The following is a 144179-nucleotide window of genomic DNA, read 5'->3' as shown; positions in this document are numbered from 1 at the left end:
GGGGCCAAACTAGACGAGGTTAGAATGACGTTAGGAAAAGGTTTAGAAAGACACTACCCGTAAGATCATTTTGGCCCACATTACATAATATTGATTGTCGCCAGGGTTTTTTCTTCCATCCCTTTAAATTTAGCGGTCTAGGAGAGGCAGTGACCTTGGAGTTGTGATTACGGTATAGCCGCTTAGCACCTGTAGGATACTATTTGACCATAGAATGTTCAACAGTATATAATAACTAGCAGCATTACCCTTTATTATTCTTTTTTTATGTTTTCATTTGCAGTGTGTGACTATAGGCACCCTTCCCACCCGTTTAAGGCTCATGGGGTAATATCTCCACTAAGAACAAGTACGTGCATTACCTCATTATCATTTTTTCTCTCTCTCATGGCACAAAGGCTAATGTGAATATTACAAATTATCAAAGGCCATATTAATCAACCTGGACCTACTATCTCCAGTTCTTTGACATTAAGTGTGTGATTTATGTTCAGTGTGTGTTTGTCCTTGTATTGTCTTTTTCTTCTATCAGCAGGACATGGCACCGGCTTAGCATCACTGATAAGGATAAGGAAAATATATCACAATATATCACCATCCTGACAGGTCACCACCTATCACAATGGATGATATGTATGTCATGCTTTTAAATGCTATGTTTTTTCTTCCAGATTTTCATAAAGTAGTATACCTATTGGGGTATTGTATATTGTGCTTGTTTATTTGGCATGCTCACCACGTAGTAGTGACTACATATACATACACTTTTTTTTATACTTTTTGTCATTTCTTTGAGTGTAGAAGGGATCCTTTTGGTCCTGAAGAAGAAGCTAGGGGAGGGCATTGAAACATGTTGACGACATAGGAGGGACTGTTCATCATAGCATTGTACTTCCAACCTATACCCACTTTTAACAATACCAGCTCAAAGGAATATTAAAGTTTTTAGTCCATAGAGCCAGGTATTTTTTTTTTTATATATCTTTTTATCGATTTCATAAACAATAAACACAAACAGTCGGCAAATCACCTGTAGTGGAAAATAAGGCATAGTAAATATGACATTTCATTTTGGATACATAGCAATTGTGGGAAACAGTACGTGAATCGGGAAGAGTACTTAAGGAGACAAATATTCGCTGTCGGGGGCGTAGGTGCGACACAAATATCTCCCCTGTATGTGTTCCACTTGGCCCACACTCTGGATCATTTTTGGGGGGAGCCTCTTGCCATAAAAACAGTTTTCTCCCTGAACATGCACCAATCAAGATTTCGTTTCCATGTGGCAATAGTAGGGGGTGTGAGCCCTCCCCATATTTGAGCAATGTCTCTTTTAGCAACGGCGGCACCCAGTGTGACCCACAACCTTTCCGCCCCCACCAAGTCAGTGGGCTCCCACACATTGAGTAAACATCTCTTAACCTCTGGGCGGATATTCTTGTGAAGGACCTCACTCATGACCAAATGTATCCCCCTCCAATATCTCTGAATCTGCTCACATTCCCAAAGAATGTGCATAAAGGTGGCGACTTGTCCACACCGTTGTCTGCAGTCCATCATCTCCCCTCGCCCCATGCGGACTAGCTGTGGTCCAGTCATGTAAGTCCTGTGGAGAATTTTCAATCGTACCAGATGGAGACGTGCAGAGACCGCCACCTCCCTGGGGGAGGCCACCGCCTCACCCCACTCCTCGTCGTCAAGTAAGAGGCCATCCCTCTCCCACGACTCATGTAATTTAACCAGGGGATCTGGTGTGTTGTTGACAAGCTTTTTATAGGTTAATGAGATAGCTTTCTGTGGAAGTAGCCCGTCCAACAACCTATCCTCTAGGGGGGAGGAGTCGGGGAGGGGGTAGTCCCCTTTTATGAGCGTGGTCAGTGCATGTCGGATCTGTAGATAGCGAAAGAACTCCGAGTCTGCAAGCTCGTACTGCTGTTGCAACTGGTCAAAGCTGAGCATGCCACCCTTCACCCAGAGGCCGTCCACCCGAGAGATACCAATGAGGTCCCACTTATCGAAACCTTTGGAGGAGTGTAGACTACCCAGTTGATCCAAATCCCACAAGGGGGTCGCAAGCATCAGTTTACGGTACCACCCTAAACTTTTGTTGACTGCGTGCCATACTTGGACCGAGTGGAAGGTGGGCCCAGTCAAGGGGAGTTTCTTGGGATCAGCATAGAGGGCTCTATTGTACGTCCCACCCGGCAGCAGCCATCTATCCATGGCATAGCCCGGATCTCCCGGAGCCCGGTACGTACCCTGGTTGATGGCAGCGGGGTGAGCTGCCCAGTAATATTTCTTTATGTCGGGGAGGCTGTTGCCGCCGTCATACCAATTGAGGGTTAGTTTGTGAAGCGCTATTCTTGGTCTCCCATCCCATAGCAACTGCCGCTGTAGGTCTTCGATCTCTTTAAAATATTGCGGTGGGACGGGATAGTTCTGTAGGGCATAGAGGAAGCGGGGCAGGGACATCATTTTAAAGAGAGCAGCTCGACCGACCAGCGAGAGAGGGAGCGCCTACCAGGTGGCAACCTCACGTCGCAGGCGATGAAGGGGCGGAAGCAGATTTCGCTCATAGAGCCAGGTATTTTTTTATTGAGAATCACTCTTTCACTCACTCCTGACCCTTCCACTCACTTTCCTACACCACACATAGTCTTGTTTTTCAGGAACAGTGCTCCCGCAAAGTCGTAGTACGCCCAGTCCCGCAGCAGGAGGGAAGACCCCTATGATGAAGCATGACACCAAGGGTCCTTTTGGTGTGTGAGGGGTATTTTAACAAAGCTGTGTGCTTTTCACCACTGTGGGAAACACGTGTAGTCTGGGAGTACACGGTTGTACATCAGTCTGAGGGTGGATCCTTCTGTTTCTTATACATTGAATAGAGGAGGACGTATCCACCTCCATCGCTCTTCTGAGCATTACCTCTTCACTTCCCCCTTTTGGTTTTTTGCATCCTTGATGTTCCCCAACCCGCCCCAAATGCTTCTGGCCCACGTTATGGTTGTCTGATGCTTGCGGCGGGAGAGCCGGTGCTATCCCGTCTAAATCAGCACCCGCGGTATGGCCCAAATTGCATCGCTCACTTCCCTACTTTTGAATTTCCCCGGTGACATTACACCCAATGAGTCATGACCTGGAGCGCTGCAGGAAAAAGCACTGTTTTAAAATTTACCACCGTAGGTTCTTTGCAGCATAGGCAGGCTCGAACCCTGGTCCTGTGATAGCCTTTGCCAGCTCTGCCCTTGAGCTGTGGCTCTTTTTAATGCTCAAGCACTCTGCAGTGCTTGTCTGGGCTGGCCAGGAGTGCTGCTCGGCAGGAGCGGTGCCGTTCTCCACAATATTTTATGCTAACGTAGTAGAAGCGCCTTTTATGGCCCGGCCGGGAGCGCCGCTCAACGCGCCTATCTCCCAGCCGTGAACGCTGCACGGGATGCGTTTGCTAAACCACCCAAGTCTTGGCACCTTTGGGACCTTCTGAGGGGTGGGGAAGGGGGATGTGTCCAGGACCATGCACCGGTCAGAGACAAAGGGATACACCTGCTTCTGATAAACCCATGCCTGATCCCTTAGGCTGAACGGTCACTCTGGACCATGCTCATACTTGTCCTCCTCCGCCACCATCCCTATTGTGTCCTGCGAGACACGTTCTAGTATCTCGACAGGCACAGAGTTAGTAGCCACTCCCCTATGGGAGTGGACACACTTGCACCCCACATGCATCCCTCACAGGCGTCACGAGTGACGTGAGCCTGTTAATAAAAGGGCCCGGGTGCACGTGCTCGTGGCCAGTTTCCCACTACACCAGTACCGTGTCTGTGTGGTCATTATTTAGTTATGTGGGCTTAGGGCCCGTCAACATTACAATTCCCGGAAGGGGTAGGCCATACATGGAAACCTTCAGCCACACCCTGGATTCCCCTCTGGCACTCCATACCGTCGGCTCTGTGCGGTAGTGCAGAAACTATACCCCTGACACCTCCCAGTAAGGGCCAAGGCGTAACGAGCCAGTCCCAAGCCCAAACCAAATCGGAACGGCAGGAATTCATGATGGGAGGTGCTGTGTCCCGCGCTTACCGCCTTCAAACTGACGACCTGGATTTAACTATGTAGCCAGGCGATGTAACCACCCCCGTGATCTCCAACTGACAATGTGAGCAATGACCAGATGGCGTGACCAGGAGGGACAAAGTGGAAGGCCAGTGGGGCGGGGGCAGGTATAAGTACCTCGCCAGACCCTCTGTGCGATAGAACTAAAGTGACGCGGCATCAGCGCCGGAATTCGGGGGACGCCCCGGGGTGAGTGGGCGTTTGGCTGGGGTTTCCACACGACTAGAGTGTGGTGATGTTACGAATGCGGCACTAAGGTTGCCGCCCTCTTAAATGGGCACACTGCGTGTGCCGCGGTCAGACACATTTTAATTGTTTGCACTCTCCTCCCTAAAGACAGGTTAAGGTGAGATCACTCAAGGAAATCCTGTTGTGCGCGCTCTAGGAGGGGGAGGAGATTGTCCTCAACCATGTGCGTGAGGCCCCTGTTGACCTGGATGCACAAATAACGAAGCCCACTCGGTACCCAGGTCATTAGATGACCATGTATGCATGTACGAGTAGTGGTTCTCATCATCTGGAGTTTGTCGCTCTTCATTCAGTTAACCTTATAAACTGATAGCCCTAAGAAATCCTGGATGATGAATATAACTGCTGCTATTGAGGGTCACTGTCAGGACAGAAGGAGCAGGATATTATCTGTGTAGGGCATGATCTTGACCCCCGCCCGACATCCATGGGTATCTCTTGCACCTCTTGCAACCTGCTCATTGCAGCCAACATTGTTTAGATTGTCAGAACAAAGAGAAGCGGGAAAAGGGGGGCAGCCCTGTCAAATACTGTGGCCAACTTGAAGCATTCTGGAGAGAAACCCTCTGAAAGTACCTTCGGTTTAGGGGGAGCCATAGAGGATATGGAATTTTCAGCTAAAATCCTTCCCCAAATCCTAACGAGACATAACGTGTAAAAGGTATCGCCAATTAGGCCTGCTTAAAATGGCTTTTTGGTGTCTAGCGAGAGCACCAGGAGCTCTGATGAGTCATCCATCGTGCGTCACGGAAGGTGTGCCAGCACTGGCAGAGGCTCACGGGAATCACATCCCAGTAAAAAAGCCCACCTGGGATTCATGGATGAATCCCTGGATCACCCTCCCCAAACAGATCGCTAAACCTTGGCCATCAGCTTTTGTGGTGAGAATGTCGATAGTTACTGCACAGTGGTTAACAACATGATGGATAAAAAAAAAGACTATAAGAAAAAGAAATGACACCGCCATCTGCCTGGTCTCATGTGTCAGGAGAACGGTGGTATCAGTTAGCCAGGTGTAGGCATTTGTCCATTGCAGTACCACATTCACAAGCGAGGTCTCAGGTTGTTGTGGTGCGCACAACCACACCATCAGCCACTGCAATTGCGCTGCCGCATAATAAAGTTCGAAAATGGGTGCACCAAGTCAGCCCTCAGTAGGTGGGCATTGTAGTGTGGACAGTGCCGCCCGGCGGTGGCCCGAGCTCCATAGCAGTTCGAGTAGCAGGCCATGTGGTTAGCGGAAGAAGCTCCTTAGGAGCACAATGGGAAGGGCTGAAAAGAAGTACAGCAGCCAGGGAAGAACCAGCAATTTAGAAATCGCTACTCGACCTAGTGGAAACAACAGGAGGGAGTGCCAGAATGACAGGGACCAATGAATTGAGCAAATTGTCTTATCGAGATTGCCTCCCCGAGGTCCCTCTCAGTGTGGTAAATCTGTCCACCCAGATACTCAAAGTGTCACAGCACCACTGCAGTCGGGTCCCAACGGGATCCGTCCGATCCTCCATCGATCCTTGTGCCATAGGACATGATTTTGGCTAGTTCACATGCAGGCCAGAGGGTATGCCAAAATCGTCTAGCATCTGCATAAGATCTGCATAAGACCTGGAAGCGAGGACCCCACCTCCCGCAGGAAGACCGGAGCATCATCTCCATGTAATGAGATTATATGTTACATCTTTTATTCGCGGATGCCCCACTCTGATGCCCGCTGTCGAAGGTGACAGGCTAAGGGCTCCAAGGCCAGTGCAAAGATGAGAGGGGATAGCAGACAACCATGTCTGGTGCCTCTACCAATGTCGAACCTGTCCGAGATTACTTGCCCCATTTTCACTCTTGCCGCTGGGCCAGCAAGAGGGTGCGCACCCACCCCAAGAATCCCGGTCCGAACCCCATGTTGTTAAGGGCTAAGAAGAGGAAATCCCAGCTTAGGGGGTCAAATGCCTTTTCGATGTCAGCACTGAGGTTCACTCTTGAGGTACCTGATTCCAGTAGATGGGTGGGATAGGCTCCTGACCCTGAAGGGGAATAAGGCAAAATAATACTCTCACATGAGGCAATGCTTAATGAAGAAGTGTAGTCTGACTCCAGAACAGTACAGGGTGAAGTTCAGAGACACCCAGAAAGTGAGCAGATGGTCCTGGGTGGACTTTGTGGACATTTCAGTGAAGGCACTAGAAGATTTGATTGTTGCTAACAAAGTAAACACAACAAGATGATGGAAGGAGTGCTGAAACTTTTCAACGACTCACCCCTAGTCAAGAGATCTAGATGTAATCCATTGTTCTTTTGCTCACTATGCCACCCCAGTTTGGACCCAGCCATATGCAAATCAGTCTTGACCTTGCTCTTCATGGGAACAGTTCAGCCCGAACTGCCAGGCCAGGACTTCCCTGGACCAGAAACAAGCATCCTAGAACCGATTTCAGGGTATCACCCATCATTCGCCAGGTTAGTTTGAATCCAGTGGCACAGCGAGCAAAGGACCCACATCTGAGCATACACTTGGCCACTTACGGCGAACATAGCAAACACAACAAGATGATGGATGGAGTGCTGAAACTGTTCAACCACTCACCCCTAGTCAAGAGATCTAGGTTTAATCCATCATTCTTTTGCTCACTATGCCACCCTAGTTTGAACCCAGCCATGTGCAATTCAGTCTTGATCCTACTCCTCAGGGGAACAATCCAGCCCGAACTGCCAGACCAGGTCCTCCGTAGACCGGAAACAAGCATCCTAGGACGGGTTTCGGGCTAGCAGCCCTCATCAGCCAGGCTAGCTTGAAGCCAGTGGCAAAGGGAGCAAGGGATCCACTGTCCGGGTATACACTTGGCCACTTAGGGCGAACATAGCAAACACAACAAGATGATGGACAGAGTGCTGAAACGTTTCAACCACTCACCCCTAGTCAAGAGATCTGTGTTTAATCCATCGTTATTTTGCTTACTTTTTTCCTACAGGGAGGCCCTACAAAATAGGTTGGTTTCAACCCCTTTGAGCTGTTGGGCACCCTGTGAGAGGGCCATTGTGCCTGCTGTGAGAGTCTTTGGAGAAGCCTCTCATGGAAGCAAAGGACAATGTGCTGTACTATTTGCTAGGTCTGAGATCTCGAATGGCAGAGTAGATGTACAAGGCAAGCAGGAAACTGGAGGCCAGCCAGGAGCTCATGAAGCACTGGTATGATCAGAAGGCTGCAATGCCAGAATATACTCCAGGACAATTTGTATGGGTGTTGGAGCCTGTAGCTCATATGGCCCTCCATGACAAATGGAGTGAGCCTTATCCAATCATTGAAAAGGGTGAGGTTAACTATCTGGTTGAACTTGGCACCTCCAGGAACCCTCATAGGGTCCTGCATGTGAACAGATTGAAACCCCAGTATGGCAGGGCAGACGTGACCATGTTACTGTTCACAAAAAATGAGGGAGTGGAGGAGGAAACTGAGCCAGTGCCCGACCTCCTCTCAACAATGTGCAAATGGGTCAGTGGAAGGGGTTGTACTCTCTCCTAAATTGACACACCAGCAGCACAGAGACTGTAAGCAGGTGCTGGAGCAGTTTGCTGGCCTTTTCTCTTTGACCCCAGGTATCACTGAGTGATGTGTGCACTATATTGACACCGGTGACAGCCCTCCGGTCAAACTGTCAAAAACAAACTGTACAGGTTGTCTGGCCATGTCACAGCCAGCATCAAGGCTGAGGTAGCTAATATGCTGGAGTCGGGGGTGATTGAACCTTCTGACTGTCCATGGGCCAGCCCAGTGGTGCTGGTGCCCAAACCTAATCATAGATATATTTATATCTAGGCAGCGCGCAGCTGCGAGAGTCTTTTTTTGGAGTAGTAAACCTCTGACTAAAATCCCTTTTTTCGGCATCTCAATGGAGAACCAAGGACTTTCCCTTACTGATGCGGAGGTTGATGCTATTTTGGCAGACCCCTCCCTCTTTGCGGATCCCTCTATAGCACAGACCATCTGCCAGACCACAGAATGGGATAAGTTAACAGAACAGAAATGTAATCGGATTAGGACCATCCTGCATGGCACAATCCTAACCGAGTACCTGCATAACAACATGACATCCAAAGGCCTCTGGTAACAAATGCCCCCCAAATTTTTCGGAAGACCCCGTCTTCAGAAAGGAATGGGCCCAGATCACGTGACACTGCACCCGCGACTGGCTAGTCCTGATTATAAAAACTGCTTTAAGACTGTCAGAAGCAATGATGGTGGAGATACAACTTACCGAGAACCATTTTAAGACTACACTGACTGGTTATAAAAAGAAACTAGATGAGCTCAATAAAGAGGTCAATGAGTATAAGGAAAACTTGACACAATCAAAGGTCCCAAAATTCCAAAAAGACCTTAAACGTTTCGCCTTTAACAAGGTCTACCCCTATGCAGACCCTGAATATACCCCTCCCACCAAAAACACCAACAACTCTGACCTTTCAGAGGATGACACCTCCACAACCAGTGGTTCAAGCGGGGGTAGCTACAAGCCTAGACCAAGAGGTAGAGGCAGGAACAGACAACAATATTAACAGCAAACATGGCCCCCGTTTCCCACTCTTGGGGGAGGCGGGTTCCCAAATCAGTTCCAACAACCTCAGTACCCTATGATGGGTTGGAATCCAGCATTCATGAAGGTCCCTTCTTTTCCACAAAACACATACAGACCCCCTTTTTTGAGAGGGGCAGGAGAGGAAGGGGAAGAAGAAGAGGACAAACCAAGTCCACTAGGAACAGGAAGACCCGGTGGGAAACAACACCCGCAGCAGGTCCAGGGAACAGGTAGTGGGGACAAGCAACCAGAGAGCCTAATCACCAATTTATCAAAACTTAATCTCACACTAACCGAAGTGAAGGTACTTGAAAAGGACCTGGGTTTTGTACCAACTGCTCGACTAGACAAGTTCAGTCTACATTGCGAGTTGTCTGATTTCCTCCGAAAACTTAGACTCAGGGCCTATTTTGAAAAATTGGGACCAGCGGGGGATCCCAGCTCCACGGGTGAAACAGGCTTCAGGCTAAAAGCCACTTTCTGCCTGCCTCCTCACACTGTTCCTGTAGAGGTACTGACCTTTGAGCAAGCAGTATCCAATGATATTGAGAAGTTTGAAGACTCGGGCACATTCAAGAATCTGAGTGCTGCCGAGTTCCAGGCCCTCCAGAATCTGCAAACCAATGACACTATCATCATAAAACCTGCAGATAAGGGAGGGGGTTGGTCATATTAGATAGGGCAGACTATGATAATGAATGCAGACGCCTCCTAAATGACCATAAGAACTATACCCCTTTAACAACTGACCCCACACCTTTACTCAGAGCCAAGATAGACAGCCTGGTTAGATGTGCAGAAGCAAGTGGACACATTTCCAAACATGAAGCTGAATACCTTACAACTGGAGAAGGTATAATCCCTTACTTTTATACCCTACCTAAGACGCATAAGAACAGAACCCCCCCACCTAGTCGCCCTATCGTCTCAGGTATCGGGTCACTATTGGACTTTTTCCTGAAACCCTTGATACAGAAAACTTCTACCTACCTTAAGGACACCAAGACCCTATTGGCTCTCCTGCAAGATCTGACGGGGACGTAGACTCTACTATTTTGGTCACATTAGACATCGAGAGCCTTTACACCAGTATCCCCCAGGATGAAACCATCAGGGTTCTAGGCAAGACACTGGAAGAGGCGACCTGGGATTACAACATCCCTAAACAGTTTATTATCGAATGTGCCACCCTTGCCCTAAAACAGAACTTTTTCGAGTACGAGGGGCAGCTTTTTCTACAGAGTACTTCAATAGGCAGTACCTTTGCCCTGAGCGTAGCCGGGCTCTACGTACATGTTCTTCGAACAGAAGTATATCCTGGCAGAAGATAACCCTTTTGCGTCCTCCATATACATCTGAGAAGGTATATTGACGATGTCCTTGTCATTTGGCAAGGACCTGAACATACCTTGATGGAGTTCTATGACTGGATAAATACATGTGATGCCAACTTAAGATTCTCACATGCCCATGACAAGGAAGAAATAGTCTTCCTGGATGGCACCATCTCCAAGAAGAATGGAACACTCACAACCAAGACATACTACAAACCGACAGCAAAAAATAACCTACTGGCTTTCTCCAGTTTTCATCCCAGGACTCTCCTAGAAAATCTTCCCTACGGGCAATACCTCCAAATTAGGAGGACCTGCAGCAGAATTAAGGATTACCGCACACAGTCAGCAGATCTGTCTATCAAACTACTCAACCGTGGCTACCCTGGAAAGATTCTGAGGAAGAGCTGCAAACGAGCCAGGAACCAACCCAGGGAAGCCCTTTTGGAAGATAACCCGAGGCAAACTAACGAGGCCCTGATGTCATGTGTGACTACATACAGCATAGCATCTAATGCAATTACCAAGTCTATCAACAGACACTGGAAAGTAATCGAAACCAACAATAGGAAATGGCAAGAAGCCTCAGGGATTGTTTAGTACATACCCGCCCTAAGAAAAGTGATACCAACCCCAATCCATCTGTATTGAATGCATGGGGCCTTCCGAGTGTCACGGGCCACTTTCCCTGTGGCAATTGCAGAGTCTGCCACCTGACCTCCGCAACAAAAACCTTAACGCTTGAACCTAACAAAATCTGGACACAGAGAGCCCACACAAATTGCAATTCGAGCAATGTGATAGATCTTATCACGTGCCCTTTTGGCTTACAATACCTGGGGATGACTACCAGGAAAATCAAACAGCGCATATGTGAGCACCGGAGTAATATCCGATGTAAGAAAAGCACTACTAGGATGACAGAACAGTTCCTGCAGGCTAACCATACCACAGATGATATGCGCTGGACTGTAATTGAACAGATACAACCAAGCAGAAACACACAAGGGGTCCTATTTGAGAAAGAACAACGTTGGGTCTACCACCTTTCTACCCACAAACAAGGACTGAATGATAACATCTCATGGGGATCAGTCCTTAAACTGTAGTTACCTCTACTCAGTATCTATCTTGATGTAAGGCCTTTGCATATGGAGAGTAGTGACAACATCACCACTTGTGGACTTGTTCACGAGTGCGGCGTTGGTGTCCCCTACAGGTTTCTAACATTAACACGGGTTCCGTCTCCGTATCACTACCACCGAGCACAACGAGTCACATACACTACATGGCTCTAGATGAAAACACATGCCCCTGGAACAAGACACCTACATTGAACTTTTAATCATGCTACAGCAATGTGTATGGAGTATCTTAGGTGAGTCTGTGTACCAGATTACTATGATGGGTCACTCACGTTCTATGGCTCTAGATGAAAACACATGCCCCCGGAACAAGGCTCCTACACTGAACTTATTATCGTGCTACAGTAGTATGTATGTAGTATCGCTATTCAGTCTGTGTACTTGATTACTATAATGCTCACGCAGAGACACACCAAACTACTGGATACTACATTTAACATACGGCATACTTGTATCTCCATCATTTGGGCTCACAGTGGTGGGAGTTTTTAACCCTTCCTTATACTTTACATACTCTGGGAAGTATTGAATTCAAATACGATTGATTTAGGCAAATCTCGCACTACGCGATATTTTGAAAAAAAGAAAAACTATGCCACTTTTATGGTCAGCGTTGCACTCCTCTCAGGGTGGTGGACGCAGACATACGCGTGTACGCTCTGACGTCATCCAACCCGCTCGGCAGTGCCTCTGAATTCCGATACAGCCGCATGGCTCCTTTAAAACCACCAGTGGCAGACCTCCGGTATCTTCGGGATCCTGTTGACGGGTATAACCAGGTGCCACACGGGCGTCTGGCTTTGGAGGAGTGAGTTTGCAACGGCCGCACCAACTATTTAAGATATTAGATCAGACCTTTTACTAAATAACGATGGGGCGCCTTTTCCCTTCCCACAGCGTGTGACTGCGAGCCACCGCCCCCTGCCAGGATCCATTGTGTAAGGGTCTCCTACACCTTATGTAATCTTTGACTATCTCCATTTTCTGTGTATATAGTCACCTGTCAAACCTGATGCCACCAACTACACGAATGCGTGTAGTTTTTATTTAGTCAAGTTCACTCTCAGTTTTAATATCACTTCATACCGGTAGTCCTTGAGCTGGAATGCCGGAAATAAACCACTGTTTAGCACTACGATATAGGCTTATTTAAAACCTCCTGGTTACTTAACCAGACCATGTTTTGATGCGATCGCACTAGTGTGTAATCAGTCACACACCCTAGCACTATCATCTTAGGTTAAATGTAGGACTTAAGGTTTCACCTCGAAGGGCACATACCATGACTCGTTATAAGACTGCCTACTTGTAAACTGTAATGGGACATGTTTGTCTGCCCATGTGTTCTTTTGTCTTACAGAGTAGTAACGCCTTCAGAAGTCCTGAAGGCGCCACCAAAACTGTAAGTAGTACGGTTCTTTTGAGGCCACAGGTTAGGGTGCACCTTATCGTGTGCATACCGCAGTGGCCCCTGGGCCTGAAGAAAGCCTTGCGATAGGCACTAAGAGGCTGAAATATGTAGACCACACCTCACTATTTTTGAGGATTGGACCAACCAATTTACTCAGTCTCAACATCCACTTCACTGCAGTTTTTAATCTTGCCTTTAAAACCCTTTGGACTGGTAAAGGCAATTTTAACCTTTGCACTATCACTTGCACTTTCACAATAACAAAAAACCTGCTCCGCTGTAGTCAGGCATCGCAGCACACCAGAGAGGCACTCGGCCTCTCTGGTGGGAACCCAATGATGAAGCATGTCACCAACTAGGTTGGTGAGTGAGGGTTCTTTTAACAAACAAGAGTGATTCCTCTTGTCAGCCCTTCATGTATTTGGCTTCACTCTTTTGTTGTTTAGTTGCCCAAACCTAACCCCCAGGGGGGACCGAAGGAGTTAAGGTTCTGTGTGGACTACAGAGGACTTAGTGCAGTCACAAAGACTGATGCTCACCCTATACCTAGAGCAGATAAGCTCACTAATGGGATAGGGCTGCTAAGTACCTGATTACATTTGATTTGACTTCTGGCTACTGGCAGATTGCCCTCACAGATGGAGCAAAGGAGAGGTCAACATTCTCCACACCAGAGGGACATTATAAGGTCCAGGTAATGCCCTTTGGCTTAAAGAATGCACCTGCCATCTTCCAAAGGCTGGTGAACAAGGTCCTGGCTGGGTTGGAGCAGTTCAGTGCAGCATATCTGGATGAAATCTGGATGAAATAGCTGTATACAGCTCAACCTAGGGGGATCACTTAAGCCACCTGAAGGAAGTGCTTCAGGCCATGCAAGAGGCAGGCCTGACTATTAAGGTCAGTGAGTGCCAAATAGGGCAGAGTTATGTGGTGTACCTGGGCCACATGGTAGGTGGAGGCCATATACAGCCTCTCCGGGCCAAAATCCAAACCATTCCAAAATACATGCACGTCATAGCACCAAAACTACGCTCCTTGGGGTCTCAGATTCCATCAAATCTAGTCTGGATTCTGACCTCAATGTGGCTCTAGTGATGTTGGACCTGTCAGCAGCATTCGATATGGTAACCACAGCATTCTATTACAAAGGCTAGAACATCTATGAGTGTCGGGGCCAGCACTTGGCTGGCTGAGCTCCTTTCTGGAGAACTGAGAACAGGTTGTCTGGCTGAACCCTTGCTCTTCCAGAGCCAAATTATTGAAATGGGGTATCCCACATGGCTCCTCTTTGCGCCCCAACCTTTTCAATGTTTATATGAGTCCATTGGCCTGACTGGTCACATTTTTTGGCATTAGCATTGCGTCATATGCGGATGATACGCAGCTCCTGCTCTCTTATAAGGGGGATTCAGTGAGCGCCAAATAATCTTTTGCCCTCTGCATGAAGGCATGAAGGCACTGTTAAACTAGCTCCAGTCTAATAACTACAATACAACCCAGACAAAACGGAGATCCTTTTATTTCGGTTGAACCCTTCTTTAGGGTAGACTGGAGCTTGGCCCAGTGAGGTTGCACTTCCGCCCGAAAAAATAAAACACTAATGAACAAACTAAATAAAAACGAGTAACAGGTTTGAGTATGTGTTTCATATCTTGGCTTTGCTTAACAGCGTGCATCTCTACTCCGCACCTGCAGAGTGTTTGAAGAAATACATTTGCAATCCAAACTCATGAGTAATGTTTTAGGGCTTTTCTGAGTTTTATACTAAACACGTACGTGTTAGGTGGGTGGTGGATTATGCATGGCACATGTAAGTGTGGATTTTTTCTCTTCAGAAGGAGATTTATGGGGCTGGCATGTTTTCATTTAAATTATTAATTATTGTTTTATTTTTTCTAGATCTCTCTTCGATAACTCTCCGGGCATTTGGTTTAAACGTTAAGTGTTTAGAGTGGTCTATATCACAATACTTTGGTACATTGGACCAGTTGGGAGCTCTTTTACATTAGCAACGTTTCATGAACTTTAAAAAAAAAACATACCAAGTCACATCAGAAACTATGCATGATTTTATTTTCAAAATAACACTTCTTGAATTTGAAAAAACAAAGCTGTGGTAACACCCTATTTGTACTATTGTTTTCTTTTTATAGAGTGACCCCTGAAGAAGGAACTTTGTCTGGAAGTGCATTGGGCATTGCAATTCTGATTGGAATCAACAGTGAATTAACTATTGAATATAATTTGAGACTAATGGTTTTAGGGCCACACGGACAGGAGTGGGCTTTGTATTAAGCAATACGTTTAACCATTTAAGATCTTTGAACAAAGATAAAAAGTGGAAACTTTATAATGTGTGAAAATGTATTTTATGCTGTAAGATAAATTCAAGGTACCAGCAGTACTTGCTCTTTGTATTTGTTAGTCCATTAGCCTTGCCATCACAATCACTGTCATCCCAGCTGTGGGCTACTGGAGGACTAGTTGGAAGCTGTAGAACCGAGAAATATGTTTTTTAATCCCTGCCTCCAATTTGGCCATACACTGTTCTCTTCAACAAACACTTTTATTAAAAACTTTGTCCTCAGCTCCCTTTTGGCAAGATTTGACATATTTAGAATCAAGGTAAAAACTGCTAGTAGGAGTGTGATATAAAGAATGGATTGGTTACACATGTGGGATGGGGAAGTGCCCTGTCTCATGGTATTGTCTCCAAAATGTAATATGGCGTAAATATATTGACCCCAGAAGCCTGATGGAGGCTGCTGAGGTAGGTGGGCCAGGTAAGACTTATCAAAACATAATATCTCAGACTCTTTCTCCCTGAGCAAAGGCGCTCACTCTACTAGCTGCAATTTGAGTCTGAATTACATTCTTCATGGTCTAATAAACCTCAATGTTCTCAGTGTTATGAAAATTAAAAGTCGAGTTGGACATGAGAAATGCCTGGTCAGTAGATGATAATGAATTCCCCAGCCCGCTGCGCCTAAGTAGTTGATATGATACTTCAGTAAAAGAGAAGTGCTGCACAGTGTTGTGCCAAGTAGCACTGTGCACTCGCTGCTTAAATGCATTGCTGCCTGCCCCTTGTACTAGAGCGTGCCTCTGGGTCACCCCGGAGGTGCTATACTACATGGCTTATGCATTTTAGGGCGTTGATGGGGACACCTGCATTAAAATGTGTTAGTCTAACTCCTGATGCATGTTACTTGGCAGGGCTGTCACTGAAGACCTTGTGGTGTGCTGTGACTGAAGCTTCATCAGATGGCTCTGTGCCTCACTTTCTGCAGCTGTCCCTCTTGGCCCTGTGAATGTCCCTGTTGTGAGAGGCTGTGGGTGCCCCACACACTACCCACTCAGTAAAGACCTCATGGGGCAGTCAAGACCCTCAGTCAGCGACAAACTTATTTATTGTTTAAGATCAAGGTGCCATAATTGTTTACAGTACACAATCATGTTAGGAATGGGATTTAGGCTGCTGACCTCCTAATTCAGGAGTGTTACAGCATAATAAAGGTCTTTTCTACTGCTTTACATTGCCCCTAATGGGGGTAATTTACGATATTTGTCTGTTTACATAGACTTCATAGCTTGGTTTACTCATGTTCACATGTTACTCAGTGTCACATATTTGGCAATGGAATTTCACCATACATGCCAACATTTTGTAAATAGATAGAGGGCGAGTTTGACAATAAAAATGGGAAAATGTATTTTTAATTATTGATATACATTGAAGTATAAGCAATTTCAGGTGGTAGAGAGCTCAAATTAAGTAATTTGTGGCTTAAAGAATCAGGAGTCTTCCACCTGAATCGGGTCTGTTGTCATGTATTTTTGTTGGACTTGATACTCTTGAGGGAGTGTTTCCCTAAACTTTTTGTTTTTTCCTGATGGATTTTGCTGATTCTCTTTTCGTGGCCTTGGGACTCTGGGCACTTTCCCACTGTAATGCAGTGTGAAAGTGCACGTGCCCATCCAACACATGCTAAGAAGTGGTGCTTACCTGATTGGTTTCGGGGCTTTAACTGTGAGTACATTGTAAAGAAGTATACAACATACCAAGAGCAGGTACTGCACTGGCTACTAGCGGGTTGCAGCACTGATTGTGCCACCCACAAAAATAGCCTTTCAACCATGTCTCAAGTCTGCCATTGCAGGCCTGTGTGTGCACATTTGCACTTATGCTTAGGGTGGCTTTCTCTAACACTAGAGCAACCCTGGTATGAGTTCTGGGATGGTGGAGCAAGTGATAGATAAAAGGCAGGACAGGTATACGTGTGTTCCCTGCCCTGGCAGAGTAGAACCCCCATGTGTGTTTTCATGACCTATGAGGTTTGCTCTCCCCAAGGGGTAACATGAGGGAATGGCTGAAGTGGTGGTTAACAGTGGAGCAGCCTCATGGTGTTTACTATCATTGTATTCAAAATGAAAAATCCTCCCTTGTGGTAAAGGTGGATTTGCCATTAATAGATTAGAAATGCCACTTCCAGAAAGTGGGCATTTTTCGGCGCTAACCTCATTGATGTGCCTTTTAGTTTGACTCCAGTCACACTGAAGGCTGGGGGAGCACATCTGGGCATTCCCCAGATACAGCCACAAAACACTGGGCATGCAACTGGAACGACAGACCTCTGCCATTTGAGGACTTCGCTGGATAGATTGGGGGGAAAGGTTTTGACACTGGGCCTCTGGGAAGCCAGATCATGACCCCACTATAGATTATGATCTGTATTCCAATGCCTCATGGTAGACAGGACTGAAATTTAGGGGAGATATATGTGGTTCAAAGAGGAACCCACTGAACCACACCCAACATCAAAGGCACATTCCAAAACAACTAATGGTGGCATACTTCAGCTGGGCAGAGATACGCTTACGGAGACATGGGACGAGAGATCCTGGACTGCATGGTGCACACTGTCAGAGAAATCTGTTGTGCACAAGGAGGAGACTGATATTGGAAGGAACCGTGCACCCTGCTTGAATAGTGGTTGGCCTGGGCCGACTACCTGCTGCTGTGTGGCACCCAGAAGTGTGCTCTCGAAGGGCTTGTTGGCTTGATCACTGTTCTTTGTGGAGGTCTGAGGGGCATCAAGACCTCCCATGAGAGACCTACACCATCTACGTGTTTCACCTGGAGAGCAGTGCCCTCTCAAGCGCCTACTCGCCTGCTAGATCAAGACTGCAGCGCGGTGTGAGTGTGGAACTAAGTATTGTGCCTTGTGCAGAGCCCCAAACCATTCCCGCATCAGAGGAGTGTGGCCTTTGCATAGTGGGGCCTCAGCATGCGCAATCATCTCATTGGTGGTGTATGGATTCATCTGTCATGTGACCCATCTTGGCTCACTTCACCGTTCGTGCCGCATCTTCTCACGCGACACGGCGACTGCATGCTTATTGTGTCAGGTGTCTGATTCACAGGTTACGACTCTCGGAGGAAGGGTGCATCCACAGTATTGCCTCATTCTACCTTGTGCAGAACTACTGGACTTGTGACTGTGTGTGTGGGACCTAACTATCTGGTGCGACTTGTATCATGGCACATCAAACGTTGTGCCTCATTCCAGGGAGGTACGGCGAACCTGACCGTTGGTTGATTGGGACTGGGATGACTGGTGCGGCTCAGATCACGCACACCAAATGTTGCGCCACATTTCCAGGGAAGTATGGCAAACCCAACTTTTGGTTCATTGTGACCGGATTGTTTGGTGCAACTTGTATCATCCCGCACCAAACGTTGTGCCAGGGAGGTACGGAGCACCCAACTCGTGGTTCATTGTGACCGGATTGTCTGGTACGACTCGGTTCAACGCGAACCAGGCTTTGGGTATCACTTCTCCTGGGTTGCAGGGACAGCTGCACCCCCCATGCACTGAGTGTTCCGTCTTGCCTTCGGTACATTGAATCAACTGCCCTCTCCTCACCCGGCCAGACAACTTTGTGTTTCCAGGTGGTATCACCCGGATCGGGCATGTGTGGTGAGAATAAGTGGCTGGGCTCAGGAACAATTCAGACAGCAACTTAAAGAAGGTCGAGAGACTGTGTGACCCCATTATGCTTTGCAGAACTGGGCTGGTGCCAGAAGGTGAATTGAGGGACCTCTTGATTGAATTGGGACAGCCTCTAGCCTGTTTCTGCTCTGCATAAAGTGGGTGAACTTCCCAATTGGTGGTCCACCCCCCTTTGTTGACTGTTTGCTCGTTACCCTGATAGTTACCCCAGCCTTCTTCCTTGGGCCCCTGGCTAAGTGTGACTCTGGCCTTAAACCAGTATAGTAAGGGGTGGGGGGTTTTCACTCTAACCTCTGGGCAAAGTAGTGGGGAGCTAACTGAGAGGTGTGGGAGTGATTTGCCATGGGGTCTACATTCATATAATCAACCGACATGCCGGATATCAGTTGCACCGTGTTACGGTGCTGAGTGCGTGTGTGTGCTTCATACAGACTTGCTGATATCCTTTGCACCACATTATAGTGCTGTGTGTGTGGGGGAGAGTGTGCTGCATGAGAACAGCCTGCTAATAGTTGCACCGCGTAGCAGTGTTGTGTTACTTGGTTGTTTTTTATTACCTAACGAATACTCTGTTTTGACATTGGTTTTACCCTTGCGGCCTTGGCCCATGGTGCTGCTGAAGTGTTATAAATCCCAGTGTTTACACATGCCTGATATCATTGTGACCTGGGGTGCACCCTAGAAATGGGGTGGATTTGAATTGTGTTATTTGCCAGGGTGGGCCAAAATCTTACAACGTATCGCACCACATAATGGTGCTGGAGTAAAATAGGATTTTCCCCAAGTGGGCATATTACTGATGTCATTTTAACAGTGTTGGGCCTTCTACTGCTAGTAATATTTCCAAGTGTGATATATGCCTAGAAATACATGATATCTATGTTGTGTTATTCAATCTGTGTGTTGAATACAATCTTTATTTACATATACCTTGCAAGAAGTCTCTTTTGTGACGCTCAGTGTATTTATTGTGTGAGAGTGCTGTATCAATGCTTTACACATTGCCTCTGTGAGAAGCCTGGCTGCTCAGTGCCAAGCTTCCCAAGGATGAGCGCAGGTTATACAGTGTTTGTAATCACCTGACCCTGAAAGGAGTGGTAGGTTCTGCCTGGCTTGGGCACTGCCTCAGCCAACTAGTAAGTACCAGTTCCAACAGTTCCAACAGTATGTTTCACTCATATCATAATTGCCAACAGACCTGAGTCAGACAGAAGACTCCCAAATGCGTCATCATAAAATGGCTTTATTTCAGCTGTCTCCCCCACAGACTTGCCCACCTTCCATGTAAGGCAAAGGGCAAAATAAACAACGCCGATTTGTTTTCCAAAATCTCCTTATTTGAAGATTGAAATGTTGGCATGCATGCTCATTTGAATACTGAACCCCAGGTTCAAAGTTTGGGGTACCCTTGTTATGTTATACATTTGAATACTGAAGCATTGACGTCTGAAAACGCATGGCAGCTGATTGTCTAATTTGTAATATACTCACATTTGAAGTATAAGACTTGAGTTCTCGAGATTTAGGCAACAGTCACGATTTCAAGCCAAAGTTATATTATTTCATCTTTCTACCCCTGCTTAAAGCTTCCTTCATTCCAAATCAAGTCAATTGGAAAATTTTATTTTCCCGTTTTTTTTCTTTCTAATTTCCCTCCTATGTGTGCAAAATGTTGGCATTTAATGCCCGGTTACTTACCGGTAAACTTCATTACCCTTAGTCTGTTACATCCTTATCACAGTCACTACACATGAGATGATACTGCACCTTCAACATGAGAGAAAACATGAGGCTCAACCCACAGCTCCACCCACCCTCTGTCATATATGGCTATGCTGTACTATGGTACTTCCTGTAAATACCAAGTCAATAAAGGCTAGTAAGACAGGGAGGGAGGGCAGGGTGTAGTGACTGTGACAAGGACATAACAGACTAGAATAATTAATTATACTGGTAAGTAACCGGGCATCATCCCCACATCCTAGGTCCCCGTCCCAGTTATCACACATAAGGCATACCAAAGCCTTTGGCCTTCAGTTAAAACCAGAGACATGACAAAGTATTACACGCACAGGTAATTAACAGCAGAAATCTTCCAGTTTATTGACAAGTCATGGATTCAAAACTGAAGTTAAGACTTCTACACCAACAATTTCAGATCCAGACCCACACCCCTTAGCCAGTGGTGTCTGACAAAAGTGTGAATAGATGCCCAAATGGCAGCCCTACAAATCTCATTTACTGACACACTCTTCACCTCTGCCCAAGATGCAGATATACTTCTAATAGATCTCCCCTGGACTTCTCCAGGAATGCATGCATGGGGCAAAGAATATACCAACAGAACAGTTTTCCTAGTCCACCTATTGATAAAGATATTTGAAGTCTTGTGACCTTGGTCCTATACCCCAAACATCACAAATAAGTGGTTAGACTTCCTACAATGACTGGACCTCTCCAGACAGATCGAAATGGCCCATTTGATATCCAAGAGATGCCAAAACTCCTCCTCTGTAGTGGACAGATTAGGAAAAAAGATGGGAGCAGAACATCTGGCTGAACATGACATTTGGACAACACCTCAGGAATTAATGAAGGATCAGGACTCAACCCCCCTCCATTCTCCACCATCTTAAAAAACGGTGGTTTGCACAAAAATGCAGCCAGGTCACCCAGCAACCTGATAGATGTAAAAATACCAACTTTATAGTCAGATATTTTAAATGCACTGAAGTCAGTGGTTAAAAAGGAACCCCTTTGTAAGGCTTTCAACACAAGGAGCAAATCCCAAGAGGACAACATAGGTTTAACCCTTGGTCTAGAAATGGAAACACATCTCAAGATCCAGACTACTAGATCCTCATTTTAGAGAAGCAGCCCATCTGATTCCCGAAACATACTGATGGTCGTCAATTGGGCTCTCAAAGTAGAATATGCCAGTTTCTTATCAAAGCCGCATTGAAGAAATTGCAAAAACGCTGAAATATTACAATCCACCCGAGAAGCAGAGTGCCCCAAACACCATCGCTCCACATTTCTCCACAGTTTGGAATATGAAGACAGCATTGCAAAATGACAAGAAGGCTGGATCACCTCAGATTACTGTTGAGGTATTCCTCTTTCAACTTCCAGACCGAGAGAGGGCTAGAGGCAGACACCCCAAATCCCAAAGAGGAGAGGGAGACAAGGGGATTCTTAAGGAAGGCTGAATGGACCTTTCCTTTGGACAGAAGAACCAAGCCCTGCAAGGCCGAATAGTACCACCAAGATGACCTCTCACTCTTAATTTTTAACAATACTCGGGGAACTAAAGGAATTGGTGGAAAGACGAGGTGGCTAAGATATAGAGAGGGAATCCACCCCAAAAGAAAACCGTGGATTGGGAAATAGAGAAACACATTTGGCTACTTGGTAGTTGTCAGGTAAAGCAAACAAGTCCAGCAAAGGAGTCCCAAACTGGCTACAAAATCTGAGTAAACATCCATGGTGTTAGGGACAGTTCTTGGGTTGACAGACAGACCCTACACAAATGGTTGGCTTCGACAAAGTCTTTCCCCTCAATGTGGCGGTTCTTGAGGGACAATATATATCAAGCAAGACAGAGAGGAAAGGTGTACTAGTTCGCTTCCCCTGGTACTTGAGGGACAACAGATGTTTTTCTACCCATCACCCCATATTAGCAATCAGGTTGAGGGATGCAGATTTTGAACCGCCCTGTCAGTTCACATAAGAAATAGCAGTTCAGTTGCCTGTCTATGTCAATATATTCCAGTGCAGTATTAATCCTCGAAACACCAATAATGCATTGAGAATGGTGGTCAACTCTCTCCAATTCAAAGAATAGGACCTCTCCGTGTCAGACCATCAGTTCTGAAGGGACAGAGAAGAGCACGTCGCTCCTCAGCTTTTGCGGCTGGCGCCCGTAGTGATGATCACTGCTGGGTCTTGTTGCAGGGGAATCCTGTGTTCCAGATATGCCTGGATCAACCACCACAGCAAAGCTGATTGATCTGCAAGGTAACTGGAATCTTCTTGAACAAACGCATCCATGCTGGTTTCCAGTATGTCAGGAGGTGCATCACTGCCAAACTCAGATGTAACTGAGCCCACAGGACTAGAAAGACACACAACGCCATGTGACCTTGTACGCGAAGCCGGCCCCTCGCTGATGCAGATTTTCCACCAAAGAGTTTCTGTACCATCTCTTGAAGTCTCAGTGTTCTGTCCCCTGGCAAATACCATGTGCCCACGTAGGTCCTGAACCAGGCCCTTATAATGAGTTTGGTCTGGCATTATCTGGCAATTCGGATGATTTATGAATCAATCATGCATCAAGACTTTTTTAAACAGCCTTCTAGCCTTTCAAAGGCGCTTTCCTCAAGGCTTCCTGGAGGAGCCATTCGTCGAGTTATGGACATATTTTCCATTCCTCCAGATGAAGCAAAGCCACTAACTGTGCCGTTAATTTGGTAAAGACTCTCGAATCTGGATGTATCCCAAAAGGAAGCACCTGAAACTGGTAATGATGCAGACAAAAACTGAGAAACTTCTGAAGATGTCAATACATTGAGATATGGATTTTGGCATCCTCTAGATCCACTGTAATCAAGAAGTTGCCCTTCAAAATTAGAGATATAATGTTCTGGATGGCCTTCATCTTGAAAGGGACCCTGGAAAAGAATTTGTTGACCCGTCTGAAATCGATGAGCATTCTGAATATCCCTGAAGGTTTTGGGACCAAAAAGACAATGGAATAGCACCCTTCACCTTCCTCTTCTGCAGGGACAGGTATGATCGCTCTCTTTGTCAACAGATGTTGATAAGCATCCCAAATACCCCGCTCCTGGTTAAATCTGCAGGGCTAGGCATAATTATGGTCCCTGTTGGCTGAGGTATGGTGGGGAATTCTATCTAGTACCCTCTCTTTATCATCTTCAGCAACAAAGCATCGGAAGTGTACCTTTCCCAGATCGGTTCGAAATGCCACAATTGATACCCCCTCCCACCCCACTAGTAATGACCTGTCCTTAGAATAGTCAGGAACGCTGACGATTTACAGACAGAGGCTTAGGTTTGACCCCAAATGTCGATTTGTAGTTCCTAGTTTGGTGCCTTCTAGAAAATCCTGAAAGCTACTGTTGAGACTTCTCTGAAGCCTGGCGAAAAGGAGATATGGAAGACAACTGTAAATTTGAAGATGCAGACAGAGTCTGTTTCAAAGAAGAGGAATGCTTCTTCTCCTTAAATAGACGATGAAGTTTTTCCTCCAACTTCACTCCAAATTGACGAGCACCTTCAAAAGGCATACACAGGGCAGCCTTCTGTGAAGAGTCAGTAAGCCACTTACTTAAACAGAGATCTCTCCTGGCCACAACATGCATCCCATTCTGCCAAGGCCGAAGCACGGACAACATCAAATGAAATATCTAATAAGAATTTGAGTTGTTTCCCAATACCCTCCAACAATGCCGAACGTTCATCCTGAACCACCTGCAATAATGCCATTATATCAGAAATCAGAGACATGGCATAAGCACCATAAATGCCAGCTCTCATAGCTAGATGTGCTCCCTCATAGTTCTTTTTAGGTCTCGCCTAGCGTTGCAGCGTGAATGCGCTGCCAACGCTTTGTGAGGCATGCAGTATATACTGTAGTGTGGAAGCTTCGTGGAAGCTCCGTCCACTCTCTGCCCATTGGCTTTTATCTTAAATGCTGCCTTCCAATTGGTTTGAGGCTTGTTAGTCCCTCCTCATTCATCCTTTGTATCCTTCCACAGCTATTGGCCCCTTTACTCCTAACACTATTTTCTTCCCTGTCTCCCCACCCAACCGCCTCCTCCCTCAGTCTGTGACTTCTCCCCCTCCCCTGCCACCCCCCCCACTCCCGTTCGCATTTTCTTGCCGGCCGACACTTCCGTTTTCATCTTTATTATTGCCACCTTGAAATATGCGAGTTAAAGATGCATGCTGTACAAAAACCACTCGTGTTTAATGAACTAGATTTTAATGTTACTCTAAATATAATAAGACTCTAGGCAACATTCGGGGTATGCATGGCAACTGACGCCTCTTAGTTCACAAATGCAAAAACAACAATTGATGGACAGAATGCAGAACAATGTCATACATTCACCCCAGTACAGAGATCTGGGCCTAAATCCATCGTTTTTTTGCTCACCATGCCATTCCAGTTTGAACCCAGCCATATGCAAATCAGTCTTGACCCTGTGCCTCATGGGAACAGTCCAGCCCGAACTGCCAAGCCAGGTCCTCCCTGGACTGGAAACAAGCATCCTAGGACCGGTTTCGGGGTTTCACCCCCCTCCAGCCAGGATAGCTTGATTCCAGTGGCATGGAGAGCACGGGACTCACGTCTGAGCATACCCGTCCCACTCGAGGTGACAAATGCAAAAACAACAATTGATGGACAGAATGCAGAACAATGTCATATATTCACCCCAGTACAGAGATCTGGGCCTAAATCCATCATTTTTTTGCTCACCATGCCATTCCAGTTTGAACCCAGCCATATGCAAATCAGTCTTGACCCTGTGCCTCATGGGAACAGTCCAGCCCGAACTGCCAAGCCAGGTCCTCCCTGGACTGGAAACAAGCATCCTAGGACCGTTTTCGGGGTTTCACCCCTCTTCAGCCAGGATAGCTTGATTCCAGTGGCATGGAGAGCACGGGACTCACGTCTGAGCATATCCGTCCCACTCGGGGTGACAAATGCAAAAACAACAATTGATGGACAGAATGCAGAACAATGTCATACATTCACCCCAGTACAGAGATCTGGGCCTAAATCCATCGTTTTTTTGCTCACCATGCCATACCAGTTTGAACCCAGCCATATGCAAATCAGTCTTGACCCTGTGCCTCATGGGAACAGTCCAGCCCGAACTGCCAAGCCAGGTCCTCCCTGGACTGGAAACAAGCATCCTAGGACCGGTTTCGGGGTTTCACCCCTCTTCAGCCAGGATAGCTTGATTCCAGTGGCATGGAGAGCACGGGACTCACGTCTGAGCATACCCGTCCCACTCGGGGTGACAATTGTAAAAACAACAATTGATGGACAGAATGCAGAACAATGTCATACATTCACCCCAGTACAGAGATCTGGGCCTAAATCCATCGTTTTTTTGCTCACCATGGCATTCCAGTTTGAACCCAGCCATATGCAAATCAGTCTTGACCCTGTGCCTCATGCCTCTGCATTGTCAGCATTCCGTCCATCATTTGTTTGTTGTAACGCTTTTCGCCCTAAGTGGGATGGGTATTCCCAGACGTGGGACCCGTGCTCACTACGCCACTGGAGTCAAGCTATCCTGGCTGATGACGGCTGATAGCCAGAAACCGGTCCTAGGATGCTTGATTCCGGTCCAGGGAAGACATGGCTTGGCAGTTCGGGCTGGACTGTTCCCATGAGGCACAGGGTCAAGACTGATTTGCATATGGCCATGTCTGAACTGGGGTGGCGTGGTGGGCAAAACAATGATGGATTTAACCCAGATCTCTTGACTGGGGGAGAATGTCTGCATTGTCAGCATTCCGTCCATCATTTGTTTGTTGTAACGCTGTTCGCCCTAAGTGGGATGGGTATTCCCAGACGTGGGACCCGTGCTCACTACGCCACTGGAGTCAAGCTATCCTGGCTGATGACGGCTGATAGCCAGAAACCGGTCCTAGGATGCTTGATTCCGGTCCAGGGAAGACATGGCTTGGCAGTTCGGGCTGGACTGTTCCCATGAGGCACAGGGTCAAGACTGAGTTGCATATGGCCATGTCTGAACTGGGGTGGCGTGGTGGGCAAAAGAACGATGGATTTAACCCAGATCTCTTGACTGGGGGAGAATGTCTGCATTGTCAGCATTCCGTCCATCATTTGTTTGTTGTAACGCTTTTCGCCCTAAGTGGGATGGGTATTCCCAGACGTGGGACCCGTGCTCACTACGCCACTGGAGTCAAGCTATCCTGGCTGATGACGGCTGATAGCCAGAAACCGGTCCTAGGATGCTTGATTCCGGTCCAGGGAAGACATGGCTTGGCAGTTCGGGCTGGACTGTTCCCATGAGGCACAGGGTCAAGACTGATTTGCATATGGCCATGTCTGAACTGGGGTGGCGTGGTGGGCAAAAGAACGATGGATTTAACCCAGATCTCTTGACTGGGGGAGAATGTCTGCATTGTCAGCATTCCGTCCATCATTTGTTTGTTGTAACGCTTTTCGCCCTAAGTGGGATGGGTATTCCCAGACGTGGGACCCGTGCTCACTACGCCACTGGAGTCAAGCTATCCTGGCTGATGACGGCTGATAGCCAGAAACCGGTCCCAGGATGCTGGATTCTGGTCCAGGGAAGACATGGCTTGGCAGTTCGGGCTGGACTGTTCCCATGAGGCACAGGGTCAAGACTGATTTGCATATGGCCATGTCTGAACTGGGGTGGCGTGGTGGGCAAAAGAACGATGGATTTAACCCAGAGCTCTTGACTGGGGGAGAATGTCTGCATTGTCAGCATTCCGTCCATCATTTGTTTGTTGTAACGCTCTTAGTTCACAAATGGCATTGTTGTAGGGTGGAAGGAGAGGCAGTGTTTTAACTCATGCTTAAAACGAGCAATTTTAATAACTTCCTCTCAATTCAGTGCTATAATCTTGTGTACTGAGGTGCCTCGCTAAAGAAATGCACTTTTTTGAATTCTGAAGAGACATTATCGCACATTTACATCATGTTACTGTATGATTGACATGCCGATCATTTTCACGGCTCGCCCACTGGCTCGTATAAGCTTGGCTCGTCTCCGGCTGGCTCTACCTGTTAATTAATATATTGGCTCACGCACCTCTAACAAAGAGAGATGAATGGATACATGACAGTGAGCCCGGTAGATGGTAGAGAAATAGACTGGTGCAGACAAACAGACAAAGTCAGTCTCCATTGCCTCACGTCAGAATCATCACTTTCAATAACCTGGAAATCTGCCAGCAACTCCTGAATGCCCCAACCTCCTCCCCCTCACCTATTCTTAGCAGAAGCGGCAGATTCTGAGCTGTGTCCTGCTGGTGCAGAGGAGCACGGCAGAGTCTGTAGAAGCGCTGGGATTCCCAGCCTCTCGGGGTGGGCACCTAAGCCTTCCGGGTACCTTCACACTCAGGATAAATGAATGCATTTTGTTCTGTGCTTTAGTCGCCCCTCTGTGAGCACTGTCTGGTAGATGGAGCTTTGTGTTAATAAACACATTCAGAGAGGTGGTTGTGTACAAACAAACACCAGCTACAATACCGTATGTTTTGAACGTGTAGTTAAATACTTGCTCATCGAGTACCTCATTGGCTGATCATTCCATGGCACTACCAAAATTACATTTGGACACATTTGCTCAACTGTAAAACACTCCCTTCTATGGGTCATTTAACAACTCGGGGCTTTGGGGTTAGGTAACTTACTTTGGATGCTGTGTAAAAGAGTAAATACAAAAATTAAAGCAATGAAACTAAGCAACCAGTACAGTCTAAAACACTGTTAAAACTGACACGCATTCTGGCATTTTGTTTAGGTAATGTCGATGTTCTCATAGATGCGAGTAAAGTACTCTTAATACCTTGATGAAATCTGTACACTTTTAATTAATAGCACCGGGCGACCTTTGACAACTAGGCAAAGAATACATTTTCATGTACCCCCAAAGCCCCCACTGCCTCCTTGGCAAACTTCATTGCTTCCCAGTGTTTGGGGGATCACCAAGACGCAGGAGAGTGAGTCAAATAGTCTAAAAAATGAAAGGGAAGCCGGGATTCGGATTCACATGCTCTGATCCCAATCGCATTGGTTAGTCTGTAAGCACTACTTTTATTAATGAGTTTCGCATTAGTAAAGCACCACGTTGTGGATGTGTGGCGACACTTCACCCATGAGGTGCCAAGCAATTGTTGATACAATCCACACTTTGCGTCTTTTTCAATATATTTATAACGAAGTGCAAGACCTTTCCAAGGGATTTTGCACACTACATAGATTCACTCCAAAAATAAAACGTATAGGTAAAAAACATTGCCATTTACAATGTCAATAGCTCTAACTCACAAATGCGAGACCTATTTGCATTGCAAATGCTTGTAAATACTTTAGTATATACTTATATGTGTATGTACTTTGTGGGCTCTAGAGATCAGCCCTAGGACTCGTCTGCTTCCACTTAGGGACTTTTATTTCTGTTCAACTGCCTCTATTTAACTGTCTTGATAGAAAGCGACCAGCAGAGGTCAGTAAAATACCAGAATTGCTTTCTGCTTAGGGACTTTCTTTTAAAAAAAATTCTGGCAACTGCCTCTATTTAACTTTCTTTATAGGAAAAGACCAGCAGAGGTCAATAAAATACCAGAATCACTTTAGCATTCTCTAGATTCCAGTCCATAGAAATTGTCTTCCATGAGGACCCGTAGACAATAAACATTTTTTCAAATCTTGTATTTTCAGTGATATCACCACCGACGGCCCTCATTTTATATTAAAAACAGAGCTTTGGACTATACCAGTTCCTGCTGAAAGGCAATATTTCTCTCCATGTGTTCCCATACCTGGCATGTCACGCAGTTTGATGCTTATTTTCCCTCCATGTTGAAGAACACTAGATGTTTCAGGCTTCCAGGCTAATGTGCTGCATAGCTAAATACATATCAGGTTCCAAAGGCGAGACCGATTGCATTGCAAATGCTTATTCAAAGCAGAGTCCACCTTTTTTTATCAGTTTATCCTTTAGAATACTGCCCTCCATTACAGAAGTATGTCTAACTAGACACACCATCATAGAATCCACCAAAATTGATTCTGGAACTTTCTTTTCCATATCTTCCAATGGATATCATTTGGAATGAATTTAGGAATTGCAATTTTATTCAGTGTCTTCCATTTTTGCAACAGAACATCAAGCACATGTTAACGGATTGGCAGCCCTAGTGCAGTATTTTTCACAAATTGTCCAATAACGTGTCTTTATGCATTAACTTAAACCTTTGTTCCTGCGACGCCTTACCAAACTGCTCCTCAGAGTCTGAGGCTGAAGATGTCCAGGTCACTAAATGATTTGGGACTGGAGGAGAACCAACACCAGATATTGTGTCCAGGACAATAATCCTAATCTTTTCCTCTAAACCAGATGTCTTCAAATCTGTGGGGCGCGACCCCCAAGGGGGCCCTGGAGTCCAGGCAAGTGGGTCGCACATTTCCAGGCCTCACTTCTGTTGCGAATGGAAAACATGTAAACAGGAAAAAGACAACCACCCTTGACACTTCAGTGCTTCAGTCGAAGTTAGTCGCGTCTCCTGTTGTTGTGGTAGTAGGAAGAGTTAACAACTGGGTTGTGAAGTGCATGCTTTTAATCGGAATTGCATTTACACAGCGCGTAGCACCCCTGAGGAGGTGTTGAAGGAACAGTTATGCAAAAAAACAAATTGCATTACTTATGGTCTGTGTTAGAACCGGGGTCTCTAGTTGGCTGGGGTATGTACCCTAGTCCAAGTAGGGACCACCGCATCCGACAGGGTAGCTTGGCACAGAGCAGGAAGGCTTAACTTCAGAGGTAATATGTTAAGTATTTGTGCAACACACACCAACAGTACACAGTAAAACACGCACACAAAGACACTACACCAATGAATTATATAAATAAAAATATCTTTATCTCATTTTCAGGCAAGATCAATAATAAAGAATTCACATATGCCCAGAGTTCTTGTCTGACAGGGTTCTTTGTGAGTGGAAATAAACTAGCAACTCTGGCAGGTTCCTTTAGGCAAAACGTTCGTTCAATTGTCAGTTCAGCTTGGGCTTACGGCGATGAAAGGACAATGTGTGCAGGGTCAGTCAGAGCGAGTGTTGTGGCCAATAGGTTCCAGACACCTAAGTCAGTACATTGGCCCTGGTGCCACAGGAGTTAACCTCCCGGCGTTAATGCTCCCCGCCGTGCCCCCAGTGAGAATGCGGTCGCAGAAGGGAGGTCAAGCTGGCACTATGAATAGCCCTGCTGCGCTTATAGGGAGAACACGGCCAATCTTGATGGGAACTTGCCTCCCTTCTCCCCGCAGCACAAAGGTGGCCAGTAAAGGAAGTCAGGCTCTCCGGGGCACACCCCCGCTCCTCAGATGCCGTTTACACAGTTTCCTGCAGTTCAATTACCGTTGTCCCCGCCAGGCCCGCGATAAGAGTGTACCATTTCCGGCCGTCCTCCAAACTACTTTCCCCACAGCCTCCGGCCCCCAGCCCGCCCCGAGGCAGTGCTCCACACAGCAGCATAGCGTGGACTTTTACCTGGGGGGCAAAGGCGAGGCTGGCATCCTCCGAAGGCTTCTCTTGGTTTCGGGCATGCCTGCCCCGTGATGACACTGCACAGAGCCCTCCCGGGAACGCGCGCAGCTCTTCCCCTCGGTTCCTTTGGCTGCAATGACGCGTCCCAGTTGCTAGGCAACCCTCCAACGGCACCCAATCTTAGCACGGCGGGTCTCTGTCGTCACAGGGGAATCCTCGCCGGGCTTCCCTCAGCTCCCGTGCGGCGGCAGTGATTTCGGGGGCAATCTAATCCTGGTTCACCCGCTCTCAACGTTACGGGGGTGATCTTGATGCGCTTTTCACTCGAGTCCCAGAGGTGGTGATTTCTGCCCACAGCGCCTTCTCCCCACAGTGCTTGTCACGGCCCCGGGCCGGCAGTGGAGATTACGGGCACGCAGCGCTCTGGTCCCTTCGCAGCGCTACACAGCCATTAAGGTCCCAGACAGCGGCGGTGAAGTTGGGGGTAATTTTGAGGCGCTTTCACCACGGACCAGCGCTGATGACGGTGGAAGGCAATTTCACTTGTGAGTCACCCGCGCCAGCAGCCGTGGTGTTCCCGAAGCCCCTGGGACGATCACAGCTCTCAGGGCTTCGTTGTAGGGGCAGTCCTAAAGTTCCCTGCGCCGGTGGTGCTGAGTACAAGCACAGAGCTTCAGGATAAGTCCTTAGAACGGGTTGTTCCAAAGAGCAGTTTTTAGAGATGAAGAAAACGCTGTTGTCTTTCTGAATTCCCCACCAGCAGGGGAACAGGCAGCAGTAGCTTATGGAGACACTCTGGTGGTGTTTCTTCAGTCTCCCTGGCAGGACAAGATCAGCAGGCCATAGGGCAGCTCAGGAAGTTGGGGCAGCAGTTCCTTGGAGCAGTCAGCCTCAGCAGTGTGGCAATCCTCCTGGCGCAGCAGTCTTCACTCCACCAGAGATTCTTCCTGGGCCAGTAGTGTAACAAAGATGTGAGGCCAGGACCCTCCCTTATATACCCTACAGTCCAGTTTCTAGAAGGTGGTAGAAGTCTCTGGAAGGATCTGGGGGCAGGAGCTTCTGGAAGAGTCCAGAGAGTTCTGGGATGTTCCCTGCATTCCCTGACCTGGCTGTTACAGTGACGAAAGACAGGGCCGTTAAGACTACAGTGGGCAGCCGGTCACAGCCCATTCAAGACGAGAAGGTGTGAATCACCACTCCCACCTCCCAACCCAGGCAGCTATCAGTGTGTAGATGGGAGGGGGGAGTCTGCAGTGCCCAGCCTAAGTGTAGGTAGGAAAATGTCCACTTTCTAAAAGTGGGATTTTTAGAGTAATAGCGCCCAAACCCCATATATCATTGAAAAGGGTTCCCTGCCCCGATTCCAACAAGACCAAACATGACATACTTATTAGGTCCCAGTCAGAAATTATCCCATAAGGGGGTCCCCATTGTTAACCTATAGAGGGTTAGGTCTCACTGCGTTAGTAGGGGCCTGTGGCAGGTGTACCAATGTCACAATGTTTTAGGGGAGAGCACCTGCGCCTCAACACTGTTTAGCAGTGGTAAGGCGCCCAGAGTCCTAAGTCCAACAAAAAGGTACGGTGAAAGTGAGAGGCACAAGGGCAAACATGTAGGGGAAGACCACCCTAAGGCTGACAGGTGCAACAGTCTGGTATTAATAAATATCCTAAAACTATTTGCACACTTTGTAGTAGTCTATCTCATAATGTGTGCAATGCAAGTATAAAATAATGACTTACACATTCACTGTGCTTTTTGTCACAGGCTGTGACCTCGTAGCACATGAAAAGCACAAGTCACAATTATTTACTGCACCAACCTAATTTAATTCTGTGGTTACACACAGATCTCAGCAGTGCATTAACTAATAGAGGTTTCCTAATGTACTACAGTGCATTTCTCACTGAGTAACAACATTTTTAAATGAATTTTTCATTTAAACTACCCATTATCTTATATGTAGCTACCTGATGGTGAAAGACCTAAAAACAAACAAAATATTTTGAGGCTGATTTATGAGAGGCTTGCACTGCCAAAGAGTCACTTTTTTTTTAACCTCCAGCGGCATAAGCGTCTCAATCATATCTATGAGGCGACGCAAAGTCACCGTGCGTGGCTTTGCATGGCCTCAGTAAGACAAAGCATCGCAAGTCACTGCGTTGTCTTACTCTCTCAAGTAGGTGTTCCATGGACATTGCGCTGGGTGTTCCCATGCAACACCCATGGATTTTGACGCTGCCCCAGATTTACAAAACCATGTAAACCTGTGGGAGCGCCAAAACCTTACGCCTCCCCACAGCAGGCGTAACAATGAGAAATGTTTTCATTTCTTTTTGTTTTTTCCTCTTTCCATGTGTTCTGCATTCTGCAGCTCACATAGAAAGAGGAAACCCCATTTCGGGATTGTTTTTGTGCAGGAAGGTGCCCCTTTCTGCACAAAAACAATCCTGCCTATATTGCAGCTAGGCAGTAATTTGTGCACCAACACAGAAGGAAAGGACAGGAATGCACCGTATTTCATAAATATGGTGCCTTCCTGCCCTTTCGCATTGGCGTAGGACAGCGCAACAAGAACACTTGCCGCACTGACCTACGCCAATTCCTCATAAATGAGCCCTTTGTTTTTAGCCTCACCTTTGACCACGCCCCCACGCTCACTGACCTTTGGTTTGATAAGCACTGTTTAATAATATTTCCCAACTGTAAAAATTATTTGCTGTAGGAATTGGGGGTGTTTATGGTTGTTGATAGTTGTCAATGATGAGGAGTACCAAGTTTTAGAAATTTTTGTCAGGAGGGGGTTCTTACGCCTACAAACTATTTACAGGGGGGGTCTCAGCATCAAAAAGTTTGAAGACCTCTGCTCTAAACTTTCAACCTCCTGGCCATGCCGCTTTTTAGGAGAAGAGCTTAAGTCAGAGGAAGAAAGAGGCACCGAACGGTTTATACCAGAATGCTTCCCTGTTGTATCCTCACCAACCGGCCAATATATGGAGAGAAGCACTGTATCTGTTCTCACTGTATTAAGATGCAAAGTAACAGTGAGAAAAAGCGGGCACTGATTTTAATACTTGCGGGATGCAAACACTCAAGTGTGTAGCGCGGCAGGGCCACAGGGAACTAGGCAGCTGCTGCGCTTAAATAAAGGTATGACACCAGTGCTTTTACTTTCGTGGCCGGAAGACCCCGAGCGTTCTTCCACCGTTTATTTATCCCCTCGGGACGAGCCAGCCCGAGGGGTGTAGGCATGCGTGAAAAGTGGTTACATTTTAGAGGAGAGCCCGGGAGGCTCTCTACATCCTTTCTTTCTTTTAGTAACAGACCGTAGGGTTACACCAGTTCATGGTGACGTATATACAAAGTCTTTCAGTCTTTGACTTGGTGCAGGGTTCGGCCGGAGACCATACTTCTGGCTCCGGGAGCTGGAGCTGACCACTACGCTGGACGAAACATCCGGGGACAACTCAAGCGCTTCGCCAGAACAGGCTGACCCAGCCACGGGGACGCTACCTTCACTCATACTTCTGGATTCCCGCGGCGACCGCCTCAATGTACCTGGGGAGAGACTTGGGGTTGTTTCCGGATGATCGAGTTCTTCGTGGCCAGACTCTTTCTCGCCCGTCTTCTTGAAGCTAGACACATTTCTCGTGACGGAGTGCTGTCCTCTCTGAGCAGTGACCATGGTCCCTTGAATGCCCACGACGGTCCACACCTCTGGCTCGTAGGGCGTCCGGAACTTTCAACCGGGGTGTTGGTCTTTGATCACCACTCGGTCTCCCATTTTTAGCTGGGGCCCTTGTGCCCGACGGGCCTCGCTGGCCTAGCGGTTTGTGATCTCCCTTCTGGCCTGAACCGCTTTTTTGTCTCGCTCTGAGGGTTCCCACATCGGGTCTGACAGAATGCTGTCTCGCGGGGGCCGCTTGAACAGCAGATGAGACGGGGCACACTTGGTGGTGCTGTGAGGCATCTGGCGATAGGCGCCAAGGAATTGGTCCAGAGCTGTCTCAGTGTCTTCACCTTGGTCTACGGCGATGCGCAGCGCTCGGTTCAGTGTCCGCATCAGACGTTCCACCTCCAAACTGGCTTGAGGCCACAGCGAGGTGATCTTCCGATGACGAATCGCCTTGCTCTCGAGGTACTCCTGGAATTCCCGGCCCTGGAATGGCGGGCCGTTGTCTGACTTGACCTCCTTGGGCCACACCATCATTGCAAATGTCTTGTCAAGAACTCGCTTCACATGAGTGAACGCGGTGGACGCTACCACCTCCACAATAGGGAATTTCAAAAACGAGTCAACCATGACCAGCATGTGATATCCATTGGGGAAGCTCCCGAAGTCCAGGCTGACTTTTGCCCAGGGGGTCTCACTAGGCTCTTCAGTAATCACCGGCACTGGCGCCGGATCTCCTCCTGTGATTGTGCAGGCATGGCACTGTCTCACCATCTCTTCCACCATGGAGTCCATTGCGGGGAACCAGACCTTGTTTCGCAGCCTTGCCTTTGTCTTGGCCATCCCCTGGTGGCCGACATGTGCCAGTGTGAGAATCCGCTTCTGTAGCCTTTCTAGAATTACGATCAGATGTCCTCTCAGAACAACTCCTTGATCCCCCACACTGAGTTTGTGGTGTACTTGCCAGAGCTGTTGTTGGGCGTGGCTGATCTCCGTTCGGAAAGGGCAGGCTCCATCCATAAAGTGTGCCCATCAGTTGGTGTCCAGTGCGGCCTTCACCCGTGACAGTGTCTCATCTTCTTTCGTAGCACAGCCGATCTCCTCGAGTGTCATGGCTGTGGGGCACGTGCCTTGCGACACCATCTTCACAAATGCCTCAGCATTGCATGTGTCCGTTGACGGGTCTGGAGGTGACGTGCACTCTGGGTGGCGGGATAAGTAATCAGCTGGGTTGTGGGCCCCGGGACGGAACACGATCTTGAAGTTGTAAGACTGCAGCTGTACTGCCCATCGCTCGATTCTCGGAGCGCCAGTCTGGATGAGCCTGCGAAGAGCGGGAGTAAAGGCTTGTGGTCGGTCACCACCTGGAATTCTTGGCCACATAGGTAGAGGTGATAGTGTTGACAAGCCCACTTGATGGCCAGGGCCTCCCTCTCAATTTGGGCGTATCTTGTCTCCGTGTCGGTAAGGGCCCTGCTGGCGTAGGCTACTGGCCTCCAGACCTCCGGGCCGTGTTCCTGAAGGAGGACCGTTCCCAGACCCACTGGGATGGCGTCAATGATCAGTTAAGTGTGCCGACCCGGATGGAAGTAGGCCATTACTGTCTTGTCGAGCAGTCCTGCCTTGATGTCATTGAATGCCTTGTGGGCGATCCCAGTCCACTCCCACTTGTGATCATTGCGTGTGAGGGCCCGGAGCAGCTCCGACATGGCAGCAAGGTTTGGAATGAAGCGCCCACAATAGGTGGCCATGCCGAGAAAACTCCTTACTTCTGTGGGGTTCTTCGGAGTGCTGGCTGTTTGGCTGGGGTGGCTGAGTGGGCTAAAGAACGGTGATGGATCAAACCCAGATCTGTTGACTGGGTGTGAGTGTTTGATTGGTTCTGATGCTCCGTCCATCGCCACGACCTTTTGTACCGGGCTGTTTGGATGGCTGCAGCCTTCTTGGGATCTACTAGCAGTCCCTCTCGGGTGAAGGTATGTCCAAAGAAATCAACGGATTCTTGGTAGAACGAGCACTTGGACTTGTGAAGAGTCAATCCACAGTCTTCTAGTCTCTTCAGGGTGGCCCGGAGATGATTGTGATGATCCTCTAACGTGTCTGAGAATACCAATATATCATCACTGAGGTTAATCACGCCCTGCAGCCCTGACAGTGTCTCTCTGATGGCATTTTGGAAGACTTCGGCTGTCGACGACACCCTGAAGCTGAGCCCCTTGTACCTTCGGAGCCCAACGTGGTCAAAAAGGTGGTGATATACCTGCTTTCGGGTTCAAGTTCCAGCTGATGATACCCGGCGTTCAAGTCCAGTTTGGAGAACCATTTGGCCCCATTTAGGTCAGCCACTATATCATCCATGGTGGGGGTAATGTGGCGTTCTCTTTTAACGGCCTTGTTCAGTAGCCTCATGTCCACACAGAGACGGATGGCTCCGGGCTGCTTGGGTTAGGGAGCCACGACTAGCGGGGACACCCAGGGGGTGGGGCCAGAGACCTTCTCAATCACGTCGAGATCTTCAAGTTTTCTCAGCTCTTCTTCCACCTGGGGGCGAAGATTGAACGGCACTCTCCGGTGCCTGAGGGCGACTGGTCTCACAGAGGGGTCAATGTGGAGTTTGAATTTCTTGCCCTTGAGTTTTCCTAGTCCTGTGAATAGAGCCGGGACCTCCTTCAGAATGGCTTCGGCGTGCGAATCATGGACCTGGTTGGCAAAAAAGACGAGTCCCAGGTCTCCCGCTGTGTGGCAGCTGAGCAGGTTCCCTTTTCTTCCCTCGGTGATGTGGAATTTGGTATCGGTGGTGTATTTTCCGCTGGCAACCTTGGCCTGGATGACTCCTCGGAGAGGAAGTGGATCAGTTCCTCCGTAGGTGTAGATCTGGGCCCTAGAGGGTGCAAGTGGGGGCCGTGGTGACAGGCGGACGTATTGCTCGGAGTCTATCATGTTGACAGAGGCGCCGGTGTCAATGAGGGCCTGAACAGCCGTGCCCCCCACTGAGAGGGAGCACATTGGAAGTGGTCTTCGGCGATGGTCCGTCCTGCTGATGTATGACACCACAAACACCTCATTGTCATCGTCTTCAAACACAGGATATCGTTCCTGCTGCTGAGCCTCCGATGTCGACGGCGGATCATCAAGGGAGATCTGGCGAACACTCTGCGACATGCCCCTTGGCTTCGACGGAGTCTGTCTGAACCGTCCGCCGCGGCACACTTTGGCATAGTGATTGAGCCTCCCGCAGCGTGATCATGTCTTCCCCTTTGCCCCACAGACGGCTGTAATGGGGCGCCTTTGGATTGCCTCAACCCTCTCTTCTTTGATTGGGGGGTGTCTGGTTCCATGTGAGGCGGCAACTGCCGTGTGTAAGGCAGCCTCCATTTCCTCAGCACGGACGCTTGACAGCTCGTGGGAGTGGGACAGGACAAGGATCTCGTCCAGCAAGATCCCAGTTTCCGCAGGAGTTTGGAGCGGCATCCCAGGATGATTTGGTCCCGGATCTCCTCCCGGTGATTCGTGAAGGTGCACGTGCTGGCCAGCCGGTGCAGTCGTGAGTAAAACATATCGACGGACTCCGAGTCCATCTGTGACGCCTGCCGAAACTTGAACTTCTCGAAGTCGGGGTTGAGTTGGGTGTCAAAGTGCCTGTTGAGCGTGGCGACCTCCGCCTCGTAGTCGTCGTTGTTGCCCGTGTTGGGGAGCGTTTCGAAGAGGTCATAGATTTCCGAGCCTGCGTACTAGATGACAAGCGACCGTTTCACGGTGGCATCGGTCTCCCTTGTCCCTTTGAAGTAGTGGTTGAGCCGTCCAACCCACGCTTTCCATCGTGGGGCAGCCGTGACAGGGCCTGAGGCTTCACTGAATGGGGGCAGAGGTGCCACGGCCATGTGGCTATGTCCGGCGGGCGGTGCATTGGCACCCCTGCCTGGATTGCTTCCCCCGGCCTGTTGGCTGGCAGCGCCAGACGTGGGTGGGTTGCTCATGGCGATCGTGCATCAGCACACTGGTGTGAGGGTGTGATTTTGGCGCAGAGGATCCATGGGTGGGCTTGCGCACTAGTGCTTGGCCATGCGCAACGGACTGTCTTTTGGCCCTGATGGCGCAGAAGAGGCGAGTTTTGCTCTTGGGCGCTGACTGTGGCGATGATATCTCATTGGCACGCATGCAGGAGATCAAACCGGGCGCCAAAACCTTTGTGCGTGCTGGTAGGCCTTGCTGGGATCCCAGTATGTCCTCCTTTCTATTTCCTTTGCCAATGATTTTTTTTCTTCTTTTTGTGTGTGATGAAGGCCGTGGAGTCCTGCCCTCTCTCACACCCTTGTCCCTCGTCTTCTTGGCGGGTGCAGGCAGCAAACTGGGCAGCCACAGATGTGGGGCCATGCAGCAGAAAGGTGTTGGGGCCTAGCACTCGGCCCAGACGCAGACGGACGTTGGTGGGGGCTGAAGGCAGGAAGGAAAGGCCATGTGCTGGTGCAGTCAGTGCAGGGAGCAGGAGTGGCTGATCACGCCACCGCGGGGAACACAGCGGGGAGAACCTCACGCGGCGGGAACTCACCCCAGGTAACGGCCACAGCACACGCCGCCGGCTGAACGCGCTCCTGCTGGACAGGGAGATGCATGGGTGGGCGCGAGCACAGCGGTACTCATCTCACAGGCAGGCAATGCAGGCCGTGGACGTCACGCAGGCCCACGGAGACACCAGGCAGCTTTTCACCGGCAGACGGAGCAGGGCTATGCGGTTGGGCTCCGCGATCTGCCAGCAGTTTGCCAAGTGAGTGGCAAGACACGCGAGGGGTGTGATTGGCCTCGTTGCCAATGTAGCACGGCGGGGCCACAGGGAATGAGGCCACTGCTGCACTTAAATAAAGGTATGACACCAGTGCTTTTACTTTCGTGGCTGGAAGACCCCGAATAGGGCTGTGCCTGCCTTCCACAATGCTGGCTCCACCCCCTGGGGAGCGGCTGATGTCTCTGCCCTGCACTGTGAAAGGAAAGGAGAAGTCTGGTAAACAGAGTGCTCAGGAAATGGTTTGGACTGGGCAAAGGCCCCTCTGCCTTCAGAGGACAAAGGATTTCTGGGTATAAATATTGGGACCCTGATCCCAAGAACTTAGATCACTTTGGGGAAAACAAGAAGAACCTCTGCTGAGGGAGGAACCAGAAGAAGCTGAGGAGGAAACTATCCCTGAACCTGGGGGATTGACCTGCAGTGGTTGCCTTACTGCCAAAGAGAGGAGAAAGGAACTTTGTGTGTACTTTTGCTCAACTTGTGAAGGATCTCCAAGGGCTTGGAAAAGAGCTTGCCTCCTGCTGAAGTCTCAGGAACAACAGACTTCGCCCCCCAGCTCCCCAGAGTTCTTTGGAAGTGCCTGCTGCTGTGGTTGGGCCTTCTGAGGGACTGTGTGTCGCAAGGAGCTGGAAGTGCGACTCACGAAGGAGAAGCGTGCCGCTGTCGCATCTCGTAAAGTGTGTCGCCGCTGCAGCATCGCATCGAGCGGAAGCGTCTCGCATCATCCAGGAAGTGTCCCGCAACGCCGAAGAAGCGTGTCGCCATTGCAGCCATCGTATCTGACGCATTGCACCGCATCAAGAGAAGAGTCTCGCATCGAGGAAGAAGCGTGTCGCCATCGCAGCCATCGTAGTTGTCGCATTGCACCGCATCAAGAAAAGCGCCTCGCATCCATGGAGAAGCGTGCCGCCGTCGGAGCTGCTGTCGTCGCATCGCGTAAAGGGGTGTCGCCGCTGCAGCATCGCATCGAGTGGAAGCGTCTCGCAACGTCAGAGAAGAGTGTCGCTGCCAAGGCCGCTGTCGTCGCATCGCGTAAAGGGTGTTGCCGCTACAGCTGACTCATCAAGTCGAGTCTTCTCGCAACATCGGAGAAGCGTAACGCATCTGGAAGATCTTCACGTCTTTATTTCTTTGCACCAAAAACTTCATCGCATCAACATCGTTGCAACACTTTTGTTGCCCTGCATGTTGCATCTAAAAGGTACATTGACTTGAAGTGTTGCATTTAAGAACTTAAGAGAACTAAGCAAAATCCTACCATCTAAAAGTAACAGTATTGTGTGTTTTTGTCGTTTAATGGTCTTGTGGTAAATCTATATAAAGAATACTTATTTTTTATATAAAACCTGTGTGGTGTCCATTTGTAGTGTTGTCACTTGGTTACTGTATGTGTTCACAAATGCTTTACACACTGCCTCTGAGATAAGCCTGCCTGCTCGTGCCAAGCTACCAAGGGGGTGAGCAGGGGTTATTTTAGGAGTGTACCCCCTTACCCTGACTAGAGGAGAGGGTCCCTATTTGTCACAAGTGCATACCTGTGCCAACTAGAGACCCCCGAGTCTAACAGAGAGTAATTACCCAAGACTAGTGGGCATTATGCATGGTACAGGGTTACAAGTTGGAATTCTATGGAACACCATCCTAGAGTCTTATCGCTGCTCCTCTACATTTTTCCCTACAAGAGAAGAATTTGTAGACTGAGATTCACAAACTGCTGAACAAAGAAGACATATGCCTTTCGCAACCCCACCCCAGGGGATTTGTCAGCAGGCTTTTTCTAGTGAACAAGGGAGATGAGAGTTACTGACTAGTGTTGAACCTATGACAAATTAGTATTGAACCTATGAGATTTCAATGCATGGATAGTCTGCCGTCATTTCAAGATAGAGGGAATCCATCTTTTGATGGATCTGCTGCAGGATTGGATAGTCCATTTAGAGTTGAAGGCCGTCAACTTTTCAGTGCCCATTTTTTACTTGCACAGGAGATCTTTCCAATTCCACTGGGGAGCTAATTGGTACGAGCTCAACATCCTTCTGTTTGGGCTCCATTCAGCTCCTTGCTGTTTCACAGTGGTAAACGTCTCACGAGCAAAAGGAGATTGCTTGATCATTTATTTAGACAATTTGATCATTATGGATCAAGACCAATCCACGGTGAGTCTGCACCTTTCTTGGATGATTCAGCTTTTACAGGAGTTGGGGTTTGTCATCAATGAGGCAAAGTCAGTTTTGACACCGACCCAGTGCATGGAATTTCTGGGATTCCAAGTGGATTCAATAGAGATGGAACCATAAAGTGAGGAACATCATGAAATAATTCAGGTTTGAGTTATCCAGTCAGATTGTATTGTTAAGAGCCTTTGCCAGAATAGTGGGTCTGTTAGCCTCATCCACCCAGGCAATATTCCTGAGGTCCCTACATTACTGGGTCCTCCAGAGATTGAAGATCTTGCATCTCGCCAAGGGACTATCTTACCAGAACAGATTCCCATATTACAGGAAGCCAGAAAGGAGATAAATTGGTGGTTGGATCACTTGGATGTCTGGTATGGCCGGGATATATTCAGTCACCTTCTGGAGACAGTGATAGAATCAGATGCCAGCATGTGGGGCTAGGTCACACACTGTGAACCTCTATCCATAGGATGCAGATGGTTGGTATTTGGACTCCGACTACACATAGACTGTCTGGAATTGCTGACGGGTTCCTTCGCCATCAAGACCCTATTGCCTCAGAGAGAAAACTGTTACATTTTGCCGCAGATGGACAATATCTCAGTAGTGCAGTGCGTCAACAAACTAGGCGGGAAAAGATCTTGCATGTTAGTTATTGCCAAAGATTTTTTTGCACTTTTGTCTTCAACATTGCATCTCGGTAATTGCAGAGTATCCTTCTAGGGCAGAAAAATGCATAGCTGAGTAGAACTCGAGATATCTGATCGACAACAGTAACTGGATGTTGTGTCCCAGAATATTTAAAATTCTCAATCATACTTGGGTGTAGAGACCGGCTGGTCACAGGTCAGGTGTTTCTTGGTGTATGTATTTACCAGCCACTCTCTGAGGGCTAGCTACTGATATCACCCCAAACACATCCATCACAGGTGTCACAGGACATGTGACCCTGCCAATAAAAGGGGCCGGGCGCACGTGCCATGGCCAGTTCTAGAGAGTAACCCACTGTAACTGTGTGATTACGTATTGTGCATGGGGGCCTAGGGCCCCGCCCTTTGCATTGGCGGCGAGGGGGTTGGATCTGTGCGTGTAGCCACCTTGATGTTGGGTAAGGAGGGAGAGTGTAGCCCGTGTTGAGGGCAACCCCTACCAGCAGCAGTGACAAAGTGGCAGACAAGGAGGCATTTCCAGTGACCACCCGGGCGAGAGGTGAGCCCAAGGGTCAGAGTTCTGTTACATCAGGCCAGCTGAAGAGCCTGCTTGGGGAGGGGAGACTTCTCTAGAAACCCGCAGTGAAGAGGACCCCACCCCACAACTGCATGGGGTAGAAAGAACATTAAGCCGATGGCGATGCAGGAGAAGTGCCTACAAATGAAAGGAGCAGAGTGTGCTGGTTCCTGACAGCGGTAGGACACAGAGGGCGTATTGTGAGGCGGGCGGTGTTAGCCGTATGTGCAGCATCCTCTACTTGATGAGCTGGCTGTCTGAAGCCTATGCCTGGGTGGTCGGTTTGATGGTGCCGCCCCCCCTATGGGAGTTCTCCCACTGTGTGTGATGAAGTGGATGCCATCGGACATGGTACCCCAACCGCGGGTGAAGAGAGCTTGGTGTGGCCAGCAGGATTAAGGAGGCTGCCGTGGAGTGGCCATGCACTCAGTAATGGTAATGCGGCCGGTGAGAGAGGGCCTGGTTGTGCCCATGCGGTGATGTCACAGCAGCAGCAGGCCTAGCTCCCTGTGGGGGGAGGAGCAGTTGCAGTGCCAAGGAGCTGCTGGCTGCCGTGGCGAATGTCATTAAGGAAGCCACGTCACCTCAGAAAAATTGCTGCCCTGGCTCCCGCTTATAAGGTCGCGAGCACAGTACCCCCCGGGCGACCATCTGCGTACCGCAGTGGGGACATGCAGAAGTTTACAAGGGCAGTGGGCCTAAAAGCATGAAAAGTGAGGCCGTGACTGCTGACCATGTGCCTGACCTGCATCGGCTCTGTGTGGGAGTGAAGACTTGTGGCATCTGGGCACCCAGCTAGGACTGTACTGTGAGTGAGACCCCTGGAGCAGCATACACTGCGAATAAGCCCGGCGGCCCAGAGAAGGGAAAGGATGCCCCGGGTCCCAACGACACGGCTATGATCCCGGGTCATGACCCAAGGCAAGTGGCATTGAAGGGTTAATTCTGGTGGGGTGGCACGGGGAACTAGGACACCAGTGATTCTTTTAGCGGTTCCCCGTCACAAGACCTTCCCCTGAGATTTCCAGTCCCCTTTCCCCCTGCACAACGCTTGGTGGTGGTAGCACGTACATCTAGAATAGGAGGCCTTGTGCTAATCCCGGTATTTGTTCTTCATTTCTTTTGGAGCACCCGGGAGGAGGCAAGAATCACGGAAACTTCGGAGCCCAAGCCCTGAGGACAACCCAACAAAGGGAGAAGACGATCCCCAGCCATTCTGTGGCCATTGTGTTTATTTTTTTGATTGACCAAATCCATTGGTTTTTTTTAGGAAAAATATACCCTGTCTATGTGACTGTTAAAGCAAAAGAACCACAAACGATGTCACCATAATAAAAGAAAGACATTGAAACGTCTATATTCTGTGTGCCCCAAGTCCCCTTTCACCTGCCGGGCCATCGAGCCATCTACAAAGTGGTGTCAGAAGTGGGATTTTTTCCCTGTCCCTACTTGTCGAAACATGACACAACCCGTGCCTTTGGAGGATGTCGTTGCCCAGTTGGCTGAAGGACAAAGACACTTGCAGATAGTGTTTGAGCAACAGTTACAGGCAGCACAAATGGAGAGGAAAGCCCTACAAGGAGCCTTGAAAGAACAAGCCAATCTAGTCACTACTAATCAGCAGGTCCAGGACACAGCCATATTGAGGCTCACTGACTCCATAGTAAACACCCGAGTACGACCGAACGTCCCCGGAACGGTGCTCCAAAAATACCAGTAAGGGGATGATCCTGATTATTTCTTTTTGAATTTTGAGCGGGTGGCGTCCACAGCAGCATGGCCCCAAGAGAGGTGGGGTCAATACATCGCCCCACTTCTCTCTGGTGAATTACAAGCTGCCTATCAAGCAGCCAATCCGGCTGGGACTACAGCCTATGAAGACGTGAAGAAAGCTATTCTTAAAAAGGTTGGAGTACGATCAGGAACATTATAGGAACAAATTTAGAAAGGAAAAATGGTCCGTTGGAGACAACCCTCAGGCCTTTTATTTTAGGATAAGAGACATGGGCAACCGATGGCTAACACCACATGTGTCCACTGTAGAAGAAGTTGTAGAAAAAGTCTATCTAGAACAATTCCTGGATGCCTTACCGCCTAGTACACACTCGTGGGTGAAGCAACATCTGAATCTCACTCCCACATCAGTGGAAGAGATCGCTTGTGCCTTTCATAGGGCTCCAGATTTTAGAGCTGGTATTACACTGCCCCAGTTCCCTCTCCCCCCAACATGGACCCAAACACACCCATCCCCGAGAGTCCCCCTTAGATCAGAAAGCAAACCCCAGATACCTCCCCGTCCAGTCCTTGGACCCCTGATCCCACCGTCAGTTGCCAGCGGACAGGGTCCACAATGTTTCAGCTATGCCGAGTGGGGCCACCTAGCCAGACAATGACCCCACCATGCCCCACCTGTTGAACCTATGGAGGTGGGTTATACCCGAGGCAGGATTTTCGTAACAGGGAAGGAGCCTCAACAATACAAGAAGGAGGTGTTTCTCAATGGCAAGAAAAGGCAAGCGTTGTTAGACACTGGGTGTCACGTTATGGTGGTGGATGAGTCATTGGTCGGCCAACCTCAGATTAGAGACACAGAACAAGTGAGGGTAACGTGTGTACATGGGGACACCAAAACATACCCTGTGGCAGAAGTCCTTCTAGAGGTAAATAATTATCCCCACCTACGGAGGGTGGGTGTGATCCCCTCCTTGCCAGAAGCAGTCATTATAGGGACTGATCACCCCCAAATTCGGGACATACATGGAAGGAACAAAACAAAATGCCAGGGCATGGTTGCAAGAAGCCCCTTTTAGCGGAATTGAAATAGGCAAACCAGGCATTAGAGTGAAGAAGAGCAGACAAGAGAAACAAAGGGAGAAAAGGGTTTTCTCTTGCTCACAACTGTCACGTCCTGCCTTTCCTCTTTCCCTTTCAGACACGGATGGAACAAAACCCAGTAGCTTCCGTACAGCCCAATGGGAGGACAGTTCTCTCACACATGCCTGGGAGCAGGTCCACGTACAGCCACCGGATAAGGTAGGACCTTATTTCCTGGTAAAAAGAGGGTTATTGTATAGAGCTGTAAAGGGGGATCCTGCATATACCCACCTCCTTTCGGGAACACGTACTCATGCTAGCCCATAACAACGTAGGGGGTGGACATTACGGCAAGGAAAACACCCTGAAATACCTCCTGGAGATATTCTATTGGCCAAGTGTGTACAGAGACATAGCGAAACAATGCGCTGCTTGTGCACGTTGTCAATACACGAATCCCGGGGGTGTCATGAAGGCCCTGCTACAACCCTTGCCTATCATTGATATCCCCTTTAAATGGGTTGGTATGGACCTGGTAGGCCCCCTGACACCCTCGGCCAGAGGACATCGCTACATTTTAGTTATTGTGGATTATGCTAGTCGCTACCCCGGGGCCTTTCCCTTATCAAGTATGACCACTCCAGCTGGAGCACAGGCCATGATAACTTTGTTCTCTAGAGTGGGATTTCCGTCCGAGATCCTAACGGACCAGAGGGCCCCTTTTATGTCCCGCCTGATGATGCAAATATGTACGATACTGGGGATAGACAAAATTAGAACCTCAGTCTATCATCCCCAGACAGATGGCCTTGTGGAGCGGTATAACCAAACAATTAAAAATCTGCTCTGCAAGGTCATCTCAGAAACTGGAAGGGACTGGGACCAGACGCTACCCCTGGTTCTCTTTGCTCTACGGACACACAAGCAGATATCCACTGGGTTCTCCCCTTGCAAACTGCTTTTTGGGCGGAAGCCTAGAACCCTACTGGAAATGGCGGTCGAACAGTGGGAAGAAGAAGACGAGAGGGGAAAACCCCTATTAAAATATTCCTCTGACCTTAAATCTTCCTTAACACAGCTATGGGGGAGGGTACACGACAACTTGAGACAGGCCCAGGAGACACAGAAAAAGTATTACGATCGTAACAGCCAACTTAGAGTGTTCCAACCGGGTGAGAAAGGTCTTCTGTTACTTCCTTCCACAGAAGATAAGTTGCTGATGAAGTGGCAAGGGTCGTATCTGATAGAGAAAAGAGTAACACCAGTCACCTATAGCATACTACTACCCCACCGCGTTGGGGGCAAACAAATCTACCACGTAAACCTCTTTAAAAAATGGGAGGAATCACAGCCCTCCCTAGTGGCGAGAACTCCGGCCCACCTAGCCTGTACTTCCAAACCACTGGAAATATCTCTTCTATCTGTCCAAGACTCCGTAGTCCAAACCGTGCCCACTGGGGAGATCTTATCACCCACACAGTTAACCCAGTTAGGGGCCCTGATGAAGACCTTTCCTGGCCTATTTTCCACTAGTCCCGGGTTAACCACCTTGGTTCAACACGAGATAGTGTCCCTGGAGACAAAGATCATAAAGCAAAAGCCCTATCGTATCCCGGCATCCCGTAGGGAAGCTGTGGAAAAGGAAGTATCCAACATGCTCCAGTCAGGCATAATCGAACCCTCCCAAAGTAACTGGTGCTCCCCGGTGGTGATCGTGTCAAAACCAGACAGTAGTCTGCATTTTTGCATCGACTTTAGACAAGTGAATGCAATAACCAAGTTCGATACGTATCCCATGCCCCGAATAGACGAGATGGTTGAATGTTTGGGCAAAGCCGGGTATATGTCAACCCTTGATTTGACGAAAGGGTATTGGCAGATTCCCTTGACTTCCAGCTCCAAAGAGAAAACAGCGTTCGCAACACCCTCAGGCCTTTACCAATTCAAGGTGCTTCCTTTTGGGTTGCATGGGGCACCAGCAACCTTTCAAAGGTTAATGGACCAGGTACTAAAACCTCACCAAAGGTATGCCGCAGCGTATCTTGATGATGTCGTTGTTTTTAGCCAGACCTGGGAGGAACACTTGGTACATCTAGACTCCATTTTCTCTGCCTTACGATCGGCTGGCCTTACCATCAACCCGAAAAAGTCACTACTGGGTACAAACACAATACAATATCTGGGTTATATGATTCAGGAAGGACACATTAATCCCCAAGTATACAAGATAGAAGCCATTAAGACCATCCCTAGGCCCACAACAAAACGAGAGGTCTGTTCTTTCCTGGGTTTCATTGGTTACGATCGCAGATTCATACCCCGTTTTTCCTCCATACCAAGTCCCCTAACAGATCTCCTGTCTAAAGCACATCCCACACGCATACACACCTGGACTCCAACACATGAGGATAGCTGCAGGGCCCTAAAACATGCCATATGAACAGCCCCAGTGTTGCATTGTCCCGATTTTGACGAACGTTCGTCCTCCAAACGGACGCTTCTGGCCACGGACTGGGCGCTGTGTTATTCCAACCTGATTCCAGCGATGAACTGAAACCCCTGTTGCATATCAGCAGAAAACTGTTTCCCCGGCAAACCAACTATTCAACGATAGAAAAAGAATGTTTAGCCATCAAATGGGCTAAAGAGTCCCTACAATACTATCTGTTAGGCAGAAAGTTCCTTGTCTTTACAGACCATGCCCCTCTTACTTGGCTTGCGAAGAATAAAGACACCAATACCCGCATCCTTAGATGGTTTCTCGCCTTACAACCTTTTTCGTTTCAGACTATACACGTACCAGGCGTGAAGCAAGTCAGTGCTGATTACCTGTCCCGGCACCGTCTTCTGAATGGCCCCAACGTCCATTCCTAAGGGGAGAGATATGTGAGAGTGCCGACAGGGCACCTGACCGGAAGTGGAGCAATACGGGTGAGGACGCTGAAAACTCGCCGGAAGAACCCAGCGGTCTAGTGGCGCTAGGGAGATACAACGTCAGGACGTTATCACAGGCAGACGAGGATAAGGGAGGAGACTCGGACACAGAAAGCGTCGGCGGCGTGAGAGGCGAAAATGGCAGAGACGCGGAGGAAGAGAGACCGAAGAGAGGAGAGCGCGACGAGTCGGGAGAGGAGCCCAGCAGAAGTGAAGACGGGAGTCCTGAGACCCCTGGTGCAGCATACACCGCAATTAAGCCCAGCGGCCCAGAGAAGGGAAAGGACGCCCCGGGTCCCAATGCCACGGCCCTGATCCTGGGTCGTGGCCCAAGGCAAGTGGAATTGAAGGGTTCATTCTGGTGGGGGTGATGGGGTGGCACGGGGAACTAGGACACCAGTGGTTCTTTTAGCGGTTCCCCGTTACAAGACCTTCCCCCGAGATTTCCAGTCCCCTTTCCCCCTGCACAACGCTTGGTGGTGGTAGCATGTACATCTAGAATAGGAGGCCTTGTGCTAATCCCGGTATTTGTTCTTCCTTTCTTTTGGAGCACCCAGGAGGAGGCAAGATTCACGGAACTTAGGAGACCAAGCCCTGAGGATGACCCAACAAAGGGAGAAGATGATCCCCAGCCATTCTGTGGCCATTGTTGATTGATCAAATCCATTGTTTTTTTGAGGAAAAATACACCTGGTCTATGGGACTGTTAAAGCAAAAGACCCACAAACGATGTCACCATAATAATAGAAAGACATTGAAACGTCTATATTCTGTGTGTCCCGTGTCTCCTTTCACCCGCTGGGCCATCGAGCCGTCTACACTCTGTTTTGGCCCCGTGGGGATGGACTGACACTGGATGCTACCCTAGTTGGTGCTGTTATTCCAGACTCAAACTTATTATTTTTTTTCATACCATCTGCCTTATTTCCGATCCCCCTTGACTCTTTTACTATGTGTACCTGTATTTTCCCTTCTTCTGTTACACTTCTCAAATGTGTTGGACTTTACTGTTTATTTTTTTCCCTGATGTACTTTCTTCCATTGCCGGACAGATCTGACCTGCTTTCAAGCCCCTTGACTCTACCCCCTCCCCCATTACCTTCTATCCCCTATGGGGACTTTTGTCTGTCTTCGTTATACTATGCTCCAGTAACTAATGTAAACTATGTAAAACTGTTCTCATGTAAAACGCTATGATTCCTCCGGGTCTAACCAGCCTCAGCAACTTCTGAGGAATCTATTAACCTTCTACCGTCCGCAGAGAACTAGCAATATGGCCGAGGAATACGCCGATGAATTAAGGATACTTTTTGAACCCAACACCGGAATCTGAGGTGCATGTGAAATATACTGCACCCCTGAAATCTCTCTGAAATACTACTGAAACAAGAAACACTAACTGCAGCCCTGATGAAGTTCCCCTTGAGGGAATGAAACGCGTTGGCTGGACCTTTTTATCAGATGGAACTCTTTAATAATTGAAATAAAGAAGATATTTGTTTATAACTTTATGGCTTTTTGGACTTTCCAATCCGTGCACCCCCGTTTATCTTTTATGCTTTGTTGATCTGGAACACAGTAACGCTGCTCAACAGCTGGCGTTTGGGGTTGATTGCACGACGATTATTTTGTTTGGAACTGGTGTGAGGTGCGGCAAGAAGGGCCCGCCGTTGTTGTAATTAGAATATCAGCAATATGGCCGATGCCTGGTGGAGCGACCTAGGTAGCTATAGAGGAGATTGGCTGTGGATTTCCCCTCGACCTTCACCTACCCCATCGGACATTGGGCAGACTTTCCTTCGTCTCTCCGCCATGTCTCCGTCCTCCCACGCCTTCTGATAAATCAGCCGGCTTGTTTGACTTTCTCTTTTTCTTTTTGGTTCCCCTGAATTGCTTTACCCCTTGCCGGTCTTTCCTAACCCGATCTTCATTCCAACCCCATTTTAATTTTCCCCTCTTCCTTCTATACCCCATAGGATGTGTGTATATGCTTAAGCTATGCTCTAGCAATCTCATGTTACTGTTTAACACTGTTTTTTCCCATGTTCTACCAGGCTCCTGTAACTGACATAATTTTGTAACTAGATAATCCTCATGTGAAGCGCTCCGATACCTCTGGGTCTAGCCAGCGCTATATAAAACTCTTCAAATAAATAAATAAGGAGAGGCTGGCCACCCAGAAATATTCAGCTAGACCAAGCGAAAGCTGAAGCCTGCGGAAGAGAGCAAGCTGGACCATGTGTACTCCACCAATTAGGTTGCACGTGAGGATGGGTTATGGTCCTGTTAGGACGTCCTTAGTGACCTCTGCCGTGGGGCCTTTCAGAGGATCCGAGCAATCCACACCGGCCTGTGGCCATCCAGGGGCAATGGCCTCAGGGATTAACAGTGAGATAGGAATCCTGACACAAGAGATGCGTCTCCAGCAGCTCCCCAGCAGGTACCAGGAAGCATGAAGATCTCTGTTGGAGTCTGGTTACCCCAACAACTGACCAGTCAATGTCAGTGCACCGGAGTCAGAATGGCAGGAGTAGCACGACCTGGGAATAACTACCAGTGAGGCGGAGCGAGGGACTTGAAGGTGGGACTCATAGCAATTCCTCCATGGGCCTATAGTATGCCGTTGGAGTGACATGGCTTAATCCACACAGTCCTGTGGAAGCCTGGTGAAGAGGACCTCAGGGGACTCCCGTGAGAGGGGAAACCTGGTAAGAGAGAGGAATCCTGGTGAGAGAAGGAAGTCGGAGGTTGCTCCTCTCTCGAGCAGCTGGAAGCACTGAAGCATCTGAGCAGGATTTGTCAACAGTAACCAAGATGTCATCAGTCTTTGAAGGCTTGTTGTCCATGTAGCTGGAGCGTCTTTAGAGCTATATCAGTCACAGACTTCACTATTGCTCCACATGCACCCTCACAGCAAGCACTGTATATAGACTACCACGCAGTGAGACCAGTTGGGACAGGACCCACAGAGCCCAGGTAAACTGTTACAATTCGGACTGGTGAGCAAGAAATTCAGAGTTCATCTACACTGCCATTCATGCCCAGAGCAGTCTGGTTAAAACGGCAGAGGCGTGCCGAAATGCCTTGTGCTCCCTGCTGCACCTGTCTACCCATTCTGTCCAGAAACCAACCTGAATAGACTCAGTGGAACTGTTATGTTCTCTCCCAGAGGTTGGACTCATTTGTCTCATTTTTAATAAAGTTTGGGAAGGATGTAGTGACCGGCTGGTCACTGGTCTAGTGTTTCCTGGTGTATGTATTCATCAGCCACTTCCTGAGGGCTGGCTACCAACATCACCCCACACCCATCCCTCACAGGAATCACAGTTCATGTAACCCTGCCAATAAAAAGGGGCCGGGCGCACATGTCCTGGGCCAGTTTTAGAGTAACCCAGGGTGTCTGTGTGATTGCTTGCTGTGCATGGGGGCCTAGGGCCCCTACCTTTACATTGGGGCCCATGTGCTAGGGACCTATTTGTATCGCGGTTGAAAACTCAGATACTGATTTTTGTCAGTTGGATGCCAGACCCCTTGGCGCAGAGCACAGTTGCATTTCACCAAACCTGGGGTCCAACCTTAAATTATGTGTTTCCACATTTGTAATGATCCTCTCAGGGTGAGTTCTCATCTCAGGCTCAACCGTCACTGTAGCGATGTGGTTTCGGCCAATGGACTATGATCGTGGTCATGGGAAATGTAGTTCTCTGTGTGGTTAAAATTATTTAATTGCCTGTTGTTCTATTGTTGGGTAAATTAGGAGAAGCAAAGCGTCGCCTTCGTACCCTCTAATAGAATGGAAAATTCTTGACGTGAGAAGTAGAAAGTTATTTACTGCTGCATATATAGAAACATAACGCTTGACTTGGAAGCTCAATTTTGAACAATTCGGATGTATCCAAGCATGTCTTAGCGTACTGTTTATTAAGGTGCCCTCAATTTGAGTTTAACGTTCGTGTAGGTTTCCGTATTATTCAGGTCAAGCAAACTCCCTCGTCCCAGTCTGTTCTATGGGCATGTATCTTTCGTCCCTTGTCCTTTCTCTAGCTCTAAGCCTCAGAGTTTATTATATATTGGGATTGTCGCACTTTTTCCGACGAAAAATTTGGCGTCCGCAGTTCGGGAAGGAGATGCGCTGGAAGGGCGTGTACGCTGAGAAACGGGAAGACACTTCACCAGCACACATGCGCAGACCACACAAAGAGCCTGCAATCAGAGAAAAGAGAGTCGCGAGCTTCATTGTGAGACTGCACGCGCGACTCCGATGACAGCGAGTGCGCGTGCGTACAAATTAAAGTAGTGACATATGCGCAGGTACGAGTCGCGTTGGGAGTTCACGCGCGTGCGCAGTTATCCCGTTTGGCTTTTGAGCTTGCGCGCTGTTCTCAGTTGGTGCACGAGCTGCTGTGCCCGCTCTTTGGTTGGCTCAGAGCGGTGGCGAGCGCGCGGGAGAGAGTGAGAAAGGAGCGCGAGAGCCCAAGGCAATGGCGGCGGCAGAAGAACGAGGGGATCCCCGCTGAGGTACGGAGGTATTCTGAGGAAACGATGCAGTTAACCTGCCGTGAGACAGAATTGAAAGACTGTTTATATAGACGGGGTGGGTATGTCTTGGGTAGAATCGTTGAGGAGGTGTGACAAGGTGGAGAATGCAGCGGCGTTGAGCGCAGATGAAAAGCGGGCCTGGTGAGAAAAATAGGGCTCGATATAGACTGGTCTTCTGTGAAATGGGGAGGAGCAGGGCAAAGGGAACTGCTCAGGGTGGCTCGTCAATGATGAACGGTTTACTCGGATGGATTTGAAGATCGTTTAGAGATCCGGTGTGGTACCAGCTGTGGACAGGGTTCCTTTTTATATGAGTCTTGCTAGCTCGGTCGAGTGTAGTAATAGTACGCGTAGTGGGAGGTGGTGCTAGTAACGTTGCAATTGTGCTACTCAACGCAAGGTGCGTTGTTGAATCCTTTTGTGGAGGCCTCGGTTCTGGATAGTTGTTAAGTACGTCTGGATTTTATTTTACAGTCTAGTTCTGAAGGCCCCTCGCCTGGAGCAGTGTTGTCCAGAAGTTATGTAGATATCTCATTTTGATTATTTCCTTCCTGCTATGCAGCCCTTTAGTCGTAAACCTTCCCTGTATTTCCGAAGGCCTCATATGGACATAATTCCATTTATTTGGCTGCTCATCTACAATATTCGTTTTTTCAGGCCTTCCAGCTTGAGTATTTTTGTAGACCACTTTCCCAGAGTATTGTGTAGTGTTTTGTTTTAGGCCTCCCGTCCGTAAAGTATTATGAGGTTCTACAAGGTCTAAATAGTTGCTTCCTCTTAAGGTAGTTTTCTCGCCTTGAGAGTTTAGTCTACGTCTTTCCGGCTTCTCACCTGGAGAGTATTAACCGCTTCTGCTAGGCCTGTGGTGGTGTTTGCTCCTTACATGACATGCTGTTTTTTTCTTCTAGGCCTGTAATCTGTATTTATTTCTGCAGTACCTACCTCTAGATTTTCAGGCTCTGAAAGTTTTGCACCTTGGGTATTTTCTCAGCCAGTCTTGCAACCTTCAACAGAAATATTGTCCCGTAGCGCACTTCTGTCTTCCACCGTGTTCTGTTTCCCAAGGCCCGCAACCGGCAATGTGGTTTAGTTTTCACACAGTACGGAGTGTTGATACCTTTGTCAAGTCGCTCATGTTAATTATAGCAACAATCGCCGTAGTTATGCGGCTCTGCCACGACAATTTTACAGAATTGGAGTACCGAATTATGTGGCCAAGTTGACTAAATTGCGCGGCTAAAAAAGACCAATTATGTGGCTTATAATTACGTTAAAGGAACTCTTAAGAAGCGCATGGTATTTTTACATTCTTTTTAAGTTTGAATGCTGTTGTGTGCATCTGCGTGTATGCTAATAGTGAACACATTACAAAGAATGACTGAACTCGATGTGCAACATTTTTTAACTTAGCTTTTTAATATCGATACAAATATTTTGTCAATTTATGCAGCAGATAATGCATTATATCGTGCGTGCTGGACACTGACTACACAGGACCACTGATGAACAATGGTGCTTTTCCAGTAGCCCTGTGAGTATGGTGTTCCATTTCGGTGGCACTTCCCTCAGTGGAGGAGTCTGTGATGTCATTTTTTACTGCCTCCCGCCATAAATGTCTCCTCGTTTAACTTGAGGTCGTTTTACCCCCCTCATTGAAATTCGTGCACAGTGGTACAACCTCTACCACATATCCAGTTACCACTTGACAATGTAGGGCACATGATCACATTTATCTCAGCTACAAGGGCACAAAGAAGCAGGGTTAACACAGCATAATGCTCCAGTGTAGTGTCCGGTCCGTGGCTCCTGGGGATAAGTTTTTCTTAGTCGGAAAAATGCTTACTAGACATCAGTTCTGACCAAGACGTGGGTACATACAGCTTATTTGGCCAGACTCTCCTCCAGGCTAAGAATTCTATGCTCTGGTGGTAGTGAATTTGCCTTTTTGACTGTCTCCAGTGGAGATACGATTTAATAAATAAAGTAGGGCCTACGGGCAAGTCTCTTTCCCGGAGTAGTTTTAGAGCGTTTAACCTGATGACACCCAAGGCAATTCAGAGGGCCTGAAGTATGTGCCCTCCCCCATTGTGTGGTCAGCCTGATCAAGATGTTTCATCTTGGGAAAACTGGCTAAATCATCAGGCTCAGATTCTCGCACCCCCTAAAACAAAGGTGGAAAAATCTACAAAGAATGTCAGCCCCGTGGTTTACAATCACTTTAACGACTAGCAAAAGTGCCTGTAAACATCTAGAAAGGCTATGACGTAGACACTATAATCCCGCAGATAAAGCCACTTATATCCTAGCTTTGAAGGAATATTATAAGAAAGTACGTGAAGAGAAAAGATTGTTTTTAATGACAAAAATTGAACAGGCAGCTAACGAGTAGGGGACTCTTCACAATTGTGAAAGGCTTCTCCTCCCCTTCTTCCACGAGATGCCAGTTTACCCCCTCAAGTGGTTGGATCAAACGGATGGCTAGTTTTTTCCATGATAAAATTACGAACATCCAAAACTGTTTTAAGAGTAAACCTTGAAAAAGATAAGACACAGGATCCCAGGCAAGTCAAAAGTCTTGCGCAATTCCTGAGCATTAGCCTTAATCAGTCCCTTTCTATCATGAAAAATCTTAAATCTGGATCTCCCTCTGACCCCTGTCCTGCTAAAAATCTATCAGCAATAGCGGAAGTGATCAATCCTATTGTGAGTACAATTTTTTAAACTCTCTTACAGGAGGGCCTTTTGCCACAAGTCTGGAACAGTGCCAAACTTTTACCACTTTTAAATAAACCTAAGACCGACCCCGACTATGTCAGCAACTATGGACCGATTTCTTTGTTACCCTTTTTCGCCAAAGTGCTGGAAAAAATTGTAAATAAAGTCATTACTGACTTATCCGAAGCGAATAATCTTCTCCACCCCAGTCAATCAGGCTTACGAGCCAATTTCAGCACAGAAACTGCTCTGCTGGAGGTGGCCGAGACTATTAAAAATGTGTTCGATAGGGGTGGCAGTGCAGTGTTGGTGCTGCTCGATCTTTCCGCGGCCTTCGACACTGTCCCTCACAATCTTTTATTACAAAGGTTGGAGAGGGACGGGATTGGAACCCTGGTCCTGAAATGGATGAGATCTTTCTCAGTAACCGGTCTCAAACGGTGTGGGCACCCCCTTTCTCAGCTGAAATTCCCGCCTTGAATGTCGGGGTTCCACAGGGATCTCTCCTTAGCCCTACACTTTTTAATCTGTACATTGCCCCCCTTGCCCTTTTGGCGGAAAAACATGGAGCCAAAATAGTATCATACGCGGATGATACTCAGTTGTTGTTCACCTGTGAGAAGGGTTCGGAGTTTGATGGGGAATGTATAAGAAACTGCCTTGGGAAGATTTTTACTTGGTTTAATGATAACCAATTAAAATGTAATTCCGACAAATCGGAAATCGTTTTCTTTGGCCCCCAAACCCATGAGGCTTGGCTCTCCTGGTGGCCACAGGGTATGTCTCCTCCGCTCTCGGAAGTGACACTTGTAAAGAATCTGGGGGTTATATTGGACTCTGCTCTTTCTATGAAGACACCAGTCCAATCCGTCACTGGTACCTGCTCCGGGATTTTGAAGATGTTGAAAATCTTTCTTCCACTTCCGTTTTCGCATCGAAAAACTGTGGTACAGGCTTTGGTGCTGTCAAGACTCTACTATGTGAATTCTTTATACTGGGTCTCCCCGAGTATTTATTAAGTCGGCTACAAATTATCCAAAATGTGGCAGTCAGGGCTATCTTTCTCATTAAGCCCAGAACTCATACTTAGCTTCTGCTCTATTCACTCCACTGGCTTCCAGTGAAAAAAAGAATTTACTTTAAGGCTATGGTTTTGGTTTTTAAATCCCTCCACGGGATTGGGGCCCCGAACTTACGAGAGACTTCTACCTTATACTCCCCAACGATCTCTAAGATCCTCCTCCCAGTCTCTAGCCTTAATTCCCAAATTTAGGCTCTCACGGGTCGGAGGAATATCTTTTCAGGTCATGGCTTCTCGCCTTTGGAATGGTCTTCCCATCTCACTTCGTCAGAACTCTGATCTTTTGTCTTTCAGACGAAATCTGAAGACGTGGCTTCTTCTGCTCTAGCTCTCCCCTTTTTAATTTTTAGGTTGGTACCTTGGGGCCTATTTCTGCAGCTTTTGTTGGTTGTCTGTGGCCATCTGTAGTGCCGGGTCACTCTCTGGAGTAGCCGTGCGCTGTATAAATCACGAATAACATAACAATAACTAGCACAGATGTTGCGAGGTAACATTAACAGCTGCAACTGTCCTCATCCCCACTTTTGTTTTAGGATAGGGTCTTGTTACATTAAGAAGTTGTGTGCTGTTAAGGAGACACAGGAAGCGCGCGTGTACAGGTACCATTTATTCAGGAATAAGCTACATGTGTGTAGACCTAACCAAGAACCACGATTTAACCAGCTCCAACCCCAGCTTTTTGACAATCTACTAGAAATGCCATATTCTGCGTGGCAGTACTCCTACAAACAGGAGAGTCCCCTAGACCCCAGAGTAAATGAGTTCTCTTTTGGGACTTAGTTTGTTTTTATCAGTGTGAATGTGTACACCGTAATAGACCCTTTCACTGTATGTAAGAGGTGAATTATTTCATTAAAGCTGCGAAGGGCAAAGATATGGGTCAGATGTCATGTCTCACCCCGATTGGCAGTTAATAGAAGAATTGTGCTTAAAAACCTTTAGGTGCTGATCCTTTTTAGGTCTCGCCTGGCGTAAGACTGCGCAGTCTCGCTGGCGAGATTTAATGTTTTGGTTAGATTTCTCTAGTGGGCTTTAAGCCCCGCCCCTCTCTTCCATTGGCTGGCATCACAGTTTATGCTAAACGGTGGCCAGCCATTGGAAAGGAGCGTCTCGTGACGTACACTTTTCGCTTTTAGAGCCGTCCCAGTTGGACTGGCTGCCCCGACTTACTGCTGGCGTAAAAGGTTTTCTTATCTTTATGGGGCCATGTGTTTGGCCCCATAAAGATATGAAACCAGTCATGCGAGTCAGTCCAACTGGGACGGCGCGTGAGCCAGTCCAACTGGGACGGCTCTGGACAGCTTGGCTCCCCATCCCTTGCATTTCAGGATTCGCTTTGCACCACTCGTTTTCGTACATCAACTCAGAGCCCCATCTCCCATTTACTTTTCCCCTTCCATTACCCTTACCTGCAGCCTCGCAACCCTGGAGAGCAATTTTCGGCGTCTGGGCCGGGCGGCAGTGACTGGCTCCGGTCCGATGGGACTGAAGAAAGGGGGTGGTTCTTTTGGGGCCTCGCTCCTGCCTCTCAGAACAATAGAGCCCTAGTAAAACCGTGTATAGCCGCCGCCGAACATCCAGTACTGCGCAGGCGCGATTCAGCTGCTCCATGATCTGTGAAAACTACACCTCCCATGGCTTCTGCACTTGCCTGCACTGAAGTAGCGAGGTGAATGCCGCGCACAGTTACCACGGAAATGAAGACACAGCGGCGGCTTCACCATCCATCACAGCACGGATGGTGTACCTGGAAACAGAAGAGATGTTTCCGGTAAGTCATCAAAACGTATCACCCAATCGGAGTTAACGGCCACTTCGGTCCACATGGCCCCCCAAGCATTGCTAAGGCGTTCACAGCTCCTTGCTAATTAATATAAGTGTGGTGTTACCTTCCAAAGTTAGTGAGCGTCCCCAATACAAAATGGCCTTTAGCTAAGACTGCACCTCTAAATATGCCCTCAGTGTTATTTTAGCCATCTCATGATCCAACGAATATCAGACTACGTCCTAAATTGCAAATATGTCCATCCTATCAAATATGACCGTTTTGCCTCGAAGTGCGTACTTTGATTCAGTATTTATCTCTATCGTAAGATTACAAGACACTGCCCCTATGCAATATGGATTCAGAAGGATCTATCCAGCACTTCGGACAAACAGTTGCCTTCACGCGAGCCTCTTCAGTTCAGGTCATTCCTTAGACACGCTAGGAATCCGGTTCTTGTTCCAAACACTGCATACCATGAAGTACTTGGCTCCTCTTCACCCGGAAGTGCATATGCTCGTCAAACGCGCATGCACGTAGACCAGATGCTCTAGCCAAAAAGCTTTGCGTTAGCAAGATGTAACACACCAGGCTCGAGAGACTACTATAATGTAAGGGACCGGGGGAAAATGTTACTTGGGAATATGGAATGCATTACGACAGTTAAGGTGGTTTACCCAATTGAGTTCCAATGATAAAAGGAGCTTCCATACCCAAGGAGTTGACTTATGCAATAGGTCTCGCCTTTTATTAAGTTAACGCCATTTGCTTTGCTACACAATACCATTAGCAAAGCAAACGGCTTTAACTTAATCAAAGGCGAGGCCTACTGCATTTTCAATGCTTGTTAAAGTTGTTTTAGGTTGACCTTCATGTCGGTCATTGCAAGCTGTCTGGTTGCGAAAGACCTATGCTTTTACGGTGAGATTAGATCCTGCCAATTGTTTACCATTGGTAGGCTTTATTGACACTTTCAATAGCTTTCTTTTTATTTGTTGCGTTGTGCTGCCTTAATTTAATATTATGTGTTTGCCTCTCTCCTGGAGCATAGTTGCTATACTGGTGTCCCTCCACTGCTTTCTATTTGGACTCAGCGTTTTTCTTTTTGATTGAGCACTCCTTGAAAGTGCATGTATATTCTAGCTGGTTTCCTTGTGTACCCCTTTGTTGTTGCTCTTTCTCACCCGTGTGTTCTCCATGTCGCGCTCACCTTTGTGTGCTTTTCCCTGTGTTTTTCACTCGAGTGCTGTTTTGCCTGCTTTTTTTTTTTTAAAGAAATAATTAATGCAGCAAATTGCATGATCATCTGCCTAAAAGTCGCCTTTGCTCTACTTCTACTTTATTAAATTGTTTCCAAATCCTTGAAGCTGTAAAGATATATATATATATATATATATATATATATATATATATATATATATATATATAATTTTTTAGGTGTCACCCACCACATTTTGTAGGCACACATGTAGAGTATGCTCTTGTCTTCAAACTGGCTTGTCCTGCTGTTCGGTGTCTTGCTGGTGCTGTGCGGCATGGCTAAAATGCCGTGGCAAAGCAAATGGGTCCCGTAGGCAAAACCTTTTGGTTTTGTCAATGCTGGTTTCAGTTACAAATAGAAATAAACATTCCCCTGTCATCAAAAGGAGATTGAAGCGTCAAGTCTTCGCTTTTGGAGAACGCTAAACAACCATGTGCAATCTAGAACACACCTGTATTCTGGGAGGGCAGCATTTTTTTTTGTTTACTTATTGTAACTTGAATCTTCTTGGGGAAATAGGTAGTGGTAAAACTCTGCAGAGTGGTTAGGGCTGTTATAATGAAACCCATAATTCAAAAGATCTCATAAATTGTGCTTTATTTTTTATTTTTAGGCCATTTCATTTAGAACATAGATAATACCTGAAAAATGAGGTGCCAGTATTACACAGTTGGTGACACTAAAATTATGTTGTTAATGTCCCGAGGCTTTTATAATTTGTCTGCTTATAAATTTGGCACCATTTGACGAATCTTGTACAACTGTTAAATCAAATTGCATAGGTGGGTAATTTTCGAAAGGGGGGTGTTGTTGAGGGTTTTGCCCTTTTCCATTGTGACCATCATGAGGAACTTTGGGGATAAAACTGTGATTACACTAAACCTGGCATGAAAGGTGACTCAGAGTAGAACCTTTTATTCCTTTGCTGTACATCTATTAAGTATTGTCTGAGATTTGCACTAGAAAAAGGTGTCAAGCTGACTTCAAACCATTTTAAAATAATTGGTGGATTCAAGGATTTGGGCTTCAAGGATTTGGGCTATCAGATTGGCTGTCAGCTACTACTAAAAATTCTTGCAGTGACCATTACCTCCTTGTCGACGTCACTGTCCTTCATACATGATGGTCAACTTCCCCCGCAGCCATATCTAAGCAAATTTAAAACACTAAAGTCGCACACATCCCTTCCCTCCAGGCCATGCCCACATCCTGTGGAACATAACCATTGACCTCCCACTGGAAACCCTGTTTATTTTTCTGAGGTCTCCTAAGCAGGTTAGCTCGGTGCGTATATCCTGGATATTCAGGTAAGTATTATGTTGGACAGAGAAGGTCTGCTCTAGCGACCTTATTGGGTAATGTTGCCTGAGGCATGGCCTTAGAGTCCCTGCTTTAGCAGGACCAGCACCTGCTCTACATTTCCATGGTAAGTTTTGTGAAACAAAGCCTGAGGTCTCTGCTCTCAGGTGGGTGTGTGCCTGGGATACCAGTATGCCTCTGGTTGGGGCGGAGCTCAGGAACCCGCTCTGGCATTGGATAATGTCGTGGGGGTCTCGCAATAGAATTTGAGGCTGCGTGAGCCTCCGTGTTGGACTTTGTACATATGGGGCAGCGCTGTGATTTGTCCAGCTTGCGCCTCAGGGGCACTTTATCATTGGTGTGGCCCTCTGCTTGCGTGATGGCATGTTGTGTTCCTGGTAGGGTGGTAATTAGTGGTTGGGACCGCCCTGTATGTTTTTATGGATCGTTCTTTTTCATTGGTTTGTTTTTGTGGTAAGTGGGCTATATATGGTGCTTTTTTTTTTTTTTTTTTCTGGCTCTTTAACGATCATGGAGGGTGAAAGAGGGTGGAGTTGGGCAAACCTAATAAGTGGGGTGAGGGTCCTGTGCCTCCATCTGCCCCTCTATTTGCTGATGTGCAAAGGACGATTGAGGCTGCAGTTTTCGGTGCTTTTTAGGCTAGGGATGCAGTGGTGCCTAAAAAGCAGAAGCTGTATTCTATCAAGGACACAGAGGTGAGGATTATGCTTCTCTTTATTTACTGACGCATTGCAGCAGCCAATAAAGCTTAAACTACATAACCTGGAAGACACAACCCTCCTGCTGTCCACCAATCACCTTACCCCCATCAAGTATATAGCTTCATAATGCGGAAGCCCTTCCTCTTTCTTTGCGAACAACCAATTAAGTCCTTAACATTAAATTCATAGAACCAGAAATCTGCTGGCCATCAAAACCTGTCCAGAAACCAGCTCCCATGAACGAAAATGAAACTCCTCTGCCATCAACCGAAGTAGTGGCAACTGTCTCAAGACCCTTCCGGTCGTCTTGGTCTCCGCTCCTGAAAAGAAAATACAGGCCATAATATCCCAACATCATGAAATACGTCATCAGAGTTAGTGGGGGGGAGGGGGAAATCATAACCAAACTGTAAACATGTTAATATATAACAATTCGTAATCCATATCTCAATAATAACCGTGCATAATAAGATACGACAAATTCTAGGGTGGGATAATCCTTGCCTCAGTGTCCTTAATAAAATTGAAAATTCTTGACGTGTCAGCTAGAATTTAATTTTTTTAAATTTTTATCTCCGGAAACGGAAGCTTCTGATTATGCTAGTTTAAAGTTGTGCGACCACATTAGATGCTACATCAAATATTGGCTTATGATAAGACTTTGAATGTTGAATCAGAAAAACAATCCACCGCAGCCGCAATGTCCTCTAAATGAGAACCATTCATGAGAACTTTCGAGGCCATAGCCCCTTCACTGAATGAGCCCCAAAGATGGAGACCTCCGTACTGGCTTCAGACAGCAACAATTTAACCCATCTGGCCAGAGTCGCTGAAGAGACCAGAGATCAACAATTGACCTGTCGCCTCATTTCGCAATTCACAAGTACAGTCCTCATAGCATTTTAACCATTGGACAACACAATTTTTTGTGATGTGGAAATGCAGGGTAAGTAGCACATCTGAAATTAGTCTTCATCTGTTGAGAAATTGTAAAAGATACTCCTTTAGGAGTAAATACTCTACCTGTCAAATCCAAGGCTCTTACATCGGAGACTCTTCTGCAGGAAATGAGGCACAGCCGAGTACGTTTTGCTGATAACTGTATGCGTGAAAGCCTCTCATTCGCTGGCCAAATCCTTATGGAATGAAGTACCACATCTACATCCCACCCTGTGGAATACTTCGCCTTTGGTGGTCTAACCAACCTAATGCCCCTCAAGAGTTTACAAATCAGAGGATATCTCCCCGCCCCCCCCTGGTTTGCCATCAACATGCGTATGGCCAGCCAAAATAGCTAAACAAAAATTAACTGTCCTATACGCCATTTCCTGACTGCCCACGTCTGATTGAAAGTTAACAATCCTCTGAATATTGGATCCCAAGTGATCCACCTCTTGTTAACCACACCAGCAAATCCATCTATGCCAAGCTGATTCATAACGTTTGTGCGTAGACGGAGCCCAAGATTGTGACAAACATTGCGTCCTGCAAAACTCCCGGCACTTGTCATCCTCGCCGGAAATTCTCCAGGCCATGGGGAACAACTGACCCTGAACCACATGCGGATGAGGATGTAAATCTGATCTTGCAGAAGTTCTAGGAACAAGAGAAGTAGAATCGGAGGAGTACAGAACAGGGTTAGTGCCACCGTTCACCTCAACTGAGCCTTCAAATAAGGAGTGATCAGGCCTCGCTGAATCATTACTAAGGCTCCCTGTGTTCCGTTTTTGCTGATTTCTTTTTTTTTCCAGGTAAATACAGACAGAAAACATTTATTTTCTTGTCTGTATTTATATTTTTAAATTTGGATAAAAATGGAAAATGGGGTGCTTTTTGAGAATTCTAAATACTGTCTGCTGTTGTAGATAGATCACAAGATACTTCTAGTTAAGTTACAAGATAGATTTATTAAGACACAGCAGAGCACTACACCTCGCCAGCTGACCAGACCATCAACTGACAAGTGTGGAACATTCAAGTACAAAGTAGAATGCACACATGTATTCTGGGAGGCTTAAGATGTGAGAACATAGAGAAAGGTCTAATGACCAAAGGTGGCCGTGTTGCGAGTAGTTTACTACATCTGCTATGGCTGCCAGGCCAATAGCTGTGTGGATTGATAGCTAAGGGGGGCTAAAAAATAAATGAATTTTAATAGAGAGGCTTTAACGGCAGTAGATAAACGCAAGGTTGATACTGAAATTTGTAACTGGTGGGCATTCAAGCACACGTGCATATTTACCTTTTAAATGTGGAAATATACTAATTTCAGCTTCATTTTTCAAAAAAAAAAACCCAACATAAATATGGATAAATACAGATCAAATTAGCAAAAAAGAAATATGGGTGGAGATGGATAGAGATGGAAATGTCTAAAAAAGAAATATCATAAAAACGGGGGGAAACTCATAAAGTGTGCCAGTCGTCCAAGATTGAAGGAATGCATCAGTCGAGCGCCCGAGATCTGGTCTCCAAATGTGGAACAGGGGGTAGTTGAGTGTGAGCGTTCAGACGTGACGCAAAAGGTCTATTGTGCACAAAACCCCCTATTCAAGTTCCGTTGGTGATACACCGTGGGTGAAGTCTCCAATCACTGGAATCCTAAAGAAACCGGGAATTCCAGTCCGCCACCACATTGTGGCTGCCCAAACGTATTCCCGGCGTTGCTGAGATGGTGATGAAGGCAATAATGCCAGAAGTCCATGGCTATTTCTTCCAGGAGAGGTGACCTCGTGCCCAACCCCCCTCCCCCCCCTCCCATAACGATTGATGTACCGTACTGCTGACACATTGTCAGTTCACAATAGTGTACAACAACTTGTTCTTCACGGGGATAGAGCCTGAATACAAAAGAACCCGCTAGGAGTTCCAGACAGTTGATATGTGGGTGTAATTCCTCTGGGGACCACTTGCACCCCCCCCCCCCCCCCCCTCCAATGATCAGCAAGAACTGATCCAAAAATGGCTTTGCCATTCCATGCATCCATATGATCCAAACACTGGGATATTTCTGTCCTGGCTTCTGTGGACAGAACTGTCTCTTCAGAGTAGATTAAACCCTTGCGAAGAGGCAAGATCTTCAACCGCTGCAGGGCCCTATAATGCATAGGGCCTGGGAATATCGCCTGAATCCAAAAGACACACCAGGTGAGCCAGAATCCTCAAGGATATAGCCTTGAGTGACAGTCGCTCTCCTCGACTTTCTTGATGGAAACCTGCTTCTTCAATTGCTGCAGTAGTTGTCAGCAGTGACTTGGAGCCCCAGAAACTCCATCGTCTGGGAGGGGATCATGACCAATTTGTCCTTATTGATGACGAACCCCAGCTCTTGAAGTAGGTGGCTCGTCATAGATAAGTGCAGTCAGTCCATCTCTGCGCCATGACTAGAATATCGTCTAGAACTCCCCTTTTACTGTCCTTTAGGTTTGAGCGACCTGGTGAAACACCAAAGGGTGGAGGAAAGGCAGAACGTCATGGCGATTAAACTCAAACCATCAATTTTGCCATTGAAACTGTCGTAGCCTCCAATGGGGTGGGAAAACCGTAACCGCCAGATAAGGGTCATCGAGGTCGAGACAAATCATCCAGTCTCCCTCTAATAATAGATCTCTCAACAAATGTATGCCCTCCACCTTGAAGTGGCGATTCACAATCCAGGAATTGAATTCCTTGAGATTTAGCACCAGACGGAACCCATGGTACTTCTTTGGAACCAGGAAATTGTGCTGGTGAAGCCATGAGGATGAGGACATGATTGTACAACCGTTCCTTTCAGCAGCAGGGACATAACCTCGCTGTCTATGAAAGCGCTCTATGTTAGGGATAAATGGAGAGAATCCGGTCTCTGACCCTGTGTTGAGGAGTAGGATTCAAGGTGAAAATCCAGGACCGTTTGAAGAACCCATGGAACCTGGGTCCATGCCTCCCAATCGTGGCAAAACAAATCAATCCTTCCTCCCACCAACGCTTCCCAAGGCTGAACAATCTATTCCTGTGAACCAAGTGTCACCGGAGTTGTTCACTCTTCTATATCCTCCACGGTTCTGTCCGCCTCTACCCCCTGATTACGGGTGGGAGAGAATTGGATTGGGTAGCGCCCCCTCGTCCTTTGGAGGCATGGTAGAATCCACAGCCTGGCGCTCGACCCCCCCCCCCCCCCCGAATCATCTGCCCCTGGCAAAAAGGCCACTGTGGAAAAACTTTGTGAGGTCAGAGACATATTTCCTTAGGTTGTTTACAAATTTGTTGCCAGACAGTCCATTGGCTAAGGAGCCCGGCTCTTTAGAGGCCAAAGCTGCCAAATGAGGATCGATCCGCATCTGAAGGATTTCCTGCGTTCTGTCGAGTTGGCATTCCCTAGAAAGCACAGCGCTCTCTGTGCCCATTCCCAGACTTCAGTTGGATCGAAATGAGAATTTAAAATCCCTAGCCCGGACTGCCAAGTCTAAAATCTTAGTGAGGGTACCTGACGCATCCAGGAGCACCCAGGGCACCCACTCAGTAGATTTTGGAGTCAAACAGAAGGTTTTTGTTGAGGACCTTCTGGGGTGGAACTGAAGGAAGTACTCCATACCCGAATCATAGGAGCTCCCATAACCAAGTCAAAAAGCTTTATTTCGATAAAATAATATCATAAAAGCATTAATGTGCAAGCATATGCAGTGCAAGGGGGAAAGCTTGTTGACACAAAATTACAAAATATGGAAAGTTTAAAAAATATGCATTTTAAGAAACCGTTTAAAATATATACGATAAAACGTTTTTGCAGTAAAAACAAGTTACAAAAAAAAAGTTCATAATTTTGGATGTAGACATTTGGCCCTGATGCTCCAGGACCGCCCAAGGAATTTGGCCTCTCCACAAACCAGTACTGGACTAGTATCGGAGCGTAAAATTCTCAATGCAATCCGATAGTTCGACGTACCCAGCAATCGACATACAGGTCCCAGCCATCGACTTCTTGGTTTTGCGTAGGCTGGGCATTCAAACATAATATGTGCCGTATTTTCCGTCAGCCCACTGCAACTCAAACAGGTGGGCCGAGTTTGATAGGGAGGGTTCCATTTATTCATGTACACGCGGGTTGGCAATATGTCAAGTCTAAATTGAATGTACAGTGATCTATCTCTGGGCTTCTGTACAGTCTAGATACGGCTCGAAGCGAACAACCAGTTTATGCATAAAAAAAGCTTTGGTCAGGCTGCCTATATCAGTACTGCTGGATTCCTGGGCGTCTATCCATGTCGAATACGCTTTCTTCAGAACTGTTTTGCTCAAGGTGGCACCTTGGTCCCAGACTTCACTGAGGCCCAGTGACAAAAAGGACTTCTTGACAGAGCGTAACCAGGGGATTTTATAAGACCCCGGGGCGTTTATTATTTCTCTTAGACCTTCTGTGTACTTCGCTAGTTCGGGGGTGCGCCATAATCGAACCCAGAAAAGCAAAGGATGTAATCTTGCCATATCTTTTATCGTATGTCTACCCAGATCTCTCAAAAGGGGCTTGAGTGGCATTCCCCTCAGGAGTGAAACCAGCTCTCTCATAAATTTGTTTTCAGACCTGGAGATGTCCTCGAGCTTGTCGAAGCCCCAGAGTTCGGCTCCATACAATGCGTAACCTACAGCGTTGGCCTGATAAATCGCCAGCGCGGGAGCGATTGGTCTACTATGTGAGGTGCGATGTTCTTTGCTTATTGTTCCCGCTACCCATTTGTGGCTTAACAGCATTTTGTCTATATGGGGTCTCCAACTCAATCTATCGGAGATTCTTATACCGAGATAGTCGACTGTTTTGACAATCTCGAGAGGAACACCATCAAGCCTAAAAACATTAGATAGATTTTGTGAGTTAAAAGAGAAGCTTGGTTTTTAGAGTGTTAATGCTCAGGCCTCTCTGGGTACAAAACAAATGAAACCTATCCAGGAGTTTTTGCAAGCCTACTGGGGTTTTGGAGATTAGCAAGGTGTTGTCGGGACTCGATCACCCGCCAATGTCGGGGCGTCAGCAGGGACATCTTGTAAAAACTTCACCACCCCATTTACAAACAAGGAAAAAGGAGTGGGAGCCAGCACGCAGCCCTGTCGAACTTCCCTGTTTACAGGGATCTTTGCAGTCTTCTGGGCCTGGGTACCCCACCTCACCTGGGCATAGTTCCCTTCGTGTAACCGACCCAAGAGGTCAAGGACCGGGGAAGACAGACCCAGGTCCCTCAAGACCTGCCATAAGCGATCCCGAGGGACTAGGTCGAAGGCCGTCTTTAGATCTATGAACGCCAGATGGAGGCTACCCCTGCCAATCAAGACCACCTTCCAGTATAGAAGGAGTCTAAAGACCTGATCGATAGTACTTCTATTAGGTCTAAAACCTGCTTGGTAATGGGAGAGGATGTCATTTTCACAACCCATGAAAGGATTCTTTCTAGGAGGACCCTGCCAATGACCACCTGGCCAGTATCGATGAGACTGATAGGTCGGTAATTGGCAGGGTCCTCTCTAGAACCCTTCTTGAATATTGGGATCACCTTGGCTCCCTTCCAGGATTCAGGGATGGGTACCCCTTGAAGGGCATTAAAAAAGATGGCAAAGTACTAAGCCCAATGTTTGGGGTCCGATCTATATAAGTCGCCGGGGAGATCATCAGGTCCGGGAGCCTTTGCTGGGACTATCTTGTTGATAGCAATCTCAACCTCCGCCTCTGTGAACTGATCTTGTCCCTCGGAAATAGGAATAGTCATTGTGATAGGTACAATAATCTGGGGGCTTTGAATGTCCTCTCCCGAATAAAGGTTCTTAAAATGGTCGAACCATTCCTGGCTCGTGATATGGTTTGGGATGACATCTGGGTCACAACCTCTAGAGTGTTTACAGAGATTCCAAAAGGCATTTCTGTCTTTGGCCAGGCTCGCAGCCTTGAGAGCCAACCAACGGGATTCATCCCAGGCTTGCTTGGCTCCAAGAACTCCAACTGCCTTTCTATATTCTTTCCTGGCAATTCGGACTTGGTGACAATCACGATTTTTGACAGAGTATGAGATTTTTCATTTTTTTTGTCTACACTCTGTTATACCAAGAGACTGGGGCTTTAGGCCTGATGCGATTTTTATGTGAGGTAGGTACCCAAAAAAGGGACCCAATTGTCTCGACTGTCTTTATAGATGTTCCCAGCCCTAAGATGCCCATCTGTGTCATCGCTTAACTCCCTGGAGTTCTGTGGTTTTATTGAATAAAATCTCCTTAATAGCAGAAGATTTCTGCTCATCAGATGAGATTTTGGCCTATTTGAGGTGTCGTTTGGAGTTTGATGGGATAACTTCCTTAGTGGACATAGTGGGTCTTGTGTCAGGGTTCAATGGCACGGAGCACCAAGGGCTCTTCATGGTCCGATTCATAGGGTTATGGTCACTGTCGACGGTGGGGATTATGGCCAAGTCCACTACATATGGCCACAATCTGCAGTCGATCAGAATATAATCAATATGAGAAGGGCTGGAGACTCTATTGAAGGTAATGGCGCCATGGATGTCGGATGGTAGGCGACCGTTAGCGGCTCTCAAGCCATGTTCAAGGGTTAATTCGTTCAGTTGAATTGCCATTTGGGTCCATTTCTTTATTGGGGATAGTGAAAGAGGAGGTATGCCCCATTGTGCATCCTCAAACTCCGTTTCCAGCAAATCTTTGGAAGCCAAGGGTTCATAAGTACAATTCAGATCACCTGCCACCAGGATGAGTGAGTCCGGTGGGCAGGAAGAAATAGTATCTCCCAGAGTTGTAATGGTCTGCGACTTGCGGCCACCCTGGGTGCCACGAATATAGACATTAAATAGCTCGATGGTATGTCCACCCCTTGGCCCTCTCGGACAATTGAATTACATCTGGTGATATAATAGAAAGCTTGGGAGCCCTGCAGATGGTAGCAATGTTCACCCATATTATAAGTCCTCCAGAAGGACGCCCTCGCTCAGTAGATATAGCTGGAGCACAAAAGCAGGTATAACCAGATTTGTGCAAAGGAACCAAGCTCCAGGTTTCTTGGAAAATACATATATCAAAAAGATCAATATATTTGTTCCAATCAGGGAGAGAAAGTTTGTTTCTAAGTCCAGCTCTATTCCATGAGACTATTTTAAGTTTATTATCCGGTGGATGAGGAGGCAGGGTGGGCAGATGGGGTGATAAACTCTAGGTCCCCAGGGTTATGGGCAACAATATTGGCAGGTTCACAGTAGATCAATTCTGCAGAGACACTAAAAGAGCCACAGCTAGGTAGAGACAATTTTTTGGGCAAGTTGGTAAGGGGCGTTAGTCAATGTTATCAAGAGAAGATTTCCCGTTTTCCATTGGATCTGAAGGTGTGAGTGGAAAACGCCTGAATTGTATGGAGGACGAGTCTGGGGAGAATGATCTAAACTCAAGTGCTAGAAGACCCTCAGCCACTGGATAGCTAGCTAGGGTTAGCTCAATTGTATCCAAGTTATTATCAGCCGTTCGTCGTCTATAGGCTCTGATTATATCTTCTCTTATTAGAGAGCAAAAACCCCTAGTATGGCGAATCCAATGGGTAACCTTGTTTTTTTAGTGATTCCTCGTCCTCGCGCCCATTCGCCCTGGGGACGCAAACCATAAAGACCGTAGGATTGTCATTAGCTTGAGAAGTTTGTGCTTTGTGTTGTATTTGGGTTGGGGAGGGAACGAATGCTCTGAGGTAGAAGGGACTGCCTAGAGTTGTTATGAAAGGAGGGAGCCACTCAAGGTTTCGATGCCAGGAGTGGCCCCAACTCTAGGCATGGAGTTAATGTCGTTCCTGTCGCGAGAAGATAGAGCGGCAGGAGTGACCGTGTTACTTACAACACTAGTGTGAGCCAATTGGATGTATTTAGGAGCTAAGTGGGGAAGAGGATTATGAGTATTCGGGGAGGAAAAATGTTTTTGGTTAACAATAGACATCAGCTCCGTAACTAATTTCTTCAACCCGATAATTTCTTGCTTTAGTAAATCAATGCGGTCAATGAGTTGCCCCACACTGTTTGCCCCCCCACCCCATCGAGTTTCTCTCGGATTTCCCCTTTATCCTTCGAGGCCCTATTTTGGTTTGCTAGGTTTGAAGGTGGGTTGGTTCAAACAAGTCATGATTATCAGCCAATACCGCATAACGATTATTACAAACAATAACAGTGGGATCAAGGGGAACAGAATTCACAGTAGGAGAAACAAGAAATGATTTGTCTGGGGTTGGTAAAGAATTATTAGTGTCACTCGGACAGTCCTCAACCTCGGCAACTGGTTGACAAGAAGGGGTTTTCCGGAACATTTGAGGAATAGTGATAGTGCCAACATGACTTTTAGTAATAGGTGTGTTGCTTACAGGGGATCGAGGGGGTGCTTTCTCCAAAATAAGTTCGCAATCGTTCACCAGTGTGGCTATGCGATCCAATGTAATGTCAGATGGTGGTTTTCTCAATGACTTTTTGACCTTTTTCCTCTTAACTACTCCATTACAAGTTGTGGACCCTCCATTGGCATCAAGTAGTTTTCTTTTACCCATTTCAAGAGATACTAGTAGTGGAGATACACTAGAGCCAAAGTACAAACGTGTCGGCGCAAGGGCAAAGTTAATCACACGATACTAGTGTGGGATGTCAATAGTTGTCCACAAAATAAAAATAAAGTACCTTTTTGGTCTCTCGTGTGGGCTCCTCCTAGCAACAACTGTGTGCGCGAACGGTGCAGAGTAAGACGGATAAGGGGGGTAGCCCGACCCGGGCCCTGACGGCCACAGACGGCCCGCCCTTTGCCCGGGCTTGGCCCGGCGCGCGTCGCGGGAGGCGTGGTAAGTTGAAATAGGTGTCAGGGGCATGGCCTCTACTGGCGATGCGACCCGCTTTGCTCCCTGGGTCGGTTAGTTCTCCTTGGAGTATTCTACTCCTGTCCCCGGTGCTGCCAAAGCGTCATAACCATGATTTTGTAGGACTGCGGATCCCCCGGCGACAGCACCACTGCAGACTAATTCAAGGAAGGCACCTCTCGGACAAAGCCCTGATTACCCCTTCCCCTCGCAACCGCACCTCTTTGACAGAGGAGTTCCCTAAAGGACCTCCCAACACCCGTCTGCTGTAATTTCTTAAAGGTTGGGTAAAAGGCTGTGAGGCTTTAATAAACACCCTATTCACAGAATCTTGCCTGTGTGAATCAAGAGCTTCTACCAGCTGCTCTTCCATATGTTGCTCATAAGGCATCTCTCCATATTCCGCGTATTTGGTATATTTATCTTCCTTCTCGGCAAAGTGTGTCATTGTGCTACTGCAGGGGTAGAAGTAGTTCAGGGGGAGAGTATGCCCCGGGGGTGAATTAATGTAGTACTTTTACAGGCCTACAGCTTCTAGTTGACAAGTCTGGATATTTATAAATGAATATCTCAGCCCAGACTTGCAATAACACACTCAAATGTTATTAACGTGGAGTGAGCCACCCCAAACTCTCCTAGGGCAGACCCTTTGTTTTTGCGCCCTGTCTGGCAATGTCTGCTCTATGTAGCCCTGCGCGAAAAGCCGATCGGACTGTAATTTGCTCCGATCGGCGGTTCGCACGTGCCATGCAGAAATGGGAAGGGTACTACAACCCCAACCCCCGAGCACAATCCGTCCTGCTCCACAACAATTACAGGCATAGATAATGTGCTACCTAGCACCATGCCCGTCAACAAACCGCTAGGACAGCGCAATCTCAGTGCGGCACAATACAAATATCCTTATCACCACTAATAATAAAGAAGTAAAAGGTGTACTTTCTGCTGCAGCAGCAAAGAAAGAGGAAGGACTTCTGCATGATGAATTTATGTACTGGGGGGGGGGGCTGTGATTGGTGGACAGCAGGAGGGTTAGGTCTTCCGGGTTATGCTGTTTAAATTTATTGGCTGCTGTAATGCTTCAGCAAAGACAGAAGCATAATCAGAAGCCTCTATTACCTGACATAGAATTCCCTGCATTAGTGAAGGTTTATGCGCTGTTGGCTGGCATTACTTCTCAGTGTTTGATTGTTTCTGAGAATGCTGTTCTTTCTGACCCAGGTGACAAACTGGTTGAAGGGGCTGTCTAGGTCCTTTGCTGCTTTAAATTTTGCGATCCGGTCTTTTGCGTATACCAGTTATGTGGTTCAGTCCCTGCTGAGGGACTGTCAGAGTATTTCTGATCAGCTTTTTTAGGATGATGATCTGAGTCTTTGGCAATGTTGGAGCAGCAGTTGCACTGTTTGTATGACCTGTCTTTTGATTCTCTGAGTGCTTATGCGGTGGCTGCTGGGTCGTCCTTTAGTGCACAGAGACAGTTGTGGCTGAAGGCGGAGGCAGTGCAAAGTGTACCCTCATGAAAATTCCCTTTACAGGTTCCACACTGATTAAGGCCATGTTCAAGAAAACAGTGGAGTATATAAACGAGCTTTTGGTCAGGCATTTCAGAACAAAAAGTATTATTGGCCCTTTCGTGATAGATGTGGCGGGGGTGTCCCTTCCTTTAGTAAGTCCCGGGGGCGGCAGGGAGTTTCCGATTCTGCCGATCAGGCTAAGTCGTGACTATCCTTTGGCTCTGGAGGGAATCCCAGTTGGGGTCGCCTCAGTACTTTTTTGCTAGTTTGGGAGTATTTTTTTTCAGGCATCATTGGGTCCTACAAATTATCAGATCAGGGTATCTGATAGTTTTTGCATCCTCCCTTGAAAAGCTTCCTTTCTACCCTGGTTACTGTGTCACCAGTGAAACAGAGCGTTTTGGAAGGGGTTCTGGACCTGTTGGACAAGAGAGGCATTGTAAGGGTTCTGGTGGATCAACAGGAGAGGGGTCTTATTTAGACCTTTTCTTGATCAGGAAGCCGAATGGGGATTGCAAGCCAGTGTTGGTTTTAAAAGCAGTGAATTACTGCATTCCGTACAGGTCATTTAAGATGGTGAGTCTACAATTGACTCTTCCTTTTCTGTCCTTGGGATTTTTCTGACTTCCCGGGATCCATATTTTCATGTGCCAGTGCACCTGGCCTCGCAGATGTTTGAGGTTCTGTGTGGGCAGAGAATTTTCAGTTTCAGGTATTGCAGTTTGGACTTTCTGTTTCTCCAAGGGTTTTTACCAAGGTGTTTTCTCCTTTGGTGAGCTGCTTGCATGCTCGGGGGATCCAGGTGTTCCCATACTTAGATGACTGGCTGATCTCTTCCTCTTCTTTCTCTAATGCTCAGTCGCATATTCAGGAGGTCTGCAGGCTTCTACAGAGATTCAGATGGTAACTGAACCTGGAGAAGTCTCATTTGATTTCGCCACAAGAACTGTTGTTCATTGGAGGGGTCTTCAACACAAGGAAAGGTGTTACTTTCCGAACCAAGGAGAATGACACTTCTCAAAGAACTCGGGGCAGTATTGGCCTCTCCAGCTTCCACGGTGAGACAATGGTTGAGAGTACAGTGGTTGATGGCAGCACCTGTTATGATTATTCCTTGGGCCAGATTGCATTTGTACCCCTTGGTGAATTACATCCTTCGCATTTGGTCTCCAGGGTTGCAGGATTATGAACAGTTTATTCCCGGGCGGTCTGGGTATCGCCCAGGAATTGGCTTAGTTGTTGGATGTGGGGAATCTGATGCAGGGTTCTCTGTTTGTACGCCAACAGTGTGTGGTTTTGACGACGCATGCCAGGGAGCTGTGTTGGGGGTGTGGAGGGGCAGTAATTGCTCAGGACTCAGTTCAGGTGCGCTGGTCGGTCCAGGAAGCTCAGATGTCTTCCAACTGGAGGGAATTGAAGTCTGTGCAGTTGGCACTGGTTTAATTTTCTACTGGTGGCATTACATCAGGAAGTTCTGTCACATGGAGTGTGAGTGGCTACTTTGAATGTATTAGCTCAGCAGATTTGCCTGTGGGCCGAACTGTATTTGTTGTCGATGAGGGCAGTGCATCTTCCTGGGGTGACTAACACGGATGCCAATCGCTTGAGCAGAATTTTTCCTTCCCTGTCGGAGATGACATTGGAGAAGGGAGTGTTTGGGGACCTGATGAGGAAGATTGGGGTTCCCGAGGTGGACCTGTTTGCGTTGCAGTAGAAAGTGTTGAGGGACAAGTTTTGCTCTAAGTCTAGCATGGCGTGGAAGGTGAATGCAATATCGTTTCCATGGGGGGAGGGCGGGTTTGCTGTATGCCTTTCCTCCCATGGTGCTTATAAAAATCAAGCAGGACATGGCATCTGTGATTGTGGTAGTGCAGGGCTGGAGCGGGAGGCTTTGGTTCCCTCTATTGGTGCAGTTGGTGGCATTGCTGGGTTTCAAGCTTCCCTTGGACCCATGTCCTCTGTGCTTTCCCAGTCTGTCTTGGGTAAGTCTGGTCCAGTTACAGTTGGTGGCCTGGCTGTTGAGAAGCTGGGACAACCATGTGTCTTTGTGGGAAACCTTCTGTCTTTGGGTTGTTCTCCAGAAGTTGCTCTCTTTATTCAGCAGTCTAGGGAACCTTCTAAGTTGAAATCTTATTCCCGGTGTTGGGTTTCTTTTCAGAGCTGGTGTTTCGGGAGAGGTTGGTCGGCTTTGAATGTGGACAAGATAAAGATTTTGTACTTTCTGAAAGAGGAACTTCAGTTGGGCTTGACTGTCTCCACGTTACATGTGCAGTGGGCTGAGGTGGGGGCCTTCAGGGATCCGGACTGAGAGCATGGTTCCGCTGGTGGTGCGTCTTTGGGGAGTTTTTTTTTTCTTAAAAGGCTGGTGGTTAAGTCCTTGTCTCCTAGTTGGGACTTACCGTTGGTGTTGCGGGCTTTAGTCTGCTCCGTTTCAGCCTCTGGGGGAGGTTCCCCATCGATTTCTTACAAATAAGGTGATTGTCCTGGTGGCTATCACATCTGCCAGGCAAGTTGGGGAGGACGGCTCTTTCCTTTGTTCTGAGCAGTTTTTGAGGTGCTATCAGGATAAGGTTGTTCTGGGGCCCAATCCCACATTTTGTCCTAAGGTGCCTTCCTCTTCCCACTGTTCAGAGGAGTTTTGTGTGCTGACCTTCAGACTGTGGGTGAGGTTCTTCTGCGCCGCTTGGATGTCAGGCGGGCCATTTGTGTGTATCTGGATCCTACTCGTCCTTTTCGTAAGGTGGATTCTCTTTTCATAACCTTTGGGTTAGCTGGCCAGGGTCCAAAGTCTTCTGGGTCTGCTTACAGTCGGTGAGTGAAGTGGGCTATTATTGCCTCTTATGAGTCCATTGGGGCGTATGTGCCTAGGTCAGTTAAGGCTCCTGTGCGAGTTTGAAGGGGGCCTTGATGGTTGATATTTGCAGGGCCTCCACTTGGAGTTCCGCACACACTTTTATGTCTCATTAACGCTTGGTGGTGGATGGGGATGTCAACGTGTTTTGGTGACGCAGTATTGAGTTCTGTTCACGATTTCTGATGTGCTGCATACAATTTTGGAATAAATTCTGTTTCTGCAATTGTAGTGTGAGAAGGTGATTGCTTGGGTATCTGCTCATGTATGTAAGGACCAGGAAGTCGGACAAAGAGGTAATGTCCGGTTACTTACCAGTTAAGTGAATTACTGCGAGTCTACGACCTCCCCGTCACAGTCCTGGTTCCCATCCCTCCCTCCCTGTGTTTGGCTTAATTTGGCTTGGGATTGCAGGGTTTCCGGTTTTGATGTCAGTGGTTATGTTCCACAGGATTTGGGCGTGGTCTAGAGGGTAGGAATGGGAGCCCTTTTAGTGTTTAAATTTGCTTGGATATGGCTGCGGGGGAGCTGACGCTCATGTATGTAAGGGTTGTGACTAGGAGGACTTGGACTCGGAGTAATGAACTTTACTAGTAAGTAACAGTACGTTACCGGATGATGGGCCGCAAACAGGAAGCAGGGTCCTGACCACCTCACCTACCTTTCCCGTCTAGGATTTTGAAAAAATTATATTTATAGCTATGTATTGCTACTCCTGTATGAATGAAATAAATGTCACTGCAACTCTGAATGGCACAGGTTTTTGTGCAGTGAGCATTGTGGACTTGCGAGTTGGCACAGAGGATAGCACAAGGACTGACTTCAGGACTGGTTGTAAGCCCAGAGTCCACTGCATGTGGCCAACGCACAGACTAACACCCCCCCCCCCCCCCCCCCCCCCGGCTTTGTTCTTTATTTGAGAGCCCCTTCTGCTGTCAATTGATAGTGACGCAGTATGGCTCTTTGAGAGAGGGATACCTGGAGCTAACACTTGTATATGTAATTCTTGATTACCTAAGTCTTTAGTATTAGGGCAATGTAAAAAATTGCATAATTTTTTGGGGTGAGTTACTAGCCACCTTGAGGAATAATCACAACCCTCGTCATGGTGAACTTGCCAAATCACTAAATTAACCTGCGCTCAACCTCCTGGTACTATGGCACAGCAGACCTGGTTAATGTAAGGCAGTGTGTAAAGTATTTATGCAGTACCGTAAATAATGTCGAAATGCAAGACAATACAAATCGCACCCCAAATTAGAGTAAAATTAAACAGCGAAATGACAAAAGTCCAATAAGGGGACCAGTATATATGAATCTTTAGTTGTTGCATGGTAACAGCACCTAGAAGGATACAGTGCCAATGATAGTGGGTGCAGTAGTCCAAGGCCTATGCGCATTAAGGCTCTGATCTTGATTGAGCGCAGGCCGGATATTACCAACCAGGTTTGTCCTGATCAAAGATTTTACCTCATGACTTAGTCCTTTAAGTCCCAATCCACCACAGGAGTAAATTTCTAAAACCCACAGGACATCAGGGATGCACATCAACTTAGAGGGTATCCAGGGAGAGAGAGGCCAAGCGAAGGGTCCAGTCCAAGTCCTATTGCCTTTGGTCAGCTGGGAAGTTGCAGGAAAGGTCTCTCTTCTCTTCAACAGGAGGTCAGACTTATGATCCTTGGAGTCCACTTCTTTGTCCTGTATACAGGAGGCAGAAGGTCTGTGCGAGTCCTTCGATGCTCTCTCGGGTCACAGACAGCAGGCTCAGTACTCCTCTGTTCTTCCTCAAGTTCCGGGGTGTTCTGAAGTGGGTGCCTGAGAATTCCACGTTTGTGCCTGACCCAAGCTAGAAGGTGGGACTGGCCCCTTGGCATGCTGTAGCCAATGGGGTAACATTTTCCAGGGCCAGTCTTACCAACCATGGGCATTTCCAGGATGGCAAAACTTGGGCTCTGAGGGCTGGGTGTGTTGGGGTGGGAGGCGTCGTACTTCGGTAATCGTAGTGTTCGCCTACATCTAAAGCCAACATTCATTTTGGAGCATCCACTATATCCATAATAAACCCAGAGACTGAAGTCTGGTAGAACAAAACAAGGTTCAATACCAAGCAGACCGTGGATACACAAGAATTTTCGTGGCATAATGTTCCTGTCCTATTACATGCCCCACAAAGTGTTGTATTGTAAACCCAGCAGACCTGTCAAGGAGCCTTTGACACACAAACCTAATTTGACACTCTGCTCAGCCTGAGAGAGATCAGTCGCCCCCCAAATATTAAGCAGGCATAGGTGAGGAGATGGCGGCAGGGGTTTGCCTCAGACTCTCGCCAGTTGACTGGCAATCCTCACCCAGTAGTCCTGAATGCGTGGGCATTCCCATACTATGCGGAAGAAGGTACCTACTTGATTGCAATGTCGGAGACAGAGCGGGTTGGGGCGTCTACCTATCCGAAACAGGAGTTTGGTGTCGAAGTAGACCCTATGAAGAATCTTAAGCTGCAGGAGTCTCCTACGCATCGGGATGGCCATTTCACGAGGGGAGTCCAGTCCTCATCTTCTATGTGCCCCAAGTCTTTCTCCCTGCTAGCCCTACACTTTTGCATCAGTTCTGCACAATTAACCAATTTCTTGTATTTAAGTGAAATGGCCTTATGATCCATGGGATCCAGTAATAGCCGATCCTCCAGAGGGGAAAAGTCTGGAAGGGGGACATCTTTCGGCAAAGCAGCCGACACGGCATGACTGATCTGTAGGTACCTGAAGATCTCAGTGTTGGCCAACTGGTACTTCATCTGAAGCTCCATGAAACTTAGCTAATTTCCCCTTCCACCAGATGTCCCCCACCGTCGATATCCCACTTGTCGAACCCCGGACACCAACTGATCTGTCCCAATATGTCGGGTTCCCATAATCGTGTTACCTTTGTGAGACACTTATTCCAGCCCAGTTGTTAAGTAACAGCATGCCAAGTTTCAACCATGTGAGCAGTGGGGCCTGTTAGGCGCAGCCTGCGGGGGTTGGAGTACAGCGCCCTGTTGTAGCTGCCCCTCCCCATGAGCCAATGGTCCGTTATGAAGTTTGTGTCATCATGGGGGCCGAATACCCACCTATTAATAGCTATCAATTGGGATGCTTGATAATAGAGACGCAAGTCTGGAAGTCCTATACCCCCATCATACCAGCCCATGGTGAGTTTGTTCATAGCGATTTGCGGCGTGCGGTCTTCCCATAGTAATCCCTGAAGCGCTCCATCAATCTGAGAGAAATATGACTGCGGGACGGGGTTGGGGGTATTCTGCAAGGCATACAGGAAACGAGAAAGTGCAAGCATTTTGAACAGGGACGCGCACCCTAGGATAGTGAGGGAGAGTGCGCCAATGTAAGGCGTCTGATTTGAAGCGGTGGATGGGCCTGAGGAGGTTGCGTTTGAAAGAAGTCAGCCTCAGGGGTGACAAAAATGCCCAAATAACAGACCACGTTGAGCCACCGGAATTTCGTAGTCCCTTGGACTGGCTGGGGGAGTTCCCCACAGCGCATACATCTGGGATTTAGACCAATTTATGCGATAACCTGAATGGGCCCCAAAGATGTGGAAGATGTATAATACCCTCTGCAGTGAAATTGCTGGAGATGCTAAATACAAAAGGATATCATCCGCATAAAGCGAGATGCGGTATTCGTGACAGTGTCCATTTAAGCCTCCTGTTCTCCCCGGACCCAGACAGCCAGGGGTTCCAGCACCAGGGCGAAAAGTAGCGGAGACAGAGGACAACCCTGTCTCGTGCCACGGTGGAGTGTAAAAGTGGCCGATCAATGGTTATTGACAACGACATGCGCTGTGGGTTGTGTATAGAGTAACCTGATCCAGCATATCCATTTGGGACCAAACTCCATTCGAGCCAATACGGCGAAGAGAAAGTTCCATTCAATGATATCTAATGCCATAGCTGCGTCAAGCGATAGCAGGATCGTGTCTTCTTCAAGAGTGTTGATTCTACCCCGGGCCCCGCGTACCCGCCACAGATTTCGGGCCGCATTCCTCCCCGGCATAAATCGTCATGGGCTTAAAAAGCTCGATAGGAAGCCCGTTGGGGTCCATCGCTCTGCCAGGTCGGACATCATGTATAGCCTTTTGGATCTCCGTCCCCGTGACATCCGCCTCCAGGGCCTCCCTGTCCTCCGGAGAAATGGTTGCCACCTCAATAGTGGCCAGGAGATCAGTCGACCACGGGGCCTGAGACTCTGGGGAGATACTATAGACCCCTTCATAATGGAGTGCGAAAGCGTCCGCTATCTGTTGAGCGTCGGTGAGGAGCGCCCCCTCTGAGTTGACTATCGCATGCACCCATCTGGAGGCTTCTTCCCGGCGTTCCAGCCATGCCAGAAGTTTACCCGTTCTTTCACCCTGCTCATAAATCCTGTGCCGGGTAGAGAGCCCGCGGCGTCTTCCTGGAGAAGCTGCCTGTGGTCTTGCCCCTTAAGCGTAAGGCTATGCCAAAGGGAGGAGTTAGGCTCACGCGCATCCCCCCTCCTCCAAGTCTGCGATGTCCGACTCTGGTTCTGATATTCTCTTTAATCTCTCGGCCCTGTGGCCCACCATTCGAGAGAGTGCCCTTCCCTTTTATTACTGCCCCAAAAGCCCCCCATAGAGTAACTGACTAGGCAACAGAGCCCATGTTTTCAGCGAAATAATATTCCGCATCTTTGCGGAGGGCTTCTTTAATATGCAGTATCTTAAGCGCCCACTGCTGTTTAGTTTAGTTATGGATCCCGGCCGCCCCTTTCGTGGAAGACTCAGAAAAGCTTGGACTGGGGAATGATCGGAGATCCCGCGGGCCAAGCAGCTCGACAGATTGATATCTTGGACATGTGTAAAGAGATAATAAAGTCTGGATTGGCTACCGTGTAGCCCCAATTGGAATGTGAATCTCGTGTGCGCTGGATTAAACCACCTCCATATATCCACCACCCCTAAAGCGTTAGCGAACTCAGAGGCGAGCCTTTCGGCGGATCCTCCCGGAGCGGAAGACTATCTAGGGAATGATTCATTGCGAGGTTGAAGTCCCCACCCATCACCAACACTCCCAAGGGAAGCTCCAGCAGGAGGGACCCTACATCGCTCAGTGTCAGGCCCTGTAATTCAGGGGGGGGCATACACAGCAACTACATTGATAACCCCTCCCTCCCAGGTGCCCGAGGCCGCGGCATATCTACCCTGAGCATCAGTCCAGGTCTTGTGAACAATGTTGGGGCAACCTTTACGTAGGAGAATCCCCAACCCCGAGAGCCTGAGGTGAACCCCGAATGAACAACCATATTGTAGCCATTCCTATTCAGGGCCCCGAAAGATTTCCCAACCAGATGCGTCTCCTGCAGCAACACTAGGTCAAGCTCACGACGTTTAATATATTGCAACACAATGCCCCTCTTAATTTTGTCCCCCAAGCTATGGACATTCGATGTGGAAAAACAAAGCGCTAAACTTGGAGCCATCATGTCGATTGAGAAGGAATCCGATCAAGCCAGACTGGTCCCTGAGGCCTGAAACGGCCGGGGTGGAAGAAACGTGGAAGAATGACGATAGAACCACTAGTACAGGTGGGAAATTCAACGATTAAGTGCATACCAGAAACTAACAAACAATAAAACATAAACATAAACATTCTCTCCCCCCCCCCCCCGCCCCCCCCCCCCTGCTTGACGGGTCTGGAACCACCCGCCTTCCACAACTTGCAGAGTGCCTGTCTCCAACCCTCATCAACTTAAGGAACGTGGTCAACCCCACTCTCTAAAACATAGATTAAAAAAGCAGTAAGATTAGCCCCAGCCCTAAGTACCAAAAATCAAAACACACAGTAACAAAATGAACCCTGCAAGAAAATTAGTGGATTAAACATTCTAAGTACAATATCACCACCAACTCCAGAAAAACAGACCCAGAGCAAAATGCACAGTGAAAGTCTCCGCTTCTCCTGCTAATCCTGACAGGCCCTGAGAACCCACCTGATTCTTGAGGGTGGCAGTATCTGACTCCAGGTCCGCCGTGGTAGTCTCAACAGTGTGCACACGGTCAGCCATTTTGAGCATATCCTCCCTGATGAGGGCCACTTCCGTAGCCACAGTGTCAATTCGATGTTCTAGAGATGTCCGCACTGTGGTTATTGCCGCAAGAATCTGCTCGAGGCATATGAGCTGCAGATCACACACTTAGGATAAGATCGCCATCTGGTGTTGGGCTCGGATGATTGCAGGTTGTTGTCGTCTTCGGAAGAAGCCTTTGGTCACGAGATGGGTGACTCCTCCTCTGGACAACAGTGCTCATGGGCATCCACTCCATCCTCAGATTGTTTTTTTCCGCCATTGGGTTCGGATGAACTTTTTTCCGCTCCACCAGAAAACTTCTAGCAATCACAACAACTCTCCAATTTACAACTCGACGTCGAAATCCCATCGGACCGGCTCCGGATGCGGCTGATGGAAAGGACACCCTTTAAAAAATGCCCCCAATGTGGAGCAAAGTTCCCCCACAATGATCACCACGAGGTCTGTAACCTGTGCCTCTCGCCGGACCACAACGAATCCAGCTGTCCAGCCTGCCCCGCATTCTGTTCGAAGAAAACCATCCGGGACCGAAGAGCTCGACGCCATATCAACACTCCGTCCATTTCTTTTGGTTTTTGCTTTGTTCGCCATAAGATGGCAGGGTGTGCTCAGACGTGAGTCCCTTGCTCACTTTGCCACTGGATTCAAGCAAGCCTGGCTGAAGATGGCTGAAATGCCAGAAACCGGTCCTAGGAAGCTTGTTGCCGGTCCAGGGAAGACATGGCTTGGCAGTTCGGGCTGGACTGTTCCCATGAGGCACAGGGTCAGACTGATTTGCATATGGCCATGTCTGAACTGGGGTGGCAGAGTGGGCTAAAGAACGGTGATGGATTAAACCCAGATCAGTTGACTGGGGGTGAGTGCTTGCAATGTTCAACACTCCACTCCGTCCGTCCATTTCCTTTGGTTTTTGCAAACCGGCTCCAGAACCAGACGACATCTTTGCCCAGGATGTCCCTGACGACGATTCCGAAGACCTCCAGATCGTGTCCGATGCTGACGATTCTGATCCGGGGCAGCGTGTGAGTACCAGCTCCCCTACCTCAACCCCACCAAAAAAGACATTGGTCAAGACTCTGCCAGCTGGGCCCAGTCGCGACCCAAAATCCTCTTCAGAAGCCCCGCCCTCGGGCCCTGCTCCGAAGAAAAATAAGCCTGCAGGTGGCTCGGGCTCGAGCAAACCTCATATTATTGTGCCTACAATACCTTCGGCACCGAAGCAGGCTCCGAGGCCGAAATCTCCACCGGCACCAAAACGTTCTTCGGCACCAAAACCATCCTCTGTGCCGAAAAAAGTCCACAAAGACTCTGCCGATCTCCTCCCAAAATCCAGATCGGAACCCAAAAAGTCCACAAAGCCACCTTCGGACACAGGAACTTTTTCGCCCAGATCCTACGCAAAAACGAATTTACATCAATCCTAAAACCGGACATGTCACAGCTGTGCCATATAGGAAAAGGAAGCTGGACACAACACCTCCTCCAGCTCCTCTAAAGGACTGTGCCACTTCACCCATACGTCCTTCCTCTCCTCTATTACCTCCCATCCCATCCCCCCACCTCCTTCTCTACCATCTCCTTCTCATACACCACCTCCACAGGATGATGATGATTTAGGGGGAGACCCGGATTTCCTTAATGATCCTAATGATCCCTTTACACTCCCGGACACGGCACCCATAGATGATTGGGCTTACCCTATGCCTGACATGCCTGATCCCACTCTATACCCCTCCAAACCCTCCCCTCCGGATGACCATTTAGGGTTTGGTCAGCTCATAAACAGGGCGGCACTGTTCCATGGCGTCACCATGCACACAGACACACCTGAAGAAGACTTTCTACTCGACACCTTTGAGCAGTCGCAAAAAACCGTTCACATTCTGCCCATGATTAAAGGAGTGATAAAGCACGCCACTGAGGTTTTTAAAGACCCTGTTGGGGCCAGGGTTCTTAACCCCCGAATAGAAAAAAAATACAGACCGGCCCCACAGGATCCCGCGTACATCAAAGCGCAACTCCCCTTGGACTCTCTAGTCGTGTCAAATGCCAGAAAGCGGGCGAACTCCCAAACAACTGGAGACACACCGCCCCCAGACAAAGAGTCTAAGCTCTTGGAGGCTTCCGGCAAAAGGGTTGCCGCACAAGCTGCTAACCACTGGCGTATTGCCAATACCGAAGCCCTATTGGCTCGATATGATAGGGCTCATTATGATCAGCTAGAGGACCTTTTGCAACACCTGCCTGATCAATACAAATCCCAGGCCAATGACCTCATCCAAGAGGGCAAACTAATATCGAATGCCACAATCAAATGTGCATTAGACGCAGCGGACACCGCCTCTAGGGCAGTCAACACAAGCGTATTACTTAGACGCCACGCATGGCTCCATATTTCCGGCTTTAAGCCGGAAGTACAAACAACCATTCTTGCTCAACCCTTTAATCAGGAGCAACTATTTGGACCCGCAGTAGACGCTGCATTAGAAAAGATGAAGGATAATGAGACTGCCAAATCAATGGGAGCATTACAGTCTCCTCAACCCAGAGGCTCCTTTCGACGCTCCTTTTATAGGGGAGCCTCCAAAAATGTGGGAACAGACACCTCTTCCACCTGCAAAACATCGGGACAAACATCCCCTAACAGAGGATATTTTAGAGGAGGTTACAGGGGAAACAATACCAAGGGCTGAGGGCGGGGCAACACCAAACACCCGCACTTCTCCAGCCACTAAACAGTGACTTGCCCCCACTCCCCCCCCCCAGACCATTCCACTCCGGTCGGGGGAAGACTCCAACAGGTCCTACCTGTCTGGAATTCCATCACAACAGACAGGTGGGTAAGACAAATTATCCAGTCTGGCTACTGCCTCGAACTCATAAACACCCCCCCAAACATACCACCCAAACACCGTCCCATGTCGTCTCACCACCTCACGCTCCTCAAACAGGAAATTCGGTCTTTGCTTCAAAAACACGCAATAGAACCAGTTCCACTCCAACATCCGGGCACAGGAGTATATTCTCTATACTTCCTCATTCCCAAAAAGGACAAGACCTTAAGACCCATACTAGACCTCAGACTACTAAACCAGTATATACAATCGGATCACTTCCACATGATCACTCTCCAGCAAATCCTTCCATTTCTTCAACAAGGCGACTTCCTTGCCCCATTAGACCTCAAGGACGCATATTTTCACATCCCTATGCATCCCGCGCACAGGAAGTATCTACGATTTGTGGTAGACGGTCAGCACTATCAGTTTACAGTTCTCCCATTCGGAGTAACAACCGCACCCAGGGTATTCACCAAATGCTTGGCAGTTGTGGCAGCATATCTCAGGAGACAACAAATCCATGTCTTCCCCGATCTGGACGATTGGCTCATAAAAGCCAATACTCTCGACAAATGCGTTCTCCACACGCCCCGCACTATTCAAACCCTACACAACTTGGGATTTACCATCAACTATCCCAAATCTCAACTGCAACCCTCCCACGTACATCAATACCTGGGAGCCACCATAGATACATCCAATGCCATAGCTTATCGCAACACAGCCAGGATAGCCAACATACAAAGTCTGATAAAAAAATTTCAAACCCAACACTCTCTTCCAGCAAGAGTGTTTATGCAACTCTTAGGCATGATGGCGTCATGCATCTCCATAGTACCCCACGCACGCCTTCAAATGCGTCCCTTACAGGAATGTCTAGCACAACAGTGGAACCAGGCTCACGGACAACTTACGTTGGTGGACAGCCGCTCACTCCGTTCACTGAAGTGGTGGAACACCATCAACCTGTCCAAAGGGCGGCCGTTCTTAGAGCCTCTTCCACAAATTGTGCTGACCACCGACGCATCTCTTACGGGGTGGGGAGCCCACCTCCTTCAACACACCACTCAGGGCAGGTGGACCACTCAACAAAAACAGCTCCACATCAATCACCTAGAACTTCTGGCGGTGTTCCTAGCAATCAAATCCTTTCAAATGCATCTAAAAAAACAACTGTCCTCATCCGCACGGATAACATGACCACAATGTATTACATACAGAAGCCGGGGGGGGGGGACACACTCCAACTCCCCAACTTGCACTGCAAATCTGGAGATGGGCAATTCCCCAAAACATCTACCTGCTAGCAGAACACCTCCCAGGGGTTCAGAACCAGGTGGCCGACCTCCTAAGTCGCCCCACACAGCAAATGCACGAATGGGAATTACACTCCAAAGTCCTACTCCCATTCTTCCAAAAGTGGGGACAACCAGACATAGACCTGTTCGCCACACAAGAAAACGCAAAATGCCCAACCTTCGCCGCCAGGTTTCCACACCCACAGTCAAAGGGCAATGCAATATGGATGAACTGGTCAGGCAGATTTGCATACGCTATTCCGCCTCTCCCACTCATTCCATTTGTGGTACGCAAACTAAAACAACAGTCGCTAACACTCATCCTAGTAGCTCCTTGGGCACGTCAACCCTGGTTCACCACACTTCTGGAACTATCTCTAGTTCCACATCAAAAATTGCGTCTCTCCCCGGCTCTATTAAACCAGAACCATGGAGAAATCAGACACCCAGATCCTCAAACACTGAACTTGGCAATCTGGCTCCTGAAGTCTTAGAGTTCGGGTACCTCAACCTTCCTCCAGACTGTATGAATATCATAAAAGAAGCCAGAAGACCTACTACTAGGGCGTGTTATGCGGCAAAATGGAAAAGATTTGGCATTTACTGCACTAACCATGACATGCGTCCACTGGATGCTTCCATCCAAAACATCATTTGCTATTTACTACACTTGCAAAGATGCAATTTAGCGTATTCCTCTATACGTCTACACCTAGCGGCATTAGCAGCCTACTTGCAAAATAGACAACACCTGTCCCTCTTTAAGGTACCAGCCATTAAAGCATTTATGGAAGGTCTTAAAAGAATTATTCCTCCAAGATTACCACCTTCCCCAGTGTGGAACCTTAATATTGTTCTAACAAGGCTCATGGGTCCTCCATTTGAACCAATGCGAACTGCAGTTACTAACATGGAAAGTGGCTTTCCTTGTCACAATCACATCCCTGCGAAGAGTAAGTGAAATACAAGCCTTAACTCTTGAAGAACCCTTCCTACAACTACATCGTAACAAAGTGGTTCTTAGGACAAACCCAAAATTTCTCCCTAAAGTCATCTCCCCTTTCCATCTAAACCAGTCAGTCGAACTGCCAGTCTTCTTCCCTAATCCAGACTCAGTAGCTGAAAGGGCACTTCATACCTTAGATGTTAAAAGAGCCTTGCTTTATTACATCAATAGAACCAAACCTTTTCGAAAAACCAAGCAACTGTTTGTTGCTTTCGCTCCACCACATAAAGGCAACCCTATTTCCAAATCCGGTATAGCCAGGTGGATAGTTAAATGTATCCAAATATGTTACCAAAAAGCTAAACGTACTCTTACAGTTCCCCCTAGGGCGCACTCCACGTGTAAAATAGGGGCTTCTATGGCATTCTTGGGGAACATCCCCTTAGATATTTGCAAAGCAGCCACATGGTCTACTACACACACCTTCACTAAGCATTACTGTGTTGATGTGCAATCCAAACAACAAGCTTCAGTTGGCCAAGCTGTCCTAAAAACTCTATTCCAAACTGCTGCAACGGATACAGGTGACCACCGCTAGGGGAGACACTGCTATATAGTCTATCCTAAGTGTGTGATCTGCAGCTCATATGCCTCGAACGGAATATGCTACTTACCAGTATGCATCTGTTTTTGGCATGTAGAGCTGCAGAGCCACACACGCCCACCCGCCTCCCCGGGACCTGTATCTGTTCCAGCATTGTCTTAATTAGACATTACACATGGACATCCTTTCTCTTTATTTCTTATACACTCCTATTCCCATCATGGCGAAAAACCATCTGAGGATGGAGTGGATGCCCATGCGCACTGTTGTCCAGAGGAGTCCCCTATCTCGTGACCAAAGGCTTCTTCCAAAGACCACAACAACCTGCAATCATCCGAGCCCAACACCAGATGGCGATCTTATCCTACGTGTGTGGCTCTGCAGCTCTACATGCCAAGAACAGATGCATACTGGTAAGTAGCATATTCCTTATTGGTGGGCTCAGACGTCTTGCTGGTCCGCAGCAGTACCTGACTTCTCCTCTTGGGACCTCTGCCAAGCGTACTTCTCAAGCTTGGCTTAAGTCGAATTCCTCCTGCTGCGGCCTGTCGCCATGGTTGTCACGAGGAGGGGATCAAGAAAGGCTTGGAGGTAATCACTACTCAACGCTGCCTGCCGTGAGAAATCCCACACGGCCTGTCGGCATTTGCTCAAACCTCACCGCCCCCACGGCAAGTCTGTAGGCCCGGGAACCCTTGGTCGTCAGCGGGTACACAGCACTACCCCCTTGCTGCGCTGATTACAGGGGACCCCTCTAACAACCACTAATGCAGGGGCAAGGGAACAGTTCAAAATTGCGCCGGGCAACAGTTCCCTCTATCACCTCAGCCTGTCCCTTATCGTAGTTTGCCCCGGGGCTCAGGGGCCTGCTCTCGCCTTGTGGTCACGTCGTGGACCCACCTCAAGGACTCTGCCACCCTGGGATCGCGGGCTGTGAAAGGGTGAGTCAGGGAGCCCCCGGAGCCCCCAACAATGTAGGGGTGGGTCCCCGCATGGTGATGCCTGTCACTCACTGGTTCGCACACCCGAAAGTCCAGAAGGGCTTTGTCAGGGACAGGCTGGCTCCGGGGGAATGTCCACACAAGATGGAGGCGTCGCGGATGGCAGGAGACTCTGTGGCAGCAAGGAGCAGTCGCAGCACCGGTCGCTGCAGTTCCACCCCCTCCACTTCAGCAGTGACAGTCTGTAGCGCTGCTCTGGAGCAGGATCCAACCGTGACCCCCTCCGGTCAAAGCGCTGGCCCCGCAGTCCGGAGCGCCCTCACTCCATCGTCCAGGCCGCAACCACGGGCTCACGTGATATCGCACCCCAGCTGGAGCGTGCCGCCGGCCAGCCTGAGCGCCGATGTTGGTATCGGCGTGCGGAGTGGTCCCTCACAAAAGCGTCCAATGGGCCTCAATTTGCCCGCTCCCGGGGAGACTGCACCGGCAGCTGTGGAGACAGGTAGGGCAATGATCGGGCCAGGGCAGGAGTATTTAGGCGGATTTATCGGAAGTGGCGCACTGGAGCTCGGCTACCGTGCGGCCATTCCCGTAGGCAGTTGGTCACGCCCCCAATAATTATTTGTAAAATATTTTTTAAATACCATGCACTCTGCCTTGTAGACTGCAGGGCCTACATAGGGGGAACTTGCTGATACTTAAAGGGCGTTTTTACCTGTGACAGGTTTATTTTAATAGATCGAACCAGTTTTTACTTTGCTACAGTTAGGCTACAATGGTAGACCTGGAACCCTGTTTTCCGCTCGCTGCAGTGAACCGCTCAATAGGTGCTGCAGTTCACTAGTGACGTATAATTTGCAGGACCAGGGGACACTTTGTACCGTATTTTAGGTGCTAATTAGGAATATGCAAATTCGACCATGTTTAAAGACTGAGCACATTCACTTCACCAATGGTTATCAGAGTTTTTAAACCAGCATAAATATAGCGTCCAACAAAAGGTGAAACGGCTGGGGTAATCGCGCAGGAAAGACGGATTTCCTAAAGACAAGTGCTCCTAGGAAAATAGAATAGCATTGGTTTTCCTTTGTGCATTCGTTTTTATATACCAAAAAATAGGAAATGGGTCCTCCTTTTGAATGATTCTCATTGTTTAGAATGACTGCCTTGTGAGTAACCGTGCAGATTGACAAGGGAGTTGAAGAAAATAGTTTTGATTAATTTTAAATAACTTAATGTGTGAAGTTGTTTAAGCTGTTCTGCAATGTTAATGATTCAGATAAGCATTTTAAACGAAGTCCTAATTATAATGCACCCTAATTGTATTCAAATACATGAAGTTTGAAAGTTAAGATTGATACCCATTTGCTCTGAAAATAATGGTTACGTTGAAAGTGACACTTGCGAGGGCAATTTCAACTCTGCAAATGTGTATATATAGAAAATAGACGGATGGTGACACGATTTAGAAGCCATTTTGCACGTTCTATTTTTGTCTTTGACACCACACGGCCCATTTACTATAAAAGGAAGGGCGGTGCATAGATGCACCTATACTACATGCTGATGCTTTTTTCTCGCATGAGGCTGATACAGTTTTAAATTTCTTGGGAAAAAGTTTGGGTTTGGAAGGGCAATCCTTTTTTTGCCCCAATGAGCTTAAGGCCCAGGAACCTTTTTTGTTGTGTGGGTTTTTTTTTATTTTTTAATAACCACAGGTAGACTCATTTACTTAATGATCAGCTCCAGTTGTTCTGCCCAGTTATGCCTTCCACAATGACAGCTAAGCCTGGATTTGGCACTTAACAAGGGCGTCTGTCATCATTGTGGGTTTCAGCCTGGAGAAGAATCTGCATTTAAGGGCAGTAATGTTAAGTCTAAATTGCCGCTCCCTGGTAAAACATAATTTAGAAGTTTGTGTGCCTTTCATCTTGTGCTCTTTTTGGTAGAAACATGGCTGAATGAGGACTTCAGCCAACACACACTTTTGTCATCGCGAGCTGGGGCTGGAATTGTTAGAGGATTGTATAGACATTGCCCCTTTGATCAAAATCTGGCTGTCCGAGGAGTTACTGTTTTCAAGGGAGGTTATTAAAGATCGTCTTAACCTAGATAGTACACTGTCAATCCCTTGTCTCTGATTTGTAAGAGAGAAATTGTATAAGATAGGCCTGGCTGGGGCAGTACTTTGACAATCCTACCAATATTGATACAAATGCGAAAGTCATCATAAAAGATGCAAACTAACAGTTAAACCTGGCTGGCAAACTGTAAAACAGCCAAAAACTGTCAATTCACTGACCTGAAGGTCCTCTGGCAGCGAGCTGTCGGCGAGCAGGAGGAAAACGGGCCCTTTCCACTGGAAACCTCTGCTGCATGTACATTCCTTTTGGCAGAAGAGATACGCTGGAGAGAGCAGGCTGTTGGCACAGTCGACAGCAGGCTGCAGGCGACGACGTTCTTAGCAGAGGTAGCAGAAAGACTGCAAAAAGGTTTCTTATGTCAGCTGTGAATGCGCAACAACTGACTTTTAAAGGGATTTTGCTTTCTTCCACTATCGGGCGTATGACTTAACCCATAGTTGGTTCTCCAATGCCCGATTATTTCAGTGAACAGAAAAGAGTTCCACTGGAGCATGTGTGTTAAAAGTTTCTATCACCATACTCCAGCAGCTCTTTTATGTTAACTGAAAGAATCGGGCAGTCTGCTACGGAGCAACTGTGCAGGGCTTGCCCGGACAGCGGGGTCTGCTGGCGGCTTGTGGGCCGTACATGGAGTAGCACGGCCTGTGTTATTCTGAAACTTGCCAATCTGATTTAGTAAATTATCTTGTAACTATTTCTGTATAGTTTATTATTAAACCAACCTAAATGTTCCGTGCAACCATTCTTATGCATGTACATGCAAGCAATTAAGGAGAATTTAATTCTGTTTTGCAAACGTATGAACATTTAATTGTACTAACGCCCGTAATGCAAGCTGAGTTTACAGAGGACTGGTAGAATTTACTTTGAGCACTCACACTAATAGTAAAAGCTTTTAAATATTAATCTTAATTCGGGATCTAGAAATTATGACCATAAAAGACAATTTAAAATACACTTACATTAAGTGTGAACATTCTCCTTAAAACAGCCAAATATACTAAATGCGACAACACGAGATCCATGATGTATTGTTAAAAAAAATTAAGATCCTAATTTAAATAACATTAACCCTGAAGGATCTGCACCCGATCCTAAAAGGTAACCCACATTTCAAGACTTTTATAGCAGCCGAACACAGTGCAAAATTAGCAAATACTTTTGTGACCTACAGTCACCTGTAGTGGTTCTTATCCTTAAAGCAGATCTTAAGAAATTGGAGACACGAGTGTAAATGCATCGGATGAAAGTTGTAAAAACAATAAGGCAACACGTGCCTGCCTAAATCTAAGCTTTTTTTAAAGCCCCTTAAGGAACACTCTTCTAGGATGTGAATAATATGTACAGAGGAGGACAAAATGTAAGATCTCCTGTGGAGATGTATTTTCGCAGCCACAGGGTCCCCTTTGTTCTGTGTGCACTGTATAGCTGGGGGGGTGAAGCCAGTAAGTGGTCTAAAACGGGTAATTAAAAATCTATCTTGTGCACTTGTTGTGAATGATAAATAGGGTTCCATACCCTGCACAGATTTTACTAAAATGTGTTCTCTAACCGTGGGTTTCCTGAGCTCCTTATCCTCACAGTGGGCAGTGACCTGTTTAAGAAAAAAAAACAAATCTTTAATAATCGCCTTATCTTGAGATCCATCCTTATTATAATTAGTAAACAGATCTTCGCGTCTTAATGCGGTGAGGGTATCCTTTACATATTTTAACCACGGTATTTTTAACGCATAATCAAGCGAATTGCAGTCCTGTATTACCAGCCTGTTAAAACCTGCCTCCTCGTTGGACCAGATCTTCACCTAATTTAGGAGGGAGGGGTTTAACAGCCACCATATCCGAGATATACTTGGACCCCGATTCCTCATGTACGTAGTACACAGGGGTACTATGAGTGACTTTCAAAATCCACCTAAATTATTTATTTTCTTCAGATTGTAATTTGTTAGCCCCCATATATCACCATACCTCACTACCATATAAAACTTTAGAAACACAAAAAAAGTTCTATAACTTTAAGACTGTCCCCGGTGACCCAATTGCCTAATCTATGAGCATTGTTTACAATTGCTCCAGTTGACCATATCATTTCTAGACACTTCTCCTCTAATAAATGTTTAAAACAATTTCTCATCGAATAAAAATACTCTGATAAGAAAAGGCCCGTACTTTCCCTAGACTGTGTGCCTACATTTTATTTATTGGGCTTCCTGCTCTTCTTTCTAATTTCCATTATATAAGATTTGGTTAGATTAGGTGACAAATCCATTGTATCCATAAAAGTCACAAACCCATCTATTAAAAGCTGCAAGCCCTTCCCGACGGGCAAAGTTGAGACCATTAATTTATAGTGTGAACAGAAACGGCGCCAATATACAACCCTGTCTGACCCCAATAGAGCATTTAAAATGACCAGTGGTTTTCCCCTCCTGTGTTTATCTGACTACTGCAGTGGTATTAAAGTGTAGGGCCATTAGGGTATTATTGCCGGGTCCACTCTGATCACTCCAAGGAGTTCCCAAAGTTTACAGTGGTTCACTTGATCCAAGGCCTCTGAGGTCCATAAATCCTAGATACAATGCCCCCGATTTGGCTATAGTGTATATTGCAATTACATATGGTAAAGATTGAGGCATTGATCTATGGTGGATTTACCAGCGCAGAACCCATGTTGTACATCTGATCTTATTTGGTTGGTCTCTGCCCATTCAGACACCCTATTCAATAGGACCCGAGCCAGAACCTTCGCGGTCACGTTAATAAGGGATTTGGGGCAATAACAATGTGGGCTGTCCCTATCTCCCTTCTTAAACATCGGTACAATGGTGGCAGTAGACCAAGATACTGGAATTGCTGTTACTACTGCCATATTTAAAACCCTCACACGGAGAGGGGGCCCATATCTCTGTATTGCAGCAGAAAAGATCTGGCAGGACCCCATCTGGACCTGGTCCCTCAATTCCTAGTCTGACCTCAAAGTAAAGGTAATGGGATCAAATCTGTGGTGAGGATTTAAATCTTGATTGTTTCTCTGTGGGAGTGATTGTAAACTCCCTCAATGAGCCCACCATTGGTCTGGGAAGATATTGTGACTTAGCCCTGGTTTATTCAGATCTTTAAAACATGGGTTATTGACCCTCCAAAAACCGGTACAGTCCTGTTGTTCAGATGCCTCTGTTAGGTTCTCCCAGGCTTTTTTACTTTTTTTTTTTTTGCAGTAAGCGCGTCCGCCCCTTGATGGCTTGCTTGTATTTTCTATGGCAGGTCGCCACCCGACACCTGTCTCTCAGTGTCTGCTTAAGGGCCATCTTAATGTCTCTACGGGCCCGAGAGCACTCCCAGTCAAACCATCTTGGGACATCCCTGCTGGAGGAGTTTGCCGGTGCTGTTAATAGACCGTCCACTACTTGTGTAATGGCAATAAATGTATGAATTATTTCTTCCCCCTGTAATTGCGGCTCCAAACATTTCAAAATCTCCTGTTTGCTTACACTGAAAAGTGAATTATTAAAAGCAACACTATCGACCTGTGCCCACAATAAACTCCTTCCTTGGTCAGTTGCAGCTATCACCTCCCCAGTTATCCTATGGCGTACAGGCTGATTCCAAGGGGCTACAGGTGATAGTCACGGAATTGTGGTCACTGAATATACTGTAGTGAATATTAAAAGATAGAAACCTCCTCGGTATATGAGAGACAAATATGAATTCAATAAATGTTGAACAGCCCTTTATAGGTCTGGGCACAGGTGAGTCGGGTGGGTAGCGATCAGGTCCAAAGTATGAGTTAGACCATACGTGTTTAAGAGGACACTCAAATCCCGCCCTTTCGGCATGTTCCATATGCAGTCCCTTACTTATTGTGCAAGTCTACCAATCTCGGTGGGCCACCATTAAATTGGGACACAGATGGTGTTAGAAATGGGGGTATCTCGTTGACAGGTAGGTACCTTTGTCCAAATAGGGACCCTTGCTTCTAGTCATGTTAAGGAGAATACTCTCCTAAAATAACCCTTGCTCACCCCCTTGGTAGCTTGGCACGAGCAGACCGGCTTATCTCAGAGGCAGCAGGTTAGAATTCCCTGCAAGGAAATTCAGAGTAGCTGGTGGTGAAGTCTTGGTGTCCCTGAGACTTCAGAACAAGAGGCAAGCTTAGATTCAAGCCCTTGGAGATTATCCTCAGGATGACAAAGCAAATAGCAAAGTCCTCTTCCCCTTTCCTTGGCAGAAAGCAGCCACTGCAGGCAACCCCAGACAGCAAACAGCAAAGGGGCAGTATTCCTCCTCAGCTTATCCAGCTGTTCTCCTTGGCAAGGGTTTCTCTTGATTCCCAGAAGTGATCTCAAAGTCTGGGGTCAGGGCCTCTCTCTATATCCACCAAAATCCTTTCTCTGAAGGCAGAGTGTCTGTACCTGGCCAAAACCAGTTCTGTGGTCACTGGTGCAGCTTTCTGGCAGGAGGTGGAAACCGCATTGTTGAAGGCAGGCCAGGCCCATTCCGGTGAAAGGAAAATCTTCCCCCTCAACTCTAAATGCAGCACAGGTCCATTCAGCCCAGCCCTGATTCATCGGACTTCTGGAGCCACAGCCCCTCTCCAGTCCCAGTCATCAAAAAGCCAGACATGCAATACACCAACATAGCAGAGGCACACTGGATGGTTGGGCAAGAAAATACCTACTTTCTAAAAGTGGCATTTTCAAACACAGAATGTAAAACCCTCACTAAAAGATGCATTTTAACATTCTGAGTTCAGGCACACTAAACTTTATTTTTCTACCTTGTTCCCAGGGCCTGTTATGTTTATAAGATGTTAGAAACAAACTCCCCATTCCGGCCTATGGGAACAGGTAGCCTTTCAATAGTGAAAAACAGAATTGGCAGTAATTCACTATCAGGACATGCCACACACACATCAGGGAATGTTCTACCTTTAACATACAATGCACTCTGCCCGCAGGGATACCTAGGGCCTACCTTAGAGGTGACGAATATGTAGAAAAGGGAATGTTTAGGGAGAGGCAAGTGTGTGCACTTGCCAAGGCGACATGGCAGTCCCAGACTTCACACAGGCTCTGCAATGGCAGGCCAGAGTTACATTTTACAGGCTGCATCTGTGGGTGGCACAATCAATGCTGCAGCCCTCCAGCATTTGATTTACAAGCCCTGAGCACACAGTGCACTTTACTAGGGTCTGACCAGTAAATCAAATATGCCAATCATGGAATAAGTAATCCATAACAACAATTTATAGAGGGGCACTTGCACTTTGGCACTGACCAACAGTGGCAAAGTGCCCAAAGCATCTAGACCAGCAAAAAGGAGTCTAACACACAGCAAAAACACAGGAGGCAACAGCAAAAAAAATGGGAGGGAGACTCACGCCAATTGTGCCAGGTCTAATAGATGGCAATTAAAATCTCCTACTAGGATTAATTGCGACTGCGAAAAGGCCTTCCCCCTGGAGTTGCTCCAGACGTCCATCTACTTAATTAATCAAGCCTAGCTTATCCCTGTGATTGTGGTCTTGTGTTATAGAAATTAATGAAAAGAAATCAATATAATTTACTTGTCCGTGTGAGTCCTTGTACGACAGCAGGGTCTTCCACATACCATGAGTCCTGAAGTCTATAAATATAATTAGATCACTCACTCACTCACTCACTCACTCCTGTGCAGAAAAAGTTTTTGTTACACTATATAAATAAAATATTAACTGGCTCCCACGTTTCCTGAATAGATATTATGTGAAAATCTCTGATGTATTGGAGCCACTGCTCATCCAAAAATTTACTGACTAAACTTGCCAAGTTCCAGGACACTATTTTTAAATCACCCACCCTGAATAGAGTCCGGGGCAGTAGTAAGCTTCCCTGCACTACCTAGCCCCGTCTGATTTTGGTCCCTAAACTTGGGCGAGAAGCCTGTTATTTGCCCAGAATTTGTCTCCTCTGTCTCACGGGTTTCAACCGGGTGTCGACCCAAATATCAATAACTCTACCCGTACCCTGACCCACTTGTAGTCAGTCTATATCATTTAGATCCCTCAGGGGGGTAAATGCATTGCGTAGTGTCTGGAATCCCCCCCCGCAGGATGGCGCCCTCTTCATGCTCAACAAAACGTTGGGGTGGTGCAAGACTAAAAGGTGGCCTATAGGGGAAAAAAACCAGAAGTAGTGGTTTAGTCCCTGATTATACTGAAAGTTATTTCAAGGAATGAGACAGGATCTTGTGGGACAGTTTTGTGTATCTAAGCGGGACAATCACACTGTCTCCTGTAAATGTTTTCTTGGTCCTACCAATCCAAGCTACCCTCCTAGCCATCAAGATGTGACTGTCCTCAGCCATATCAAACCTCGCATATTTACATAGCTAGTGCGTTACTTACTTAATTGATGAACTGGTCGGTGGACTCGTCCTTTGCGCTGTTTAGTCCTGTTACTCCTACCAGGGCCACAGTATAAGGGCAGCTCGCTGGCAGGAGATCTTTGACTGGTAGGTCTGGGGAATTTGTAGCAGCCCCACTATCCCTGCTGACTGGCCGTTGTTGTGGCTAGTGACCCCTTTGAGTCTGGCCACAATTATGGATTACCGACGGTCAGGATAAACTTATCCCCGAATTTGAAACCTGCGTCACAAACCCTGTTGTGCCAGAGATTACTTGAGGCGTCTGGGTCTCGGGGTGGGCCACTGCAGGGAGTTATTGGTCGAGCAACCTGGTGATTAGAAACTGCAGTCTGCGTGGCCTGAATAAGGGGAGATAATGCTTTTATCAACGTTGCCTAGTGACTCTGGTGTCATCCAAAACTTTGGAGATTTCATTAAAGTTACTTAATAGACCAGTCACTGCTTCCACAAATTTTTGTTTCAAGGGCACCCATATTTCTTCAAAGACCTTGGTGTCCTTAATGTCCGTGCTTGTACTGCTCTCACGTTTCTTAACTGGGACTGTTTTCTTGTTCACTTTCCATTGTTTCTTGGTAGCAGGGGGGCCACTTAAATCCGTATCATTGGTGGTGGCCATCGTAACCCTATTCCGTGTGTTCTGTCCAGAAGCGGTGTTAGTTTGGCTAGGGCTTGGACCAGGGCTAGGGGCCCCCTGGTTCTCCTCTTCTTTGGCTTGTCCCAGTACTCCCTCTAGAGATTTTTCAGGCGCCGGACCAGAGGACTCCCCAGGGACGATGATACTGCCCCTGTCTTGGCCAGAGAGTCTCCTCTCCACCTTTTTATATTTCTTTAGTAATTGCCCCCACCGCTTTTATCAAAAATGAATCCATGGTTCCCTTATTTGTGTCCTGTAGGGAGCACATGGGTGTGGCTTCCCCCCCCCCCATAGGGCTGTAGTCTAGTCCTTTAAACCCACCTCCCAAACACGGTGCAAAGTGATAACGACAGTCCAGAGGATTGGGAAAAGTACTCACACACACTGGTTCTACAATCAGTGTCCAGCGGTCAGCCAAAAACCACTTTCTGGCCCTCCTAGCTCCTGCCGGTGATACACGATGCAAAACCGCTCCAGCCGTTCAGGTCTGCTGCTATCGTGGAGCCAAGAGAATGGGCCCAGCCCGGCCAGTCGTCGTGGACGGGCCCACACAGGCCCGCTCGCTGCAGGACCTCCAAAATGGTTTATGCACCTCCTGGCGCGTGTATAGCCTGCATGCCGTTGTTGGTGTGGGGGGGGGGGCACAAGGCAAGCTGGGGGTTGTGGTGCTCTCCTCCCCCCCCCTCCCCCCCCCCCCTTCCGCTTTTAATTAACCATACATATACTCCGTGGCGGTCACCCATGTCTAGTTACGGTTCTGATGCATTTGCTATCCATTTGTAGGGAGTGCGGTTTGAATTCAACTATATTACAGAATGCAGTTGTACAATTGAGGTGTAGAATACTATGTAGAATAGATGTGTACTTATAGGAAACCATTTCAAATGTGCTTCATCGCAAACAGTAATACTCGTAACAGTCTTGCATTTTTTTGCACCATACGTAGATAATGCTTTTAGAAATTTAGAGATTGTGTTAGTATTTGTCCAGTTTATAGAAAAATATGTATGTTCGGGAATTAAACAGCTTTTTTTTCCTGCAATTGAGTTTGAATTTGAAAAATGGATTGGCACTGGGGCTAAACGTAAAGATCTTAAAGGAGTGTAAGAACTACAAATAACTCAACTATTTGAACATGTTTACACTTGATATTCATGTGCCTACAGGAAACCATTACCTGAACATCATTATTCAGTGGCAGTTATGTCTAGAAATGATGATAAGAAAAGGCGCTTGGAATTTGTGTTCCTGAGGGGAGTGGTAGAAGGGGAAGCACGAGGGTTAAATCTGTTCTCCGAAAGACTGTCTCGGGATCGGGAGTGCCAAGAGGGTGAGAGATGCATTTGGAGTCCTTGTGTGCTTAGCAAGAGCAGGCAAGCATTGGTCAGATGTAGGACTGACACTTTTTTTTAAAGCTGCGCTTACTTCCTCGTGTCTATTGTCCAGTACTGCAAGCAGACTAGTCTAACCTCTCCACTTATGCTTATGTAAGTACACCGCTATAGTTAATACCACTGATTTTCTTACACAGCGTTGGCAGAATATATTATAACGGTGCTGTGACAAACTATAAAGACTGAATCCAGAGCCTGTTCGCCAAGACCTTCACAGTTGTGTAGACAGACTGGTGACATTGTCAGAAAATTGCCATTCTACACAGTGCCTACTAGGCAGTCCTGTATGCGATATCAATGTGTCTCTCGATGGGCGTGTCAGGCACAGATAGAGCTTTACTGGGCCCCATATGTAGTTGAAAGCGCCGACCCTAGTTCTGTGATATCCAGCTACTGCTCCCAAGGTTCACTGGTTTTAGTGGCTCAATGAGGAATGCACCATTTTTCGGTATAATAAGTTTTAAGGTTTTCAACGCGAAGCTCTGTTCAGCTGCACATCCAGCAGTTCCAAACCCAGGTTTGTCATTACATCTGTTCCCACCCTGTGGAGTGATCTGCTCTCCCACTAAGACACCACGCCGCTCAACATACCTGAGTGCTAACCTGCATCTTCATCTTCATCTTATTCTGTTTCTTGGTCGTTTTTATGGAGCTCTGCAAGTGACTAACAGCATGGTATAGTACCTGCTGGCTAAATGCTGGGTCCCCACACCTTCTGAAGTTGGCAGATCACTGATTTGTAGAAAGAGTGTAGACGTCCTGACTTGTCTTCCAGGGTCTTAGGGCAGTTAACATAGCACATCAGTCCAAGGCTGTTCCCTCTGTTCTGTATTAGTGTTTTAACCCCAAAAGCAGTTCAACCTGTAAACTTTAGCTTAAACGCGCAGCATTCTTTTCGTACTTTTTTTTTATTTTTATTGCCTTTCTCTTTTTCCCCCTCGTGTATTGAGTAAATAAAAGTAAGTTTGTGGCAATTTCTCCCGTTGCAGTGACCTTGTCAAAGGTGGGGGGGGGGGGGGGGGGGATGAGAAATGCCTTTCTGTATAGTGTTATTTAACTTGTCATTTTGCATTTTCAGGAACTTTGACTTTGAAGATGGTGAGTAGCCAGCCGAAGTACGACCTAATTCGAGAGGTTGGTCGTGGCAGTTACGGTGTAGTATACGAAGCTATTGTCAGGAAGACCTCTGCACGGGTGGCAGTGAAAAAGATCCGCTGCCATGCACCTGAAAATGTGGAACTGGCGTTGCGGGAGTTCTGGGCTCTCAGCAGCATCCAGAGTCAGCACCCTAACGTGATCCACCTAGAGGAGTGCATCTTGCAGAAGGACGGCATGGTGCAGAGGATGTCGCATGGCTCCACCTCCTCTCTCTATCTGCAGGTGCGTGCTGGGCTCTGATTCTAGGAAGCAGAATTCCCCTGTGCCCAACTGCCCTCCATACCTTCGAGCTGTTATAGCCCGGTTAAAGGTTCGGTGGTCGGCTCTCTTTCAGTTGTCACTACTTTAAAATGGTTCATATGCATGTATTTTTAATGTATGGAGCCCACTACTGTAATAATACCCTTGCATAAGGAGAATTGCAGCACTTTCACCATATTTTAGATCTGACTCAATGAAGGCATCTTATCGGGTTGGAGGCACACAGTCGCCCAGTGTAGAATCGAAGGTTTTGCGATTGAAGAGAAGTATGCACGGTTTCACTTTTTTATTGTGGCTTATCTTTTAAGCTGCTAATAAGGCACCTTTAGGTTTGTTTTTTGAGGGAGTGGGGGGGGGGGGGGGGGCGCGCTATCTTTGTTTACAGAAACCGTTTTTGGAGCTCGGAGTTGGTTATATCTTGTCTGGCTCGATTCTAATGCACTGAAGTATGGGCTCTATTCGAGTGGTTTTGTTACTGTCTTTCTTTTGTTCCCATCAGAACAGTTTATTGCAAGCAATTCTCGTCTGCTGGGATATGTAAATGCAGACTAATAAAGTTTGAGAACACAGTGAACAAATGTGTTGGAAGTTTGCTTTTTTTTAACCTGTATTGTCAAAAAATGTGAACCTCTATCCCCTGACATTGAGAAAAAATGGCATGTATCACTAGTTACGCTGCAGTTCTGTATCTGGCAAAGTTTTTTTGTTTTTTTGTATTCTCTCTCTACATGGCTAAATAACTGAGCTAGGAAATGCTATATTAAATTGATTCAAAAATTGATTCTCTTAATCACATGCCCCACAGGCTTTTCCAGTAGACATTTTCAGTTCTAGTGCAGACTTGGAATGGATATGTATGTTTGTGCCATGTTGGTTATGGACATTCTCTGTTGAACTGCTGGAGTGTTGAGAGCTGCCCTTTTCCAGACTGCTTTACCAGCTATGAAACTTTATATATCCGCCTACAACCTCCACTGCAGTGGTGGTGTGAAGATGAGCGGAGTTGAATATAATTTTCCAGTACCCGTAGAGCATTTCCCAACAAATATAGCCGCTGAATATTTCACCAGTGAAAAAGTAAGGACTTGGGTGATGGTGGCCTACACAGCACAGGTGCCGATCTCTCACTAACCCCATCTTCTAGACGGGAAACATAACTGCAGGACGTCTCTTCAAACCCTGCAGAGACTAGAGGCTAATATCGTTCCCCAGCAGACGTCTAAGTAACCATACCTAATTCACCCTTTCTTCAGATAGTCCATAGCTGCCTTAACTGTCCCAGTCAGTGCGTGATGGCACTACCACAGTGTAGGCTTTGTAAACGGGTATTGGCAAAGCCAATGGGTCTCTCCTTTGAGGCCAATTGCATTTGCCACTGTTAAGTGATGCTGTACATTATGGGTACTTATAAACATTTTCCCTGGGATTAATAAGTATCGTCTGTGGTGTGGCCTAGAGCTGCATTGATTCCAGCAGAGAGGTGTCAGGGGACCGTTCAATGAATGGTGGGTGTAGGTGGAGTGAAGGATGTACACGTGTACTGAGTCATGGATTTATTTTGAGGGTTTCATTGCGTAATGCCCTCTATGCCCATAGCCTCTAAGAGCTCCAGATTTGACAGTTCTGTGCAAAGCGGTATCTGGGTTGTCCCTCAACCACACCATGGGGTGAGCCTTCTCTACTTGCTGTCCCTACCTTTCGGTAGTCAGGTGTGCAAAGGAAGTAACTTGGTTATTGAATTTGAAAAAAATGTAATCTTAGTCCTTACAATCACCTTATTCCTTTTGGTCTCTTATATGTAAACAATAGGCATTCAAAATGTTTAGAAACAGGATCTGCTAAGGTAGCAAGTTGCTTCATTGATGAATACTTGTCTTTTTCAGCACTTGTGTGTTTACACTCAGTACTTAAGTAAAAGCAGAGTAGTGGTCGCCAGATATTGAAGCACATTCTATTTAAATTCGAGTACGCAGCTTCCTTGAAGACCTGCATAGAAACAGGATAGTTGAAAATATGTGTACCAGCAAAGGCTCATGCATGAATTGACATTTCCCAGTTGGCATGCGCCAGTGGTGCTGGAATCCTTTTTCGGACTGGGGTTCTCCCATTAATGTTACATCACTGAAGTAATGGGGATAGTGAATAACCTGTCACAAGAAAACCAGTGTATTTAGCATGAGAGGATTAGTATGTATTACAAAAGCATGGTGTGGTAGCGCACTGCTATTAAAGACAGCACATGTTCCATTGAAATTATTACATTTGCGCACACATTTTTACTGATTAAACTGTACAGTGCACAAACAATTTGTGGAAATCGGTATCACCTCGTGCATAGATTTGTTTTGATTGTATAACCTGTTTCCAACGCACTTCAAAATTACAAAAAAAAATGCTTAATTAGTGCTTTCCTACTTCGGATACATTCTGAAATATTTGTACGTTTCATTTACAGGCATTTCAATTTTGTTGTGTGTTAGACAAAGACCATTCCTACAGCCTTTTCACACTTCTAGTACCAAGCAAGATTGTCTCATGAATCCACTCACTTTGCAGTCCGGGAAAGAAAGGTAGACTCCAAGCTCCCTTTAAAAGAAATAAACAGCAATTTGTTGAAAAACCGAGCCAGACATTTGACCTCTGTCTTTGAAAGGACAGCAAATGTGACAAAATCAAAACCAAATTAAAAGGCCTCGCGTTTGCTTATTTGACTTCTGAACTCCAGCATGTTTATTATGGGGGGTGCATCTGCACCCCCCACTTCTAGCACCTGTGACATGGGCATGACATTGAGGAAGAGGATTTTTAAGTTATGCTTTTGGTAAAGAGCACTGACTACAATAAACAAGCTGGTAAAGGGAACTTTGTTCCTCCCAGGCATGCAAGATTGCTGAACTGGTAGTGGCTTAGATAGATGGGATCAGTCAAGTAGAAAGATGAGAGGCAGGAAACCTTTTCAAATGAATACATAACTTTTACTGCTGTGAACTAGCATACAAGGGAGTCCACTAAACTCCTGAAATCTCCAGGAGTGCCTCCCGAAAAATGGGGGGGGGGGGGGGGGGGAGGGAAGGGAGGGAGGGAGTTCCCAGATATCGAGCACTCGTGGAAGAATACAAGGAGCCAATCAGAGGTGTTAAAAACTGGCTATGCTCCACGGGAGAGGGAAAAACTTTCTGGACAGCCTATAACAAATAAAACTTAAGCAATAGTGAATTGCACAACACAAAGCCAATGATGAGCAATAGGTGGAATGCATTCCTAGGGAATCTTTCAGCATATCCCCAATATGTCTTTGCAACCAGACAGCTGTGCAGTGTGGTTGGCTTCAACCTGAAAAAGATCGCTCTGCTTTCGAACAGTGTTTTACTAAACCCCATGTGACATGTACCATACTTCCTACTCGTCACTAAACTAGCGGTATCCACTGATACATGGTCCCTGGCAGGAGAGAGGTAGAGTGGAAGTGAGTCCAGGAACATGTGGCTGCTCCAGATCACACCTGGCCATCTCCAGAAGATTTACTTGAAACCACAATAAAGGATATTGTCTGGAACAAGCTTTGTCTTCTGCCAAGCTTGGTGTAAGTCAGTTTAGTATTTTTTTTGCCATAGGGTAGGACAAAATTTAATAATGGGATATCGCAAGTGCTCTCACTTTTTAAACCCCTTCGTTGATAAGTGCCAAATTGGAAATAAACAGCTATCCTGTATTTATCCGGTTTGATGTTGGTCCTTGTGAAGCATTAGTACTTGTTGCCTTTCTGCTTGGGTTGTAATACCTCCTGAAGCAGTTCATCAACATGGAATTGTTTGGCTCTTGTGTTCTGAGGCAATGTTTTGAACCTCTGAGCATAGCTGTCTTAGTGATAATACAGGCTTGTTTTTTTCCTTCTATGTTGTGACTGCCACCTACTTAACTCTTGCCCATATTCAGATGGGCCCTTCTAGAAAGTGTGGACAATGCTGTTAAGGTTAAAATAAGGGAACTGTTTAAAGACGTGGGCTCTTGGGAAAGCATAGGCTACTACTGTGCAGGGGTTGCATGTCAGACAGGAGTCTTGTATGACACGCAATCCTCAATGTAGTGTTTATGCAGGACGGGTCTTTCTCTGAACTCTTGGGGGTCCTACTGTGCTGTACTCTGAGGGGGGATGGGAGACGGTGCTTTTGATCTGAATATCTTGATATTTTCTGTTTGTGACAGTACAACAGCATTTGGCTGAATACAGTTCACTTTCTCTCACTTCCTTACATCTGACCCCCATGCTGTGTGGGAGATTATATTGAGAATCTAATGGGTGCTTGTCCGTCATTTTTGTGGGACGTCTGCAAAACCGGACGTGCTTGGTGAATGTTAAAATGGTTTTGATATACCTGGAAACAAGCCATGTAACCAAGCAACTTTCAGTAAATGTTTTTACATCTGGGTCCTTGCCCAGTCCTCCCAATTGCATTGTTTTGATTAGAGCGGCTGCCTGAGTTCACTCGATGAAGTAGAATATACGCATTTGTGAGCTTATACAATCTTCAAGTCTAGGCAGAATCTGTACTCTGAACCAGCTTGTGTTGCAATTTCACTAACTTCCCCATAAAGGCACTGGTTCACGTTGGTCTGTCTGGAAAGAAGTCTGCAATTACGTTCAGCCCATACAACTTAGGGATCTGAATATATCGGGTGTGATAATTGGCATCGAATTACAATTTCTGCCCTAGAAGTGGGGCATAATTTGTGTATTTTGGTGCTTACTGTAAGGGCTAAGACAGTTTTCTTCAGTCTCTTTTTGGTAGGAAGAGATTTACTTTCTTCAGGTATGTGAGATGGTACCATGCTATTTTAGTCTTCCTGGAAATGCTTATTTATGTTATGCCTGTTTTAAGGGTGAATCCTAGTGATTTTTCAGTGTCTCACACAGGTTCATATTGGAAAGCTGGACTTGATGTGATGTGGGTGCGTTGGGTGAGGGTGATGAGAACCGAGATTTTCAGAAGTTGTTGTGTCTTGGGGTAGGTCAATGGGAGGAGGTTGCTCAGATGTACAGAGTGAATTATTTTTTTGGGGCTAATAACTAATGTGCGTTTGGGGTAGGTACTTGAGATCCTGTTCTGAATTACTTTAAGACCTTTCAGAGTTGCTGAATTTCGTTGGCTGAGGAGATTTTGAGATAGACCAACCTGTTAGTAGATCTTGATGTCTATGGATTGGAGATCAATTGAGTCTTGAGGTTTAACATGAAGTGAGGCTGGAATTCAGGGGTTCCATTTGATCTTGCAATTCATATCTGTATGATTTGGTTCATCAAACTGCCCTAGAAGTTACAAAAGCACTGAAGAACCATATTTGAGAAACCTGTGCTTGTTTCCAAGTTGAGGGTTAGCCCTTGAAGCTCCACTTTATTGAAGGTTAGAAATCTAGCAGGGTCTGGAAGGATAAGCCTATTTATGAGGTTTCATCACTGATTTGAAGAATATCTGTTTCTGTGCTTCTGCACGATTTGAAGAACAATTGGCTATTTTGTTGAAGACTGTTCATGCTGATCTGCACACGATAGTTGGGTGGAGACTAGGTTTCTAGGTTTTCAATGTTTTTTTTTCTTCCTATGAATGGTAGGTGGGTGTCTTTTGCAGAGGTTGCCCAGACCATTTGTGCCACAGGTGCTTTCTTCAGATGGGATCAGATCCGTCATACATTGAGTGCCAGGCAAAGTCCCTTGGCTGATGGTGGTTGACTATATACAGCAGTGGTGTGAGAATTTAAAGAGTGCTTTGCTTCTGTTAGTCATTTCTGGTGGTCTTATAAAGGTGACTTTATATGTGGTGGTGAGTGGTTGGCATGCAGAACGAAGTCCTTTGACTTGGGTGGGTAATCTGTGAAATTGGTTCATCTCCATTTCGTTCCTGGCATACATTTGGAACAGTCTTGTGCTTTGCTTGGTGCCGAAGGATTCAGTTTAGAGGATTGTGTTTCAGTGGAACTTTGTGCTGTACATGTTTAGAGGTTTGTTATGGATTAGCATTTGATATAAGTTGGAGGTAGTTGGGTAGGTTGGTGAGTCACAGGGTGTCCATGGTATTTCAAAGAGCATAATGTCGGATTTCTTCGTCTTTTGGTTGGTGTTGATGCAAACATGTGGTGTGATGATTGAAGAAGGGGATCCTTAAGTGCTTTGCCGGTCCAGGGATATCTCAGCCTTTCATTTGCTTGTCTGAGAGGCTGACTGGATGAGATCGTGTGTGTTTGTGTGTGGATTTCTTTTGGCTGATGCTACTGATAGGTTGAGGTCTTTGAGGAGCTTGCAGTGCATGCTCTAGGTCGAGATGTTGAGATTTCAGATCTTGTTGTGCCTAGTGTGGTAAATCTGATGGAAGAAAGCCGTTCTGATGAGCAGAGATCAGTGGCAGGGTCGGAGCTTAGTTGGCTTTGGTGTTGCTCTCTGTAGGCTGCTATTTGCAGGGGTTAAGATGTGTGGTGGTGCGTAATTGAGCCATTGTCATTTTTTTAAATAGTGTCTGGTTTGAGTGATGGTGTAAAGCTGTGTCTGGAGGGTGTGTGACTTTCAGGTATCTGTTGATGAGCATATGTTGGATGGCTTGTACAGTGAATGATGTTAGTAATGTATTGGTAATTACATAGCACTTCCTACTTTTTGCAAGGCCCATGTTGCTTAATGGATTGAGTAAGCACCGACTTGGTAGTTCTGACTGGGGCCGACAGCGCTCTAATTTGCATCCTGTTCCTGTGCCCTCCTTTTGAATGCATGTTCGAGCTGGTGTTGGAATGAGTTTTGCCTACTTGATACCGGTTAGACTTGGTGTGAGGTTTGGTAGAAGTAGTGTGGTCCAGAAATGCAAAGTGTTGAGGAGATGGAGTGTGAACATAACTGCACTTGCAACTACTCATTCTTTGTGTGTATTGTTAGGACTAGTGGTGATAATTGATTTCAACGGATTGGCAGACGTTGTAGGACTTTGTGCCAGTCTATAAGCAATACTGAAGTGGCATCTAATACGTAGTTCCCCAGCGGTGATGGGTTAACTAATCCTTGGGTACATTGCAAGGTTCTCGACGTTGCTCCGGCCCAGTAGACTAAAGTGTCTGATACTGCCAGCTGTGTTTTTATACTGAGTTAAGACCATGTTTGTCTTTGTGTGGTCATACTGTGATGGGTATGTAGTGAGTGCTTCAGTGTCTTTCATGTTGCAGTGATTGCAAAACGGAATTCCTTCCTGGGTCAAAAGACGACACCTTTATCTTCAATAATTCTTTCAGGTGTACACCGTGTGGGAGTGTAGAAGAGGGCCAATTGGCGGCCGAATTTGGGGATTGTTCTGCAGAAGTTAGTTCCCGTTTGCCTCGGAGGTTGAACGAACCGTAGGCTGAACCGCAGTGGGTGCTAGAGACCTATGCTTCTGGACTTTACATTTGCTTACCTTTCTCTCGTTTTACTCTACGAAAAGCATGTAAATCTAGCACTGCACCCAAAGGAATGTATTCCTTACATTTGCACTGTTTTTACAGATTGGGCCTGTTTCAGATGACATGCACCCTTCTCTTCTTTCCCATGGGCATAAGTTAAAAATAGACCGTTTGATGACAAACAAATTAGTCTCGTGTCATTTGGGTATGACAAACACTTTTTTGTTAAAAATAAATAGCTTAACCTGCTGGCCGGCCGTAGTAAGCAATGCACAAAAGAGACGTTGCGCAATCATTGTTACAAGTAAGTAATTTACTTTATTTCCTGTGATATGCAGCGTGTCATTAGCACACAAATTTCATGAATTTGAAGGTGCTTCTGCAGGCAGACAGATATGTCATGCCAATATTTTAAGTGATCTTTGGTATCGTTACAGGTTGGCTGAAACTCTTTTCTTTTTTTCTTCTCAAAGCTGGTGGAGTCTTCCTTGAAGGGTGAGATAGTGTTTGACCCCAGAAGCACATACTACCTGTGGTTTGTGATGGATTACTGTGACGGGGGAGATATGAACGAGTATCTGCTATCACGCAAGCCCAGCCGTAAGACTAACACCAGCTTCATGCTGCAGCTCAGCAGTGCCCTCGCTTTCCTCCACAAGAATCAGATCATCCACCGGGACCTGAAGCCTGACAATATCCTAATCTCCAAGAGCAGGACCGGTACCAGCGACTTAGAACCCACCCTTAAGGTAGCGGACTTTGGCCTGAGCAAAGTGTGCTGCACGTCAGGCCTGAACCCTGAAGAGCCTGTGAGTGTTAACAAGTGCTTCCTCTCTACTGCCTGTGGCACAGACTTTTATATGGCACCCGAGGTGTGGGAGGGCCATTACACAGCTAAGGCAGACATATTTGCTCTTGGGATTATTATCTGGGCCATGCTGGAGCGCATCACCATTGTCGACACAGAGACCAAGAAAGAATTGCTAGGGAGTTATGTGAAGCAGGGAACCACTATTGTGCCAGTTGGGGAGGCTCTCTTGGAGAACCCCAAAATGGAGCTGCTCATACCCTTCAAGAAAAAGTCCATGAATGCCCGCATGAAGCAACTGATCAAAGAAATGTTGGCTGTCAATCCCCAAGACCGTCCAGATGCCTTCGATCTTGAACTCCGACTGGTGCGAATGGCATTCAGAGACTTCTGCTGGGACACGTGACGTTTAAGGAGGCGCCCCAACCTCCCATTGGGGTGCGACGAGCTGCAGCACACAGTAGTGTGAGGACTGAACGAACGCAGCTTAAGTGAGGCTTTGTGAGCAGAGACTAACTAAACTTTGAAATCTTTGCTTACGTTGCTTTTGGGTGTACAGCACTGACATTCAGCCTTGGAAATGTGTAGGCAAACGTTTGAGACTGGTGCAGCTTCATTCCAGTATGCCCTCCTTCCTTCTGCGAGTAATGATATATTTCAGTAAGCAGATGGGTTGCATGATTGGACTGTGGGTCCCCTGCGTTGAGAAAGGGCAGGAGATTGTGTGCTTTTTTGATAGATGGTACGTATGTGTGAGACTGCGTGTATTCCATATTCCGCACAACTTTGAGCGTTTTGTGTTTGTTTAGGGTGTTTCTGCTCATTGGGAAGTAGCTCCTGAGATGGTGTGCACTGTGCGTGTTATTTAAAGGTGAGGTGACTTCACAAGCTAGATTGAAGGTTAAAGCTACAATTTGCACACTGGAAATACCCCATTTCTTTTCGAAACGCCGCTTCATTATGAGTTCTGCAATAGCATTGCAGAGCTGGTTATACGGCGCTGTTGTTTCGAGGTCAGGCTCTGCAAACCCTAAGGTTTTACTTTGTAGAATTATCCCGCTTTGGACAGAAGTCAGGCAAAGCTTAGTGCCCTGGACTTTACTTTCCCCTCTACCCTGGTAGGTGGGAGCGTCTGCACTGTAGTGTCCTACAAATTCCGTTCTTGCTCAGCCTCTGTCCTGCTCTAGTGTTTTGGAACTAGAATTTTGCCCCTTGTGTCGGGACAGAGTGGCACGTGTCTCCATTATTCCACCGAAAATAGATTGGTTCGGGCTGCAAAACATAACTGGGCATTCTTAAACCACGATTCCTGCTGGTCTTTATAGATTTCTTTTTTTTAAAGTGCGTTCTGTCTTGGGTTAGTGTATTAGGCAAACCTGTACTATCTGTGAGACTATCACATTTATTGTAACTGGTAAATATTTTTTAATTAAAATAGATAGTACATCAAACTTGATTAAACTATGGAATGCTGTACTTAACCTAACAATGTATTTTGTAACAAAATGACATTTGCCAGACGGAAATTCACATGCTAACACAGTGGAACTGGCAGTGCAAGACATAGTAATGTGCTAAGCAAGTGATGGACATTTCTCACTTAACCATTCCTACGATGATACATTTGCCACTTTTTAATGCAAATGTAATACATAAAACTATAGTGTAAAATAAATATCAGCATTGGGCCATTTTAATAGGCAGCTCATTTACCGCAGGTTTACTGATGTTCCCAGTTGGTTCTGTTAAACACTACAGTGTGCGTGAAGTAAGACTCTTCACGCTGTTCTATAGATGTCCTCTCCAAACCCACTAACCCTTCTTTCTTCAGACTTCCACCTGCCTTTGTCCCTGTGCTGGCAGTGCTTGATGAACTCAAGCTTCCTTTGAAACTCGTGGCCCATCACGCTCTTCTGGCCCCTTTAAACTGATGGTGCTTGGAATTGTTTATATTTCAGACTTTTCCCCAAGTACTCTGCCTCCCTGCGCCAGGCTCACCCGGGGACCTCCACTTTTCTCCTACTTCTGATATGTTGCCTTAAACCTAATATTTGCCAGCCCTGCAAGTCCTCAACTCATTTTCCCCGTTGTACTTCCTCCGGTCTCTGTTGTAACGACTTCACATTACATATGTAAATCACAGCCCTGTCATAGTGTTGTCTTTAGCGACCCAGGTTTGATCTGCCTGCACCTCCTTCCCTCTTATCTTGCTTTGTTGTGTTAATGATTTGTCGGGGACCCCTTTCCAGCGTGTTGGTTTTGCTGCTCTTTCTGGAAAATAGAAGTATGACGTCTGTGAGAGACAGCTGCATTGCACTTTGGTGAACACCTGGCAGCTCGTGCAACTATTTAGATGCAGTTCTTTTGCCATTGGTTTGGATTGTTTACGGGGTTGAGTGTCTGTTGTCCCGTGAACAGAACTGTTGGCATCTTTAAGAGTAAAGGATCCCTATTTATTGGGTTTGAGAATTGTTTGGGTGAACTTTGCACAAACCTGTTGCTCACAATTCTAACTGTATATTGCGAGGCTAACCGTGCTACTACCTTCAGTAAAAATAACTCTCCTCCGAAAGTTTGCATCCAGCTCTACGCACTGTTTCTTATCTGGAGTGGCAAGGTGCCTTTGCATCTGCTCCCTCTGTCATGGGGGGACTTGCACTGTCTGTTCAGTGCTGGCTGATATTCAATTTCCTACCTCTAGAAATGTGCATATTTTTTTACATAATGTGCACGTTGGTTAGACTAGAGCTCTGCATTGTATTTATTACATAAAGGGAAACCAATACCCATACCCTTTTTTCTCCTTCTTTTGAAACGTTATGGTTCCTATACTATTCAAGGCAGCGCTTTTGCTGATCCCATCTGTGAGCTGCTCAGTGTTATTGGCTTCTAAACTTCAGGCATTCTCTCCTGTCGAACGATGTTCGGGGGGGCGGGGGGGGGGGTTATTTGCTGCTCTAATCATTTTTTCCATATCAGCGCTGTTATTTGATCCGCTCTGCAGGACGTCCACAGTGTCTGGAGAACGGGCAGGTGTACAAGAGTAACACTGTTTTACCTTTTTCCTCCAAAAATTCTGACACGGAGGGTGAGCTGATGTGTGTAGAACACCATATGGATAATTTGATTATAACACGATCAAACCACCTTGTCCGGGTCGCTGCATCGACGAATGCTTCACATAGTCTTTAACGCTTAATACTCGTGCACACTTTTTGTTTTTCAGCAGAGCTTTTCAGGGGAGGGGGCTTGAAAATCTTCTCCATACAGACTGCTGCAGCAACTATATGTAGTGTGCCTGTACAATGGAATGATATTCCACGTTGAGAGAATAACTTTATCCTCAAAGCAAACGCGTTTTTTTTAATCGAGCGAAATTGTAAACTATATTTTATGAAAAAATGTAAAAGGGGGGGGGAAAAAATTGAATGTGTAATTTATTTGTTCAGTTCATGGCTAAGAATAAAGTCTGACTTCAGTTGCGACTCCTGTGTTTTATTTCGAAGTGTTTTGTGTTCCTGTATATATTATACACTTAAGGCAGTGATCTCATTTTTTGCACAATTTTATTGTTGGTACTGTTTACCATCTGTACAGGGAAGAGGCTGTAGAGTGGTGGTTACTGGTACAACAGGCAAGCATTGCTCTATCGCTAGCTACTTTTTTTTGCCTTTTCTAGTGGAATAATTCCTGCTATTGGACCTTAAGTTATAATAACAGGCCTTGCTAGGTAGGAGGACGGAGTGTCAATAATACTGCAGAACTGACTTTGATAGGGTCTCGTTTTGGTTCTTAGTGCGGCAGTGTCTCGCCTCAATATTGTAGCAATATCTATTCCTTCATTACTGAATTTCTGCTGGGAAGTGTCTATTCTCACAGTATTTGAGCTCACGCACTGGAACAGTGTACTGTTCCCAAGTTGTATGTTCCCCCTCCCCCGGGCACTTCCTCTTCTGTCCCTGTCTCTTCCCAATCAGTGAACCTCCCGCTTTACAGTCAGTTTATCTCGAAGACGATTCAACCTTCTTTCAGAATTGGACCTGGGACAGGGCCTCTTCAGTATTTTAGCTCGGCTTGGCACATTGCCTTGCTTTAGAGGTCTCGCCTGAGCCAGTGCTTAAGCGCTGCTCTGGCGAGAGTTTTAGTAAGCGGGATTTTGAAGTGCAAACTATCCTTTTGGTGCACAATCCACTCTTACCCTCGTCGCTATTGTTCGAACACGTTTTTCAACACTGGTGTATCGAAATTCGGAAGACATCACTCATCAGGTCGGAACACCCCAACCTTCGGGCCTAGCCCGTCCGGTTTACCAGAGCAGTGTTTGTATAGGCGGTTTACCCTCTACTCCATACCAACTCCATCGTCGTTATAGCTGCTGATGGACCATCACAAAGTCTGCAGTCAGTTCTTACCTACAGAGCACAAAGCATACTCAGGCGCCGGTCAGTTGTTCGATCTAAAAATACCTTGTGAGAAGTCTAGCTTGACGTAGAGACATGCAGAGGCAGAACAGAGAAGACCCCTCCCCCCCCTACCCCTCCCCCCCGACATCTTTGGTCATATCGAGCAACAACAGGAAGACATGGTAGAGTTGGCTGCCGAAGAAGTTATCTTGTCTGTTCAAGACTGTGACCTTGAGGTTGATCTGGATTTCCATGACCTTCCGACTGGTCAAGGTGCAGTGAGCACCCAAACCCCTTTGCCCACACAAAAACTTACTTCTATCAAACAAAATGCTTCTGGGCCACCCATGCCGTCCAGCCATTTGAAAAAGGTCGACATTGCGAACAGCTCCATGCACCCTATTCCTACTTCTCCACCAACACATTCACCTGTACCTATGATAACTTCTTCACCTCCAAACCCTTTAAATATCACACCTTGGGGTTCTCATCTCAGACGCTGATATAGAGGATGACCCTTAAAATGAAGCACCACCACACCCCTGGCAGAATTGATATAGAGCCTCCAGGAGTGACCAATCCTGATCTCTATCCTGCAAAACCCTCACCTTCTTTGATAACACCTCCATATTAGGAGCTCATGGCCAGGGAAGCTGCATATCCTGGATCACTTTACACACAAGCCTTGGAAGAAGACTCTTTTTATTTGAAAACTTGGGTACTACAGACAAAACATCTCAATCTCTTCCAATGCTAAAGGGCATGATTGGCCATGCAGAGGATATTTTTAAGGACGCTGTACGTGCACACATTACACCTAGGGTAGACAAAGCGCAAACCTCCACTATCTGACCCAATTTTTATTAGCGGTCAGCTTCCACCAGACTCCTTGGTTGTGTCCAATGCTTGCAAAAGAGCAAACTCGCAAACCAGTTGATGAACCACCTCCTGACAAAGAGTCAAAGTTGATAGATGCCTCAATCGAGAGCTGCTGCACAAAAAGCCAATCACTGGCATATAGCCAATACAATGATTTTTCTTGCCAGATAAGACCGAGCTCACTGGAATAAGCTGGAGGAATTTCTCCAGTATCTTCCAGAGGAGCATGAGAAAAAGATGTTGGTGCATGAGGGAAAATTAATGTTCGAAGCATGTGAGCTGTAGCCATCTAGTGTTGGGTCCAGATGTTTGCAAGTTGTTTTTCTTCGAAGAAGTCTTTCCAGTCACGAGGTAGGTGACTCCTCCTTTCGATAATAGTGCGCATGGGCACCAACTCTTATTGTTTGTTTTTTTCTGCCATCTGGTTCGGATGTGAATTGTTGCGCTTCTGTTCGACAGTTTTTCTGGTTTCCCTGGGTGCGCAAGACACTCGCCCTCGACTGTATTGTTTTCGATCGTGTAATCCCATTCTCTGCATATCGTATTTACTGAAAAAAAACCTCTTTCTATCGGGTAGCTTGTGGTAGGCTGTTGGGCCTACCTGCGTCGGTCCACCTCGCAGTAGATGGAACGGACTCCAGTTAAATTCTGCCCTCTGTGCCACCCAAAGTTTCCTCGCACCGACTCGCACAAACTGTCTCCGGAGCACAGCGACAAGGACTGCATGTTTATGGCTTTCCGATTGAAGAAAATGCCTTGCGGCTGTTGGGCTCCATTCCGGACCTCTTCGGAGGAGATTCTGAACAAGAGGACAGAGATGCCATGGAAACTGAGGAGGAACAAGACCCCATCTACGGCTCTGAGGGGGAGGAGCGTACCATGAGTACAGATTCTCCCTTGCCCCAAAGTCCCACTCAGCCCAAGAAGAAAGGCTCCGGTCCAACGCCCACCTCCGGGCCACGGTCTGCACTGAACATGTTTCTGACGCCCCGCCCTCGGGCTCTGCACCAAGACATACCCAAAAGCCTTCTGGCTCCGAACAGAGCCGTTTTGAAGACCGACACAGAGCCGAAACCTTCAGGATCGAAGTCTGACAGGCTCCGCCCCACCCCCTTAAACGCCAAACTTCTTCAGATCCGAAATCCATGGCATTCAAAGTACCGGCACCCAAAACTCCGGCACCACAGCTTTCTGCACCGAAATAAATGGATGTGCTGATTCCATCCTAGAGCAACCTTTCGATGCTCCGCCCTCCAAACCAGATTCAAAACAGCGGGAGCTATATATTCACCCAACAACTGGATATATTACCACTAAGGTGACAATAAAACGCAAACCGGAGACAGAAGAGGTCTACCATATTTAAAATGGAAAAATGTCAGTACTAATCCTTCTCCTCCTCCTTCTCCTTCATCACCATCTCCTCCTTCTCCTCCGTTTCAACCATTACTAATTTCACCTGAGCACTAACCACCACATACACCTGAAGATCAAGATGATTGGGCTGGGGATAATGAGCCAATACCCGCAGACCCCTGGATAAACACCAATTCCCCCCACATGGACTGATCCTGATCTATACCCTACCAAGCATTCTCCACCGGACGACAGTTTAGGATACATAGAATTTTGCAGCGTGAATCTTTCTGGATTCACTATGCTGTGCATTATTCCGCGATCTGGTGGTTGGGTCCGGATTTGTAGTCTTTCTTTTGTTTTTGTAGCCCAGGTGGGTGTCGACGTTCCACCATTTGGTGCACCTCTCGTGACGTCTTCGTGCTTTCTGCGTAAGTCCCACCTTTGGGGCGCCATCTTCAGGTTCTTTTTTCCGCCGTTGGGTCTGGATCGTCAAGGAAGCTCCAGAGTTTTAGACTAAGGAAGAAGGAAAATATGTGAGTTTCATCGAAGGAGAACCTTTAAAAGACTACAGAGAGAAAGGTATTACAGCCGAGACGACGAAGGAGGTGATCCTCAAATTCTTTGACGCACAGAGGAAAATGGGCACTCAGAGGCTCTGAGCGCAATGGACAAGACACCATTTAAGTTCTGCCCTAACTGCCACCACAAGTTTGCGCAGAAGGACCAGCACCCGGTCTGCAACCTTTGCCTGCCGTTCGACCACGAGAGCAAGGACTGCAACGCCTGTTCCGCCTTCGCGCCGAAGACTCTCTGGGTGAGAGAACGTCAGAGGAGAGCCAACTTCAGCATGGAAGGCAAGGGTAAGGCCCCGTCGCTGTTCGATCTGGGCCTATCAACAGACGATGAAGACAACATCGCCGAGGGACCTGATGTCTTCACGGTCGCAGAGACCGATAAGAAAACGCCTGATGAGGTAAGACACGTGGAGTACAAAACCACCGAAAGGGCCCCGAAAATCGGATGGTGACTCTCAAATGAGTCAAAGTCCTCGGAGGAAACACCAGCGCTGAAGATTTCGACATCTGCCAGTGGCTCAAAGGACAAAAGGCCGAGCGGATCCTTCGAGAGGTACTCCCAGGTGCCGCAGACCGCCGAGAGGCAGAGTTCGTCGAAACAGACCCACGAGGTGGGACGTTCGGCGACTAAAGACAAGACCGCGTCGACGCAAGCTCCGTTGGAGAGACCTGCGGTCGACGCCGAGCACATCTCAAGCATGGAGAAGAAAAAGAGAAGGCTCGAGGCGGAGATGGAGAGCATCCTTCAGAGGAAGGAGGAGTTCGACGAACGAATGAAACAATTCAAAATCCCAACGGTCCCGTCGACGGAGGTCGTGGAGATCGAGGAAGAAGGGGATTTAGAAGCCGAATGATGAGGATCAGCAGTCGTTCTACGGCTCGGCGCCATAGACGAGACAAGCTGGAATGGCAGGACATCGACACCGAAAACCCCGAAGAGCCCGTGGACTCGTATCCTTCGAGGCTTTCGCCGCCTGACGACATTGGGGCGTACAACTTGGTCGTCAAGAGTGCTGCAGCAGCCTTGGTGTGAAATTGGACGAGGAGAAGCCGAAAGCAGACTTTCTACTCGAAACTCTGCTCCCCATCCAGATGAGGAGCCAGTTCCTCCCCATGCTCCAAAGCGTGATGAACCAAGGGAAGTAGGTGTTTAAGGACCCGGGAACATGCCGGTCCCATCACACCCAGAACGGAAAAGAAGTACAAGCACTCCTCGCAGGATCCTCCTTACATCAAGGTATCTGTCACGGCAGATTCCATCATTGCTTCCACGGCCAGGAAAAGAGCCAATGTGCCGGCGACCTCGGGGCCACCTCCTCCTAAGGAGAGCAGAAGGATGGACCTCACTGTAAGGAAGGTAGAAAAACGCCGCAGTGCACTGGGGCATGGCAAACTCAAACGCGCTACTGAACAGGCACCAGTACCAGCACTGGGATGAGATGGGGGAACTAGTCCAGCTGAAAGGAAAATGAGACAGCAAGATCCATGGGAGCCCTGCAATTCAGAGGAATGCGAAGAGGCACCCCAAATCGGAGACCCTATGGAAGGGGAGGAAGCCAGCAGGGTATGTCGCACCAGACATTCCAGCACGGGCAGCAGGGTGACAGTCACAGCCAGCAAGGACAGCAGAAGCAGAACTGGCAGTACCAGCCTCGAGGCCAGTCCTTTCGAGGGAGAGGAAACTGACGTGGCCAAAGGAGGAGAGGGGGAGACCAACCCTCATCTAAGTGACTACACACAAAAGGACGCTCACCCACAGCATACCCCGAAGGGTGAAGTGAAATGTAAGAACACCAAGGGGGTTACACAAAAGAAGCACCTACGAGCATGCAATACCGGTAGGCGGAAGACTGGGCCTCTACCTTCAACAATGGCAAGAAATAACCTCAGACAAAGGTTCTCAACGTCCTACAGCACGGATACTGCATAGAGTTAGAGAGCAGGCCTCCAAACAAGAAACCAAAGAGGACAGCGCTCTGGTCAGGAGCTCTCTCAACTCAGGGAGGAGACACTTCAACTACTGGAAAAGAAGGCCATAGAACTAGTGCCACGCAGAGAAAGGAACAAGGGGGTGTACTCCAACTACTTCCTTGTACCAAAGGTGGACGAATCCCTAAGACCCATCCTGGACCTAAGGTTCCTAAACAAATTCATAAAGACGCAAACATTCAAAATGACATCACTACAAGAAGTGCTACCCCAAATACGAAGCGGAGACTTCATGTCCACTGTGGACCTCAAGGACGCCTACCTGCACATCCCAATGAACAGGCGACACAAAAACCTGCTAAGGTTCAGCATCAACCAGGATCATTATCAGTTTACAACCCTGGCATTCGGCCTAAAGTCAGCCCCAAGGGTCTTCACAAAATGACTTCCAGCAGTAGCAGCGTACCTACGAAGGGAAGGGATTCATGTGTACCCTTACCTAGACGACTGGCTAGTCAAAGCAAACTCTCGCGAAAAGTGCGAGGAGCACGCAGAACGGGTGACAAGAACACTAACAAACCTGGGGTTCTTGATACACTGAGGGAAGTCATCGATAGAACCAGAGCAGGTGAAGATCTTCCTGGGGGCGACGATCAACACCATAGACGGAACGGTGATGTCCAGCGACAGAAGAACAATAGCCCTGCTGAACGAGACGCGTCTCTACCAGAAGGGGCGAGTTCTGACAGTGAGAACAGTGAGCAAGATCATGGGGATGATGGCGTCATGCATCCACCTAGTCCCCAATGTACGGCTTCACATGAGACCATTCCAAGAATGGCTGCAATAGCAATGGTCACAAGCAAGCGGGAGTTGGGAGGATCTAGTGGTGGTTACGCACGCAGTGCAGGAGGAGATAACATGGTGGAACAGGGAGAACTTAACTACAGGAAAGACCTTGAAACCACCAAACCCAACTGTGACCATTACCACGGACGCATCACAAATAGGATGGGGAGCACACATGAACAAACTCGGGTTGAGGGGTCTGTGGACTCCGGCAGATGCGGTCAGACACATCAATTACCTGGAATTGAAGACTGTCCTGCTAGCCCTGAAGGCTTTCCAGAAACAGCGATACAACCAGAAAGTGTTGATACAGACGGACAATACCACTACCATGTTCTATATCAACAAGTAGGGAGGGACACAATCGTTCCCCCCCCCCCCCCCCCCCCCCCCCCCCTTTCCACTCTGGCACAGGAGATTTGGAGATGGGCCATCCCACTCAAGATAGACCTGCTGGCCATACACCTACCAGGGAAGGACAATGTGGAGGCAGACTGGCTCAGCAGACAGACATCGGCATCCCACGAGTGAGAGCTCAATGGACCGGAAACACAGAGGCTATTCCAAAGGTGGGGAACACCGACAATAGACCTGTTTGCAACACGCCTGAATGCAAAATGCCAAAACTTCGCATCCAGACAACCAGAACAGCAATCGCAAGGGAATGCCCTATGGATAAGTTGGTCAAAGACATTTGCCTACGCTTTTCCACCGATACCGCTGTTACACAGGGTGCTCGACAAGTGCAGGACCAGCAACATGACACTGATCCTAGTGGCACCACAGTGGGCAAGGCAAACTTGGTTCTCTCAAACAGTGGAAATGGCACAAGGCACTCCTCACAAATTCACAAGAAGAAAGGACCTGCTCTCCATGCAGAACGGATAGGTCCTGGACCCAGAACCAGAGAGCCTCAGCCTGGCGGCATGGCTCCTGAAGACTTGGAGTTTGCGCACCTGAACCTACCTCAAAGCACTATGCAAGTGCTGCGGGAGGCAAGGAGACCTACAACACGAAAATGCTATGGGGAGAAATGGAAAAGGTTCACAATATGGTGCAGCAGAAATAAACTACTGAATAAAATGACAACAGAGTCCACGGTGCTTAGATATCTCACACACCTACTAAAAAGTAATCTATGCTCATCCTCCCTAAGGGTACACCTGGCGGCAATCGTAGCTTACACACAAGGGGAGAGAGGAGGAAGTCTCTTTACGTCACAGGTAGTAAAGAGATTCCTGGAAGGGGTGAAAAGAATTGCGCCTCCAACGAGGATGCCGCCGCCGGCATGGAACCTCAACGTGGTCCTAACCGAGCTTATGAAGGAGCCGTTAGAACCCATCCACAAGGCCACGCTGCAAATGCTGACAATGAAAACAGCCTTCCTGGTAGCGATAACCTCGCTGCGCAGAGTGAGCGAGCTGCAAGCACGGACACTGCAAGAGCCCTACATCCAGATACACAAGGACAGGGTGGTTCTAAGAACGGACCCACACTTCATGCCTAAGGTGGTTTCGGCATTCCATATGAACCAGACAATTCAGATACCGAGTTTCTTTCAAAACCCCACGACAAGCGCAGAAAGGGCACTGCACACTCTGGACGCTAGAAGGGCAGTGATGCACTACATTGAGAGGACCAAAGAGCACAGGAACACCAAGCAGCTCTTTGTCTCCTTTGCAACTAGTTTTCTGGGTAGACCCGTGACAAAAGCCACCATTGCACGATGGATTGCACTGACAATACAATTCTGCCACGAACAAGCAGGGCAGGAGCTATCGGAGGGGCCACGAGCCCACTCCACAAGGAAGAAGGGAGCAACTATTGCCTTTCTGGCAAATACGCCCATTCAGGACATATGCCTGGCGGCAACATGGGCTTCAGTGCACACGTTCACTAAGCACTATTGCGTGGACGTTCAGATGAACAAGGAAGCACAAGTAGGACAGAAGGTGCTTCAACCCATATTCAACAGCCAACACTCATCTACCACCCAGCCGCCGCAAAGATAACAAACCGCTACAAAGTCTATGCACAGCATAGTGAATCCAGAAAGATTCACGCTGCAAAACGAATAGTTTCTTACCTGTCGGTGTAGTTTTGCAGCTTGAAGATCTTTCTGGATTCACTAGCGAACCCACCCACCTCCGCCAGGAAGATGAGGATGGAGGAAGAGGTGGAAGGACATGGAAGAACAGAATAATTGGAATAATAAAAAATTGGAAAAGGAAAATTAGGAACGCCTAGGGTTAAAAAAAAAAGAGGGGGAAAAAAGAACCCGAAGATGGCGCCCCAAAGGTGGGACGTCACGAGAGGTGCACCAAATGGTGGGACGTCGACGCCCACCTGGGCTACAAAAAAAAAAGACTACGATTCCAGACCCAACCACCAGATCGCGAAATAATGCACAGCATAGTGAATCCAGAAAGATCTTCAAGCTGCAAAACTACACCGACTGGTAAAACTATTCGTTGTTGGGCAGAGCAGCTAACTATCATGGGGTTCAGCTACATAAGGAATCGCTGGAAGAGGAGTTCCTTTTCTGGACTCTTAGTAGTACCCAAAAGTCCTCGCCCACACCTCCCATGCTCAAGGGTGTGATCAGACACGTAGATGATATTTTTAATGACCTGTCAAGGCATGTGTCCTCACCCCTAGGGTACACAAATAGAAGATGGAACCATCAGATCCAGCATACATAAGGGGGCAGTTACCATTGGATTCCTTGGTAGTTTCCAACGCACGCAAAAGGGCCAATTCACAAACAGGAGTTGCTCCACCCCTAGACAAAGAATCTAAGCTGCTAGACACTTTGGGGAAAAGAGCATCCTCCCAGGCTGCGAACTTTTGGCGCATCTCAAATACACAAGCACTTTTTGCTAGGTACAACCTGATGAGCACAAGTCCAAGGCACAAGAACTAGTGCCAGAGAGACAGCTCCTTTCCAATAATTCTATTCGGTGCGCCCTAGATGCTGCAGACACTACAGCCAGAGCTGTCAACACCAACATCCTTTTAAGAAGACATGCCTGGTTTCGTATTTCAGGATTCAAGCCTCTATCCTGAACACCTCTTTGGCCCTGTGGTAGATTCCTCCCTAGAAAAAACTAAGGACCCAGAAGTGGCCAAATCTATGGGAGCCCTTCAATTAACCCCAAGATGCGGTTCGTTTCAGCACTCCTTCTACTGCGGAGGGTCCAAAAATACCTCCTCAGATACTGCCACCACCTACAAAGGCAACAATCAACCTTATGCCTCTATGGGTTACTTCAGATGGGGTTACAGAGGCAACACTGGCAGAAATAGAGGCTCCCATACACGCTACTCTCCTTCAACACCAAACAGTGACTTCCCCACACTTCTCCCATTCCCCCCCCCCCCCGGCCATTTAACTTCTGTCAGGGGCATCCTTCACATTTCCTACCAGTCTGGCAGTCCATAACCACTGACAAATGAGTACAGGAAATTATTTGTTCTGGTTATTGCCTGGAGTTCACCAACAATCCTCCAAACATTCCTCCACAGTCACACAAACTGTCACCAGATCACTTACACCTCCTCAAACAGGAGGTTCAGTCTCTCCTTTTAAAAGGGGCAATAGAGCCTGTACCACTACAATACCGCGGGTCTGGCATGTACTCCTTTTACTTTCTCATACCCAAAAAGGATGGTTCTCTCAGACCAATCTTGGACCTCAAGAATTAAACCTTTACATAAGTCAGACCATTTTCACATGGTAACACTTCAACAAGTGCTCCCACTCCTGCAACAGGGTGACTTTCTCTCTACTCTAGACTTAAAGGACGCCTATTTTCATATTCCAATACATCCCTCTCCGCAAATTTCTCAGTTTTGTGGTAGCTGACCAACATTACCAGTTCAAGGTACTCCTCTTCCCCCCCCCCTAAGATGCTCAAAAGGCTCTGGCCTTTCCTAATGCAGCCAGAATTTGCAACAATCTGGTGCTAGTTCTCCAGTTTCAGTCCAATCACTCGCATCCAGCTCGAGTGTTTATGCAACTACTCTGAATGGTGGCATCTTGCATCTTGATCGTTCTCCATGCATCCCCTACAAGAAGGCTTAGCGAGTCAGTGGAACGAGTTGCACGGTCTGTTAACCTATCTAGTGTTGGTAAGCAGCCAGACTCCTCGCTCCCTGCAGTGGTGGAACCCACAACATTTATCAAAAGGACTGCCCTTCGTAAACCCAGTTCCACAGACTAAGCTAACAGTGGACGCTGCCTCACGGGGGGTGGGGGGGGGGGGGTTGTGGAGTCAACAGCAAAAATCTCTCCACATAAACCATCTAGAGCTGCTGGTAGTCTTTATAGTGCTCAAAGTATTTCAGACTGTTCTAGTTTGTACCAACATGACATCTATGTTTTACAAACAAAGATTGGGGGGGGGGGGGACCCGCACTCTCCAACTGTCAGACCAGGCCCAAGACATTTAGAGGTGGGCCATTCACGACAGTCTATCTCCTAGCGGAACACCTCCCAGGAGTGAACAATCAGATTGCTGATCACCTCTGCGGACCGATACAGTAAATACACTAATGGGAACGTCACCCTTGAGTTTTCCTCCCATACTTTAAAAGTTGGGGAGTTCTTCAAATAGATATTTTTGCCACACACCAAAATGCCCAAACTTCGCCTCCAGGTACCCACATTCGCTATCCAAAGGCAATGCACTTTGGATGAACTGGTCTGGTATATTTGCCTATACTTTTCTGCCTCTTCCACTCATTCCATTAGTGGTTCGGAAACTCATGCAAACATCCCTCACATTGAACAGTAGCTCCCACGTGATCCTCAGCCGTGGTTCACCACCCTGTTGGAGCTGTCACTAGTTCCACACTAAAAGCTGCACCTCACATTCAGTCTACTCACACAGAGCCATGGAGAAATCAGGCACCCAGATCAACCAACGGAACCTCGCGATCTGGCTCCTGAAGTTCTAGAGTGTGGTTATCTAAATCTCCCACCAGACTGTCTGAACATCATCAGAGTGGCCAGAAGGCCTACTAGAAGAACCTGTTTTGCAGCCAAATGGAAAGGTTTTGTTATCTATTGCAATACCATCCATCCTCTTGATGCTTCATTACACTATCATTTGTTACCTGTTACACTCCCAGCACTCAGGATTAGCTTACGCTTCTATCTTACTACATCTCACTGGAATAGCTGCGCATCTATAAAAAAAAGCAACGCTTTTCAGAGTGCCAGTAATCAAAGCTTTCATGGAAGGACTCAAAAGAGTTCTACCACCAAGACTACCACCTGCTCCACTGTAGAATCTTAACATAGTTCTCATAAGGTTAATGGTCCCACCTTTCAAACCCATGCATACATTTGAGCCATAGTTTCTCTCTTGGAAAACTGCATTCCTCATTGCGATCACTTCATTGAGGAGAGTAGGTTAACTACAGGCACGAACTATAGAAGAACCTTTTTTCCAATTTCAGACACCCAGTGGTTCTTCGTACTAACCACAAATTTCTACCTAAGGTAGTATCTGCCTTTCACATCAATCAGTCAGTTGAATTACTGGTATTCTTTCCTCATCCTGATTCTGTGGCAGAACAAGCTCTACGCATCTTAGATGTCAGAAGAGCACTTTTATATTACATTGAAATAACAATAATTTTGTAAAAAACAACTTTTCGTTGCTTTTGCACCACCACACAAGGGCAATCCCATATCCAAGTCGGGTATTGCCAGATGGATTGTTTAAATGCATTCAAACTTGTTATGTAAAAGCAAAGAGAACGTAACAATACCCCCAAGAGCACATTCCTCTTGCAAGATAGTGGCTACTATGGCTTTCTTTGGAAACCTTGCCATAGTTGAAATTTGTGAAGCTGCAACATGGTCTACACCGCACACATTCACCAAACATTGTGTAGATGTGTTAGTGAGACAACAAGCTAATGTGGGCCAGGCAGTACTTGGAACACTATTTCAGACCACTCCAACAGCTACAGGTTAGCCACCTCTTTAGGAGAATACTGCTGTATAATCTATGCAAAGCCTGTGATCTACAGCTCACATGCCCCGAAGAGATAATGTTACCCAGTAAGCATCTGTACTTGGCATGTAGAGCTGTAGATTCACATGCGCCCACCCGCCTCCCTGGGTACCTCTACCTGTTGCATACATATGGACATCTCTATTCTTTACTTACTAACTCCATTCTCACCCTCTACGGGAAAACAATCTAACAAGGGAGTCTATGCCCATGCGCACTATCACCGAAAGGAAGAGTCACCTACCTCGTGACTGGAAAGACTTCTTCGAAGAAAAACAACTTGCATACACCCGAACCCAAGACTAGATGGCAGGAGTATGCAAAGCATGTGAATCTACAGCTCTACATGCCAAGAACAGATGCTTACTGGGTAAGTAACATTATCCTTCCAACTCCTCCATAGGGTGTGAATTAGATGCTGCTGACACCACTGCCAGAGGGATTAATACCAGCGTCCCCTTAGGGAGGCACACCTGGCTGTGTATCTCTGGTTTTAAACCAGAGGTTCAACAGACATTAATAAATGTTCATTTTGATAAACATCTCTTCTGCCCACAAGTGGATAAAGCCTTAGAGAAGATGAAAAAGACACAAGTGGCTAAACCCATGGGAGCACTTCAGGCACCTTCCGATGGATCCTACTTTTTTTTTTATTTCATAAGCAAATGAGGTTCAAAAACCACTTCTACAGATGGCGCCACATCTTCATACAGCCACAATCAGTCCTCTCCTAGCGGATTTTATAGGGGCAGCTATAGAGATAACCACTCAAAAGGTCGGGGTACAGGCACACTAACCCGTACCTCCCCATCAGTGAACAAACTGATTCCATAATCATTCCCCCGATCATACTACACCTTTCAGGGGACGACTGCAGCAGTTTCTTCCCACTTGGCAGTTAATAGTATTAGACAAGTGGGTGTAGGACATTATCCAACATGGTTAGTGCCTGGAGTTTAACAGCAATCCTCCTAATATTCCACCTTGCACTCACAGGTTTTCTCTGGAACATCAACAACTGCTCAAACAGGAAATACAAGCTCTATTAGTAAATGAGCTAGAGAGCCAGTTCCAATACAACATCAAGGGTCAGTGGTTTACTCCCTTTACTTGACTAATTACCAAAAAGGACAGCTCTCTTAAGACCTAATTTAGATCTAAGGCCTTTAAACCTCTGCATACTACCAGAACACGTCCATATGGTCACACTTCAACAAGTGCTTCCACTTCTACAGCAAAGAGACTTCATGTTATCATTGGATTTAAAGGACACATACTTGCACATCCCTATTCACCCAGCACATCGCAAATACCTAAGGTTTGTCATAGCAGGAAACCCTTATTAATTCCAAGTCCTCCCATTCAGAGTCCCTACTGCACCCAGAGTGTTCACCAAATGCTGAGAAGTGGTAGCAGCTCATCTAAGAAGACCACAAATGCATGTCTTCCCATATCTGGATGGTTGGCTTATCAGAGCCCATGCACACCGTATGTGTCAACAACTCGGACTACCCTAAATCTTCTCCATCATCTGGGATTCATAGTCCGTGCTCAAATGTTCCATCTTCAACCTTCAAAGCTGCAACCATATCTAGTGCTATGATCAACACCCAAATAGGTCTAATGCAGCAAGGATTCAAAATTTTCCTCACAGGATGTGGCGCTCACCTACAACACCTAACCGTGTAGGGCCCTGGGACACCAAACAGCAGAATCCCAACATCAACTACCGAGAGCTTCAAACTATTCACCTAGCGTTGAAAGAATTTCTACTTCACCTTATAGACAAGGTTGTCCTAGTCCGAACGGACAATATGTACAAAAACAGGGAAGGGACACATACACACACTCTACAGTTGTCATGCCTCTCTTAGACCAATTGGTGTTGGGCAATCCATCACAAAGTCCACCTGCTGGCTGAACACCTTCCAGGTACAGACCACAACTTTGCCGAGCTCCTCAGCAGGATGTGGCAACAAGTCCACAGGTCGGAACTCCACCCCCAAGTCCTTCTCCCACACCTCCACAAATGGGAATTTCTACAAATAGACCTCTTTGGGACAGTGCCAACTGACACAACTTCACCTCCAGGTTCCCACACCCTCTATCAAAAGGCAATGCCCTATGAATGAATTGGTCAAATATTTGCCTATGTTTTTCCGCTGCTCTTTCATTCCTGGTTCGGAAACTGAAGCAGATGTCTCACCCTTATTCTAAGAGTTCCCACAAGGGCTTGTCAACCACGGTTTTCCACAGTACTCAAACTTTCATTAGTTCCACACAAGAAGCTTTGTCTCACTCCAAACCATTACACTCAGAACCATGAGTAAATCAGACACCCAAAAGAACTAACCCTTGTGATTTGGCTCCTAAAGTCCTAGTGTTTGACTATCTAAATCTGCCACCAGAATGCATGACCATTCTGAAGGAAGCACATAAACCTACCAGTAGAGCTTGCTATGCAGACAAGTGGTAAAGGTTTATTTATTGTAATAATCAAACATTTGATCCACTGAATGCATCTATACAAAACATTATGTTCGAGGCATATGAGCTGTAGATTGTACACTGCATAGATCGCTATCTGGTGTTGGGCTCGGATGTTTGCATGTTTTTGTCTTCGAAGAAGTCTTGTATTCACAAGATCAGTGACTCCTCCTTTGGTGGACAATGCGCATGGGCATCGACTCCATCAGTAGATTGTTTTTTTTTTTCCGCCATCAGGTTCGGATGTGACTTGCTGCGCTCTGGGTCGTTGTCGTTATCGAACCCCCCCTTTCGACACGCAATCACAGCTTACAGACTGTATTGTCTCAATCGCGTGCCTTTGACGCGCACCCTTGACAACTTTCTGTTACACTTCGGCGTCTATGGACTTCGACGCGGGCCGTTGGGCCTATCCGCTCCAGTGAAGACGGACGTCGATGGAATGGACTCCTTTTTAAAAAAAAAAAAAAAAAAAAATGTTCAGTGTGGTGCTAAGTTCCCACACTCTGACCTCCATCCTGTCTGCAATCTGTGCCTCTCTCCAGAACATCGAGAGGACATTTGTGAGGCTTGTTTATCCTTCAAGTCCAAGAAGACCATCCGGGATTGTCGAGCTCTACGCCACAAGATGTCCCGAGGCACAGGTTCCATTCCGGAAATCTTCCATCCTGGTCCCGAGAGCCTCACAAAACCAGAGCAGGAAGAACAGGTCCTGGAATCCGAGGATGTCTACGAAACCGAAGATGACATCACCCCGGCTCAAAGGGACGCGAGTACTAAAACCCCCGCCCAGTCCAAGCCCTTACCAACGGCTCCGGTGACACCTTCGTCGCCGGGCTCCGGTCCACCGAGAACAAAGACTTTGAGCGGCCCACCTACGAGCTTGGCACTGATGGATAGAGAAAAGCCATCCAGCTTGAGCCAACCACCCGGGTCTGAAAAGCCATCTTCGGCACCGAAACCTCAGTCTGAGCCACGCCCTCCTCCGCCGGCACGGGACAAAGTCTGCACCGAAATCTAAAAAAGATCCCTCGGCACCGGAACAGCCAGAAAAAGTACGGGCACCAAAACAGCCAGATAAGACCTTGGCACCGAACCAAACGGATAAGACTCCGGCGCCAAAGACTTCGGACCCGAAAACCTTAAAAGACAAAGCTCATGCATCTAGACCTACTAAACAGGCACAATTGGAGCCGAAACAGGATACTGTCCCTATACAACCAAAACGTGTTTTCAAAGACCAATCTTCAACGCCAAAGAATTTTAGATCCAGAAGAACTGTTCTTTCCGGAGCCTAAACAAAGTGCCATCTTTATTCACCCAAAGACTGGTCATATAACTCACAAACTTCCCACAAAGAAAAACCAGAACATTTGCCACAGGCTCCAGTTCCTCCAAAAAGAGTGCACATGTCCACTAATACTTCACCACCTTCACCTCCCCCACCAATTAATCCTCATTTACTCATTTCTCCCACACATTCTCCACAACCAGAGGATAGTGACGATGCAGGTGGGCAGGAAGATGAGGACCTAGTCCCAGTTGACTGAGGATCCTGATGAACCAGACCCGTGGCATGACTATAGTACTGACCCTGATCTAAACAATGATACGGATTTTAGCCCTCAAAACCATCTCAACCAGATGATAATGTAGGGTTTGCACAGGTAATTAATAGGGCCGCAGTGTATCATAAGGTCAAATTGCATTCAGATCCTGTAGAAGAGGATTTTCTGTTAGACTTTTATTTATTTATTTATGGGTTTCTATAGCGCTGGAATCGACTCCAACCGGAGTATCTCTGCGCTGTGATACCAAATAGAGTCTAAATAAATATGCAGATGAGGGGCAGGGTCTAGATTTTATCAGTAAACAGCAGAGTTTTCAGTTGCTTCCTGAATTTTAAATGGTCTGTGCAGAGCCTGAGGGCCAGAGGCAGTTTGTTCCACAGTGTGGGCCCTGCAACAGATAACGCTTTCCCTCCATGTCTGGTTTTTTTTGCACGAGGTACTGCCAACAGAAAATTCTCACTAGATCTCAACGATCTAGAGGGAGTGTAGGGGATAAACTTTTGACAAACCACAAAGTTCTACTAATATACTACCAATGTTACATGGCCTTATTAGACGCGCTCCTGAGGTGTTCAAGGACCCAGTTAGAACTAGAGTTCTTAATCTTAGAGTGGATAAGAAATACAAAGCAGCCCCTACTGACCATATACATATATTCAACTTCCCTTGGACTCACTAGTGGTAGCCAATGCATGCAAAAGGGCAAACTCTCAGGGGTCAGGCGATGCATCACCTCCTGAAAAAGAATCGAAGTTAATAGATGCCTCAGGCAAACGTATGGCATCTCAAGCTGCAAACTCTTGGAAGATGGTGAACATACAAGCCCTTCTCGCAAGATACGATAGGGCCCACTACGATGAGCTTGAAAAGCTCATTTAGCACCTACCTCAGGAATATAAGGACAAAGCCAATGACCTTATATAAGAAGGTAAATTGATAACCAACACATCCATCAAACGTGCGCTTGATGCAGCAGACACCTCGTCTCGCGCCATAAATACCAGTGTTTTACTACGCAGGCACGCCTGGCTCAGGGTTTCTGGGTTTAATCAGGAGGTACAACATACCATCCTAAACCAACCTTTTGACCAGCAACACCTTTTTGGCCCTGCAGTAGACACATCGTTCGAAATGATTAAAAAGGACACGGAGACTGCCAAGTCTATGGGAGCCCTACAGTTACCATCAGCTAGAGGCTCCTTTCATTGTTCTTTCTATAGAGCAGGTTCCAAAACAAATACGCCAGAACACCCATCCTCATCCTACAAAAGTCCCTACCAAGGCTCCTTTTCTAGGGGATACAATAGAGGAGGTTACAGGGGAAACCACAACAAGGGTAGAGGCAGGGGTAATAACACCCGTAACTCCCCTAATAACAAACAGTGACTTCCCTGTGTTTCCCCCCCGATCATCCCACTTCTGTCGGGGGACGCCTCACAGTTCCTGCTTGTATGGAACTCCATCACAACAGAGAGGTGGGTAAGACAAATTATCCAGTATCGTTATTATTGCCTGGAACTCTCTTCTACTCCTCCCCAACATTCCTCCGAACATCTAACGCTCCTCAAACAAGAGGTTTTAGCAATGTTTCAAAAAACACACAATAGAGCCAGTCCCTCCGTCTCATCAGGGCACAGGAGTCTATTCCCTCTATTTTCTAATCCCGAAAAAGGATGGCTCTCTCAGGCCAATACTGGACCTCGGACCGCTCAACTTTTACATCCACTCAGACCACTTCCACATGGTCACTCTGCAACAAGTGCTCCCACTACTACAACAAGGCGACTTTCTCTCCACACTAGATCTAAAGAACGCCTACTTCCACATTCCTATTCATCCCGCTCACAGAAAATCTCAGGTTTGTAGTACATGGTCAACACTACCAGTTCAAAGTACTCCCATTTGGGGTCATCACGGTACCCAGAGTTTTCACCAAGTGCCTCGCAATGGTTGCAGCCCATCTAAGAAGACAAATCCATGTCTTCCCTTATCTGGATGATTGACTCATAAAGGCAAAGTCCCACAAAAGCTGTAGTCACACTTTGTACAATACAGTTACCTCACAGTCTGGGATTTACAATAAATCTGGGCAAATCCCATCTCCAACCGTCCACAATACAGCAATATCTAGGAGCTTCAGTAAATACTTCCACAGCCCTAGCATATCCCAATCCAGTCAGGTTAAGTGCTATACGAACGCAAGTCCAAGCTTTTCAACCACAACACTCACTACCAGCAAGAGTGTTAATGCAACTTATAGGGATGATGGCCTCTTGCATTTTTCTTGTTCCACATGCAAGACTATAGATGCGCCCATTACAAGAATGTCTAGCACGTCAGTGGAACCAGGCTCAAGGTCAGCTAACCGATCTGGTGTTGGTAGACGACCACACCCATCACTCTCTGCAGTGGTGGACCACACAATACCTTTCCAAAGGGCGGTCGTTCCTCGAGCCAGTCCCACAGATAGTGCTAACAGATGCATCGCTCACCAGCTGGGGAGCACATCTTCAGTCTCGCTGTTTAAGGTGTCTGGACCCCCCCCCCCCCCCACCCCACCCCAAAAGCAATTCCACATCAACTACCTGGAATTGTTAGCAATATTCCTATCGTTGAAGTCTTCAACTACACCTGCTGGGGAAAGCTGTCCTAATCCGCACAGACAACATGACCGCTATGTATTACATACAAAAGCAAGGAGGGGGGACACACTCCAGCTATCTCACCTGGCACAGAACATCTGGAGATGGGCTATTCCGCAAAAAAATATACCTCCTGGCAGAACACCTACCAGGAGTACACAGTCAAATTGCGGATCTGCTCAGCTGTCAGGCACAACAGATCCACGATAGGGAATTTAATTCTCAAGTCCGTCCATTCTTTCACAAGTGGGGCCACCCAGAAATATATCTGTTTGCCACACAAGAAAACGCAAAATGCCTAAGCTTCGCATGTAGGTATCCTCACCCATTGTCCAAAGGCAATGTGTTCTGGTTGAATTGGTCAGGCAAATTTGCTTACACTTTTCCGCCTCTCCCACTCATTCCGTTACTGGTGAGGAAACTGCAATAAAATTCCCTCACAATGATCTTGGTTGCGCCAACATGGGCAAGGCAACCATGGTTCACAACTCTGTTGAAACTATCAGTAGTCTCACATCAGAAGCTTTATCTCTCGCCCAAACTTCTCTCTCGGAACCATGGAGAAATACGGCACCCAGATCCCAATCAGCTCAACCTTGCGATCTGGCTCCTGAAGTCTTAGTTTGGCTACCTTAAACTCCCTCCAGACTGTATGAACATTATCAAGGAAGCTAGACGCCCTACCACAAGGGCATGCTATGCAGCCAAATGGAAGAGATTTGTCATTTATTGCTCCCACAATAATATCAACCCATTAGATGCTTCCATTCAAAACCTCATTTGTTACCTATTGCATTTACAACAATGTAACCTTGCATATACATCTATAAGGTTACATCTAGCTGCCATTGCGGCTTACCTACAAAACAGACAGCACCTGTCTTAGTTTAGGGCTCCCGCTAACAAAGCTGTTATGGAAGGCCTTAAAAGAATAATTCCACCAAGAGCTCCACCCTCTCCGGTGTGGAATCTCAATGTAGTCTTAACCAGACTAATGGGTCCTTCCTTTGAACCTCTACACAAGTGTGAACTACAGTTTCTCACTTGGAAAGTAGCCTTTTTAATTGCTATTGCATCTCTCAGAAGAGTGGGTGAACTCCAGGCGTTAACCATACAAGTACCATTTTTACAGATCCATCATAATAAAGTGGTTCTTGGGACACACCCAAAAATCTTACCCAAAGTAGTATCTGCCTTTCATCTGAACCAGTCTGAGCTACCAGTATTCTTCCCTCAACCAGACTCAGCGGCAGAAAGAGCTCTACACACATTAGATGTTAAAAGAGAAATACTTTACTACATTGAAAGGACAAAATCCTTTAGGAAAACCAAACAACTTTTTGTGGCTTTCTCCCCACCTCATGAGGGCAACCCCATATCCAAAACGGGAATTACTTAGTGGATTGGTAAATGCATACAAATATGCTACATTAAAGCCAAATTAACAATAACTATTCCTCCTAGGGCACATTCTACATGCAAACTAGGGGCTTCTATGGCATTCTTAGGGAATATTCCCCTAGATGACACATGTAAAGCAGCAACTTGGGCTACACCACACACCTTCACAAAACACTATTGTGTAGACTTGCAAGCAAAACAGGCTTGTGTGGGCAGGCTGTATTAAGAACACTATTTCAAACTACTGCAGCAGATACAGGTAGCCGCCGCTAAGGGAATAACTTCTGTGTAGTCTATGCACAGTGTACAATCTACAGCTCGTATGCCTCAAACGGAAAATGCTACTTACCAGTATGCATCTGTATGCATCTGTTCTTGGCATATAGAGCTGTAGAATTGTACACTCCCACCCGGATACCTTTGTCTGTTCCAGTATTATCTTATTTAGATACACCACGCATGGACATCTTTTACTTCTTATTACTCCATCTAACCCTACGTGGCAAAAACAATCTACTGATGGAGTCGATGCCCATGCGCATTGTCCACCAAAGGAGTAGTCACCGGTCTCGTGACTACAAAACTTCTTCGAAGTCAAAAACATGCAAACATCCAAGCCCAACACCAGATGGCGATCTATGCACAGTGTACAACTCTACAGCTCTACATGCCAAGAACAGATGCATACTGGTAAATAGCATTTTCCTCATCTCTTGTAATTTCAACGCTCAGGTCTTGCATTCACCTCCATAAATCTACACCTTGCAGCAGTGGCTGCCTACCTTCAAAACGGACAACACTTATCTTTGTTCATAATACCTGTAATTAAGGCTTTAATGGAAGGCCTTAAAAGAGTGATACCACCCAAGTTCTCACTTGCACCTAAATGGAATCTCAATATTGTTCAAGAGTTATGAGTCCACCTTTTGAACCTTTTCATAATTTCCCTCTATTTATTTCTTGGAAGGTTGCTTTCTTAATTGCTATCGCCTCACTAAGGCGTGCAAGTGCGGTTCAGGTACTAACTTTAGAAGAACCATTCTTCCAGCTTCACAGGGATATGGTGGTTCTTCGTACCAACCCAAAATTCTTTCCAAAGGTAGCGTCCGCTTTTCATATTAACCAGTCGATTGAGCTACCTGTTTTCTTTTTCCAACCAGATTCTGTAGCAAAAAGGGCTCTTCATACATTAGATGTTAAAAGAGCATTAATGTATTACGTTGACAGAACAAAACATTTTCGTAAAATAACGTTTTGTTGTAATTGCTCCCCCTAAATAAGGGAAAGCTATTTCAAAACCTGGCATTTCTAGATGGATCATTCAATGTATCCATAAATGCGATGTTAAAGCCAAAAGGGCTTTATCTATACCTCCTAGAGCACACTACTCGTTAAAAAAAGGAGCATCTATGGCTATTTAGGAAACCTTTCCATAGCTGACATTGGTAAATGTGTGTGGTGTAGACCACATAGCTGCTTTACAAAACACTATTCTGTGGATATTTTAGCACCCCATCAAGCTAATGTATAACAGGTGGTGCTGCGAACGCTTTTTCAAACCACTGCAACGTCCACTGGTTAGCCACTGCTTTTTGGAGGGCATTGTTATACAGTCTATGCAAAACTTGTATCTACAGCATACATGCCTCAAACGGATTGTTACTTAACCTGTAAATAACTGTTCTTGGCATGTAGTGATGTAGATTCGCATACACCCTTTCTCTTCCGACACCTATGGTTGTAGTTCTTATTTATATTCAATCTATTTACACTTACTCCATTCTCACCCTCTTGCAGGAAAACCATCATGGAGTTGATGCCCATGTGCACTATTACCAAGATGAGTCCCCTTACCTAGGAGTGTTTTCTAACTTCCAGGAATTTCGGCAGTACCATCGTTTTGAGTAGCGCCATTCTGCCCATCACAGACACTGGCCTCTGCTTCCAGTGAGATACGTAGGGCTCATATTCTGAGGCTATGATCCCTAAAATCTAATCTTTTGAGTCCTCTGTGATTAGTTTTCCTAAGGCATCTGGATACTTCATGGTCCAATTCAGGATGCATGTCCAGTCTGTCGAGGGTCCCCCAACGGGCATAGTTTATGCGATCTATTTCTGCCAGTTAATACAGATTACCGAACATATCGCAAACTTTCTGGGATTCCTGGGATAGATTGTGCGTGGTCTGTCAGATAGAGGAGAACATATCATCTTTTAGGAGAACACCCTCCCACCCCAGGTCCCATCAAACACCTTGAAGGAGAGTATTCCGTCAAACCCACTCTGCCAGGAGCGCCATTGCAAGCACAAGCAAAAGGTAAGAGGGTGGGAACGCCTGTCGCATGCCTCAGCTGAACTTGAATTCCTGGAACAATGTCCCTATCAACCGCACGTGGGTGTGCATACAGTAGTTGAATCCATTCCTGGAACTCCGGACCCAACCCCATTCTCTACAATGCTACCTTCAAATACCGCCATTCAAGCAAATCAGATGCTTATTTGGTGTCTAATTGTAGAAATACCACCAGTTGTATCAATTGTTTACTTGCCAGGACTCCTGTTCAGACCAGGTCATTGTGGTGGGTGGTGCTGTGTGGCATAGCGCCAGATTGGTGCTATCAAGATGGCGATTAGGAGTATTAGGCAATTGGCCAATATTTAAACAGAATTTTGGCGTCTGTTCAGTAGAGATAAGGGCCTATATGAATCAGTCCTCCATCAGTTTTCCAGTTTTCCCCCAGTAAGGACTATATTGGTTGTCCAGCTATCAAGCGAAAGCCTGTCGTCTCAGCAGACATCGTTATACAGCTGAAGAAGCGGTCCACTGAGTGTGCCGCATAGACCTTCAAAAACTCAGGCAGGAAACAATTGGTCTGGTGTTTTGCACGATTTCAGTTTCTGTATGGGCTCCTCCAACTTACTATCCAAGGCCCCTCTGTCTTTCAAATCTAAAGTAGTGAGAGGGATATTCCTAACAAAATCCCAGAGTTCCTCATCTGTGTAGTTTCTCATGGAGCCGTAAAAACCCTCCAAATAAGTTGCAAAGGCTTGTGCACTAACTGGCTTGTGGGCAGAAACCTCTCCGGTCAGAGTGGTGATTTTGTGGACCCATCTTTGGCCCTTCTCTCTGTGGGCTAGCCAGGCCAGCAATTTTCTTGTTGCTGGTTTCCTATAGTGTGTTTTACTCTGAAGTAGCCTGCATTGTCATCTAAAATCTGTCAACCGTGTTCTCTAGCTATTTGTATATGGTGTCCAGGTCTTATGTCGGACAGTGTATGTATTCAGTCTCCTATTGAGTGAGTTTTGTTTCCAACTCTCATACCCTGTGGAGCCTGTCCCGGCTCTTGCCTGCTATTGGTGATATGAGGTGTCCCCTAATAAACGTATAACCGCTTTATATGCCTCCCAAACTGTCACTCCAGCGCTACTGAGTCCACATTATTGGCTAAGTAGGAGTCTTTTTCAACTATTGTCTGTTTTGCCAGTACTTGATATACCAGGGATCTAACCTCCAGTCCTCCCTGCGTATTGTCGTTTTGAATTTAACTAGTGCATAGTGAGGAGTGGTCAGAAATTCTTCTTGATAGGAACTGTGTAACACAGTACCTCTCTTGGTTACTGGAACCAGAAACTAGTTAGTCTTGACAAGACCGCCAATCTGTGTCATGCAAGAGTACTGCTTTTAACTGGGATGAACCTCTTTCCACAGACCCAGTGCAGTCAGTGTCCCAATCTACGAGCCACCTTTTCCCTCTGGGTAGTTCTCTTAAATCTATCAATATCTGGATGCATAGTAAAGTACAGTTTTCAACCAATAATCAAGATTGTGTCCGGTTCCTTGGAAATCCACTTTCCCATCCTCTAGGACTCTTGTCTGAAGCCCGGGGTATGTACCATGTGACCAACAGGATTTAAAGTCAATTAGTCTCGCAGTATAGCCACATAGCAGCCCTCCTGGTCTGTCCAGGTCTGTGCCATCTGCAGCAGGAGTGACTTAAGGGCCAGGATTCCCACCCCGCAGGAGCTTAAGGTAAATCCTGAGTGCATCAACATTTGTACTTGACCCTTCCAAAGATCGCAGCAGCATTTGTACTGGCACCTTCCCAAGAAGTTTCATTTGTAACCTACTAAGTGGGTGTCTTGTAGGAAGGTAAAGTCTGGGTCGTGTTGGTAGAAGAATGTCTGTACGATTCCCCTTTTGATCATGTTACTCAGACCCAATGTGAATACCTGGTGTGTCCATGAAATCAACTATGCATCTGTGCCTTGCATTGCCTCAGCATTACTCCTGTACCCTCCGACCACCAGTGTACCACCTTGTGCTGCAGGTTCAAAACTCCGCAATGCCGGAGACATCTGTCGCCCTTTTAGCAAAACCATTCACTCACAAACTTAGGACAACAATATAAATTCTTACAATCCCCGCTTCTTGGCTCTAAGGGGTGGTGGGCTGTAATACACCAAGTTATGGTAGCTACCGACTGTGGCCTATTTCACGTAGAATCCCACTCTGCTTCATCCGTCTATTCTTGTGTTTAAGCAGCACCTCCCCACTCCGTTTGCAGTGGCCGCATCCGTGTCTTATCTCCAGTGTCCACTGCAGTTTTGTTTCTCGTTCGTTTTGAGGATTTTTTCCATTGTTTCCAGGGCTCCACCGGACATCCACCTTCCAACCAGTCCCATTCCTTGGCTGGTGTACAAGAATTTTCCCTCTGCCAGGATCTTTATTTAGCCGGGATTAGCATCCTAGTGGAGGTTGCATCTTTGCAATACTGATTTCGTTATTTCAAATGATCTATGCTGGACTTGTACCTCCTGCGTGTAGTCTGGAATAGAATCAATGTGTTTTATTTTTTTTTATTTTGGGGGCCCTGTTGCCTGGCTGCTCACAGGGATACACCTCGGTCCCTGAAGTTCAGGATACCAGCGATGACTTATCTGGGTCTCGCCCCAGGCTTCGGTTGGGTTCTGGGCGCTCTGCTGCATCTCCGGCCCTTACGTGGAGTTGGCAGGCGGTTTCTGTAAGGGATCAGACCTCCGATTGTAGATGTTGGATAGCATCAGAGTGTCCTTTAATACTCTGTTCTGCCATCATTCACGTTATACAGTAGTGAGATCAAAGTGCCAGAGGACCTTATTAATAATTCGATCAAGGGTACCTTTTGAGAAGCTAGCGGCTGCACCTGCTTTTTTGAGAATAGAGGCCCTTAATTGCAAAAATTTTAAAATGTCCCGATGACCAATGTTAAATCTTTCCCTTACCGTTTGAAAGATGCTAATTGGTTCTCTGCCAAAAGATCTGCTATCCTGTAACCCCCCCCCCCCTTCCCACCTTGCCAGGCAATTGTCCTGTAGAACCTTTGGTAGTTGATCATTACCAACCAAGGGGGTATATCTACTAAACCTACCCACCCCAAGTTTTTTTCCTGATGCCTGCCGAGTTGCGCTATGCAGCAATCGGAGTCTTGAACAGTGTTCTTTTAAAATACCTTGGCTTATAACTCTTTAAGATGCCCCCATAAATCCGTGGTCCAATCAGCATCTCGTAAATTGATAGGATAGAGCTGGGACCTTGTTCATCCCTTGACCTGATTCCATAGAGGGGCCAATAGTATTGCATAGATGCGGCGAGGTAAGATAATTTAAAGTTGGAAAGCGCCAACCCGCCTCTCTCTCAGGAGGGGCAATAATATATTAGATCTTCTGGTTCTGCTATATGACCAAATGAATCTTGCTACCTCTCCCTCTCGATTAGCCTGAACCAATCCTTATGTATTTCCAAAGGATTCGTACGAAAAACATACAAAAATTTAGAAAAGATCATCATTTTAATCAAATTGCATCCACCAATAATAGACTGCGTTAAGTTATCCCATCGCCTCATGTCGTTCTAAATGTTACCAGTTATAGTAGCTAGGTTTATATCTACGATATCTTCCACCTTTGCAAAGATTCGTATTCCCAAATAAAATGCTTCCTCCACAGTCCTACTGTCAGAAGAAGTGATAAATCTATTTGTCAAGATCTGAGTTTTCCTTATTCAGGGAAAAACCTGAATGTCTCCCAAAATTTTCCGCTATGGTTTCAACCGCGAGCAATGCCCTGTCAGGGTAAGAGGTGATTATTGCCACATCAGTATATGCCAATAATTTCATATCCTGACCATGCAGAGTTATAGGAACACTATCTGGCGATAGCTCCAACCGTCTGAGAAAAGGATCTATATATAGCGCAAAAAACAGGGGAGATGAGTGGCACCCCTGCCAATTGAAAAGATCCCAGACTCTTTCCCCATTATCTGCAATAGTGCTGTAGTATTAATATACAGAACCTGTACTGCTCTAATAAAGGAGCCCCCTAGCCCATTGGCTTCCCAAATCCTCCAAAGATACCCCCTAGACACCCTATCGATAGCCTTCTCGGCGTCCAGGAAGGCCACCCTCCATAGGTTTCGTGAAGACCTCTGTGGCATCAAAAAGAGGATAAGACGCCTAACATGATCAGCCGTCCCCCCTCCCCTGAATAAAGCCATGCTGCCATACTGATACCAGATGGTGCATTACCCAATTCAATCGAGTGGCGAGGATCTTTGAATATAATTTAGTGTTTCCATTTAAGAGTGTTATAGGCCTATAGAAGCCCAAATTCATGGGATCTTTACCTTTCTTCAAAATGTATTTGAATAATCCAAATAATTCCTGGGTGATCTAGTTGACAACTGTTTTATGAAATTCTAACGGAATGCAATCAGTCCCCGTGGCCTTACCCGATTGTAGAGCTTTGAGAGCAAGATTAAGTTCCTCCTGGGAGATTTCCGACCCCAGCAGGAGGTCCCCCTCCTGGGATACCCTCCCATTCGGAGCAAATTCGAACTGATCATCCTGCATATGGAGCCCCCTATCTCCCCGCTCCTGGAGCAGTGCTCAAACAGTTTTTTTACTGCATGGCCCGATATGCTGCCACAGTCACCCCCCACCCCTCCTACAGGGGAGGCAGTCAACAGCTAGCTCTGGCCTTTGGTGCCACCTTCAGGCATCTTCATCAACTGCTCACCCCCAGGCCACCTATGTCTGTAAGCGTCAGAATAAGGCTGCATTGTCTGCCTGCAACATCAGAGACTGTGCTGGGTGTGGTGCTCCCACCGTTGGCCCACCCTGGCGATTTCCCACCAGCTCCACAGGATGTTTTTCAGCTTCCTTGTCACAGCTGCTGCACCTCACCACCCCAGGGCTGCCATTTTGTTTCTGGCTCTGCACATTCCCGTGCTGCCAGTCAGTCTTATTGAACTGCACGTTCTTGGTAAGCCCGTTGCCACCTTACTCCTCAGTTGTTATCTACCACTGTTGTGGTGCCTCATTCTCTGTAGTTACCCTGTAAGACAGAATCTTTGCCATTCTATGGCAGTCAGCGGCAAGAGCTTCAGCTTAGTAAGCCATGTTGCTTTGACACACCCCTTCTATTAGTTAATCTCCATCTGATACAGTGCCTAAACTTTCAATATTATATCTCTTACTGGGCAGGTTCTCTTCTTAATGTGTCATTTTAACTTTGTCAATTTTTCTCTATAGTGTTCTACAGTGGAAATCCAGTTGAACCTGAAGGATTTCTAAACAGCCTAAAAGTCCTCCGTCCACAAGTTTGCCACTCTAGCTGTTTATCTGCCCAATGAGCACCAACGTATGCACCTTTTAACCCAACCCCAGATTAGGTCTGTTAATATCCCACACAAATGGTAAAGTGCTCCTGGAACAAATGAATGGATAAGATTAGGCCAGTGAGTTCTGGTTTATTTGTTTGTGTGTTGGATAAGTTTTGTAAAGGCTTTAACAATGTTAGTTTGGCATGCATTATTTGATTGTTGGACAATACGGGTCCATGTTTAGTCTGTCCATCTCTTAAAGGGTCCATCATTGAACCATGTAGAGGTTCTAGTTTCTGTATCAAGGTTTTTTTCTTCTTGTGAGCGAGTACTGTATTAATCTTTAGTTTCCGTTGCAATATTTTGTTGCTTAAAACTAATCCAGAGAACTGCCATTCTTTCCACTATCTACCGGAGCTCCCTGTTCCCTTCCTACCATCTCATGGGCTGCATTGAGTCACATGACTGCTCATTTCGCCATGTGGGGCCAACCTTCTTGGGATCATTCCATCAGGTAAGTAAAATAGTTGTTACATGAAATGTGCCATATTTCCGCTTAAATAGCTCTATTTAGATGCCGGAGGATACTGCGACACCAGTATGGAAATTTTGCGGTACACATTTGCATATTTGTGGTACGTTATTTTATTTACTTTTCTTTTTTTGTTGCAGATTTATGTAGCGCGAACTCGACGCGAAGGTATTGGAGCGCTTTACATGAGCACCGGTTCCGTGACACAAGGACACATCAGAACCGTTTGCGTAGTTCAACTATCATGATGCATTTGTGCGCACATTTGGCACCCCACTTAAAACACATCATTGCACTGCTGTAGCACCTCTTCCCCCTCCCCCTCAGTGTTGTCCTGCATAGGCAGACCAAAATAACATACATACATATATATATATATATATATTGTATATATGTATGTTTTCTTTGCTGATGCAGAAAAGCGTCATGAAAAGACTGCCAAAGCCAAAAAACTAACGGCAGTACATTTTGACTTTTAGTGAATGTGCGAACTGGGCCATATTTTGACACCAGCACATTCCTGGTGAGAAACCCGACACACCAGAGGGGAAGGTAAGGCAATCAAGAAAGGAATGGAAACTACATTCTCCCCACCACAAGTATAAAATTAAGTGGTTCAAATGAAGGATGTTGCATTGCCAGGGCCACTGGAATTATGCCATTTTGTGGCTGCAGGGTTCTCTGAACAAGTATCCGTTTGCTGCATAGTCCACCATCTGCTGCATAATGTGTAGTCTTTAAAACAAAAAAAATGTTTATACCTCAAACCGATCAAAATTTACAAATAATGCAGCGACATGTTATGCCATGCAGTGGAAGGCCCTTCACAAAGGTTGACTGGTCACTTTTCTGTTTCTTGCAGTATTTGGGTGTTTTGCTTTTACCTGGGTTAATTACTTCAGTCAAGCACTTCAGATGGGCTAAATGAAATATCAACTGCCCCTATACACGGGAACATTTAGTTGCCTGTGATTGGGATCCGAGAGATTCTAAAGCAGGCAGTTCCACATTTGATTTAAAATTCAAACAAGGGTCGAGTCTGTAAGGCTCAAGACAGATCTGGTGATTAAAATGAAACTGTAAGGGTGGTACATGGTTTAATTGATGGCGCACAGAATGCTCATCTTGCAGGAAAAGAGATGCAAAGTGTCTTGCCTGGGTCACGGAAAGGAAACCAAAGCCACGAGAAAACGGTTTCTGTTTTTTAGTGCAGCTTGTTAAATGGAAATTCCGAGCCTTTTGGAATTTCGCACTTAATTAGCCATTTGCAAAATCACTTTAAGCTTGAGGGTCTGACTATTGATTGATTACTTGTAGTTAACTTTGCTGCAATATGAGTAGTTAATGTCGTAGGATCTTGCACACCTGACCCAATTCGTCCCACATAGGTCATCCTACAAACACACACTTTCAAGCAAAAATACGCGTCTGCATGTAATAGTTTTGAACAGTCAGAGTGGCAGATATTCTAATATAGCTACAGTTGATTGGTATTCTTATGTATGGAGGTGTAACATACTTTAATGTATTTACTCTTAATCTTTTTTCTGTTGACAGAACTATTTTTTGCGAACTCGTGTAGTTGTATATTTACCTTATGTCATGGTACATGCTTTAATTGTGTTCTGTGCGTCTAGACCAAGCAACCTCTTGTGTATAATAGACAGCTGTTTCCTCTTTGACACTAGTTTAATCTTTTTTTGGTATGTTATTTTCTAAAGATAGCTCATAGCATCTTAAGCCTATTAAAAACAAAAGAATCTGCAGTTCTAAATGACCCTCAAGTCTACATCTTGTCTAGTACAGGTGCAGTGTTTTTTCCCCGGTATGTGTATGACATTTATAGAGTGCATGCATAACTACAAGTTATTGGTGTGCTGCACCAAAAGGATGGAAGGTTGAGATAATGGGGCATAACATGGCACGCAGCACTTTGGAGGAGAAGTTTCTGAAGGTTTTGTGAGTGCTTTGGGGGTAGTGCATTGGAGCGATACAAGGGGGAAGTGAGATGCTCTGTGACTGGGAGTGTCTTTACTTTCTGAAGAGAAAGGTGGGGGTTGGGGGACTTGCCTAACCCGGTTTTGGATGTTGTTCCAAATTGTCTTAATCGCTTGGTTTCCAGCCATCAGTTGTTTGCTGCTTGTGAGAAGTTGACCTGCCATATGCTGTCCACTAGTTATAGGGGACACCTTGCACCAGTCCAATTCGACTCTTATGGTGATAGGTTAAAGACAACCTTTAAAGAAAGCTATCCTAGTGGTAGCTGTGGAGAGAAGCCTTCAGGCTAAGTCTTGAAGGAGTGTTAAGCTTATTGTTTTACCATAGATAACCTCTTGAATAACCAAATGAAAGAGTAGTCCACACAGGTGTATATATATAAAATATATGTATTTATTCTAAGAATAATCCCACTAGTCTCTTTATGATGCTTGAGGTAAAGATACAATTCAAACAAGCATTGATAGTTACAATAAATAGCACTGGAATCATAGGGCCCCAGGGGGGGACCAAACCATATATCAAAGTGGTATAAGAACCACGACAATTCTACAGACAATGCCTAGGGTATTTAGGTTCGCTGGCCCCTTGTGAAACCACGCAAGG

At 46.9% G+C, this 144179-nt stretch overlaps 1 protein-coding gene across 2 annotated transcripts; it reads left to right on the top strand.

The window, feature by feature from the left end:
* The first annotated feature begins 52926 nt into the window (after positions 1 to 52926).
* PDIK1L (PDLIM1 interacting kinase 1 like) lies at positions 52927 to 112761 on the top strand. Of its 2 annotated transcripts, none has more exons than XM_085647783.1 (3): positions 52927 to 53054; positions 100719 to 101020; positions 108949 to 112761. In XM_085647783.1, the coding sequence occupies exons 2-3, from the start codon at positions 100736 to 100738 to the stop codon at positions 109687 to 109689; spliced, it is 1026 nt and encodes a 341-aa protein (XP_085503909.1). In that variant the 5' UTR covers positions 52927 to 53054; positions 100719 to 100735; the 3' UTR covers positions 109690 to 112761. The 2 variants fall into 2 exon arrangements, with proteins under 2 accessions (XP_085503909.1, XP_085503908.1); XM_085647782.1 differs by lacking the exon at positions 52927 to 53054 and adding an exon at positions 53065 to 53261.
* Positions 112762 to 144179: the final 31418 nt, after the last annotated feature.

The sequence above is a fragment of the Triturus cristatus genome, chromosome 3_2, assembly GCF_964204655.1.
Source record: "Triturus cristatus chromosome 3_2, aTriCri1.1, whole genome shotgun sequence".
NCBI lineage: Eukaryota > Metazoa > Chordata > Amphibia > Caudata > Salamandridae > Triturus > Triturus cristatus.
This window is presented reverse-complemented; position numbering and strand designations above follow the sequence as displayed.

Excerpts from the sequence above, each read along its gene's own strand:
- PDIK1L (XM_085647783.1), top strand. The coding sequence starts at position 100,736 with ATGGTGAGTAGCCAGCCGAAGTACGACCTAATTCGAGAGGTTGGTCGT. Across the intron at positions 101,021-108,948 it reads CCTCCTCTCTCTATCTGCAG|CTGGTGGAGTCTTCCTTGAA; the intron begins GTGCGTGCTGGG and ends TTCTTCTCAAAG.